General features: G+C 35.2%; 10 protein-coding genes, 3 non-coding genes and 7 pseudogenes across 15 annotated transcripts in view; 8 read left to right on the forward strand and 12 right to left on the reverse strand.

Moving 5' to 3' along the window:
• Positions 1 to 1,065, forward strand: part of LOC120137364 — a 1,503-nt pseudogene extending 438 nt beyond the window's left edge.
• Positions 1,066 to 2,718: 1,653 nt separating this feature from the next.
• Positions 2,719 to 4,004, reverse strand: LOC120137333 (annotated as a pseudogene).
• Positions 4,005 to 11,095: 7,091 nt separating this feature from the next.
• LOC120137275 lies at positions 11,096 to 13,277 on the forward strand. The gene has a single exon (XM_039153071.1). The coding sequence runs from the start codon at positions 11,484 to 11,486 to the stop codon at positions 13,020 to 13,022; it is 1,539 nt and encodes a 512-aa protein (XP_039009002.1). The 5' UTR covers positions 11,096 to 11,483; the 3' UTR covers positions 13,023 to 13,277.
• A 1,185-nt stretch (positions 13,278 to 14,462) lies between these two features.
• On the forward strand, positions 14,463 to 16,530 carry LOC120137323 (annotated as a pseudogene).
• Positions 16,531 to 32,588: 16,058 nt separating this feature from the next.
• On the reverse strand, positions 32,589 to 38,000 carry LOC120137287 (annotated as a pseudogene).
• Positions 38,001 to 38,998: 998 nt separating this feature from the next.
• LOC120137329 (macrophage migration inhibitory factor homolog) lies at positions 38,999 to 39,739 on the forward strand. 2 transcript variants are annotated; one of them, XR_005517422.1, is made up of 3 exons: positions 38,999 to 39,302; positions 39,391 to 39,503; positions 39,603 to 39,739. XR_005517422.1 is itself a non-coding variant. In XM_039153100.1 (2 exons), the coding sequence occupies exons 1-2, from the start codon at positions 39,096 to 39,098 to the stop codon at positions 39,636 to 39,638; spliced, it is 243 nt and encodes an 80-aa protein (XP_039009031.1). In that variant the 5' UTR covers positions 39,023 to 39,095; the 3' UTR covers positions 39,639 to 39,739. The 2 variants fall into 2 exon arrangements, 1 of the variants encoding a protein (XP_039009031.1); XM_039153100.1 differs by lacking the exon at positions 39,391 to 39,503 and having other exon boundaries at positions 39,023 to 39,302.
• A 5,950-nt stretch (positions 39,740 to 45,689) lies between these two features.
• Positions 45,690 to 52,080, forward strand: LOC120137337 (protein BREAST CANCER SUSCEPTIBILITY 2 homolog B-like). Of its 2 annotated transcripts, none has more exons than XM_039153105.1 (19): positions 45,690 to 45,873; positions 45,946 to 46,101; positions 46,347 to 47,381; positions 47,467 to 47,588; positions 47,679 to 47,830; positions 48,116 to 48,238; positions 48,329 to 48,526; positions 48,598 to 48,679; positions 48,772 to 48,822; positions 48,907 to 48,982; positions 49,100 to 49,211; positions 49,305 to 49,376; positions 49,959 to 50,154; positions 50,229 to 50,411; positions 50,552 to 50,694; positions 50,764 to 50,826; positions 50,925 to 51,132; positions 51,537 to 51,701; positions 51,799 to 52,080. In XM_039153105.1, exons 1-19 carry the CDS (start codon positions 45,729 to 45,731, stop codon positions 51,853 to 51,855), a joined length of 3,339 nt encoding a protein of 1,112 aa, XP_039009036.1. In that variant the 5' UTR covers positions 45,690 to 45,728; the 3' UTR covers positions 51,856 to 52,080. The 2 variants fall into 2 exon arrangements, with proteins under 2 accessions (XP_039009036.1, XP_039009037.1); XM_039153106.1 differs by having other exon boundaries at positions 51,678 to 51,701.
• A 3,152-nt stretch (positions 52,081 to 55,232) lies between these two features.
• LOC120137288 lies at positions 55,233 to 56,995 on the reverse strand (annotated as a pseudogene).
• Positions 56,996 to 57,012: 17 nt separating this feature from the next.
• On the reverse strand, positions 57,013 to 57,656 carry LOC120137289 (protein trichome birefringence-like 35). The gene is made up of 2 exons (XM_039153077.1): positions 57,366 to 57,656; positions 57,013 to 57,275 (listed from the first exon to the last, which is right to left on the reverse strand). Exons 1-2 carry the CDS (start codon positions 57,577 to 57,579, stop codon positions 57,013 to 57,015), a joined length of 477 nt encoding a protein of 158 aa, XP_039009008.1. The 5' UTR covers positions 57,580 to 57,656.
• A 2,666-nt stretch (positions 57,657 to 60,322) lies between these two features.
• Positions 60,323 to 62,511, reverse strand: LOC120137321 (40S ribosomal protein S4-like). Its single transcript, XM_039153093.1, has 5 exons — positions 62,415 to 62,511; positions 61,702 to 61,779; positions 61,380 to 61,560; positions 61,001 to 61,098; positions 60,323 to 60,865 (listed from the first exon to the last, which is right to left on the reverse strand). The coding sequence occupies exons 1-5, from the start codon at positions 62,415 to 62,417 to the stop codon at positions 60,434 to 60,436; spliced, it is 792 nt and encodes a 263-aa protein (XP_039009024.1). The 5' UTR covers positions 62,418 to 62,511; the 3' UTR covers positions 60,323 to 60,433.
• A 2,397-nt stretch (positions 62,512 to 64,908) lies between these two features.
• Positions 64,909 to 68,085, reverse strand: LOC120137284 (annotated as a pseudogene).
• A 1,564-nt stretch (positions 68,086 to 69,649) lies between these two features.
• TRNAS-CGA lies at positions 69,650 to 69,731 on the forward strand. The gene has a single exon. It is a non-coding gene; the product is annotated as a tRNA-Ser (tRNA).
• A 3,300-nt stretch (positions 69,732 to 73,031) lies between these two features.
• On the forward strand, positions 73,032 to 73,113 carry TRNAS-UGA. Its single transcript has one exon. It is a non-coding gene; the product is annotated as a tRNA-Ser (tRNA).
• A 5,427-nt stretch (positions 73,114 to 78,540) lies between these two features.
• TRNAS-UGA lies at positions 78,541 to 78,622 on the forward strand. Its single transcript has one exon. It is a non-coding gene; the product is annotated as a tRNA-Ser (tRNA).
• Positions 78,623 to 79,217: 595 nt separating this feature from the next.
• LOC120137286 lies at positions 79,218 to 80,849 on the reverse strand (annotated as a pseudogene).
• A 356-nt stretch (positions 80,850 to 81,205) lies between these two features.
• Positions 81,206 to 85,334, reverse strand: LOC120137363 (importin subunit beta-1-like). The gene is made up of 3 exons (XM_039153125.1): positions 85,044 to 85,334; positions 81,764 to 84,193; positions 81,206 to 81,666 (listed from the first exon to the last, which is right to left on the reverse strand). The coding sequence occupies exons 2-3, from the start codon at positions 84,181 to 84,183 to the stop codon at positions 81,468 to 81,470; spliced, it is 2,619 nt and encodes an 872-aa protein (XP_039009056.1). The 5' UTR covers positions 84,184 to 84,193; positions 85,044 to 85,334; the 3' UTR covers positions 81,206 to 81,467.
• Positions 85,335 to 103,349: 18,015 nt separating this feature from the next.
• Positions 103,350 to 105,312, reverse strand: LOC120137327. Its single transcript, XM_039153098.1, has 6 exons — positions 104,746 to 105,312; positions 104,579 to 104,655; positions 104,443 to 104,479; positions 104,219 to 104,348; positions 103,540 to 104,132; positions 103,350 to 103,449 (listed from the first exon to the last, which is right to left on the reverse strand). The coding sequence occupies exons 1-5, from the start codon at positions 105,023 to 105,025 to the stop codon at positions 103,568 to 103,570; spliced, it is 1,089 nt and encodes a 362-aa protein (XP_039009029.1). The 5' UTR covers positions 105,026 to 105,312; the 3' UTR covers positions 103,350 to 103,449; positions 103,540 to 103,567.
• Positions 105,313 to 113,170: 7,858 nt separating this feature from the next.
• On the reverse strand, positions 113,171 to 114,145 carry LOC120137384 (cytochrome c-type biogenesis protein CcmE homolog, mitochondrial-like). The gene has a single exon (XM_039153143.1). The coding sequence runs from the start codon at positions 114,070 to 114,072 to the stop codon at positions 113,287 to 113,289; it is 786 nt and encodes a 261-aa protein (XP_039009074.1). The 5' UTR covers positions 114,073 to 114,145; the 3' UTR covers positions 113,171 to 113,286.
• Positions 114,146 to 125,181: 11,036 nt separating this feature from the next.
• LOC120137357 (transcription factor bHLH140-like) lies at positions 125,182 to 125,685 on the reverse strand. The gene has a single exon (XM_039153119.1). The coding sequence runs from the start codon at positions 125,683 to 125,685 to the stop codon at positions 125,197 to 125,199; it is 489 nt and encodes a 162-aa protein (XP_039009050.1). The 3' UTR covers positions 125,182 to 125,196.
• A 15,397-nt stretch (positions 125,686 to 141,082) lies between these two features.
• LOC120137290 (receptor-like protein 47) overlaps positions 141,083 to 144,179 on the reverse strand; it is a 5,319-nt gene continuing 2,222 nt past the window's right edge. The window contains exons 1-2 of the mRNA XM_039153078.1: positions 143,081 to 144,179; positions 141,083 to 141,268 (exon numbers count right to left, since the gene is read on the reverse strand). The exon at positions 143,081 to 144,179 is cut by the window's right edge and continues 2,222 nt beyond it. Of these exons, the coding sequence (XP_039009009.1) occupies positions 141,083 to 141,268; positions 143,081 to 144,179 (1,285 nt within the window). The remainder of the gene's footprint in view (positions 141,269 to 143,080) is intronic.

A 144,179-nucleotide genomic window follows, 5' to 3' on the forward strand; every position in this document is an offset into this window, starting at 1 on the left:
GAAAGGGTTCAAGTTCACGGAGTTATTATTACAAGTGCACGTACCCGAATTGTCCCACGAGGAAAAAAAAATGGAGACTTCTTTGGACGGACAGATAACCGAGATTGTTTACAAAGGTAGCCATAACCATCCCAAGCCTCGATCGACTAGAGGTCCTCGGACTTCGTCGTCCGAGATATCAGATCGATCGGTCGGCTCCTTTCTGTTGCAGGATGAGACATCGGTTCCGTTGATGAAGACGAGTTCGACAGAACTTCAACAACAAGTAATGGTATGACATCAACGAAAATGAACCCTATTCCAAAAGATGGTAAGCTTGGCCTAGACGAAAACAATAGACTCGCACCATTGATGTGTCCGCTCTTGGTTATGGTTTTATGTTCTTTTGCAGGAAGGTGAAGACGAGATCGACGGTATCGTCGGTTGCGGTAGCAAAGCTGTGAAAGAGCCAAAAATAGTGGTGCAAACGAAGAGCGATATCGACATTCTTGACGATAGGTATAGGTGTAGGAAGTATGGGCTGAAAGTAGTCAAGGGGAACCCCAATCCAGGGCAATTTCATTTACTATCCACCTAATTGTGTACTGATAGGAAATTGAATGTGTAGCTGATATTGTTGTGTTCATCAATGTCTTGCAGGAGCTACTACAAATGTACCATGATAGTTTGTCCGGTTAGAAAACACGTTGAACGAGCGTCCCATGATTTGAGAGCCGTGATAACAACTTACGAAGGAAGCACAACCATGATGTTCCGGCCGCACGTGGAAGCGGCTACGCGATGAACAGGCCTTCAACCACAACCGTGAACAACGTTAATGCTCCCATTGCCATGCCTATTAGGCCTTCAGCTGTCCCAGTCAACCTAACAGTATAAGTTACACCAACTCTGGAATTACCTTGGACATGCTGCAGCACAATGATGGTGGCTTCGGGTTCTCGAGATCGGGAAAGCCGATTGGCTCCTACATGAGCCAAATACAATTCTCGAAGGGTATTCACCAAGGATGAACCCGGCGATGATTCATTTCTGGACAGATTCCTGTCTGGAAAAGGGAAATACTGAATGTTCAATACACAGAATTAGTGCATTTAGTCATTTGTTTAATAAATAACCTCTTTAACTTCAACACTGTTGTCTTTTTCACATTTTCTTTGTTGTGTTCCCATAACTACAAATACATAGAACATAAAACAAAAATTGGGACAGTTGGCATATCCCATGGCAGAGAAATAAAATTTGACGATCTCACGGGCGATCCAAGTACAAAAAAATCGAAATTGAGAGGAAAAGATGTGAATACTTACAATGGGTTCCTTAAAAAATAACAAAAGCAGCAACGACTAATGGTGATCACAAACGGTTTGAATCGTAAGCCTCCACGAAAAACATCTCGGCCTCTCTTAGTTCACCCGATTAAGAGAAAAAATTTCTTCTCCCAAAATTATTTTGAGAAAAATGGCTGAAGAAAAAAGTGTTGTTAGACCTTACCTCACTTTTAAATATCTCAGTTACCCTAACCTCTTAAGGATTTTAAGTTATTTCGAATTAATAAAAAAATCTTATTTAATTCATTCAAATTAAATATTCATTAAAGACTTATAATCTGAATTATAATCTTAACGTTTATTTAAATTTTTATTTATTTATTCTGAATTAAATATTTATTAAAAGAGTTGTAATTAAAATTATATTTTTTTTAATCTTTACTTGTTATATTCGGGATAATTAAAATCATATGTATATCAAATATACATATATTAACTCTAGATATATTTTAGTAACATACAACAAATTGTACATATTTGCTCATTTCAATCCTAGGGTGTGACTATGTAGGTTCTTGTAACGTTAGTAGTAATTATTAGAACAATTCTAATATTGCATACAATAAGTGACATCTAGTAATATATCATTGTCACATAAGTTGCAAAATATTATGATTCGACATATCATCTTCGTGATTAACTCTTTATGTATTACATCTTTTTGTCATTTATATCTATAATAGGCACAAGTCTTGAAATAGTCACACTTGTATAGCTCATCTATTGTTTCTTGATATCTAGAGTAAACTATAATAAACGAATAATTTGTGATATCTCATATCAACTTATTCGAGCATGGCTATGCATTTCTAATCTCACTCAATCAAGTAGCTTGTGATATATTTCCTATTATGTAGAAAGGACAAATCATATCTTAGTCATACGCACCCACTGCATATATCGAAATATATTCAATAACAGTCTTTATAATACAACCAGTTACGGAGCATGTTTAACTATATCAAAACATACACAATATATGTTTGGATAACATTGATCTCAAGTCTTAGAATCATACATATAGTCATCACCATGAGTAATGTTATGACCCTTACATAATAATCCAAGACATATGCTCATGGGGGTCAATCCAATACATTGTTCTCTAATAATATAATCATGTATCAATTCTGACATCTTTATGTCAATGACAACGCGTTGTCATCAATCAAAAACATGTTAGTCTTAAGTGTATATTATTGCTCATGCCCATAATAATACTTGACTATGAATCTTTTAATAATAATAATAATATTATTATTATTATTATTATTATATGAACTTTATTATATTTCAGTTTATTTTAAACAGATATATAACTGAAATAATAATGACAATGTATTTATTCAATAAATCGATAAATAAATGTATTGGGAACAAGTCTAAACCAATTGATCATATGTATGTTTGAGTAGACAATTTATACCCAGAAATCATGGCTGAGATTGCCAGCAATATAAACGCAAAGAAAGACAAGCTGATAGCCGAAGCCGAGGAATCGGTAAAAATGTCGTCTTGACCTTCTCTCATCAGGTTCGTCATCGGAATCGCGGCAGATACGGACGATATCAACAAGTACGACACTACCTACATACAGTTAGGCAGAGAAACAAACACCGGAAATCGACTTTAGGGCATGCTTAGCATGCTTTTGACTATCCAAAAACACATTCTGATAGCAAAAGTATCACTAAATAAAGGGTTGTTTGCCATTAACCAAGAAACATATACTTACCAAAAAGAAATTTTCAACTGTAAATGCAATCCTAAACTAGTCCCACATGCAATCAACTCCATGGATTACTGTTTTTAATCATCAAATTTCGATCAAGGAAACACTCGAGTTTGTAGTATAACGAGAATGAATGTATATCATAATATTAAATTGCGATTGCGGTGAGGTTCGAGCCGTGATTTGTTTTCTAAAAATAATTACATCTTTAAATTGTAGATGCAATTGCGGTATCGTGATAACCTTAAAAATAATACGATGGATGATCATACTATGTTATCGTATGCTAATTTTTTATTTTAGCAACCAAACAGAAGAGTTCGAAAGCAATATATAAGATGATGAAAGCATTGGAAAAAGCAACCTGATCCCCAACAAAGTCAAGCATGGCAGAGAGACGTTGATCCAATATCAGCTTCGCGCTCACATGCCTGAACGCCTGTACCCCGTGTACAAAGCCGATAGAATTGCAATTGCCAACAAGTACCTGCAAAAAGGACGAAAAAAATATCAAGTATATCAATCCCGAAATCAAGTTAAACTTTTTTTATATTTAATTTGGATCGAATTCACTGTGATCGGGGTTTAGTGCAACCTGTATTCTTCGTAATTGTCAAAATTTTCCCAGTCGCCGTGCTTGTTGCTAGCCGTGATTATGAAAGAGAGCAAAGAGAGGAAGAAAGCGAATCCTCTGGCGATCAAGGACCCTTTCTTCAACAAATCCTCCCTCTTCCAACGCCTGGTAATGGAGGAGACGCTGAATCCAACCCCCGGAGTGGTGCTCTCCTCGTCAGCTGGGGCTTTGGGCGCCTTCGCCGGCGATGCCGCTTCAGTATCGTGGGAATTCGACATATGCGAACGCAGTTTAGTATATGATCTGAGAATGAGATTTTGAATTATTGTTACCTGAATAAACTGGGAAATCAAAAGAAGAAACGGTGGTTGGTTCCTCAAACTGACAACTCAGCCTTCATTTTGCCCGTCTTTTGATATTATTTATGAAGTCGCGCCATGTTGTGACATGTTATATAGGATCCTGTTACACGTAATACATTTTATTAAATGAAAATATATTTATTAAAAAATAAAAAATTAATCTTAGTCTATTTTTGTTCATCTTAAATTTATATAAAATAAAAAAATATTTTGTACTTCTCTATAATCTTTTAAAATTCGATCTAATTTTAATTAAAATATCTATCTAGTTAATTAAATATTAATAAACATGTAAAAATATTAAATAAGATATAATTATATTAAAGTATGTTCATTTAAACTTATATTATATCAAATTAATAAACAATATCAAAACATATTTAAATTTAAAATTTTAAAGAAAATTTATGGATTATAAGAATATTTGATGAATTAGTCAAGCTATTCATCTTTGTTTTAACATTTTTTAGGTCTTAAATTTTAAACCTATTAAAAGTATTTTTTTTAATTTTTTCTAGAATTTTCATTCACGTCTCTTCTGAGTAAAATTAAAATTAGATTAAAAATTTATTCAAGATAATATATATACAAAGACCTAAAAAGATACATAGGGTTGTCCTAATTTTCTTTTTAATGAGATTTTCAAAATTTTTAAAGCATCGTTTTAAGTGATGAATTAGTGTTATTTTCTTTTTCTTTTTTATATTTCTTATTTAGATCTATAAAAATCTTATTTTCATTTTCAAATTTTAGGTCTTAATTTAGAGTGTGACAATCCATATACTTCCTGACGTCTTACTAACCAAATCCAACTGGTATGAACATCCCGGCGTCGTCGTGGAAGGGTTGAAGCATGGAGGTTTCGGGTTTGTTGATAAACATATGAGAAGAATGGGTAAATTGATATTTTATCCCTGAATTATTTTGGGTTTACAAAAAGACCCATAATTAGTCATTTATCTCAAGTTTAAGGGTTAAAATAAAAATTATACCTTTTTACTAACGTGTCACATCATTCAACTCACGGAAGTTAACGTCTCAGTGACTACGTCTTAATTAAAATGAAACAAAAGTGACCATGTATTGACGTTTCTAGATCAGTGACCATAAATTAAAAAAAAATGAAACAAAAGTGACAAAATCTATAGTTTATCCTTTAAATAATAATGGGGGGGAGAGAAACGACTTGTCGAATTGGTGCCACCTGGATCGAAGTTTCACATGATACGGAATGTAAGTTGCAGCAGCGATTCAACTTTGTATTTATCATTTTATAAGAACACCGTAATGGTATTGGTGGAGAAACCGATGGAATGTTGGACGTTGTGATATTTACTCACTCGACATCATCGTCGAGTTTTATTTGTTATCCTTTTCTGTTTTTTTTTATAATTTTTGTTAGTGCATAGTTTTTAGAGTACATTCTATCATAGTGTCATACTTTCATAATCTTCAAACTTAAACTGTCGGAATATCAAAGTTAAAGTTTGACGGGTCGTGCGGCTTTATTGTTTAAAGTATGAAATAACCGATAATAATAGTTAAGGGATTTTTTTTAAACTCTTAAGTTTAAATGTTGTATGTATTAAGAGTATGAATATTTATTATCAAATAATTGAAATTTTTAAATAAATATTATTTTATATACAATCTGGATCTATAAAAAAAATGCATTTATTTGAATAATTTCGAATTTATTCTTTTCCTTTAAGTTGTTGCTTTAAGCAGCAAACACACAATTGTATCGTCTATTATTAAATATAATTTATACGGTTAACTACACGTATAATCACTTATGTTTGTGTTTTGTCCACTTTTAATTATAGATTTTAAAAAAACATAAGATATAGTCACTTATTCATTTTTTTTAATTAAGGTATGGTCATCATGGATTAACTGCTTCTAACCATTAACAGAAAATGTGACATGATAATTGGTATAATAACACATTTAGTCCTTATGATTTACATATTCTCTAAATTCATTCATATTTTAAATAAATTTTAACATAAAATATATTTTTTAAATGAAAATAAAATAAAATATTTTAAAATTAAGTTAATAATAAACATATTTAATAATTTAATAGAAAAAATATTTTTAAGTTAATATATATAAAATATTATGAATTTAAGTATTTATACACTAAGATACAAAATATACACCATGTTGTATACTTTAAAACAAGCAATGATCTTGGCTCAATTGTTAGATATATGTTTAATTTATTAAGTGATCAAGGTTTGAATCTTTTTTTGTCACAATTTGCTTTTCTTTGTTTTCTTTCAACCAGAGGGTGACACATGTCACTCTTTGATTGTTGGAAATAAATATATTAAATTAAAATAAAATTAGTTCTCCAACCGAATGGTGACACATGGAATGACATGTGGCATCATCTGATTGGAGGATTAAAATTTTATGTAAATATATTAAAAATATGACTAAATTGAGAGAATATGTAAATAACAGAGACTAAATGTGTGATTATATCAAAATATTTAACTGATGTTAATAGAATTTAACTCGGGTGACTACATCTTAATTAAATAAAAACGAATATAAGTGGTCATCCATGTAGTTAACCCTAATTTATAAGTAAATTATATATGAATATAGTAATAAATAATATATTAGAAAAAATAATAAATCAAATTTAATTCCTGTAAAATAATTTAATCGTTTGTGGAATGAGACACTATATTTTTTAAGTAATGTCAGGGGTTTGAATCTTATTGTTTGCGAACGAAACAAACTATATTGGAGGATCGTCCTCACTTTTACAGTGTTCAATCTAAATTAATAGATCAATAGACCAGATATCATTCATTAATTAAAATGATAAATATTTTGAAACTAATATTTCTAATTACTTCAAATCCGTACTAAATAATAATTTTAATATATAAATTATTTAAATTCATAAAATAAATCGAAAACCTATAAATATCTAAATTCACCATCCAAATTATGGTGAAAGTGACCGCGTGATCTAAAGAAAGAGGAAAAATGAAGCAGGGCCTTAGCTTTAGCCGCTATTGGCGTTAAGCACAGGTGGATCCTCAACCGTTTTTATGTTATTCTGTGGCTGTCCCTGTCCTTAGTTGGAACTAACACCCTACGCCCACGGATACCCAAGGTCTGTGAATTGTACATCTCTTTCTTCACATTTTTCACGACCCCACCCTAAGGTACCCTGCCCTTCACTGCTTTCCGATGACGACTTTTCAATAGAATGAGATATGATTCTTCAAAGTTAAGAAACGGCATAAAATGGTTGGAATCGAAAATATTAATTTTTTAACATTTTTAATTACATGCAAATCCAAAATGTTAAAATTTTCAATATTTTCAATTGAATAAAAAGTGTTATTTTCTTCATATATTTTCAGTTCAATAAAAAATGTTAGAAAAGAACTAATATTTTATGTTGTGTTTATTCCTTTTCGTTCTTTAATCTTAAGTTAAATTATCGCACAACAGAACTACCCGATTGTTCAAAATTTAATTGTCTAAAGATAACATTTCATAGATAAGAGTTTATTGATTAAAAATATTAAAAAGTTACCTCCAGATTCCCATAGTTTCTTAGTTAGAAAAGTGTATTGGTATCGATACTGGCCCAGGAGTATTATACTCGCTTTAAGTATCGATACCGAAAACTAAAATATCAACTAAGAGAGAAGGGGTAGTATCGATACTCAACCCTTGGTATCGATACTCTCATGAGTATCGGTGTCAAAATTGCATTTTGAAATATCAGTTTCGATACCCCTCCTTTAGGTATCCAAACCGAACCCTTGGTATCGATACTCAAAGCATTAGCATTGATACTTCTACCCAAAATCCCCTATATTTTTGCCCTGCATAAGAACAATATCAGTATTGTTCTTCTGGTACTGATATTGATATCCGAAAATGCCTTGTTTGGGCATATTAAAACCCTTCCAAACTAGTTTAAAAGCTCTAATGAGGTCCGGATCCCCAAATGTTATTAAAGTCTTATTTGAGATTATTAGGGTCATAAAGAATCAACATACAACATAAAAACACATAATGCTAAGATTTATCATAATCACGCTCTTACCTTTTAAAAGCTAAATGTATATTAAGCCAATGTACTAAAAGGCCTACAAATGGTATAGAAATGTTAGAATGTGTTACCTTAAATTCTTGGTAGCTAAAAAGTGTTTCAATTCACCCAATAATTAACTTCTCTTTTTCTCTAACTTTGGAACCTTCTCCAACTTCTCTCATTGACATAACAAGGAAATGGTGTTACTAACTTGTTTATGGAACATTTATGAGTCCAAAAACACTTTCTAAATTTCATCTTACTCCCAAAACGAGCTAGAACCCCCCTAGATTCTTAAACCCTCCACTAAACCTATTTTTGAGACTATAGTTAAAATTTGAGATTTGGGGCTTGAAATGAAGCTCTTGAAAAGGAGATTAATATTCTTACCTTATCTAGTTCCAACTAGGTTTGAAATCCTTAAAGCTTTAATATTTACTTCACTTGGGAGAGGAAGAGGGTTTGGGAGTTTGGGGAGTGGTTACATGAAAATCATAGAAAAACAAGGGGTTTTAAGCTCTAGATTACAAAAATGGGTAAATTACACTTTCAATCCTCTTCCTTTATATTTCTCCAAAACTCATCCCAAAATTTTCACCACTTGGGCCCAACTTAAGCCCACATCCAACTTAACTAAGTCCACTATTTCTATAGGTCTTTTGGGCTCTATTTATAGGTCTCGGGTTAATCCGAACTACTAACCCGGGATTCGGGACATTACAAAATAATTGAAGATTTTTTATAGAATAATACCTTATATTCATTCACATCAAATTAAATAAAAAAAGTGAAAATGTTATTTTCTTCTATTTTTGGCTACTACTTGTATATGATTTGTTTCCTTGGATTTTCATTTAATGTAATTTGATCCTGATTATGTTTTTAATTTGTCTATTGCCTTAATTTAGGCATTAGCTTTAAAATCTTTATTCTAATCATGTATTAAATTTATAGATTAAATCCCAAAGATTTTAGAATTAATCAATTTGATCATCAAGATTAACTTTAATACTTAATTTTACAAAGAACCGTGCCTTAATTATACCAGTTTTGTTAACTGCCGCGTAAACACTTCTATTAAGTGTTAACGACAGGTGGCTATTTGAAACTATTTAAATAGTTCAGTGGTCATATTGACACAAATTTAAAAATAGTGGTCATTTCGAGACCAAGCCCCATAGTTGGGTGGTCATTTATGTAGTTTACCCAAATTTTATATATGATAAGACTTGGATTATAATGAATATAAGTGTAACGCAAACGATACAAGTCAAATTTAAAGCACAGTAGTAATCGTTTACTGATAGAAACTGTGTTAACCTAAATAGAAGTAAATATGTATTCATGCATCTCACTGACTCATTAATTCCTTGCACATGCGGCAATTCATCCGTATGTAGGAAAGCAAAGCATCTTTGTTTAAATTTAACTAAAATATATCTTTTGGTGTCAAATTATTTTTTATAATAGTCAATATTAAGTAATTAAATATTATAAAATAAATTTTTCTATTAATCGACTAATCCATATCGGATACTGCAGAGGTGAGGGCGAATCTCCTAACCCAGTTTGCTCCTTTCGCAAAGGCTAGAATTCGAACCCCTGACATTGCTTAAGGGATCAATGTCTCATCTCACTAGACCAATTGGTTGTTGGTATATTGTTTTATTTTTTAATACTAAATTGATAATTATTTTTAAAAATGTATTATATTACATAAATATTATGGGTGGTTGATTACAGACAAAATAAAGCCAAACAAATACATACTGGCATGTCAATTATTATAATGTCAACCGAATAAATAGAAAAATGAAGAGCTAACGTGTAATATGAACCTAATAATGAAAGCAGAATTTTACCTTAGGATAAACTTTTTAAAAACTATATAAAATTTTATAAAATACGAAATGAAATGAAATTAAAATATATAGTCAATTTTTTTCTTTGATGATATATTATGTTAAAAATTAATGAATATATCATTCGACTATAAATTTTAAATAAAATATTAATTTAATTTTAAATTTTAGATAAAATATCAATCTAAATCAATAATTTCGTCAAAGGCTCCCTTATTAGTCATCATGTATCATCATTTTCGTCCACTATCATCATTTTCGTCCACTATCGTCATTTATCTTATTTGTCCTCTTAAACGTGAATATAGTATTTATTTTATCAAAAAATACTTCGAAATAAATTTATAATATAAAATATTAACAAATTAATTCTTTAAATACTTTTATTAATAAATTTATTTCTAATGATAATTAAAAAAATTATACCGAAATATCTACAAGACAACATATAATAAGATAACACGTGCTTTAAATATAGTCTATTAATTTATAAAAATATTGTAAATTTTTAATTTGATATAACATTTTACTTATAGATTGAAATTTGGATTAATCAATTTTTTTTTTGATTAATTTGAGGTAATTACAAGACATCACCTGTTCAAAGATAAATCCTTAATCTTTTGACATTAAACACTCACACCCTTGACATCTATGGTATTCGAACCCATATCATCAAGAAATAGCAACATTTCCTTTACCACGGAGGTCATTTGGTTCATGCGGATTAATCAATTATTGAAATAATAAAATCGATCGAATTAAATAATTTTTTTTATTAATTTGGGTTAAATACAAGATTGTTTATGCTTAAAGATAACTCTTAATCATTTAATATTGAACGCTCATACTTTTGACATTCCTAATACTCAAATCTAAAATCTTAAAAAATAATAATTTACTTATCACCGAAGTCGATTATTTCGTAAAAATTAAAGTTAGAAATTAATTTTGTACCCTTTTTTGGATTTCAATGGAAAATAGACGAATCAACGGCACCAAATATGGAAGTAAGTAATAGTGGGCCGGGAATTATAACCCGAGTAAATTCACTTTCCCCTTTTCCAACCAGCTGCTGAGTTGGCTTATCCGTGTTGAAACCACCTTCTACATAACGGTGGGTCACCAAAACCAACTCACTTTATCCCACACCTATTCTTCCATCCGAACATTCATTTCAATTTCTCTCTCTCCAACTCTTCCAATTTCCGCTTTATTTCGCAACGCCAGCGTCCACGTTCGCCGCCGCGGCGATAGCTAACAGATAGTTATGGTCTCCCTCACTCCGTAAACAGCGAGAGAAAAAAACATGCATTCCCGTTTTGCCCTTCCTTTCCGTTTCTATTTCCCGATTCCTTCTCCTTTACTTTCCAGATCTCTCGTCGGAGCCAACCATACCTCTGCTCGTTTCTGCTCCCGTTAATATGTTCTCCATTTTCAACGATTTTTTTCCATTTTTTGTTGACTAAAATCCACAGTCCAACGGATATAACTCAAACGACGAAAAACAGCTTTATTTTTGTTTTTTTCTGTATATAGTTACTGTTGTCATGGAACCTGCTACAGGGAAGCATAGCCTTTTCAAGAATATTCTGGCCCGAGCTCTTCTTTTCGGTGTTTTCGTCCTGGTCGTCCGATTCGCTTACGTGGTTACAATCACGGGCGAGTCTTGCAATCGCGGTGACTTTTGCTTCTTCTCCATGCCGCAGAGTCTCAACTTTGTCATACCTGGTGCTGGAGTCTCCGCCATCGTCGGAAACGACGCCGTCTCACGGTCCGATCCCCGCCGTGAACTCTACACCAGCAAGGAGTGGATCAGGGCTGTCCATTTCTACTCCTCGGTTTTCCAAGATCTGATCTCTGACGGTTACCTCTCGCCTCACTCCAAGTCTCTCTGCGTGGAGACTCCCCTGGGACAAGAAGTTTTCGCCTTGAAAGATATAGGCGTGGAAGATTCCATCGGCATTTCAAAGAAAGCGGCCAAGCCTTTGGTGATTAAAGGTGAGGGACATCAGATACCGTTCAATGATGATTCTTTTGACTTCATATTTACAGGTGGTGGCCGCCTTGATGTATCTGCGCGTCTGTCTGATTTTGAGTCGGAAATCACTCGGACACTCAAACCTGAAGGGTTTGCAGTGGTCCACATCAAGGCTAATGATACTTATAGCATGAATTCTTTACTTGATTTGTTCAGTTCTTTCAAATTAGTTAAAATGCTTGATATGAAAGGTTTCGATTCATCAATGCCTTTCGTTAGAGAAATTGTATTGAGAAAAGAAGCTGGAGTTCTTAACCATGGCGGCAAGAAGATTCCAGATGGTAATTCTGGTAATAAGTGCTCCGTTCCGGGGCATAAGCGAGAACTAGTCGAGAAGGCAGAGCCACTTATAGAGGAGGAGCCCTTAAAGCCATGGATCACCTTGAAAAGAAATATAAACAATGTGAAGTATTTGCCATCAATGGTTGATATCAGCTTCAAGAGTAGATATGTATATGTCGATGTTGGTGCTAGGAGTTACGGTTCGAGCATCGGAAGCTGGTTCCGGAAACAATACCCCAAACAGAACAAGACCTTTCATGTATATGCAATCGAAGCCGATAAGCATTTTCATCAACAATATGATTCGAAGAAGAAAATGGTTACATTGTTGCCTTACGCCGCATGGGTAAGGAATGAGACGTTGCGGTTCGAGATCAATCGTGATCCTGGCCAGGAAGAAGTGAGTGAACTAAAGGATAAAGGCAGAGGGATGGGCAGAATACAACCGGTGAGATCGAGCGGAGGCGAGGTGGACGAGATTCAAGGGTTTGATTTTGCGGAGTGGTTGAAGAATACAGTGACCGAAAGTGACTTCGTGGTGATGAAAATGGACGTTGAAGGAACCGAATTCGACTTGATTCCTCGGCTATTTGAAACAGGTGCAATCTGTTTGATCGACGAGATCTTCCTCGAATGCCATTATAATAGGTGGCAAAGGTGTTGTACCGGTCAGAGAAGTACCAAATACGAGAAGAATTACGGCCAATGCTTGCAACTGTTCACTTCGCTCCGAGACAGCGGAGTTCTTGTCCATCAATGGTGGTGACTGGCAAGTGAAAGTAAGCCTTTTCCCTTGTTTCTGTAATGGCTTATATGATATGAAATCTCACATCCGTAGTGGTTTTTTCTTTCATTTCTGGGTTATTGTTGTTGTTGTCCATCAAAATTTACCATTTACTTGGTTGCATCACCGTTCATGCTTGTATTCATAGTTTCACATTTAGGCCTGTAAAGGGCAAACTATATATACAAATATTAATCATGGAATTCATACATCTACTTCACAACATATTCATGGGAATTTGGATTGGGGATTTAGATGTTTATGGGAATTTGAATTGCTGATTTGGATATTTTATGATTTAATTTTTAGATTTCTGACATTTGTGCATCTATCTGCACTCCTAGAGATTGAGTTCAGTCCCTGGGATGCATTTAAAGTTTTAATTGCCCCGTTGGTGTTGGCGTAGGGTGTGGTGGATCTACTCCATATTAACCATTGTTATATTATAAATATTTTAATATTATCTAATTTACTCGGAGATATAATATTACTGAAGTTAAAATTACTTTTGAAAATTTAAGCTTGTGTCAAAATTTTTAAGGATGACGCTTGGTCAGAATTTTTTCTTTAGTTAGATATCTACTTTATCTAATATATATATATATATATGGATCGGATCATGTTACACAAGGTAAAAGTTAATCTTTTTTAGTTTTATATAGATTTATGAACTTTGGATGAGTGAAAATAGATGAATGAAATTAAAAATAGGAAATGTGATATTCACTAGAAAAAAATAAGGAGTCAATCTCGGTCGTCTATTTTTATTCATCCAATAGTTTTAAATCTGTGTAAAACTAACGAGTTTTACATTGTGTAATTGAATCCCGACCCATATATGAGTCCATTATGATTATTCCTTTTGGGTTGAATGATAACTTAGAATGATAGAATACTCGAGTTCAAATGGGTCGAATGATAACTGGAAGGATATAATACTCGAATCAAGTTCAAATAGATAAAATCAATTCTCTAAATCTATCCTTTTGAAAACTTATCAAGATTAACTATTTTAAAATTTTCTAACCGTAAAAATGTGAAAATAGAAGAAAGAAAGACAAGAACGAGTCATTTTCTACTGGTGCCTAATAAAATAAAATTAGCTGTTTCTTTATCCCGACGTTATAACAAACTATAATATATATTTAGTAAATTTAATTTATGTGATTATCCAAAATTAATGTATATTAATTTGTAAACTTCAGTTATTGTATTACCATTGCCAAGGTATTACCCACCAGTCCACCACCACCCTTTCGTCCCCCCACCCCCCAACTTGGGCTCGAATTCCCCGCTTCCATAGCCTCTTTTGTGGGGGCTGCAAATCGGTTTCTCGAATATATTTTTTTTAATTTTTTTTAAAAAAATTGGGGGATTTTTCTTAAGGGAAAAAGGTAGATTTCCCTCGAACCCACCCACGCACCCACCCGCACGAATATGGGTGCGTGCTGCTCTACGGAATGCACATACAAAGGTAGACGGCATGGGAAACACGAGTCGGAGGAGAGGGACGAAAAGGATGGTCATGGTCATGGTCGTCACGATGATGATAATAATATCACCTCCATCGGACATAATGGCGCCATTATCAGGCTGCAGGGCTCCTCTTCCCACACCTCTATGTACTCCCGCAAGGGCAAGAAGGGTATCAATCAGGACGCCATGACCGTTTGGGAGGTCACTTCCCCTTCACCATTACCTTGTTTTATTCTGAGTTTCTCCATTCTATTAGAATATCTACAAGTCATTATCATTCTCTTGAAAAATATTTCTGGATCCTTTGGTGTGTACGGCAACAGTATCTACAAGTCATATTACTCTACAAATAATCATAATGATCCTAATTATGACATCAATACTTATTATCGATATGATGGATATATAAGTCGTTATATAAAGGGAATTTTCCGTCCAAATTAAAAGATGAATCATACATTGTTCTAATATTTTCCTATCAACAAAGGGAATTCAGTTCTTCATCATGTCATGATCTTTTAGATATTTTCAGTATCAGCTTCTTTGGTGGTGGGAGCTGAATTAATATATCAATTTGGAGTTCACCTACACATGATTTTCCTAGACCAGCCTTGGCACACAAATTGATGTTGATCTCCTTAAATGATCCAGAACTTCACGGGCGAGAAAAATGTGTTCTTCTGCGGTGTATTTGACGGCCACGGTCCCTCGGGTCACAAGGTTGCACACCACGTATGCGAGGCCTTGCCCTTGAAGCTTTCCACCGTGCACAGACCTCAGCCTCGACACGGTACTAAAAAGGAAAGCGACAATGAAGACCGTCACAAACAATGGGAGGCGGATTTCATGAGATCTTTCAAAGAACTGGACCAAGATCTTAGCATGGACGATTCCCTTGATAGTTACTGCAGTGGTACCACGGCTGTAACCCTTGTTAAGCAGGTATGTTAATGCATTTACCAACTAATATATATATATATATATATATATATATATATGCAATGTATTCATTGTAGTTGTAGCTTTTGGTACCATGATCTTGACAAATCTTTTCAGGACCATCACTTGATCATTGCCAATTTAGGGGATTCTCGAGCGATTCTCGGCACTAGAGACAACAACAACCAACTCTTTCCGGTCCAACTCACGGTCGACTTGAAACCAAGCATACCGGGTGAAGCCGAAAGAATCCAAAAGAACGGCGGCAGGGTGTTTGCGATGGAAGAAGAACCAAATGTACCTCGAGTATGGATGCAAGACCAAGATTGCCCTGGTCTAGCCATGTCGAGGGCTTTGGGGGATTTCTGCCTCAAGGATCATGGACTTATCTCAACCCCTCAAGTTTTCATAGAAGGCTAGCATCCAAAGATGAATTTGTAGTGATGGCAACAGATGGGGTAAGAATGCAAATCTTGATGGTCAGAATTAGGATCAAACATTGGGAGGGACTAAATTGTTTTTACATCAAAAGAATAAGAATTGAATTCCAAATTCGGGTATAGTAGAGGGATCAATAACAAAATTTAACCAATTCGGCATATATGCAATGTCTTTATGTAATTTTGATGCAGGTGTGGGATGTGCTTTCAAACAATGAAGTGATACAAATTGTTGCCTCTGTAAAGAGACTGTCCATAGCAGCAAAGGTATTGGTTTATTACGCGGTTCAAGCATGGAGAACGAAGTACCCGGGCTCCAAGGTCGACGACTGTGCCGTGGTGTGCTTGTTCTTCAAGAAACAACATCATTCAACCTCGGCGAGCATGTCCGACATCAGCATGCAGACTGCGAGCCAGATAGACATTCCGGATCCCGACCCTAAAGGCAAGAAAACCGAGGAAGGCGAGACTGTGATTAATTCCGAAATAGTCGTGGATCGGAAGATGCTTGAAGAAGTAAATAGAGCCAATGCTTACAAGCGGTCTCGGCTAGGCAGTTCGAGTAGGCACAAAACTTCCGGGGATTCCAGTGGGGGAACCCAAAGCTAAAGTGTGTAATATAGTAAAATCTCAAATAGTATACCTGATTTCGGAAACTTGGATCTCAAAGTTTAATTTAATTTAATTTTGATTATTGAGAAATTTGTTGTATTTTTTAAATAACAAATATTTTATAATTTTTCTATATATCCAATATTTCACATTATTATCTCTATCACCATATAACTTTTGCATAATCTTTATGTAAACACCCGTTTTTGTCCGGGATTTTTTTTTCCGTTATTTTATTATTATTATTATTATTATCATTATATTATTTTATTATTATTTATTATTACAATTTTTGCAGGCCTAATCCCTAAGCCCAATTCAGATTACAATTGGCCCAATCCCGGAGCCCAACAACCCACCAGATTAGGGTTTCAAACCCTAAATCAGTTTAGGGTTTCAAACCCTAAAATCAGTTTAGGGGTTCAAACCCTAAAATCAGTTTAGGGTTTCAAACCCTAAATCAGTTTAGGGTTTCAAACCCTAAATCAGTTTAGGGTTTCAAACCCTAAATCAGTTTAGGGTTTCAAACCCTAAATCAGTTTAGGGTTTCAAACCCTAAATCCCCAACTGCACAGCCGCCGCTCAAGCCAGAGTCCAATCCCTCAGCCGCACGTTGATCTTCACCAGTCATGCCTGAGCCGCGTGAGCAACCGTGAGCCAATCACCGAGCCACCAAGCCGAGGTGTCCCGTCGCCGCCGACTGTTCTCCTGCATGAACAGTAACCGGTTCTTGTAAAAACAGTAGCCTAAATCCTAGAATCCATTTAAAAAACAGATTGAATCCCGAAAAATCGGGAGGTAATCATGCAAAGACAGTAAGACCCATATCCTATTTTTTCTAGATATCATCATCTCACCAGATACTGAATATAAAGAAAGCAAAAAGGAAACAAAAAAATACCAGATGGGACGAAGAGAAAAATCGAAACAGAAAAAAAAAAGAGAGAAAAAAAGAAAGTTTTACCTTCTCTAACCACCACCGTGAATCTCGCTGTGACCTTCCTTGATCCCAGCTAGCCCCATATCTGAAGGTAAAGCCTTTGTTTTTCTGGTTTTGGGGGGGTTGGTTTCGATTGATATAAGTTGTGGGTTTGGGTTCTAGAGGTCGGGTTTCAAAGGAGAGGTCGTTCGTAGGGGGTGGGTTGATCGGTTTAGTGGCCACTGATTAACGGTGGCAGGAGGCTTGGTCGCCTCCCATGGCGGTGGGCCGAGGGAGAGTTCTCTCCCACGGGTTGGGTCTGCGGCTGAGGGAATGAGAGGGGAGAGGGAATGATTTTAGGGTTTCATAATAACCCTTAAGAGGGTTATTTTTCAGACGTCGAACGGCGTCGTTTTGAGGCCGAGTGTTGGGATTAAGGGCTAATAGCCCATTTGGTCCTCTTATCTCTGTAATCTTGCACGCGTGTCCTTAGCATTTATGGGTGAACTACATTTTAAATCCCTTTAGCTTTGTAATGGTTGTAATATGATCCTAAATGAAATTTCATCTTTCTATTTTGAGCTCTTTATTTATTTCTTGTTCCGTTTTAATCCTATATGATAAGTATTATATTTTCTAAGTGTTTAGATTTTTGGTTGCTTGTTTCATATAATATTCGTTTTAGTCCTTATTTGCATGTGTTGTAGGATTTTAGCTGATGTTCGAATTTGGCCCTCAGATTTATGCATCTTCTGTTTTAGTCACTATTTACCATGTAAAGAAATACATGTTTTATTCATGTTTATAATCCATGTATTTTGATTCTGAATGCATTTTGATCACTACTTTTATATATTGGGTTAAATGCTGAATATGGCTTGCTTGTTTTACTTTCATTTTATTTTAGTCCTTAATAATATTGTTGAGTTATTTTGGCTTCTAGTATTTGTATTTTTAATGTTTTATATTTGGATTCTGTTTGTTTTGTAATTGGTGTTTAGTCCTTTAGATTCTGTTTTTGGCGTTTTGGTCCTTTAATTTTCTGTTATTGATTTTGGTATTTTAAATTCCTGTTTTTGCTGTTTAGCCCTTGAAGATTCTGTTTTTACCGTTTTAGTTCCCAAAATTCATTTTTATTTACTTTGGTTTCTAAAGTTTCGAGTATATTTATTTTGGTTCTTTAATTTCCTGTATTTTTGCAGTTTAGTCCCTAATATTTTTTGTCATTTTAGCTCTTTTTAATTTCCATTAATTACATTTTATTGCCTTAAATGATGTATTTTGGTATTTTAGTTTGGTTTGTAATATTTAATCGTTTGCTTTTCAATCCTTAATACATGTATAGTAAGTGTTCTTATTTAATATTGTAAATATTTTATTTGTCATTGGCAATCATATTTGTTTCTATTTTATTTCCTTAGTTGTTAATTTCATTCAAATATTTTTCAAGAACATGAATTTATAGAACGGGCGTGGAAAGTATCGCTTGATCGAAGGGGTACAATCCGATACGACGTTCAAACGGAATAAAAAACGCAAATTCTTCCTTTTACAAGCTTATAGAAATTATTTTTATTGTTATTTTATTTTTTGTTAATTTATTTGATGTTCATATTGTTTAATATTTAAATTTTAATCTTTATTATTATTTCTTCATTGAATCTTAATATGAGTGATATATGCTTTGGAAAAGTATAGTGTGATGCATTATGTCAATTTTCGTCATTTTTTATTTAAAGAGAAATATTCTTTACAAGTAAGAAATAGACGAGGTAGCTTTCCCGGCGGAGGATTGCAAATCTCGGGATTTCTTATCGAGAAAAGGATTTTTTTTATTTATTTATAACTAATATTCAATAAATAAATCATAATTTATTTATTATTCTATTTTCATATTTTTTATTGTATTAATGGTTGTTATGTTAATATTAACGATACATAAATTAAGCATATTGTATCTTCTACTTATGACGATATTATTTAGGGGTAATTAAAAGATAGGACATACTTTATAGATAAGAAATAGATGAGATAGCTTTCCCGTTGGAGGATTGCAAATCTTGAGATTTCTTACCAAGTGAAGTATTTCTATTATTTTAATTTTAACAAATATTCAATAAATAGATCATATTTTTTTTACTTCATATTCAAATTGTAATTTCCACCATTTACGACGATGTGTAAGCGACACAGTACCAATTTTGGGCGTTGTGGGGGTGTTTATCCTTCCCCACACGTAACCGACTCCCGAATCCATTTTAATTGAATCTTTGGTAAACGCAGACTATTTTTGTCTTAAAAATGATCTTTCTTAAAATTGTTTTAAAAGACGTTTTAGGTATTCGGCCTACCTAACCCAAAGGTCGATGGCGACTCTATTCAATTTAATTCAAATTAATTACAAATCACCAATTTTTCCAAAATAAAGTCGTAATCGTTTTTAAAATAATACAGAATTGTTTTACAAAAAAAATGGTTATGACAGCTTGGCGACTCTGCTGGGGACGGCTAGAGAGTCAGGCTGTCGGTCGCTTATATATGGTCGTTATGGTGGAAATTATAAGTTCGAATCTTTAGTAAAGCTATGATCTATTTATTGAATTTTATGTATTATTTTTATTTCTTTATTTTTATATACTAACATTTTAATTGTTTTCATTTTTTTTCAGATATTTCTTAGTTCTCGTTGGGTGTTTTTTATTTATTTTTATTTTCCCTGTTTTTGAGTCAAAGGTTTGTTTGTTTCTCCTCACACACATCACTTTCATTAGCATAACATGAGCTCTAGACATGAGTTTCGATCCAAATTAATTAGGGTGATTGCTTTACTCTCGTAAGAATTTATTCTTCGTATGAGTTTTAGCAAATAACCCATGGGATACATACCTTATACCTTCGTAGGAATTTATTCCTCGTATGGGTATAAGGCAGTGAATCCCCTCGAATTGAACTCGATCCGTTTGAAACCTGTAATGGGTGAGGATTGAGGGTTTGGTAGCCCAAGGGGGCACCGACATCAAGGACAATTCGAGTTCCTTTTTTTCCTGTTAGAGCTGAAACCATGCATATAGTGAACCATAGCACGGTCACACTAGGTAGAGTCATACTGAACCTCTGTCCGTCAATAGGTACCCAAAATAGGCGTACACAATGGAGAAACTCTCTAACCTCTTTATTTTATTTTATTTATTTATTTTTGAGTGTGTAGAATAGATTTATTCTGTTAAAGCATGTGAAGAATTTAGGTGCAGTTAGAATTTAATTAATTTAGGAGGGTAGAGAGCATGTTTGGGTAGGACCCTTTTTGAGGAATATTATTCGGGTAGATAATACATAAATATAATAGATTTATTTCCCGTTTTACTTATCTTTTTATGTTAAATTTATGCAATTGTTTTGACTAACTGTTTTGTTTGTTTTGTTTATTTTTTTTCATACTGCATAGACATATCATTAGAAAAGGCGATTGATCTGTGAGTAGCGATAAAGTGGAAAGACTTTCACGATGGAAAGGAGTTTCCTAAACAGAGAAGTGAATCCAGCAGATGTAAGGAACTGGTCCGAAGCCAAGCAGAAAGAGCAGGGAGATAGTCTATCAGGGGACTACGTGTCGGATCTGTCTGATTATACACCAGCTTCTTTAAAACAGAATGAGCTTCAGGGATTGAAAACCATTTGGGAAAGTTGGAATCTTATTGAGAGGCAAGCTTTTCAGCAGACTTATGGGGATATATTTCATCTGATATACGTGAAGGTAGACCCGGTTCTCATACGAAGCATAATACAGTTTTGGAATCCGGCCTATAGTTGTTTCACATTCAACCGAGAGGACATGACTCCAACCCTCGAGGAATACCAATTTCTGTTGAATTTGACAAGCGTTAAAGTGGACAAAGTTTACTCCCGGTCGATAAAAGGGCCTTCTTTTAAATCAAAGCTTGCAAAGATCTCCGGCACAAGCGACAAATGGGTGAATGATCGTTTGCAACGCAAGGGAGAAAGTGAGGGAGTGCCGTGGTCTCACTTACAAAAGATAGCTGAAGCACATGTAGATGAAAACGTGCGTAGAGATGTATTTGCTTTGGGTATATATGGTTTGGTAATCTTTCCAAAATGTTTGGGATTGATCGAGCTGGCAGTAGTCGATTTGGTTGAGAAGTTAGGAAGAGAGGTGAATCCAGTCCATGCAATTCTTGCTGAAACTTTCCGATCTTTGAATATATGTAGAAGGTTGGGGGGAGGTCGTTTTATGGGTTGTGCTCAATTGCTTACTGTGTGGATCAGAAGCCATTTCTGGAAGGAAGAAAAGGTCAACTATAACCGTTTTTTGAAAGATTATTCTCCTATTGCTGAGTACCTTACGAAGGAGTGGCCTGAAGTATCTCAGAAAGATCAATGGATTGATTTCTTCCGGAATCTACAAAGTCAAAACATAGCATGGCGAACACCGTGGCTGATGCATACACAAATCTTGTTCAAGTGCGGAGATTTGGACTGGATCATATTATTGGGACTGTGGGGAGGAGTGGGATATGCTCCTTTGTTGATATTGAGACAGTACGGTGCCCGACAGTTTGTTCCCGTGACTCAGGGGTTGACTGGTGCTGAATTTGATTATAAAGAAGGCAATTATAGAAAGAAAATCAAAGATGCGGCTGATTCCTGGAGGATGACTTTTAGGACTAAAGTGGTTGGAGCGGATGTGATCTTGACGCCTGATTATGAAGCCTGGAGAATCAGGAGGGTAAATGATAAGATACCTTTAACATCTGGAGAGGGATCAAGGTCGATAGAAGAACAAATCAGAAATATCCCTTCGAATTTGGAAATCCAAAGAATTGAGTTTGAAATGGAAAAGGCTAAAGATTCCAAGAAAATAGAAGAGATGGAGAGAGAAAACTTCATGTCGACTATCGAGGCTGAATTTCATGCCAGACAGTTTATAATGATGAGAGAACGGAAAGAGGAGGTGGAAGCTGATTTAGAAGACTTAAAAAAAGATTATCAAAGGGTGCAGCAAATGAGAAAGAAACTTGGATCCAGAGAATTAGCGGCTGCAAGACGGCGAATCAAAAGTCTGGAAATTGAGAACAAGTGTCAGATCAAGAAGATAGAAGCTGGAAAAGCAAAAGTATGCGAGCTAGAGGCCGATAAAAAGGAATTGATCAAGCAGTATAAAGCTGAGGCTCGTAGAGCTCAAAAACTCCATGAAGAAAAAGAAGTCAGCCTGAAAGAATTAGAAGAAGAAAAGAATCAAGTCCAAGGGTTAAAAACTGAGATGAACAGTATAATTGAGGACTTTGAGGACAAAGATCGAAAAATTTTAGAGCTCGAAGAAGAAAGAAAGCAAAAGAAAGAAGAGATGTGGTCTGAGAGACAGGGATGGAATCGATTCCTCGATAGAAAGTAGGCAGAGATTGGATCCTGGATGCAGAGATTCTCGACAAAAAGTCAGCAAGTAGATGAGCTCACGGGAGAAATGGGAGAATTACAGATAAGATTCGAACATGAGATGAACCAATCTCGAGCTATGAATGATGAGCTCAAAAGTCATGTATCGAGCCTTGAGCAATCCCTTCTGCAAGTGCAAGTTCCTCCCGCTTCAGTGGACCTAAGAGTTGCTCTCGAAGAAAACAAATCCTTCCAGAAGGAAATCAGAGAATTAAAGGGTGAACTCCAGAAATGTCGAATTCATATTACCAATCTAGAAAAAGAGATCAAACGCATCAATAAGGGATGGGAAAATACATACGAGCATTATCGATCCTTAGTAGAAGAACGCGAGCGCATGATGGGGGAAGCTATTGCTCAAATGGGTGAAGTGGCTCGGTACATGAATGAATTAGCCAATAGAGCGGAGATCATCCAACTGCGCACAAATCCGGTTTCTGAATATACAAGGGAGATCATCGCCATTATGAACGAAATTGTAGAGCTGAGTCTGAGGGCTAGGCCTTATATGTAATAGAACTCCTTTGTAATGAGTGAAACTTTTTATCCAATGAAAGTATTTCCGAATGGTTACTGCTTGGGTCAACGCCTTTTATTTGCATTTCATACTTGCATCATTCATTATGCATAAGTAAATTCATCATTTATAATGCATCACCAATAAAATGTATCATTTATAGCACATTACCAATAATATGCATTCGAATTTAAAAGAACAATAAAATTAATTTCCGAAGGGTTATGTGACAGACGATTTTGGCAAGTAAGAACTCCAATCCTTATCACACGCGAAGTAGAGCCATGGAGGCCAAGCTTGATCAATTAAAGAAAGAAATGTAAGAAGATTTACTAAGAATACAACAAGAATGGCAGGCAAAGATGGATCAGTCACAGAAGTCAATTATAGATCAAATACTGCAAAGCCAGGCTAATATGATGAATGAGATGATGACCAAGATGTCTGGGTTACGTACTGAAACAGTTAAAGAACCAAGCGCTGCCCCTGGTGAAGTTTCTAGGCAGGAGTCTACTCCGAGACTAGTTATCTCACCTGAAAAGCTAGTGGAACATCCTGCAGGGTCTTCAGCTGTAAAGGTTCAAATGGCCACGACTAACCCTCAAAACAGTCCTTATGAGTATATTGATGTAGATCCTGAGGAAATGGAGAAACCTAAAACGGAAGTACCGGAGCATTTAAAGGACTGGTGCAAAGGGTTTTTTAAAGAAATGGGAAAGCAGGGTTCTCAAGACGGAATGAATGCAGAGGAATTGAGTCTTGTGCCAGACCTAGTATTACCACCTAAGTTCAAAATGCCGGAATTTGAAAAGTATGATGGAAAAACTTGTCCTGTTGCTCACTTGACCATGTTTTGTCGAAGAATGACAGGATTCGTGAAGGATGATGGGCTATTAATTCACTGTTTCCAGGCCAGCTTGACGGGGTCAGCTGTCAGATGGTATAACCAATTAACCCGAGCTAAAATAGGGTCTTGGAAGGATTTGGCCAATGCGTTTAAAGAACAATACCAACACGTTACCGATATGATGCCTGATCGTGTTACTCTCCAAAATATGGAGATGAAGCATAATGAGACCTTCCGACAGTACGCTCAGCGCTGGAGGGATATTGCTGCTCAAGTGCACCCACCACTTATTGAGAGGGAGTTTATAACCATGTTTATAGATACGTTAAAATCTCCTTATATTGATCATATGTTAGGAGTGGCAACTAAGAGCTTCTCTGATATCGTGATGTGTGGAGAGATGATCGAGAGAGCATTAAAGAAGGGGCAGATTGCCGGTAGCCAAGTTCCTGCAAAGAAACCCTATGTGAAAAGGAAAGAAGGAGAGGTGAATAATGTAAATTTCTCTGTGAGTAAGCCGAAGACGGGAAACTCTTCTTCATCTCAAGGAGAGACTAAGCGTGAGCATAACAATGAAAGGATGACGTTCACTCCCATACCAATGACTTACAGTGAGCTCTTCCATGGATTAGTCCAAGCTCACGTAGTATCACCAAAATTCATTGATCCAATTAAACCACCTTATCCAAAATGGTTCAATGAAAATGAGACATGCGAGTATCATGCAAATCTCAGAGGACATAACATTGAAAAGTGTCTCGCTTTTAAAAGAGTGGTTGAAGATCTGATCAAGAGAAAGGTGGTGTCCTTTAATGATTCTGAAGCACCCTGTGTTGCTGCAAACCCGCTCCCAAATCATCAGAATCAGGGAGTGAACGCTATTGAGGAAAATCAAAGAATTAAGAGGAGAATTGAAGAAATAAGAACACCACTGAAATGGGTATATGCTCAAATAAAGGAGAGAGGGTTGTTAAGCCCTAGAAATGAATGCTCAACGGGAAAGACAGAGAACTTTTGTGAATACCATGGTGAAAATGGTCATCAGATTCAGGATTGTCAAGAATTCAGGCAGATAGTCCAAGAATTAATGAACAAGCAGGAGTTGCAGTTCTATGAAGAAAGAATGAGTGGAAATGAAAGATATATCTGCGCTTCTGAAGAAAATTCAAGGGAAGCTGAAAAGAATTTAAAAAAGCCTGTCCTGGTCATATCAAAGCCAAATTATGAGGCCAGCAGTGGAAGTATAACATCTAGGGTGGTGATCAAAACCCCTGCGCCTTTTGCCTACAAGAGTAACAAGAGTGTTCCCTGGGACTATACATGCCAAATTAATACTCCTAAGAGTAAGGAGGAAGAGGTTGCTGAAGTTGGATTTTTCACCAGGAGTGGAAGATGCTATGCTCCTGGAAAGGCTGATAAAGCAAGAGATGTGGTTATTAAAGATCCTGATGATAAATTGAATGAGCCTGTTAAGATTGAGGAGGCTCAGGAATTTTTAAAGTTTCTGAAACACAGCGAGTATAATATTGTGGAACAGCTTCATAAGACCCCAGCGCGGATTTCAATGTTGTCTCTACTGTTGCATTCGGAAGTACATCGAAATACTCTGATCAAAGTGCTGAATGAAACTTTTGTAGGGAAGGATATACCAGTGGAACGTGTGGACAGGATGGTAAATCATATTAATGCAGATAATTTTATTTATTTTTATGATGACGAAATACCTGAAGAAGGAAAAGGCAGGGGCAAGGCTTTACACATTACGGCTCATTGCAAAGGAGTCATCGTCTCAGGAGTGTTAATTGACAACGGATCGGCCTTGAATGTTATGCCATTCGCCACTCTAAATAGACTTCCTGTGGATGTATCACAAATGAGGGTTTGTGGCAATGCTGTAAGGGCATTTGATGGGACAGAACGCAAGATAATGGGGAAGATGATTATTCCTCTCAGAATTGGCCCTACAACATTTGAAGTAGATTTTGTTGTCATGGATATTCATCCGAGTTATAGTTGCTTGCTAGGGAGACCCTGGATTCACATGGCTGGGGCAGTTCCTTCCTCCCTTCACCAAAAGCTCCGATTCATTGTTGATGGGACTCTAGTGACCATCAAAGCGGAAGAAGACATCATTGCCTCTATCACTACAGATGCACCATATGTAGGGGTAGATGAAAATGCACTAGAGTCCTCCTTCCAGTCCTTGGAATTTGTTAATGCTACTTTTATCTCTGAGGGCAAAAGAATTCCCATTCCTCATCTTTCAAAAAATACAAAGATGCAATTAAAGGAGACCTTAGCTAGAGGAGCAAAGGTAGGGAAAGGCTTGGGAAAGAAATTGCAAGGAATCACTGAAGGATCGGCTCCAGTTCCTAAAAGAAATTATTTTGGTCTCGGATACAAACCAACGTACCATGATAAAGTCAAGGATGCACAAAAGTTTAAAGAAAGAAGGAAGGCAAGAGTAAAGGGAGAAGATCTTGTTTGGGGACCCATGGTCATTCCACCACTCTCCAAATCTTTTGTGTCTGGAGGATTTGTGATTGGCACGCTGAAACAGTCAGGAGATATTGAAGATACAGAATTTGTTGAAAATTTATGGGGAAGCCTGAGCATCAACGTTATCACAGAAGATTCTACTGGAGAGTGTTCATTGGCATCAATTCGTCCGTGTCCTCCTGGCTATGTTTTGAACAATTACACTGTTGAAGAACTCCCTGTGTTCTATAAGCACTTTTCAAAGTAATGCATAATAACAAATCTGTCTCCTTTTGACCCAAATATAATAGGGCTTTTGTAAAAGGACAAATTGTTATTTGTCATTGCTTTAATGAAACAGTGTTCTTCTTTCATTCTAATCTTAGCAAGTATTTTATTCATCTCTTGAGTATTCTTTATTCTTTATTGATAATTATTCTCTTGATAAATATTATATAAAATTTTTGTCCACAGCCAAATATACTCCTTTTGATTCGCAGGTCTTCAGATATCAACTGTTCGAGTAATGATATTTTTGAACCACAAATTGATTTTGAAAATGACATGTGTCTCGAAGAATCTGAGGGTTATAAAGATGAAGAGGAATGTGAGTTAAACTCTGAGCTTGTTAGAATGATGGAGCAGGAAGATAGACAAATATTGCCCCACAAAGAGACAACTGAAACAATAAATTTGGGAACAGAAGAGGATATAAAGGAAGTTAAAATTGGCACTTCACTCTCACCAAAAGTAAGAGATGGTCTTATAAGCCTTCTTCGGGAATATAGGGATGTGTTTGCTTGGTCTTATCAAGATATGCCGGGGTTGGAAACCGACATTGTGATGCACAAGCTACCAATAAAGCCGGAATACAAGCCTGTTCAGCAAAAACTTCGAAGAATGAGACCAGATATGCTATTAAAAATCAAGGAAGAAGTGAAGAAACAATTCGATGCTGGATTTTTACAAGTGGCCAAGTACCCTGAATGGGTAGCAAACATAGTGCCAGTTCCAAAGAAAGATGGCAAGGTTCGGATGTGTGTTGACTACCGGGATCTCAATCGAGCGAGCCCCAAAGATAATTTTCCACTCCCACATATCGATACTTTGGTTGACAATACGGCTGGTCATGCTCTTTTCTCTTTCATGGATGGTTTCTCAGGTTACAATCAAATTAAGATGGACCCAGAAGACATGGAAAAGACAACTTTTGTGACAATGTGGGGTACGTTTTGCTACAAGGTGATGCCCTTTGGACTTAAGAACGCCGGGGCAACATATCAAAGAGCCATGGTTACGTTGTTCCACGATATGATGCACAGGGATATAGAAGTGTACGTGGATGATATGATTGCCAAATCACAAACTGGAGAAGAACATGTAAAGTCTTAAGGAAACTATTTTTAAGATTAAGAAAATACCAGCTCAAGCTTAACCCGGCCAAGTGCACATTTGGAGCTACTTCAGGGAAGTTATTGGGATTTGTAGTCAGTGAGAATGGGATAGAAATAGACCCTGATAAAGTCAAAGCAATTTTGGAATTACCTCCCCCTGGAACGCAAAAGGAAGTACGAGGTTTTCTGGGAAGGTTAAATTATATTGCCAGATTCATCTCTCAGTTGACCGAGAAATGTGATCCAATATTCCGATTATTGAGAAAGCAAAACCCAGGAGAATGGGATGATAGTTGCCAAGAATGCTTCGATAGAATTAAGAGTTACTTAATTAATGCTCCTGTCTTGATGCCACCAATCCCAAACAAACCATTGATTTTATATTTGACTGTCTTTGAGAAGTCGATGGGATGTGTGTTGGCCCAACATGACGAAACTGGAAGAAGAGAACGAGCTATTTACTATCTCAGTAAGAAATTCACTGACTGTGAGACTCGATATTCCTCTATTGAAAAGCTGTGTTGTGCTTTAGTATGGACTACTCAGAGGCTGAGACAATATTTGTTGTATCATACTACCTGGTTGATATCAAGACTGGATCCGTTAAAGTACCTGATGGAATCAACGGCTCTAACTGGAAGGATGGCGAGATGGCAAATGTTGTTGTCCGAATTTGATATAGTCTACATGAACCAGAAATCAGTTAAAGGAAGTGCTATTGCAGATTTCCTGGCAAGCAGAGCATTAGAAGACTATGAGCCAGTAAAATTTGATTTTCCGAATGAAGACTTGATGAGTATATTTGTTACTGAAGAAGATACTCCGAAAAATGAAGCATGGAAAATGAACTTCGATGGCGCTTCTAATGCTGTGGGACATGGAATTGGGGCAATATTAGTTTCACCTGAGGGAGATCATTATCCTTGTACTAGTAGGCTCGCCTTTGAATGCACTAACAATATGGCAGAGTATGAAGCATGTATCTTGGGTATTCAAGCTGCAATTGAGCGCAAAGTTAAAAGCCTGGAAGTATTCGGCGATTCTGCTCTGGTTATTTATCAGCTTCGCGGGGAATGGATGACTCGAGACTCCAAGTTGATAGAATACAAGAACTTAGTGATGGAGTTGATCAAAGAGTTTGAAGAAATTTCTTTTGCTTATCTTCCTCGTGAAGAAAATCAAATGGCAGATGCCTTGGCTACGTTGGCAGCTATGTTCAAGGCCGATGATCAATCTCGAATGATGCCTATTCGGATGAGTATAAGAGAAATGCCAGCTCATTGTTGCAACATAGAGGAAGAAGAGGATGATAATCTCCCATGGTATTATGATATTCTCCAATATGTGAAGTATCGGGCTTACCCGGCGGAGGCAGCTGAGAATGATAAACGGACCTTAAGAAGATTAGCAATGGGGTATGTCCTTGATGGAGATATATTGTATAAAAAGGGCAAGGATCAGGTGCTTTTGAGATGTGTGGATAGAATTGAGGCCAAGAAAATACTTGAGGAAGTCCATGAAGGAGTTTGTGGAACACATGCTAATGGATTCACAATGGTTAGAAAAATCATGAGGTTTGGGTACTATTGGTCCACTATGGAAGGAGATTGTATTAGATTTGCTCGAAGATGTCATAAATGCCAGATTCATGATAACCAAATACATGTTCCTCCTTCACCACTCCATGTAATGAACGCACCTTGGCCATTTTCAATGTGGGGCATCGATGTCATTGGGGCAATTTCACCGAAGGCCTCAAATGGACATCGTTTTATCTTAGTGGCTATAGATTACTTCACCAAATGGGTTGAAGCTGCCTCTTATGCTAATGTCACAAAAGGAGCAGTGTGCAGATTTCTAAAAAGAGAAATCATTTGTAGATATGGAGCACCTGAAAGGATCATCACAGATAATGCATTGAATTTGAACAACGATTTAATGAAGGAAGTTTGCACAAAGTTAAAGATCAAACATCACAATTCGGCTCCTTATCGCCCAAAAATGAATGGGGCAGTAGAGGCAGCGAATAAAAACATCAAGAAGATCATCACAAAAGCAACTGAAACATATAGAGACTGGCATGAGAAATTACCTTTTGCATTGCTTGCTTATCGCACGTCCGTTCGTACATCTACTGGGGCAACACCATTCTCTTTGGTATATGGGATGGAAGCAGTTTTGCCTATTGAGGTGGAAATACCTTCTTTGAGAGTATTGATGGAGTTGAAACTAGACGAGGCTGATTGGGTACAAAGTAGGTTTGATCAATTAAATTTGATTGAGGAGAAAAGGCTGAGAGCTATCTGCCATGGCCAAATGTACCAGAGAAGGATGATACGAGCATATGACAAGAAAGTCAGACCTCGAGAATTTCGTGAAGGCGATTTGGTACTAAAAAAGATCTTACCTATGCAAAAAGACTTTCGAGGGAAGTGGATGCCGAACTGGGAAGGTCCCTATGTTGTAAAAAAGGCATTCTCAGGAGGAGCTTTGGTGTTAACAGAAATGGATGGGGAAGATTTGCCTAATCCCGTGAATTCAGATTCGGTCAAACGATATTACACCTAAAAAAAAAAATGAGAAAATGAAAAAGAAGAAAATAAATAAAGGAGGGTTCAAGGTGAAAACCTAAAATGGGCATCTTGAAACCAAAGGAGGATTCGAGTTGAAAATCCGTAATGGACGGCTCGAATAATCAGAAATTGAAAGGGTAAATTCCCTCGGAAGCCTAACGGTTTAGGGAAAGACTCTCATGCTCACACATCTTTTGTACGATCTGAATCTTCGAAACACATGTCAACTTTCGAGAAAGATTTGGGGTGAAGAAATAGAAGGACTCAGCATTTGATATTCACTATATTTGTCCATTGTTTTTCTTTGTATATACTTGCTTTCTTGTCCCAAAAGATTGTACTTTCTCATTATCTGTCTTCAGTAAAATTTTTGAATTTGATTCAATGTCCTCGCATATATTCACCAAATTACTAATCAATAACAACATCAGTTACTATGCTTTACTCTGAAAAGTGTCAGATTATGGGGATTTTGAAACAGGTGTTCACCAGAGAACACATGCAAAGGCACGCTCCCATCAGTCATTAAACAAATCATTGAGGGAAAAGAGGGTAAATTAAAGAAATCAGTTTCAACATAATCATACTTTTCCCAAGCAAAGAAGTCCCAATTTAAAGGCATGTAACAAGGAGAGTCCATTCTGAATGAATCGTCTCTGAAAAATCAATCAATGACCAAAGAATCAAAGATGCAAGATAAACTCTCTCGGGGTAGATCAGAAGGACCAAGTCAAAGAATATTTAATGAGAGGTCAAGAAAGTAACCAGGCACGGATGAACGCATAAATTTCGCATGTTTCGATCAAAGAGTATGAGGGAGTCTCAATGCCAGGAACGAACTGAGCATAACCCTTTAAACATGCATTTAGATCATTCTTAGAGCATATTGATAACATGAAATCATGGCATATGACCATTTTTACAGGATCTTCAAGACTTATTGAAGCAATGAGTCAGTCAACATCAACTGACCAGACTTCCTCATTACGTAGGAGCCGTGTCAACATTAGGATAACCAGCCGTCCTCATCACGTAGGAACCGAGTTATCACCCTTCCTAAAGGTGGCCAGAGTTTTTCATCATGTATGAACCGTGTCATCCCCAGACCAGATCTCTTCATCACGTATGAGCCGTGTCAACCATAGATAACCAGCCGTCCTCATCACGTAGGAACCGTGTTATCACCTTTAGATGGCCAGATCTCTTCATCATGTAAGAGCCGTGTCAACATTAGGATAACCAGCCGTCCTCATCACGTAGGAACCGAGTTATCACCCTTCCTAAAAATGACCAGATCTCCTCATCACGTAGGAGCCATGTCACCCTTAGACGACCAGACCTCTTCATTGCGTATGAGCAGTGTCGTCCCCACCAACAAAATTATCCATCTTTTCAAACCCAAAAAGAGAAGAACCAGACAAAAAACGTGTTTTCTTGTCGTCTTTGCCCTATTCTTGTTAACACAAGAATGTGCAAAGAGGGGCAGCTGTAAACACCCGTTTTTGTCCGGGATTTTTTTTTTCCGTTATTTTATTATTATTATTATTATTATCATTATATTATTATTTTATTATTATTTATTATTACAATTTTTGCAGGCCTAATCCCTAAGCCCAATTCAGATTACAATTGGCCCAATCCCGGAGCCCAACAACCCACCAGATTAGGGTTTCAAACCCTAAATCAGTTTAGGGTTTCAAACCCTAAAATCAGTTTAGGGTTTCAAACCCTAAAATCAGTTTAGGGTTTCAAACCCTAAATCAGTTTAGGGTTTCAAACCCTAAATCAGTTTAGGGTTTCAAACCCTAAATCAGTTTAGGGTTTCAAACCCTAAATCCCCAACTGCACAGCCGCCGCTCAAGCCAGAGTCCAATCCCTCAGCCGCACGTTGATCTTCACCAGTCATGCCTGAGCCGCGTGAGCAACCGTGAGCCAATCACCGAGCCACCAAGCCGAGGTGTCCCGTCGCCGCCGACTGTTCTCCTGCATGAACAGTAACCGGTTCTTGTAAAAACAGTAGCCTAAATCCTAGAATCCATTTAAAAAACAGATTGAATCCCGAAAAATCGGGAGGTAATCATGCAAAGACAGTAAGACCCATATCCTATTTTTTCTAGATATCATCATCTCACCAGATACTGAATATAAAGAAAGCAAAAGGAAACAAAAAAACCAGATGGGACGAAGAGAAAAATCGAAACAGAAAAAAAAAAGAGAGAAAAAAAGAAAGTTTTACCTTCTCTAACCACCACCGTGAATCTCGCTGTGACCTTCCTTGATCCCAGCTAGCCCCATATCTGAAGGTAAAGCCTTTGTTTTTCTGGTTTTGGGGGGGTTGGTTTCGATTGATATAAGTTGTGGGTTTGGGTTCTAGAGGTCGGGTTTCAAAGGAGAGGTCGTTCGTAGGGGGTGGGTTGATCGGTTTAGTGGCCACTGATTAACGGTGGCAGGAGGCTTGGTCGCCTCCCATGGCGGTGGGCCGAGGGAGAGTTCTCTCCCACGGGTTGGGTCTGCGGCTGAGGGAATGAGAGGGGAGAGGGAATGATTTTAGGGTTTCATAATAACCCTTAAGAGGGTTATTTTTCAGACGTCGAACGGCGTCGTTTTGAGGCCGAGTGTTGGGATTAAGGGCTAATAGCCCATTTGGTCCTCTTATCTCTGTAATCTTGCACGCGTGTCCTTAGCATTTATGGGTGAACTACATTTTAAATCCCTTTAGCTTTGTAATGGTTGTAATATGATCCTAAATGAAATTTCATCTTTCTATTTTGAGCTCTTTATTTATTTCTTGTTCCGTTTTAATCCTATATGATAAGTATTATATTTTCTAAGTGTTTAGATTTTTGGTTGCTTGTTTCATATAATATTCGTTTTAGTCCTTATTTGCATGTGTTGTAGGATTTTAGCTGATGTTCGAATTTGGCCCTCAGATTTATGCATCTTCTGTTTTAGTCACTATTTACCATGTAAAAGAAATACATGTTTTATTCATGTTTATAATCCATGTATTTTGATTCTGAATGCATTTTGATCACTACTTTTATATATTGGGTTAAATGCTGAATATGGCTTGCTTGTTTTACTTTCATTTTATTTTAGTCCTTAATAATATTGTTGAGTTATTTTGGCTTCTAGTATTTGTATTTTTAATGTTTTATATTTGGATTCTGTTTGTTTTGTAATTGGTGTTTAGTCCTTTAGATTCTGTTTTTGGCGTTTTGGTCCTTTAATTTTCTGTTATTGATTTTGGTATTTTAAATTCCTGTTTTTGCTGTTTAGCCCTTGAAGATTCTGTTTTTACCGTTTTAGTTCCCAAAATTCATTTTTATTTACTTTGGTTTCTAAAGTTTCGAGTATATTTATTTTGGTTCTTTAATTTCCTGTATTTTTGCAGTTTAGTCCCTAATATTTTTTGTCATTTTAGCTCTTTTTAATTTCCATTAATTACATTTTATTGCCTTAAATGATGTATTTTGGTATTTTAGTTTGGTTTGTAATATTTAATCGTTTGCTTTTCAATCCTTAATACATGTATAGTAAGTGTTCTTATTTAATATTGTAATATTTTATTTGTCATTGGCAATCATATTTGTTTCTATTTTATTTCCTTAGTTGTTAATTTCATTCAAATATTTTTCAAGAACATGAATTTATAGAACGGGCGTGGAAAGTATCGCTTGATCGAAGGGGTACAATCCGATACGACGTTCAAACGGAATAAAAAACGCAAATTCTTCCTTTTACAAGCTTATAGAAATTATTTTTATTGTTATTTTATTTTTTGTTAATTTATTTGATGTTCATATTGTTTAATATTTAAATTTTAATCTTTATTATTATTTCTTCATTGAATCTTAATATGAGTGATATATGCTTTGGAAAAGTATAGTGTGATGCATTATGTCAATTTTCGTCATTTTTTATTTAAAGAGAAATATTCTTTACAAGTAAGAAATAGACGAGGTAGCTTTCCCGGCGGAGGATTGCAAATCTCGGGATTTCTTATCGAGAAAAGGATTTTTTTATTTATTTATAACTAATATTCAATAAATAAATCATAATTTATTTATTATTCTATTTTCATATTTTTTATTGTATTAATGGTTGTTATGTTAATATTAACGATACATAAATTAAGCATATTGTATCTTCTACTTATGACGATATTATTTAGGGGTAATTAAAAGATAGGACATACTTTATAGATAAGAAATAGATGAGATAGCTTTCCCGTTGGAGGATTGCAAATCTTGAGATTTCTTACCAAGTGAAGTATTTCTATTATTTTAATTTTAACAAATATTCAATAAATAGATCATATTTTTTTTACTTCATATTCAAATTGTAATTTCCACCATTTACGACGATGTGTAAGCGACACAGTACCAATTTTGGGCGTTGTGGGGGTGTTTATCCTTCCCCACACGTAACCGACTCCCGAATCCATTTTAATTGAATCTTTGGTAAACGCAGACTATTTTTGTCTTAAAAATGATCTTTCTTAAAATTGTTTTAAAAGACGTTTTTAGGTATTCGGCCTACCTAACCCAAAGGTCGATGGCGACTCTATTCAATTTAATTCAAATTAATTACAAATCACCAATTTTTCCAAAATAAAGTCGTAATCGTTTTTAAAATAATACAGAATTGTTTTACAAAAAAAATGGTTATGACACTTTATTATACATATAATCTTTTATTAAACAATTATATATATATATATATAAACTGTCGATAGACCCACATGCTTATGACCCTTGCATGGATCATTAGTGCACAGTTTGCATGAACCTAGATGTGATCCAGGCAAGGGTCATATAGACAAGATTCTTTTCATATATACGAATACCCGAAAGCAGAGAAGCTCGTTACCGATTCTACTCTAAATATACGCATAACGCACAGCGCTCTTACGTATAAAAATCTCTCTCTCTGGGCAGAGATATGTCAGTTCACGTTTTGAACCCCCGGAGACTTTGACTCGATCGACACTCTCACTAAAGCATTCTATCCCTAAGCACACAATGTAAACGAAATGGCTTTTGGGGTTTGATAGAAGGGAGCCACAAATGTGAACCCCCTAACCTCATTGCTGCTTCTGTTTCCACTACGGATTAGGTTCGGATCTAAAAATGCAAACTGAGTCGACTCCTCGCTCGTACTCATCCTCAACCACAACCTACTTTCGGTCGAAAGATTCTGCAAAGTGATTGCTAGTGGTACGGAAGCAGGGAGTCCTGGAATAAAAGGAAGAGGGTTTTCAGAATCATTACCTGGAACTTCTTGTTCCGAATGTATGTACCTGCGAGTTCCGAATGTACATTCTTCGAGAATGTATATTTTTCATAAAAGATGTTATAACATTGCTAAAACAATGTCCTCAAAGGGAATATTTTCCCCAAATATAAGTGTGAATCTGCTGCACCGCCCAAGCAGCTTATTTAAAACCCATTCCATAGCTGTTTAAGAACAAAGACACATGGTCTACAGCAACCCCACAAATCAATTCATGATTTTGACTCAAAAACCTTTTAAGGCTTTTTATCAAACAAGTAATTTACAATTTCAACCATTCATGCTCAGCTCTGTATATAGATACGAAAAAAGAAAAAAGCAACCCATGTTTTTCATCCTCCAAGTGCAAACTTACAATCTAATAAAAAAAAGTAATGAGTCGGTGATGGTGAAGAAAGAGGAGAAGGGGTAAGACAGTGGTGGTAAAGAAAGAGGAGAAGGGGCGAGACGGTGGTGATAAAACCAAGGAGAGGAGGAGAAGGGGATTACCTGGTTGGCGCCCGGCGGTGGTAACTGCTGTGACTGCCGACGAAGAAGAGATCGTGCGTGCGTCGTGCGAAGGGATTCTTTAAACAGGTAGGCTTTTTTTAGTTTTCAAATTATAATTATTTATTAATAATAAAGGGTGAAAACATATACCATAAGCGCATAGGCGCTGCACCTGGCGCCCGACTCGGCGGCGCGCGCCTTTCGTCGCCTATCGTATGTGAGCTCGTCCAGACCCAGGCGGCCACAATTTTCTGCGCGAGGCGCCTTTTAAAACCTAGTGCTTCATTAGTGCAGCCTAACGGTACCAATGACCAAAAATTCTTGACCTTTTGAAATATAAGGTTTACATCTTTTCTTAATTCTGAATGCTCCCCAGCTCGTATTCTGCCTGAGCAACTGAATTTCCTAAACCCGACTGTTTTTTATGATGATAGTCAGAGGTCCCTCCACTATTTTTCCAGAAGGGCGTACTGGCAGGACTATCAACTGTGGAACAGAGATTAATTGGGGCATCACCTTCTATTGTCAGCAATGTGTCTTTTATTTGAAGTCAGCAAGAGAAGTTGTTGAGGATCTACTGCACTTGGATAAATAAGTCAAAAGCATCTCTAGGTTCATGATATCGCTTCAAGCATGAGAGATTCTCCCAAGCCATGTAACTGCATAAGAAAATATTCTAGGAGGAATAACACCAACATCCTTTTCATGTGAAAGTGGAGCTGAGATTGCCAGCACAAGAAATGCTGCAGCCCTCTTACCATCAAAGCCCAATTTGCCTCCAAAAGTTGGTTCCAACTGGTGTAAGAAAAACAAGGTAAGGAAATTGAATGATCAATGTCATTTCACAAATAGTCACAACATAAGACAGCAATATAGCGATTGACCACATTGCTTCGATGATTTCTTGACTTCACTATTTTAATCAGGTTGAATATTCTATGTTTCTTAATATGTTATCCTGTAAAAGTTATGTCTGTTAGGTGTCTGAAATTATTTAAAAATTGGAAAATTCTGCACAAGTAGTGGAAAAGTCCATGGAAACATAAAATTCTTTGTCTATGGAACAACTGATGCATCATTTAGAAGATATTTGCAGTCTCGCTGTATAAATTTCTATAAAGGAAAACTTGGTTGTGATTTTGTGATGATACTATTCTTTTCATGGTTGAGCAGATACCATCACCAAACTGGAAGCAATACATAAAATATCGTTAAAACCCAGCTAACCTCTGGAGAAACCTCCTCGATAATGTGAACTGTGAACTTCCCGTGGTTTCTCCCAATATGAAATAGAACAGAGAAGGCATCAACTTCATCCTGTAAGCAGGCAAAAAGCAATAGCCGATGGTTATAGATGCTGGGCTGATATTAACGCACAAAATTGAAAATATAGAAGGCGAAGCCCAAAAGGCCACTTGGAGAAGCAAACGGATAAAAGGGAACAACCTGTGGATATGTCTCCAAATTTCCAAGAAGGCCATCAATACACAATTTAAACAACTCGAACTGCGGCAACTTTGCTAATTTGAGTATTAGACCGATCGATCACTTTGAATATTTAATTATTTTTCTTGGAACTCCTCACTTCCTTTCAAAAAAAAATTTTGTGCTGCAGTATGTTAAAATTAGTCTTCTTCTCGGCTGAAAGGCAATGGTAGATACTTGTTTTGCTGTGTATATATATATATATATATATGGAGTTAGGATCCACTTACACAATGTAAAACTCTTTATTTTTATATAGATTCAGGACCGTTAAATAGGTGAAAATAAATGGGTGAGATTGATTACTTATTTATTTTTTCAGTAAATATCTTCACATTTTCTATTTTTAATCTCAGTCATCTGTTTTTACTCATCCAACGGTCCTAAATCTTTGTAAAACTACAAAAGTTTTACATTGTGTAAGATAAGGAACCATATCTTTGAAGAAAGACCCTTTGTTTACCTTCTAATCCAACTACATTTGTTTCCTATTGGTTTTGTCAATTTGAATTCTAGGAACTAAACTTGGTTTTGTTTCTTGTTTGGACGAGTGTTTTGCTGCATCCTTGCAGAAACGTTTGTAATAGTTACCTGAGAATCGGATCAAATTTAGGCTGGATAGTGCTTAGTGCCTGGAGAGTTTTGCATGTCCTAAATGCCTAATAGCCTAATACTGTAATAGTTACCGGCTCCGTGTCTATTTTACTTGTATCCATTGTAGATCTCCGGGGCATGTAGTAAATGTTTTAACTGGTGTTCTTGTACAATACTTCCGAATGGCTGCCTGACCTTCCCATTGAGAGAAATGGGCTCTTGGTTCAAGTGATTTATGCTATCGTAAACGAAAAACTTGGTCGTTTCAACCAAGGACTTGATGCTTGTTTGGTTTGGTCCTAGACAAAGAGCAGGAAATGTTTAGAACTTGCCGAAGACCTGTTTAATCAGTAAGAAACCAGATTAAAAAATCCTTTTTTAAATTCTATATAATTTTTTTTTCTGAAGTTATACTAAAGACTACCACTAAGACAAATGAATACGTTTCTTAACCTCGTTTTGTCTACTATTAACATGTTAGAAGGAACTGTATACTGTTTATAGTAATGCATGTTTATCCACGGCATGTGATATATTGTTGTTCGTATGCAGTATGTGATGATTGTGTTGAAGGGTTCAGTGCCCATGTCATTTGGTGGTACTGAGCAGCCGGCTGCCTATGGTGAGCTGATATCCATTGGCGGCCTAAATCCGGATGTGAATAAGAAACTGAGTGCTGCAATTTCTGCAATTCTTGAAACCAAGCTACAAGTTCCCCCGTCACGGTTCTTCCTCAAATTCTATGACACCAAGGCAAGCTATCTATACTTGCTTAATTGTCACGATGATGGGATATCGTCGTCTATTTGTCTCTTCTCATTGCATTTCCCTGTTCGTTTAGGCGCAACAAACCCAATAATATGCACAGTGTTTGCATGCTTTACACCAGCACTAGATAATCTAAATAGATCTTTTCTGTTGCGTACTGTGAGCATAGCTCTCGTTAGCTTTCTTGTGAGTGCAACTTATGCCGTTTCTTTGGCCCGTGATGATACTTAGCACCCCTTTGTGGCCCTTGCTGCTTGATAGTGCTGATCTTTGATTGTTTTGCAGGGTTCCAACTTTGGATGGAATGGATCAACCTTCTGAGTTTGGCGATGTCTGAATTTCTCGAAACATCGATATTGTCTTTCAGTATGCTTTATTTCTTTTGTGACTTGCCGTTTGAAAAAATTCAGCAATTTACTTTATGGCATTATGTCGTTTATCTATGTACTGCATGGTAATTTGTTTGAGTTTTGAGATAATGTTTAACCATGTGCTATGTACTGCATGGTTTGTAACGGAATAGCGACACATGCAGCACATAGCACATGGTACATGATTAAACATAACCCCAAAAAGTTATCAATTTGAGTTTTGAGATACTGTTTAACTAAAATGCAGCACATTACACATGCCGTATCTTAAGAGTTTTTTCAGTGGGACCCTTTTCAGTGGGTTGGTAACTTTTTACTTGACTTGCGCCGTATGCAACTGAGCAAAGATGTGGTCAAATTAAGCCCACTGAAAAAGGTCCCACTCCTAATTTTGCAGGTTGAGGTTATTCATTGTTTAAAAACACAAGAAACTTGAAATACAAGAAATGATATATATTGCATTAATTTTGAACCCCGTTTCCATACGTTGGAGTAGGGGCAAGCAACGCTGCTGCAGACGGGCACATGTTGGGGTACGGGCAACGCTGAGCAGCTGGCTGTGCCTGTCTGGTTTTATATTAAGCCTAGTAAAAGGAGTTCAGCAGAGGCACATGGCAAACCTTGAATCCCACTGAATGCCAGAATAAAACAGACAAAACCAAAGCCTTTCCCTGGTTTTCGTATGAGAGGTGTGGTTTGATGATATAGTCGGGATTCGATCTCCAGTTATGGATACGGCAAGTTCCCGTAACGAGGGATAACCGGCATGGGGTAGGAGAGTTCCGTAACGAGGATTAGTCATTCCTCGTCACCATGGAGGTATAATGGTATTACCGTGAAATGAACTGTTAGAAATGAATGGAAATAAAGTAACAAAAATGAAAAAAAAAAAACTTGATCTTGTCGTGTAAGAAATTTTAAACACTCAAAATCTGAAGTAGAAACCGATTATACTACTCTTGCTGGAAGAAATTTTGTGAAAACAAGAGGGTAGGAGAAAACTCGGAACAGAAAACCTACGAATTTCGAGAAGCTTGGAAAGAACAAACCAGATATTGCTAGAGTAGGAGCCCTTCCGTGCAATGCAAGGGTAAAGTCCTGCAACTGCAACAACCCTATTTTACATATTTCTTTCATTTCACAGCTGCCCCCACGTGTGAGCAACATCGATTCTCTTCTTGTTTCCAAAAGAATTTGAAGAGAGGAGTAGCAAAGGCAAAGCCAAGGATTTAACAGGAGGGGAAAAGTTTAGTAATACGTACCTGCCTACATGGGGTTTTCTTCAAGAGCAAGAAGAAGCGATGAAACTCAGGATGGATAGCGCTAACGAGGATCAAAATACACACGGAAAAAGGCTTGAAGATCATCAATGGCGCTATCCCTCCTGAGCTTAACAGATTCTTCTATACTAAGATATCTTCCTACTTTTACAATTCTGGCTGAATAAACCTAGTAGATATAAAAGAAAAAAAAGGAAAGCAGGTCAATGCCCGGCATTTTTACCCAAAAATCATCTAAATATTATAATATTACTTGCCATACACCGTTTCTCCAAATTTTACAAATCTAACACTCTGTTAATTTTACAAATCTAACACTCTAACAGAGTGATAATAAGGCGCGTCTCCTAGAACACGTTTTTTAAGAAAAATATTGACATGTCGCCACGTCTCAAGAAAAATATTGACATGCCACCACATCTCAAGAGGCACACCTTCAAGAGTTTTCTTGGTCTTTCCTAAAAGCATATTAAAAAAATATACTTTAAAAAATTTGAAAAATAAAATTATAGAGACTGATAGCATAGTTTAATACATATTAGTTCATGAGTTGAAGAGTTTAAGGGTGTTAGTTTCTGTAGGCATATTGGAGTGTTTAGCTTATGTTTCTTGACAATGTGAGACAAAAGCTAAAAGGTGTATTCCTTAACTTTTTTATCTATATATCTAATGAATACACTTATACACTATTGTTAAATTACATTAGGTTAATATTTATTATTAAAATTTATATTAATTAAGATTATATATTTTTTTATATGTTAATATATTTAAATACTTATTTTTTAATTATGAGTTCAAAGTAAATATTGAACACAGAGAATAGTAGATAAACAACAACTCAAATAAACAATTGAGAGTAATCCTAGATGTTAGTCAAAATGCAATCACTTTTTACACAATTTAAAGCATCATGCAAGCAATTGAACATAAAAGAATGCAAGTAAAAGCAGATAATAGTTGTTCAAGAACTTTCAAATTACCCTAGTACCCATAAACAATTAATTCACAAGTATCTACCTTTCTGGTAGAAAATCATGTCACATACTACTTGCAGGAAACAAACACTCATTGTAAGATTTATGGATAAATAACAATGGTAAATGACAGGGTCGTAGCTGAGGCGACGCGAACTGCGTGACCGCACAGGGCCCCCAAAAATAGCCCCAAAAAGTATATATATAGTGGCGTTTTTCCAATAAACGCCACTATAGATGGACCTATTGCGACGTTTTTCAAAAAACGCCACTTATTGCGGCTTTATTAATAAAACGCCATTATAGATGGATCTATAGCGGCGTTTGTCAAAAAAAAAAACGCCACTATTATTGTCCTGAAATCGAATATATCTAAAAAATAAGGATCCCTTTATAAGAATTTGTATATAGTCCCCGAAAACCCAGCCACGACCCTGGTAAATGCATACCTATATGGTATGTGTTTATGAGTTTGAAGATCCCTATACTTTTTAGCAAGGTCGTAATCCATGACATACATCTGTTACAAATCAATGTGATGATTAGTAGCAAGTCAAGACATTTAGTTAATGGGCCTTTGCATAACAAATATATACAGTTACAATAACATTTGGAATATACAGTTATCGACTATTGATACAAGTAGAAGAAACTGAAACAAACTTCAATACATAATCAGAATTGACCTAAGGCGTCGACATGCAATAATATTTGAATGAAGCTCAACATAAAAAACACAATTAACCCAATAATTAACCCAATAAGAGGTTATCACGATAAACTTTTACTTGCCCGCGTGTTATTCTAATATCTCAATTTAACGCTTATTTGAAATAAATAATTGAATCATATTGATGCAAAAATACTTGTGATTCCACAAAAGAAAATCACACAGATGCATTCGCGATACAGGATCTTGTAGACGTCCTTTCTTTAAACTTCTTGGTTACCATGTATCAGAAATTGAACCATTGAAAGTCACAATTCACACAAAAAAATATTAGTTTTTACTCAGGAAACATGAATATTTTTTTAAACTCTCTTATGGAAGTCTGAAACTACTAACTGCTACAGTTATGGGTGTGAACCATAATGTCTTATTATTGATGGATAATCTTAAGAACTACTTATCGATATTAGCATATGTCGATGAAATATTTTTAATTTGTGTTACATAATTTTTTTGAATTCATAATTAAAAAACAAGTATTTAAATATATTAACATATAAAAAATATATAATCTTAATTATTAAACCTTAATAATAAATATTAACATAATGGAATTTGACAATAGTGTATGAGTGGATCCAATAGATATAGAGATAATATAAAAAAGTTAAGGAATACTCATTTTAGCTTTTATCCCACATTGTCAAGAAATACTCCAATATGCCTATATAAACTAATACCATTAGACTCTTCAACTCATGGCACTAATATGTATTAAATTACATTGTTGATCCCTATAGTTTTATTTTTTTTAAATATTTTTTTAAATATGCTTTTAAGGAATCTGATGTCACAAGAAAATGCCTGGAAGGTGTGCCCCTTGAAACACACATTCTCACGTGGTGTTATTTCAATATTTTCCTTGGAAAGCGTGTTAGGGGATACGCCTTTGGTCCACCTAAACAAAGATGCGTTTCACATAACATGTCTTATTATTACTATGTCAGAAAGGATGTTAAATCGGTAAAATTTGAAAAAAATGTGTCTTATAAGTAATATTATAATATTAGAGTTATTTTTGAGTAAAAAGGCCTAATGCCCCTGCTCTGATATTGTAGGTGAGGGAATTAATAGAAATGCAGTCTGTATTTATAATAGCAGCAGCCGCAAGCACGTGGGGGGAAATTGCAGTTGCAGTATATTATATAATATAGACATATATAATCAATCATTAGTGTTATTAAATTGAATAAAGGATATTTTTATCAGAATTCTACGTATCGATTTAAAAATCGTCAAGGAAAGTAGCTATTTATAGTACGGGAGAATTAATTCATTTTGGAGCCTGTAGAAAGCATGACAAAAGTTGGGTGTCTGTTTGAGAATTTTGAAGAGTTGAAGGGACGGATTTGATAATGTTGATTTTGTTTGTCTGGTCTGTTAATGGGGCTGCCGACTGCGGAACTGGTGGGGATTATGCATTTATGTAAATCATCCTGGCCTCACATACGGACCATAACTTTACCTTTACTGTATGTGACTTGTTTTTCGGTCAAATGTTTTCCCCAAACAAACATACCCATAATTTAAATATTTTCAAAATGAATGATACAATATGTATTATGAAAAATAAATTCTAAAATTGAATTTAAACAAAAATAAATTTGTTTAAAATATGGATTGCGTTCAAATTTAAACACTTAAGGCTTGAACTCGTGTTTTATCACTTTTTTTTATTTATAAAAATCGCTAATTTTATTAAAAAGATAAAATATCATAAATTATAATGAATGCCTAAGACCGTAGACGTAAAATAAATACATAATTAGAATTTTTATTATTATCACTGACACCGTAAATTAAATACTTGAGATCATATATGGAAAATATTTAAAACTCATCCAAAAAATTAAAACAAAAGATATATACGAATAAATCTAACTACGTCGGCAAACAAATCACGACAAGAGCTCAAACTATCAAAAGATCATCGACAACTACAAATCAAAATAGAGTGTAATGTGAAGGCTATATACGAACGCAAATAGTGTATATAAATTCAATCCGACCGTCAAAAGCAAGGAAAATCAATATGATAATAAATAAACACAACTTTAACAGTCAAGGTGACATCAAATTCGACATTGAGACAAATAAACGAAAATAACAATCAAACAATTAATAAAAAAGATTAAAAAACGACCAAAAGACATTGAAAAACGTGGAATATAGATAAAATTTTATTAGGAACTTAAAAAAATAAATAAATACGACATATGAAAGTAAAGAAAAAAAAATAAAAAATACCGACGGTCGACTATTAAAACTAATGATGTCACCTTCCAAACAAAGATGAAAAAAAGGAAGTAACAATACGATGTGGAAAAGAAAACCTAGTTTAACCTATTTTAAGTTTATATGCATAATATCAAAATTAGTCCTCAACATTTATTAAAATAAGCAGTTTGATATATATTTTTTGAGAGTATTTTATCCCCAATATTTTACTTTTGGGGGGTGGGGCCCTTTATAGATAAAAACATTAATTAAAACACGACTAACGCTCCAAAATAAGGACGTTTTTTATCCTAAAATAAAATATTGAATGTCAAAATACTTTAAAAAGAATACGAGCCAAACTGATTATTTTTCCAATAGTTAGGGTCCTTTTTACCCTAAAATGAAATGTTGTGAACTAAAATGCTAAAAAAAAGAATAAAAGTCAAGACGATAATTTTAATAAACTTTGGGGGGGGATAAAATAAATTTTTTAATAATTATTTATAAATATAGATAAATTTACATAAAATATAAATTTTATATTTTAAATTAAGATAAATTTAAACAAATATAAAAAGTAAATTGTATTAATCTCGTACACTTTTAATTTTGACCCACGAAATAGTCCAATACAAAATGGATTCAATAATTATTTGGCCCAACAAACCCCAAATTCCTACCCTCCAAATCCAATCCTTCGTATCATCTCTTTCCGTAACATTTTACGTTTCCCGCCTTATCAAAATACCAAAATTTTCGATTTATTTGTGATAATGAAGCATGCCATGAGCAATTAGCAAAATCCAGCACAAGCCCTAAGCAAAATCGTCGGAATGTCCACGTGGCAGATTTTCTCTCACGCCGGATCAGATTATCGATGGGAGGCTTCCGGTCCGGTGCTGCCGTCGAAACCCGATGATGACCTGAACGGAGCTCCGGTTGCTCCACTCCCTTCCATGTCCGATCTCCTTCTTCAAGGTAATGACCTTTGAATCATTTCGCCTCTATATTTGTATTTTTGTGCTCTCAAATTTCATAGACCCTATGCAGCATGTTCGAAACTTATTGAAAACGACGGTGGAGTAGTAGATAAATACCCGATGTTTAGAACCGGATTGGGGAAATCTGTGGCGTTGAAAGAATCTTCAATTGCAAAAGCGTTATCTATCCTTGGTGAAGATGACGCTGCCTCTGCTGTTACACCAAGTACACGCTCCTCTCTTTTACTTTTTTTTGTTTAATAACTATAACTTTTTTGCAATTTAGAAAAGAAACATATGTGATTTAGCTTTTTCTTTTAGTATAGAAGTATAGAACCATGGAATGGTTTCTCTGTTTTTAAAAACCAAATAGCATAGGTTACTAAAACCATTTAGTATATTTACCGAGATGATCATGAAATTGTTGAACCGAACTCGTTTTTTGTTTTAAAGGAAAAACTTGTTACACAGGTAAAGTGATTCCAACGGAAAATGGCCTCGGTAACTCTCTTTTCCAAACGGGCTCCGGGAAAAAGGTTAACATATCTTCAGCTGGTCTGGTCAAAGCTAAGACACTGTTTGGACTGGAGCTCGATAACGAACATGATAAGGAGCATCCAAATTTTGATGGTTTTCAAAGTTCAAAGTGGTTACCTCCAACCAATGAACCTTATGCCTGCCAAAGGTTTTCTCATTCAGAGAAGAAAGAAGGTTTGCAAAATTATGGGGTTATGGATTTTACATCAGAATCAAGGAACTTATTAAACTCTAGTAATGGTTTATTAGGAGGTGAACGAGGCTGTGAAAATGACTCAACTCCGATGCATTCCAAAATGTTTGGTTCAGTTCCCAAGCCACCTCCAATCAAGTTTCATACTGCAGGTGGAAGGTCGTTATTTGTTTCAAGTGAAGCATTGAAGCGTGCAAGGAGTCTTCTTGGTGACCCAGAGCTAGGAGATTTATTTGGTAAAATGGATCAAGAGGTTCCTCCATTTACAGTTTACAAGGAGGAAAAATTTAATGATGCTTCATCAAATAAGGAAAACTGTTTTTTTACTTCCTTTCCCCATCAAGGAACAATGAAGAGTAAAGATACATCCAAGGAGTTCACATCTCCACTGAAATCATCTTTAAAGCAAATGAGATCCATATTCAATTCAGAAAATTTAAGTTTTGGGAGTAATCTGATTGAAAAATTTGATGCAGTTGAAAGTTCTAGTGCTTGTGCATCAGCCGGCAATGTGCCTTCTCCACAAAATGCTTCAGACTCAATCAATAGGATTTCTGAGAAAAAAAATTCAACTTACAGTTCTGGCTCACAGACTAAATTGCCTGGAAAGTCATTTGGTGGGCCATTGGCTGATATTTCAAATAGCATTGATACTCCTCAAACAAATAGCAAGCAGAGGAGAATTGGAAGATCAAGTTTTGTTTCTCCATTCAAGAGACCCCGCTGTTCCAAAATTTCATCTCCATTGTATAAAGACGCTTCCTTTATAGGAAATGGTAAATATATCAGACCCTAAACACTTGTTTAGTTTTATTATTTGTCATTTTGATTTGTTCTCTTTATTAATGATTGTCTTTCTAGTTTCTACTTCTTCAGACGATCATACATGTTGCAAAAGAACAGTTTCTTCTAAATATCCTTTTCGAGTGCAAAGAGTATATGTAAAGGAATATTTTGCCGTGCCTCCATCAGTCTGCAGCACGGTACACAGCTTCTCATTACGGTTGATTGCCTTCAAGAAATTGGTTAATTTCTCAACACTGACACCTGTTTATTTTCCTGAATTGATTTAGTTGAAGTCTTTCTCAGTCAAAGGAAAACAGATCAAACCAGAGAATGCTCATGAGTATTCATTTAAGGATGAATCTGGCTTAACTCGAATCGGGGCAGAAGCCTTTTATGACATGTTACATTCTGGAGCTTCTATGCAATATATTTCTAAAGAGTAATCACCCTTTACCCCTATTCATGCCTGCTTCAAATATTTAGCAGTTAAAAGTTAAAACTCATTTGAATTATTTTCATGTTATACAGTAAATTATGAATAAGTGATGCTACTGTTTGCTAGCTCACAGTTGGCTACCTCCAAGTATTGCTTAATGAATAGCAATTACGAGCTCACTTTATATTTGGGCTTTGCTTGTTTATATTGCTATATGTGCAATGTATTTACCATGTGCATTCTGCTATGCATATTCGTTAAACCATTCCTGTTCACTTGCATGTCTAGGTGGGTTGTAAATCATTATAAGTGGATTGTTTGGAAACTTGCGTGCTATGAGAGGTGCTATCCTTCCAAATGTGCTGCAAAATTTTTGACAATTCACAATGTACTTGAGGAGTTAAAGTACAGGTACCCAATTACAGTCAGTACCATTTATGCTCTGAACTTTTTGTTTGGCAAGATATATCTATAAAGACAATTTATAATCCACCTTTTTAGATATGAGAGGGAAGTAAATCATGGTCATCGTTCTGCAATAAAGAAAATACTTGAAGGAGATTCTTCGCCTTCTTCAATGTTGGTGCTATGTGTTTCAAAAATTCAATCAAGTTCTGAACCTAAGATGGAGACCAATCTAGTGATAACAAATGGAGCTCATAATAGTGGTAATGCAAAAGTGGAACTAACAGACGGGTGGTAGGTAAATTCCAATTTTATTGCTTATGTTACATTGGAAATTTTGGCATGTAAAAGATGTCTACTTACAGGTATTCCATGAATGCTGTTTTGGATGTATTGCTCTCAAAGAAGCTTGCTGCTGGAAAATTGTTCGTGGGACAGAAGCTGCGGGTAATATGTTCATTTATGTTTCAATTTCCGTTTTCAATTAGAGAGTTCTGGAAAAATTTCTCCGTTCTTAAGAACTAATTTATCTTTTCAAGATCTGGGGAGCAGGAATGTGTGGTTGGGTTGGGCCAGTTTCACCCCTTGAGGTTCTTTCTGATTTCAAGTTTTCTAAGGAAATTAAATTCTTGAAATGTTTTTTTCCCATTTATTCTGCTTTACTTGAATTTCAGGCATCCAGTGAAATTAATTTAGTTTTGAACATGAATGGGACGTTTAGAGCTCATTGGGCTGATCGGCTTGGATTTTGTAAGAAATATTTATATTTTCTTGCTAATTTAAATTCTGTTTACTAGTTATAAGTAACTAGAAAAATCAAGATATCCCTTGCCTCCTTAAACATGATTTTCTTATTAATGTCTATAGGTAAAGTTTTTGGTTCTCCTCTGGCATTTAGGTGTATCAAGAGTGATGGGGGTCCAGTCCCTTTGACTTTAGTTGGAGTCACTCGAATATACCCTGTTCTCTACAGGGAGAGGTAACTGTTAAGCGATTTGTGTGCAGTTTTAGGTTAAAAATGAAACTGCATGGAATGCTTTAATTTTAATTGTGTTATTCTTTTTCCATCTAGGTTGAAAAATGGGGGATCAATTGTCAGATCTGATAGGATGGAGAGTAGAATGGCGCAACAGCACAATCAAAGGTGACCACTATATTCTGTGCACGTTTTAAAATGTTAGAATCCGCCTTTGTAATTTGTAATTTCATATCATAGTGGTGTGGAGCTTAGATGTAATGCATTGAACTGCTGCACTTTATCAAGGCATGCACATAGTTTTCTGCAGTCAGCCTTTTGCCAGCCTTTCGGTGATCAACTTCGGCATTTTGTGCTTTACCAACTAATAGTTCTCTTTATTAGACTGTCTTGTTTCCTAGAGGAGAACTGTTTTTATAAGAAAGAATTGCTATGCCTTTCAACTTAATAATTATTCTTTCTTCACTAGTCATATGTGTTTATCAGACATTTGGTTATTCTGATTCTATCAATGCTCGTTGCATAAAGGTCTACGATGTGCTCTCAAGAATATCAACTGGTTAATGCTACCAGTAAGATTCTTCTTAACATCCTTAAATATTCAATTGGCTGGCGTTTGGTAATAGAAGAGGAAAACCAAACTTCTACAAATGTGAAATAATAGAACCAGTATTCTATCTGGAAATCTTTGGAGTTATGGTTTAAAAGGTTGTGTACTTGTAGATCATGCTTGATATTTTCCTGCTGCAGGTGCTCAGTTCTTGTAGATCATGTTATATCTGAGTATCAAAGACAGGTCAATAGTTCTCTTCTCCTTAATGACAGTGAGAGTGAAGGAGCGAAAATCTTAAAAATTCTTGAGACATCTGCCGAGCCAGAAGTCCTTATGGCAGAAATGAGTCCCGAGCAACTTACTTCCTTTGCTACATATAAATCAAAACTTGAGGTGCATTTCAGCTCTTTGCTTGAAAGAAAGATCTTATAATGGATTGATATTCAACCATGCAGATGTGAGTGTAGGCTACCAGACAGTTAGAGATGGAGAAATCAATTGAGAAAGCTCTGGAGCAGGCTGGCTTAAATGATCGAGATGTTGTCCCATTCATGAGGATTAGAGTTGTTGGATTAACTAACAGGAATTATCATGGAAAGGGAAGAGCTAAAGAAGGAATAATAACCATTTGGAATCCAACAGAAAAGCAGGTGAATCTGAAATGGAATATTGCTCTACTTTTTTCTTCATATCCTTGTGCATGAGGACTTTCTCAGTTTCTGCTCTTACAAGCATTTGTTATACAATTTATTGAATAGTTTGATTATGAAGATAAGTATGACTGAAACAGGAAAGTGAGCTAGTTGAGGGGCAGGCATATGCCGTTTCTGGGCTTATGCCAATGAACTCAGATTCAGAAATCCTTTACTTACAAGCCCGAGGATCTACCACCAAATGGCAGCCTCTATCTCCCCTGGAAATGGAAAGCTTTGAGTAAGTTTGCATCTGCATTCTGTTTACCACAATTGGTTCCAGGCTTCCAACTCATGTGTGTCCTAACAGGCCATTTTTCTGCCCGCGGAAGCCGATGAAATTGTCAAATTTAGGTGAAATTTCTCTTTCCAGGTGATTCTCTCTCCTCTACTTCTTGCTCGAATGCCTAGCTATTTTCTTATGAAGATCTCGATATCCTCACTGAGGTTTCATTTGGGTTATTTATTCAGTGAGTTTGACATTGCGGCATATGTTGTGTATGTGGGAGAAGTCTACACAGCTTCTCATCAGAAAAAACAGTGGGTGTTTGTGACAGATGATTCCATTTCTGATCCACAGTCAGGACTTTCAAATTCTTTACTTGCTATCAGCTTTTGCTCACCATCCATTGATGATGACTCATTTGCACCAATCAACTCTAACCTAGTACGATCCATGGTGAGTTGTATTTGTTTTAAAATCCAGAATGGGGTTTTCTTTTTAAACCCATCGGATTTAAAAAACTTTCGAAAAAAATTGTTAGCAAGACATGACAGTTCTTGGTTATAGCAATTGAATGATCGATACACAAGGACTATTTGAACTAACTACATGCTAGATAAATATTTTTGATAATGATGCTTTATCTGACTGAGAACTTCAGGTAAATTAAGTTATGAGGTACGTACTTGTGCATATTAATTATTGAGCCAATGCATTATTGGTTTGCCTTGTGACTGCAGCATTATAATCTACAAATACATTTACTCTCCTCGTTTAAAGGCTATACAGAAGTCATCATTCTTTCTTGTTCATTTCGACTTGTTTCGTTTAAACAGTGACTAATTACAAAATCTTTGCAGGTAGGCTTCTGCAACCTTATTAAGAAACCAAAGGATCAAATGAATCATCTCTGGGTGGCAGAAGCAACAGAAAATTCTTCATATCATTTAAATTTTAATCCTTCAATGTCTCACCTTAAAAGTGCTGGTGCTTCTGTTCAGGCATGGGCAAAGACCTCTAACTCGGTACGCCTTATCAAATTTTAGAAGTGATTTGATCATTTGACAGAATTTATCCTTGATGCTGGTATTTTATTTACATTTACTACGTTTGTTCATGCAGATTATCAACGAACTCCGGAAAAAAGTTTCATTTGTTATTGGCAATTGTGAAGGGTAGCTAGCATGGGAAGGAGCTGATTTGGAATTTTAGATCGACCAACACAAACAGTAAGCACCCTTGCATATCAAATGGATGCTTAGTCTTGGATTGTTTGATATCAAAGATGAGGTAGCTGTATGTATTAGTCGTCTCTTTTCAGGATTAACATTAATTGCAGAAGGCTAGTGCTAGTTTCTTTCCTTTATCTGTTGTGCTTTCTAGAAATATTGGAAACTGATATGAAGTCCAGTTTATACCAGACAGGTAGCTTGATTTGGTTAAAATATGGTAAAACACAGCTCAGGTCACTCAATTATTAGTTTGATTACAAATGAGTTACTTTTTTTCTTCTAAAAGTTATAATTTAGTCACTCAATCAAAATATTGTTACAAATAGGTTACTAACAGTAAAACATTAGAAGAACAGTGACGTGGGCTGGTATAATTATAGTTTTGGTCCTCAAAACTTATACATCTGATTAATTTGGTTCTCATTCAAAACAATTAATTAAATTTAACCCTTGATATTTAAAAACTCTATCAATTTAGTCTTTGTGCTTCTTCTAGAAATGCTATATTATTTTTCCTCTTACTTTCTTGGTATAATAACGGTTTAACAGTAACTTATTGCTTTAAAGTAGAACTCAATTATCCAATTGTTGGTTTGATTAGACGGGCTCATCTGGTTTGACATTATAGCAAAAAGGGACTAAATTAATGGAGTTTTTAAATATGAATTGTTAAATTTATTGAATTGTTTTGAATTAGGACTAAATTGATAGAATGTATAAGTTTTGGGATTGAAGAAATGAGTTTGGCCTTTGCCATTCTCGAACCTAATCTAGGGTTGGTTGCCCCTAAATACAAATTTGGATGTAAAAGGAAAAAAATAGAATAATTTATTTTTGTTAAAGTTTGGGTTGTTAATGAACAAGGAATGCATAGTGTTGGCCTTCAATTTTTGTACTCTTATTCCATGCACACTCATTGTAAAGGTAGTGTTTTATTTTATTTTGCAGGAGTATCATATTACTCTAGGTATATATTGTTATTATAATTATATTTAGGGGTAAACTACAAGTTTAGTGCCTAAACTATTATTTTGGTTTCATTTTGGTGCCCAAACTTTATTTTATTTCAAAACTATATTTAACGTTTAGTATAGGTTTCAATTTGGTATCTTGCTGCTAAAATTTAATGGGGATGTTGACGTGTCACTATAAGGAAATGATATGTCATCATTGAAAAAAATGTCAAACTAGTAGTTTTGTTAATTTTTTAATGATGAGAAACTAAACTGAAATTTAAACAAAACATTAATTATGATTTAAAAAAATAAAGATTGGGTACTAAAATGAGACAAAAGTAATAGTTTATATACTAAATGTTTAATTTACCCTTATATTTATTTGTTGTGCAAGTATTCGGACTTGAATTTAACTACCATTTATTCACCCGATTTGATATAGAAATTTAATTATAAATATTCCAACGGACTTATCCAATCCGGTTTAATGTAATTTTTAATTTAGTTTCTAAAATTAAAAAATAATTAAATAAAATATTAATTTATCGAAGTTAGTGACATAAAATCAAGGGTAAATCATAACTATGACCACTTAACTATTACTCTTTTTCATTGACCATTGATCTTTCAATTTCATCAATCAAACATCTAATTGTTCAAGTGTTCTAATCAAGTCACTAAACGTTATGACATGATTGTTAAAAATTTGATATAATTATACATTAAGTCCTTAGTATTTATACATCTTATTAATTTGGTCCTACTTTTAATAATTAATAAATTCAGAACTAGAAATACTTGATAAATTCAACACTACAACTTTAATAATTCCTCATTTTTTTTAAGAGGACCAATTTCTCCATTTTCCAAATTGAGGGAGTTGTGAGATATGTACACTATCTGCATAGTCTTACGTTCTTTTTAGGAATAATTTTCGAAATTCTAGGGTTGTTTAATCATGAGAGGAGTAATCTATGTCTTACTCGTGTATAGTTATTGAACGTTAAATTGATCAATACTCAATAAAACCTTATATTCACCCCCAAATGCCTCATCATAAACTATTTAACTCTCAATTCCATCTTAATGCATCACCGGCAAAAAGATTATTGTTCCTTTTGGCTTATCTTTCTAAAGCAAGATGGTAAGGTTTCCTTTGGTTGTATTCTCAATATCTATGATTCTTTCGAATCGATTTACAATAGGGCTAAAGAAAATAGAAATCCTTCGTCGGTTGAAGTATCCCTGGAAGATGAAAAACAACTGTTCTATGTAACTCTGGAGGACACCCTGGAAATGATGGCGAGTGCCGGATTAATAAATCGAGATGTCGTGAACAAGAAACTCTATCCGGGGGAAGCAAAGACTTTAGCACCCGAATTTGATTTGATGATCACTCGAGCCATTGAAATGGCTAGAAGGGTTGATAAAGATAATGCTGATGCTTTAAAGGCTAAACATGATCACCCATAGAGATGCACATTTAATGTTATTGATTTAAAGGCTATAAAGTATTCTCAAAGTTGAAATAAAATCATTTTCGAGCTAGAATTCAATAAAAATAGAGGAAGTGTTGTTAAAAAAATTGAAAGTTTAGGTACTAAAACCGATAGTTTCGCTTAATTTACCCTAAAACTTAAAATGCTAGTCTTTTCTTAAAAGTTAGAATCTATTGATTTTGAATCCATTAAGCGAATATGACAATTAAAAGGAAGTGTTGTTATTACTAAAGATATTGAATTCGAGCAATTAATCTATAGGCTCATTATCAATTAAAGACATAAAAATAGGTGGAATCAGATTTTGATACGTTCGAATTCGTCCTTGAATCTTTATGCAAATGCCCAAGGATAAATTTTTTTAGGTTTTCTTGACTTCTTTACATATTTTGCCTCTCTCCCTGTATAGTGCTTGTCTTATTCTCCCTATCTTTGTTTCTTTCCTAGGGTATATGTTCTTACTCTTTAAATCTTTTTTCTTGTTTAATTTTCTTCTTATTTTTCATTTTGTTTTAGTAATTTTTCATATTTCTTGTGTAATTTTCCGATCCTTTATAACTGAGTTTTATAATATTGATGAAGACGTTTGATCGAATCGGAGATGTCACAGATTAACTATAAAACGATTTCAAATTTAATTTTGTTCCAAATTAAACATTAAAATTCAATTATCATCATTGGGGTGCTACGTTCATTAAAACTCAATTATCATCTATAACTTTAAAATATGATTTAATCCCTATGTTATTAGAATGCATTTTTAAATATTTTCCAATTAGTTTCTAGTCATTTAAGCAATATGCTTCTAAAGGGTACCGAATTCTTCAAAATTTGTGTCGCACGTCCTGCCCCTGCAACTCCGGTCGGGATCAGTGGTGATCTACAACCTCAAGCCTCCAAACCTCCTTCCATAGGTACAAAAGATGGAACAGTAATTCATTCCACACATCAGGCACACCAGGCAAGCACCAGTGCATGCAGTCAGAGTAGCTTGCAGGGTTTCCCAATTGCTGTGGGCTCAGTGTCTCCCAGAATTTCCTATAGGTGGAAGGGTGCCCATCTTTTCGATATTCCGAGAGCCGTGTGACTTTGATGACCGATACCTTCGAACCCAAACGGGAAATCAATCCATCCACCATGCGCATGGTAGCCAAGTTCGAACCACTTCCCAGTACTCCTTCCAATCGATAGGCCTCGTTTCGCTATAGCAGTTTCCTTCAATTCCAGCTTCCCACTCTCTTTTCCTAATCATGTCAAAATGTTGGCAGAAAGCTCATATCAGATGCCGAGCACCGAATGGGATTCAAAAGCAAATATGATCCACTAGGATCGCATAATTTTCATGCAAGTAATTCCTATATACTCCTATAAGGAAACCCCAGCAGGAGCATACCATAGAAGCTTTATTTCTCACACAACTCTATTCAAGTACAGCCCAACGATAGTAGTGTTAGCGCCTCCATAGTGCACTATTAGTCTTAGAATTCATCCATCTTTGCTTCAAATGCCTCTAAGCTATGATTTATGGCATTTGATAAGTTACCAGGCTTTCACTAGATTACTTATCCGGGCAATAGTCCTTATAGCGCATCCCTAGTGCGCTATTAGTCTTAGAATTCATCCATCTTTGCTTCAAATGCCTCTAAGCTATGATTTACAGCATTCGATAAGTTTGCAGGCCATCACTAGATTACTTATCCGGGCAATAGTCCTTATAGGCTTGTAGCGCCTCCGTGATGCACTATTAGTCTTGGGATTCATCTATCATTGCTTCAAATGCTTCTATGCTATGATTTATGGCATTCAATAAGTTTGCAGGCTTTCGATAGACGATTTATGCAGATGATATAGATAAGTATAGAACAATTCAGTTTAGGGGTAAAGATCCATCCTCACCAGAAATGTGTCGGCGACATCGTAACAAAAAAGACACGTTTCTTGAGGGCAATGACCTTTGATGCTACCCAGTCTGCCCAAGCTCCCATGGCCAGTTCCATTGCTCCTAAACCGTCGAGCTCCTCGCAGGCTTCATTTTCCTCACCGCTCCACCTGCAAAAGTTGCAAGCATATTAGGGAATTCAACACATCTTCAATATATTTTCACCATAATTAAACTAGAACCGAACAACCATTGTAAGTACAACATCTTAACCGGGCCTTGTCTCTACCATAAGTACGAGTTAAAAACTAGTATATCTGCATGCTCCCATTGTGCTGAATGCTTGAGTACCGAATCTGGACGGATGATTCGTTCAGCCAGTCTGTGTTTCACCGGATAATCAGAATTGGACTCGACCAGTAGCGGAGCCCAGAGAAATTCCACCGTCGCATTATATTCCTGCAAACGACACAAGAATAGCACAATCGGCAACAATGTGCTGCGACGCGATATCAGATAACCAAGATCTATCACCTGCATTATATTCGTTGTTTCCCGGCTTACCTCTGCTCTGAAAATTGTGAGCTGGGCATTAGGATTCATCGATCTCTTATTTGCCGGGATCACCGACTGCAACAAACACACCATTGATATCCATTGGTTTCTATTCAGAGAATCTCCCACAAACATCAGTCTCTTCCCCCTCAACTTCTCCCACATTTCGATCGCATTCCATCTACACAAAGGAGCGAAAAATCACATCCAGTTCTTCACATTGCATCAGTCGCCTGTGTTGTTCGGACTCGGAGTCTACATTTTCTTGAAGTACAAACGTGTCCGACACTCCGATACATGGATACAGGGATATGGCCCCCGAGTATCCTCTGAACAAACGAAAAAGCATAGAAAAATCTAACTAATCCTGTGTCGAATACTCCGCCACCGACCCGATTCCGCCTCCAGGTCGGCCTACCGGTTTTCTTCCCACTGAAGTTCCTAGTAGAGTTGCAGCCACTGAATCTATCCAAAACCTCTAAAACCCCACACAAATAGATACCCAAACCCCAGTTATTCTTCGATCAAAAGAAGAGGAAACAAAAGGTTGAAGACAGATAAAACACACCTGAAGCTCGTTGAGGAAGATTTGGTTTGACATAAGTAGATGGAGTCGGTTGACTGCTGGGAACATGATCCGTGCTTTCATGGATCCGTTGAACGCTGAATTCGTTGTAGAGAACCGAACAAGCTATGAAAATAAAAAGTACAGCGAGTAAAGGGAAGTGTGGTTTCTTTCTGCTCCATTTACTCGACATGGACATGGTTGGCGGCATAGCCATGGGATCAAGCAGATAGCAGGAAGGCTCTGCCACTCAAACAAACAAGTAATTACTCCTTTTGGTTACTAAAAACGAAAGGTTTTAAGGTAAATGAATTGGAGTTTGATAATTAATACTTTTAATAAAAAAAGTTAATGAAAATTGGGTAATCAAACAGTCTCTTAATTAGCTGTAATTAAGGTTGGATTATTCATCCTTGTTCCCACGTTTTATTGGAGGTTGTGTAATAATTATTTATTAGGGAATCATATGTACACTGATTTATTTTCATAGTTTAATTTGAAGTCTATGCAAAGTTGTTGGGGGCAATTTGAATATTTGTACCAAGTGATGATTGTGTTAAGAATTATAGTTAGATTTGGATGGAAGAGTGTTGGGATGTGATCGTACCCTTTAAAATTTTAGAGTTAATTATACGATTGATCACTATGTTTGTATTTTGCCCATTTCTCCTCACTGATTTCAGAAAACATAATATATTGGTTAACTTAATTTTAATTTAAGTTAATATTTTTTATTTTAATATATGGTTAACTTTATTTTAATAAATTAAATATATTTAATTAAAATAAAGTTAGCTCTCTAACCGAATGGTGATACGTGACACGTCACGTGGAATCATTCGATTGAATGATTAAATTTATTTTAATTTATTAAAAGTATGTATGAATTGAGAGAATATGTAAATAACATGGACCAAATGTGTGATTATACCAAAATACCACATCACATAATCAGTTAACTTTAAACAACAGTTAAACCGTGGTGACCACATCTTAATTAAATAAAAACAAAATTAACCATATCTTAATTAAATAAAAACAAAGTGATCATATATGATGTTTTTTGAAATATGTGAGGAAAAATGGACAAAACATAAACATAAATAATCAATCATGTAGTTAATCCAAAATTTTATGAAGGCTTAAATATACAAAAAGGTGTCCAACCTATGCTCATTTTTCAGTTTAGTGTTTAACGTTTATTTCTTTTTAGTTTAGTGTCTAACGTTTATTCTGTTACTCAAAATGGGTCAAGTCATGATAGACCGTTAAGTTTGGTTGTTTAGTGACACGTGTCACAACCTAGTAATTTTAAATTTTTTTATTTAAAATTAAAATTAAAAAAGTGTATATATATATATATATATATATATATATTAAGTTTTCTTTTTTGAAATAAACCAAAACTTTGAAAACTTTCATTTCAACACCTAAACCCACGCCAGCCGTCAGTTTTTGTCGTCGACGAAGCTCTACCCGACCTCCCCTCGGTGACCAAAACTCCCATGAAATAGTGACCGATCGATGGTCGATCGGCCGTCGGAATCGCGATTTTCATCATAGGGTTCGTGGGGTATAAAACGTTGATTTGTCATCGATCGACTACGATTTCATGAGGGTTTTGGTCACCGAGAGGAGGGGAGATCGGGTGGAGCTTTGTCGACGGAAAAAGGCAGTGGCCGACGTGGGTTTAAGGGTTGAAATGAAGGTTTTCAAAGTTTTGGATTTATTTCAAAATTTATGTTTTCTTTTAATATATATATATATATATATATATATATATAATTTTAATTTTTTAATTTTAAATATAAATTTTTAAAATTATCAGGTTGTGGCACGTTTAACTTAACGGAGAAATTGACGTCGTTAACAGCCTAGGCACCTAAATGAGTAATGAAATGAAACATTAGATACCGAACTAGAACGAAATAAACGTTAAGTTCTAAAAATTGAAAAAAAAAATGACATATGTTGGACACCTTTTTATATATTTAAGCCTTTTATGAAAACATTACCGCAATATCTTTTCTTGTCATAACCAACGAAAAATTTCGCCGATAAGTAAGCTTTTTCAACATTCTGCTTGGAAAGGGCCGACCTTGAATGGGAGTAGATAAACCCAAAATCATGCTGATAACATCTTAGGCAAACATAACTTAAAAATTTTAAAATTAAATTCGATTCAATTCGAAAGCTTGCGAGCTTAAAATTATTAAATTCTACTTGAACTCGGAACAAAAAATTAAAATTCGACTAAAAAACTCACGAGCTTAAAATTTTTAAGCTTAACTTGAAATCAAAACTTAATACTCAACTCCAGCTCGAAAAATAAACTTAAACTCAAAACATTCTCAAATTTAACTCGATTGAAACTCAAACCTGAACATTAAATACATAAAAACATTATATTATATTTAAAAATTAAAATTTTCATATATCATTTTTTTCAGGTTGCTGCCGAACTTTTCGAATCAAATATCAAGCAACTTACTTCAACTCGTTAAGAACTCAACTTGAATTCTTCAAGCTCAAGTTAAATCCATTCGATTCAAGTGTTAAGCAAACTTGAACCAAACCAATCTCAAATAACTCACAATCTGTCTCGTCTCATTTACATCAATATACAAGTTAGCAATAAGAAGAACGAGTAGGCAAAAAGTTTCTAACGTTCGATGGGCAAGACCCTGCAAGAGGCTCCACAAACAATGTCACTTAGATTTGTTTGAGATAAATTTCACATTCAGTGCAAGTGCAATTGCATTGCTTCCAGTAAAAAGAAGTGCATGCACAAGAAGGTATGAGAAGTAAATACTTCAAAGCCAATTATGATGTCAGTAACAATAACTTGAATGTCAAGAAACAAAAACGGTGGAGGAAGCAACTCTTATTTAACCAACAAAAGCATTAATATCCAAAAAAACATCCAAGTATTTGATAATTACCAAAAAACACCCAACAGAACAAGTAAAAAGTTCTCAAAATTTTGCTCACAGGTCCATGATTAAAACAACTATAGCATCCTTATAATAAACTACTGCAGCAATACATATCTGGATATCTTATGGTGAAGTTTAAGCAGCAGCATTTTGTGCTGCAAGCCTCTTCCTAGCTTCCTCAATAATGGATAACTTGATACCCTTGCCCTTAGGAAGAGACACCAATGGCTTTGTTCCTTTTCCAATAGTGAAGACATTACCGAGACGAGTAGCAAACTCATGCCCGGCAGCATCTTGAACATGGATCGTCTCAAAGCTGCCCTTGTGCTTCTCCCTATTCTTAATTACTCCGACTCGCCCTCTGTTCCTCCCTCCAGTGACCATGACAACATTCCCGACATCAAACTTGATGAAATCAACAATCTTGTTGCTTTCAAGGTCTAGCTTGATGATGTCATTGGCCTTGATCAAAGGATCCGGGTAACGGATAGTGCGCCCATCATATGTATTTAGGTATGGGATACCTTTCTGGCCAAACTGGACAGATCGAACCTTGCAAAGCTTGAACTGCACAGAGCAAAAAAGAACACACATACAATACTGCTACAACTGAAAGGGTGAAGAAAGTTGGAAAACTTAAGTACTATATTACAATTGTGACAAGAACTAGCAGCAGATCAAATCGAATATGAATATTCAAACCTTAGTTTCATCACCAGTGATAGCATGGAGACGGAAACGCCCTTTGGTGTCATAAAGTAGACGGAAATCCTCATTGGTTTTAGGAATGGACACAACATCTGGCAGAAGGTAGTAAAGCATGGTTAGGCAATATCCGGAATATTTTTAGAAAGGCAGATAGAAAGGAAACAAATCCTGAAAATGTAGCTTTTAAAGCTAACCAGGAACAGAACAGTGCTTAACTACAAGATTGTCAATGATTTGATCATAGGATTCCAATGTAATGTGAAAAACAGAGTAACAAACCGAAGCATTTAATTCAACTAAATACATTGCATACTGAGAATCCAAAATATTTAAAATTGACAAAATCAGCCCAGGAAGTGAAGAGTATACATACCCATGAAACCAGCAGGATAGGTCTTATCTGTCCTAACCTTTCCATCAACCATAACATGCCTCTGCATGAGAATAGCAATGACTTCTCTATAGGTGAGAGCATACTTCAATCGATTTCGCAGAATAAGGATCAATGGCAAGCATTCCCTGGACTTGTGGGGACCAGAAGATGGCTTGGGTGCCTACAAAGACAAAAACCGCAAACAAAATTAGAACCTTGACAGATGAATCAAGAAGGTAAACCGCTCCAAAAAGAGAACTGAAAAGGATAAAGAAAAACAGTAAACTTTTATGGAGGTGAAGGAATAAAGATGATAACATACAAAAGCACCACCAAGCTTGTCAAGCATCCAATGCCTAGGGGCATTAAGCCTCTTCAAATGTTTCTTCAACCCTCTAGCCTGTAACACACCACAATCCAAAACATGTTTGTTAACGAAACCGAAAGTACAAGATATAAAAAATATATTGCAAATGAAACTGAAATGTACATGATGCCAAATTGTCAAGCCATTTCAAACAGGGATGAACACAAAATCTAATGTTATGTGGAAAACTAAAAAAATTCTAGGGGAGCGAAAACAGATTATCAATAGAAAATACAAAGAAAACACGGAAATTATAGAAGAATTTAATATTTTCAAGGGAGACCACGCCGCCATTCTCCATGTAGAGCAGGTAAATTTTCAAGGTGCCATTACGCATCAAACACTAATTAAGAAAGGAATTAGCTAGATCCAGGCTATTAAGACTACTATTACCACCCAAAACACAGACATTCAAATGTCCAATACAACAAAGAACGGTAGGAATCACAGGAAACCCATAAATCATAAATATTCCAAATCAATGAAGATGGATCACTTTTCATCTGTTCAGAAAGCTAACTCAAGGCGTTAAACAACAGTAATAAGCCAAACTACTATGGAATATCCTAAACAGAAAAACCATGAAACTCACATAACTTATCAAAGAATGAAAAAGAATTAGGGAAATGATCAGTGAATCAAAGTTGAGAAAAGCAGAGGAAACTGACCATCTTGGAGAAAAGAGGCTGCTGTGCTCAAAGTCCGTGTCTAGCTAGTCTCAAAAACAAGAAACCCTAAAAACTGTATGTATTAATAGGATGAGGGCATTATAGGATCATCGACCCAGATATGGATTGGACGTCTGCCATAAACGAAACAATGTTTATGGGCCTTAAGCCCAGAAAAGGTAATTTGTGTATAACATATATAAACAACTTAATTAAAAAAATAAACGTTTAAATTATATCTCTTATTTATTTATTTTATTTATTCAATTTTTTATGATAAAGTAGTGTTTAACTTTTAAAATTTAGTATTTAAGATATCTAATAATTAACGGCCGTTAAAAAAAATTCCCAATCAGTACTTGAAACTTAATATATATATATATATAAACCCTCCGCAACGGCGGCCTTCTTCCTCTGATCTCAAACCTGGTTCATTTTCACTCGCGGTTGTATCATCAAATGCTTCGGCTTCTCCTTAGGCACTGATGTTTCCACTTCTCGGACTGACCTATGATGTGATCGAAAAGCCCGCCGCTCCTTTCTTCATGTTTTCCCTCTGCACCTGCGCTGATCGTCTCCTTCTCGGCTTGTTCAGTTCAGTTTTCTCCATCACCATTAACGAAGTTGGATAAGAGATGATTAATGAATCCACTGCCGCCATTAGCTCTCTCTTCTCCTTGTTCTTTAGCTGCTTCTGGGGTTTGCTCTTCTTCTCCGGCGACTTCGTCGTCTTCTTCCCTGGGATTTACTGCTTCGGGCACAGCGTCTTCCATCGTTTCACCTTTTGGTTGGTTTCTCGAATTGGGGTATTAATGAGAGGGTTGAGATGCATCGTAACGGGGGAAGAAAAGGGCAGAATCGTCATTAGTGAGAGGGTGGTGGTAAAAGGGTCTTCTTACACGTAATTATTAGCCAAATCGGCCAACCAAATGTAGACACGTGTCGCATTGTCGGATTCAATACACATATACACATATATATACATGATCGGTGGAGTAGATTACTGCCTTTGTCAGAAATACAATACATGGACTGCTTTATCTATCAATAACGTCGTCGTTTCCCTTCAAAAATTAATTGCATTAAAAATATTTAATGGAATCTTTAAACTATGGGTAAACTACATAAATGACCATATGACTATGGACTGGGTCGCGAAATGACCACCGTTTTCAAATTTACGTTAATATGACCACTGAATTGTTTAAATGATTTCAATATAACAACTTATCGTTAACACTTAATGAAAGTGTCTACGCAGCAGTTAACAAAATTGGTATATAAAAACGGACAAGTGAGACCTTACATCGAGACCAATTGAGAATATAACAACACTTAAATCACTAAAATAAATCTAATAGTTTATTTATAATTGATTTAAGATTCTAATATTTTTAAACTAAATTTATTGTTTTCATATTTATTTTTAATGACTATATATAAAATCATTTAAAATAATTTAATATTCAAATTATAATCATAAGAAAAATATTTAAGAATCAAATTATAATCATTAATAAATAACTTTAATTTAAAAATATTAAAATACTAAATTAATTATAAATAATATATTAGATTTTTTTAGCAATTTAAGTGTTATCATATTCTCAATTGGCCTAGATTTATGTCCTCAATTGTCTATTTCTATTGTTACTATAATATATAATATATAAAAATATTTTATATTGTAATATTAGATTTAGCCTGTTGGTTAAGGTTTTGCTTGATTACTAATTAATCTTGAGCTTAAATACAATTAAGTTATTTTAGTTTATTTTTCTGCCTAAACTTGAACAAGATATATGTATTATCTTGATAACATGTGTGAGAATTTGCTCAACAATTAATTCTAAAATCTAACAGATTTAATCTATAAATTTAGTACATGACTAGTATAAAATATTTTAAAGCTAATGCTCAAATTAAGGCAAGTCATATACAAGGACTGCCAATGCCGCGAATACCTAACTTTACAAGTAATGACCAAAATGAAAGAAAACAAAGCAGACTGCCAACGCCGCGAATACCTAACTTTACAAGGACCCGCACTCAAATTATACCAATTTTTAATTGCCACTTTGACACTTCCGTTAAGGTTAACAACGGGTGACTATATTGAAACCATTTAAATAGTTCAATTGTCATATTGACACAAATTTGAAAATAGTTGTCATTTCGCGACCAAACCAATAGTTATGTGGTCATTTATGTAATTTACCCTAAACTTTTAAACATGTTCCACGTCAAATCCGAACAAGCATTTAATGTTTAAGCATATGACTAGAGTGATGGAAGGATATAATTGAATGATATTGATAATTGGATTACTCAATTAGAATATACTTAAATTCGGAGACCAATTTGGAATCTAAGCATAGCTCAAATATGTCTGGTACAATTAACTCTTTTAAGAATCAAAGAAAGAAATATCATATCTAAGCATAGATCTTCTTCATTAATCAGCATTGGTATCAATACAGGAAACTGTATTACATAAAGAGTTGAACAAGACTCACCCTTCTTCATCATTTAAAATAAAAACTCTGCCTAAGTTTTCACAAGAACCAGAAGCCATCTCCATTGCAAGATATATGATCAAATTCAACGGGGTTGGTTGCTTATCCAATCAGAACTTACCAATCAGAGTTGACTTCTTTGTGGTAGCTATGCTATGGATAATTCTCTCTTCGACCATATATAGCCTCAAATTCAGCTTTCTTTTGTGCTTCCCTTTTCGCCTTCCGTCGAGCATCCCTTGCGTCAGAATCGGCTTCTATTTTCTCCATTATAGCGTCGAAACCAGGAACCGTCCTGTGCAGTTTGTCATAGACTTGGGTGCTAAGGTCGTAAAAAATTCGGAACAATCTCTGCAGGTGCAAAAGAACAAAGGTTACAACATTAGGGTTTGTGGAATAATGACTCGTTGTCATCATAATAGAAAAGATCGTCGGAACAGTATGAAAGCTACTGCTCTAAGATAGTAAGATAATGAAAACCATAACATGATTGAAAGCAAAAAGAACTAATATACGTTGAGAGCAAGGTAGATACTTTAGTTATCGAACTTGCGACCTGACCAACATCATACTCGGAAAAGATTACAACCTACCTTGACATCCTTATTACAGTGTCTAATGTATGGAGGACCAGTGTGGTAGGTGCCAAGAGGTTCTCGATACCACTCTCCACCGTAAGTAATATCATCCATTGCTTGCTCAAGACTTAAAACTTCCCATGGCCTTAACCCAGGGAAAACTTTGGCCAGTTTTCGCCTGCCTCACAAAAGCAACTAAAACATTAACATTTTTTTATATATAATTTTTTTTAAATAGACCCTTCTAATAAGATGATAACCATCAAGGAAGCATGCAATTTCAGATATATGTTGTACAGTCATCTTCAAACACCAAACCAGATAACGTAGGCTAGAAGAAGAGAAGTAACACCGAAGATCTTTTGAAATGTATTTGTTTGGCATATGATCAGCTTCCAAAACAGTTGTCAGTTCAGAGCCACTAGCCCAAATAAATAGGGCATGGCTGGGAATTCTAACTCCAGGCCATATGCCATCATTAGCTTCTAGGACTGCCAAATCACGTCATTTGCTCTCTATAGCTTCTTCTTGAAGCTGCTTATAAGTTTTATCCTCACGTCCTTTAAGGGGAACCCACGGAGGTATACCTTTCTGAAGTTTATGAAGGAAAGCTGTTTATGCCGCACCAAGCCTAACTGATCATCAATATAAGACAATAGTAAATCAACAAGAAATCCGAATCGGACCATCACAGACAATACTCGTCTAATTATAATGCATTTGATAATATCTTCAAGATAAAATAAATCGTGACTACAACAATATAAGGAGGATTTGGCTCTAGATTCCAAATGATTGAAATGGCTAATCTGAAAGTTCTGAATCTTCTGTTCAATAGATCACAATATTTAAGTTCGTGGAAAAAAGAAAACGATAAAAAAATTGCCAGCAAAAGTATTATATTATGTACAAAAGGCAGGCCTCAACTAAATAAGCATCATAGCATTTTATATGGATTTAATTGTGTTAAAATTGCATCCCATGCTCATTTCAATATTTTCTGAATTACCATGAATATCACCCAGTCATGTGTCACGATAATTCACATGAAACCTAATTCATCAAAGTTGTATATAACTTAGATAACTAATACCATTCTGGTACTGCATTTTGCAGATACACTCAAAGAACACTAACAAAACATTAACTATCTGATATGTCTCGGTCAATGCTGAAACTATGAAAGACAATTCCCAGTGTACACAACTTGGCTAACCTGTTTCCACATATAATATACAGATTTAAGTGAAAAGCATAAGAAAAAAAAGGAAAATAGACAAACCTTCCCAAGTGGCTATTGCACGTTCCATGCCATAAATCATATGAATAGGTGCCCATTCGTCCATGTTTTCTCCCCAAATAAAAGTGTTTTTATCAATAATCCCACCACCCCAAGCTGTTTTGAGGGTTATTAATTCACAAGGACCTCGGGTTCGACCCAGGCGTTCTTTATAATACCATCCTCCACTCCTCGTGATAACTGTATCCACAAATAACCAAGAAATGATTGATTTTTAAAAAAATGTAGAACATCAGATGAAATCCAACTGTATAAATTAAGAAACTCCAACAATTGCAAAACAGTTTGTTGTAGAACCAGGATTAACAACAATGTATATTTTTTTTGTTTAACCACAGGTATTCAATCTATTAATTAACCATCCCAACCCAGTTTGCTCCATTTGCAAATACCTTGCTTCAAACTCTTGCTTAAGGACATAGTGCCTCGTATTATTAGACCAACTGGTCAACAATGTACATCTTAACAGAGAAACAAAACCACTAAACCAAACTTACAGTCATAGTAACGCGTCTCGAGCCGCTTATACCCGATGGCTTGAGCAACATCAATGGGTCGACCAGGTGGATAAGGTCTCTGGCGAAAACCCCAGAGGCCAAGGAAGAACTGTCGAGTGAAATCCCAAAACTTATCATCAGTCTCTTCCCTTGTTTTGATAGCCTCTCTAGGCATAGGCCTCCCATCCAACCCAATAACGTGCGGAACAGCTTGCCACAGCTTCTTATCTTCCTTCCTATACGGCTCTTCATTCTCTTTAAGCTCCATCCTGTTGATCTCATCAGCAATTTCCTCGGCTCTAGCCAAGAACTGAACCACGGGACTTTTCCGGAAATCATCCCGTTATTTCTCATTCTCCTTAATCTCCTCCTCCGTCGGATTCTCTTTCTTCTCGAAAAAGGGGTCTTCGTTCAGAATCTTATCGACCTCTGGAGTGTGCCTGTAATCAGGGAGGTTCTCGCATTCCCAAAAGAACTGGTCCAGCATCTGCTTGTATGGCCCGGGGTTGTCGGAATCCGGGTCGGGTTTCTTGGGTTTTCACTTGAAGAGGCTGAAGCCGTATATGGAAGCGAAATTTGGAGAGATTGAGGATGTTTTGGAGAGGAATGAATCGGCGACTGAGTGAAGGTTGATGAGTTGAATCGGATTTTGAGGTTTCCTGAACCAGCTTTCGAAGGGATTGAAGTTGATTGAAGTCATTGGGGAGGCTTGTTTCTTAGGGTTCTGGGTTTTGGTGAGGTTTTAGGGAAACCAGTTCGGCTAAGTGGCGACGGAGCTACCAGCGATAATGAGTTTTTTCGAGTGATAAGAGGTGGACGCGGAAGCGGAGATTAGTATTGGTTATGGGCCTTACAAAAAGTTAAGGCCTAAACATTGTTGGCCCATTTGCTCCGAATATATTAGCCTCTTGGACTATGAATACTTTGGATTTAACTATAAATACCATACATCTTAGGGAGGGATGGGCATGGGATCCGAATTATACGGATTTCGACCCGGTCCGACTAGATAAGGTTGGATTTTAAAAAAAATTGGTTCGGTCAGATCGGATCAATTTTTTTAAGGTGATGTTCTGGTTTGAGTTTAGGGTAAAAAATACCCGACATGACCCCGAAAAAAATATAATTTTACCTTATATATTTAGGAATAATTACAATAATACCCCTATATTTATTACTATTTTTCAATTAAGTCACTATTTTTATTGAATAAAAATAATATTTTTTATTATTTCGGGTCGGGTCAGATTTGGGTCGAGTGGAGAGTATATATTTTTTGGGTCGGGTGAAGGATATAAAATTTTTGGGTCGGGTCAGGTTGGCTGAAACCCAACCCAAACCCGACCCATGCCCATCCCTAATCTTAGATAGCAATGGTGATTTATTCAAATCCAATCAATTTTTTTAAAAAAATTAATCTTATAGAATTAACTTTTTTAAAAAAAATATGAGTTTAAATCAAAGTTTTTTAAAAGGATTAATTGTGTTTGAATTCAACTTTAATGTGATATTCTCTGCCAGTTATATGATCAACAAGATTAATCGATTAGAAAATTGAGTTATTTTTCTTTCGAGAAGATAAAATCATCTTATCTATTGATCAAACTCTCAGTTCAAAAGTATTTTACGAGGCTCTAGTCTTCGACATGTTACTATTTCCTACTGTGATTGAGTAAGAACAGATAAGAGGTTTATAAGATTGACGTAAGTGGTAGGAATGGCTATGTTTCTAGGAACGAACTCTAGATGAATATGAAGAGTTTGTCATACCCAAAGTTATTTCTTTAACTGCAACGAGAGAGATGCCCGATGAAAAAACTCCTACATAGAATAGTATTATAATTTTCTTCTATATATTTAAAGATGATTGTTATAATACTTATATCAAACTCTCATCACATTTTATATTTAACCCATCATTGAACTTTAGAAACGTCGTTATGTCCTAGAGGTTGAGGAGTCGGTCTTGAAAAATTTTGGCATGTGCCCGCGCAGCTTCGAATCATGTGGTTGACTTTTGTACTTGCTTTTTTTTCATTTGCATACACGATAATGCTAGTAGTTTCCGGTTTAATTGTGCAACCAGTCCTTCTACTTTTAACAGTTTTTATATTAAATTATTGTATACATTTCGACGTTGTCGATATGTCCGAGTGATTAAGGAGTCAAGCTTGAAATCTGATGGGCCGTGCCTGCGCATGTTCGAATCCTGCTGTCTACGTTTCTTTGTTTATTTATTTATTTGCTTATAGGGTAATGCTAGCAGTTCTTCGGTTAAATTGTGGAACAAATCCTTCTATTCTCAATAGATTTTATATTTTTTTCTTGTATAGCTCTTAAAGTTGTCGATATGTCCGAGTGGTTAAGGAGTCAGACTCGAAATCTGATGGGCAATGCCTGCGCAGGTTCGAATCCTGCTGTCGACGTTTCTAATTTTTTTATCTATCCGCTTTAGGGTTATGCTAATAGTTCTTCTGTTCAAGTTTAATTGTGCAACCAGTCTCTCTACTCTTAACAATTCTAACATGTAGTCCTCGATCAACTTGGCAGCGTGATATGTCCGAGTGGTTAAGGAGACAGACTCGAAATCTGTTTGGCTTGTACTGCGCAGGTTCGAACCTAGCTGTCGACGTCTTTGTTCTTTTTTTGCATGATTGTGGACCTACAAGAGTTGAATCAAGACCTTTCTGAAGGAGAATCGAACTCTTTACTACTCGATCGAATGAATTACTTTCTTTTACTTATGTCAACCAGTTGTGATTGCAGCTATGAACTAACGGCACTGACAGAGACAATCATTCTCCTGAAAAATTAAATTTTTCATATAATTTAAGTAATTTATGTTTTTCTATTGATAATATATTTTTATCTCCTAGAATTTTTAAATTTATCCTCTTAAAATTTTATAAGTTCGTTCGTCCCCGACTATGAGCCCGATTGATTGCATTCCTTTGGAGAAGTCACATATCACACGTGAAGAATATTTTTGAGAAAAGGAATCTGCATTGACAGCATGGATGGTAGGTAGGCTTCAAAAAGTCTGTCTGAAAGAATGGAAGCTGATGATGCAGTTGTGTTTGTGTATTGAATTTTGATTTTAGATTCAATATAAGTATTGGACCCATATTAAATTTAATTTTTTTTATATCGACTTTGTCATTAAACTTTGAAACGTTTCATTTTCAGGCATTAAACTATACTTTTCTATATTTTTATCATTCAATTACCACTAGTCGTCATTTGTGAAAATATAGATATTAAAATATTTGCAGTTCACTTCTCATATTGGTTTTCTAAGAAGCACACCCAAAAATTGAAAACAAAATCATCTAACGGTTCTATGTTTTAGTACTACAATCTCCTTTGACTGCCATCCTATGATGCTAGTTTTGAGGTATGTTGTTCACCTTCTTAAAAAAATACTTATCATCATTGGGTTTTTTTGGCGGATAATATCATGAGTTTAAAAGAGGTTTTGAAAAAATATAAATTGGGTAATAGATGATTAGACAAGTTTATCGATGTATAGGAGGATCGCAAAAGACCCTTCAGAATGACAGCTTCTAATGTCAATTAAAAGAGGATGGGGAAACTCTAACTTCGATAAAGAAACTGATGAGATGAAATAAAAGATTAATATTTTTGACTTCCACGTCAACATTAAATTATCATGTTATCCGACAGTTGTTAACGAGTTAGTGCTATGATGATGTTGACATTTTCCCTCCTGCCAAACAAGATGGTAATGGTACCCTGTCACTGTACTATGAAACTTTATGCCCAGGTTGTGCCAGGTTTATCACAAATGACCTTGTGAAGGTCTTCCATACTGATCTGTATACCATTGTCAATCTAAGGTTGGTCCCTTGGGGTAATGCCGACATCGTCGGCGATTTAATCCGTTGCCAGGTTCGAACTCGATTCTTCGGTTGCTTGCTTGTGTTCTCGTGGTTACTGAAGTTAATCCTAGTACTGTTAACTCTTTGCAACTATGTGCAGCATGGAGAAGATGAATGCGACTTGAATGCCATACATAGCTGTGTCATCCACTTGTGGCCTGATGAGGTAAGTTCTATTAGCCGAAAGTGTTTGGATTTGGATTCGGGTTCGGATTAGTTATCAACTATTTTAATGCGGTGCAGAAAACGCGCTTCGGTTTCGTTCGCTGCACGGAAGAACAGAGGTTAAAGGAGGTGCCAGTTAGCAGCGAAGAAGCAATGTGGAGAAATTGCAGTGACCAACTGGGATTGAGAGGGGACATGACAAACAAATGCTATGCTACTGAATTGGAATGAAGGTTGCCTGCATATCTTAGTATCATTCCTTTGGTTTTTTCTCCGAAATCTTCGATTTTACGGTCCACTCTTGACATTGAATGTTTGCATCTTCTGCTTCAACATGGTAATGAGACTGAAAGTCTCAATCCACCTTATGAATATGCCCCATGGGTGGTGGTGAATAAGCAGCCACTCAAAACTGTGAGTTCCTCGCTCTCTTTTTTTCTCTCGCGACTTCGAAGTAACTTCTGCGACAAGTAACTCCGATATTTATTTCATGGTGCAGGACTATGAAATATTTGTGAAATATGTCTGTGATGCTTATCAAGGAGACCCTAAACCAGAGGCCTGCAATGCACAATCATGCAGTGTTGGTTCAACAAATAGGAAGATGGCAACTAAAATCCATTCGGGCTGCTATGCCGAACAAAGTTGAAATAGGGCCTTAAAAGAGGCCATAGCTTGTGCTTTGTCCATAGCAGCTGCTTCACCATTACAAACTCTATAATAAAACCAGATGCTAGTTATCATTATATGTAACATGTTTACAGCCGATGTAAACTGAATGTAAATGCAGCTCTTACTGCGGTATGCCACTGAAACCGATGATCTAAATCCGAAACATTTATACGTCCGTGGGTGACAGTGAACAATCAGCCTCACTATCATGTTAGTCTCAGATCCTTTGAAAAGTTTGGGGGTGCAGCAGTATGGAAATTTCATAGCCTACATCTGCAATGCCTACAAGACAGTTTTGGTGAAGGCCTGCCTGCCACATTCTCTAAATGTAACTGGAGAGAAATCTTCAGTTTCTCCGATCTGCGGTACGAATATCCCGGATCGGAGGAACATGGAAGCAACAGCATATATATGTTTGTTGTACTATGATCATGGTCATTGGCCTACCTTATATAATGTACTTATGGTTGTTATGATTTATTTATATGATGAAATCTCCATTCTGCACTAGGAAGTAAAAGCAATTAGCAGTCATCTTTGCTGGGTCAAATTCAAATTTACTCCTCCTGTAATAATCCATTTTTAGATGTTATAGTTTGAATTGTTTTATTTTCTTGCTTATACGGTAATGGTAATAGTTCTTCTTTGGTTTAATTTTGCAAACAGTCCTTCTAGGCTTACCAGATTTTAAAGTTAGTCATTAATCAGTTGCCAGCTTTGTCGACATGTCCTTCTAGGCTGTGCCTGCTGCCGACGTTTATATTTATTTTTTGTTTAACTGTGCAACCAGTTCTTATACTCTTAACGCATTTGATATTTAGTCCTTGATCAGCTCTTGACTACGTCGATATGCTCAAATCCTGCTGTAGCCGTATTTTTATTTAATTTCATATATGGTAAGGGTAATTAGTTATTCTTTGGTATATTTTGCACACAATCCTTCTACTCTTAGCAAATCTGTAATTTAGTCCTTGATCAAATCTTGACTGCATCGATATGTCCGAGTGGTTAAGGAGACAGACTTGATATCTGTTGGGCTGTGCCTGCGCAGGTTAAAATCCTGCTGTCGACGTTATCATTCCTTTTATTTAATTGCTTATAAGGTAATGGAAATTAGTTCTTTGGTTTATTTTGCACACGGTCCTTCTAATCTTAGGAAATGCCATATTTAGTCCTTGATCAGTTTTGTCGATAGTTAAGGAGACAGGCTCGAAATCTGTTGGGCTGTGCCTGCGCAGGTACGAATCCTCCTGTCGACGTTTATATGCCTTTTTATTTAGTTGCACATACGGTAATGGTAATAGTTCTTCTTTGGTTTAATTGTGCACCCAGTCCTTATACTTTCAGCTTATTTAACATTTAGTCCATCATCAGATTCAACAGGGTTGATATGTCCGAGTGGTTAAGGGTAGGGGTGCACAAAAAATCCGAAAAAAATATCCGAAATCGGTTTTGGGAAAAACCGGTTTTTTTTAACCGGATCGGATTTTTTTAAACCGGTTATTTTAACCGGTTTGGAGAAAAAAACCTAGACCGGTTTTTTTACCGGATAAAAAACCGGTTTGAAAAAAACCGGTTAAAAACCGGTTTTTATCCGAAAAAAAAACCGGTCTTGGTTTAAAAAACTAGCCGTTAATATAGCCGTTTGTGACCGTTTTTGACCGTTTTTTTCTTTAAAAAATTACCATTTTACCACCCTAAACATGTATAAATAGGTTGGGGATGTATTTGGTTGATTACAACTTTCTCAAATCTTATTACACAACACTTAAACATCTCTCAAATCTTAGTTTTGTAATTTTTTATTCATCATGAGTAACACTGCTGAATTTTCCGTCGGGGGAAACCTTGAAGTTGTGAGAGTGATCGAACACACTCGAAACAAAGATATTTGGGATCACTACGATTTATGTGAGATGTCAAATGGCTCGAGGAGGGCGCGTTGTAAACTTTGTCTAAAGTTTCTTGCATCGGAAGGAAACACAACGTTGAAGAACTATTTGACAAAATCATGCAAGGCACTTCGCTCAAGATCGGATCCTAGTCAATCGAATCTTACACCGCAAGGTGGTGTTTTTGTTTACGACAACGAAAAATTACGAGAAGCGTTTACAAAGTTCGTGATTACAAAAGCATTGCCGTTCGACCACTTTGATGATGAAGATTTCACGACAACAATTCAACAACTAATGCAACCACGTTATACTCAAGTAAGTCGTACTACCCTTAGAAGAGATGCTATAAAAATGTGGCGTACGGCGAGGGAAAAAATGATTTTAGGATTCCAAGAACACCGTTATGGTGTGTCGCTTACATGTGACGTTTGGAGTTCCCCTCATAATACCGGAAATTCTTTTTTAGCCGTTACGTCACATTGGTTAGATCAAGATAATTGGCAAATGATGAAAAGAACAATCGCGTTTGAATTATTCGATGAGCCGCATACCGGTGCTAATTTATTTACACTTTTAAAACGGGTAATTTGTCTTTATAAATTAGAAAATAAAGTTTTTTCTATATCTTTTGATAATGCATCGAATAATACAAACGCGATTCCAAGATTGAAAATATTACTTTCACCGATTTTAGACGGTGCGTTTTTTCATACCCGTTGCGTTGCACACATAATTAATTTATCCGTGCAAGCCGGTTTGGAGGTTATTGAGCCAATTAGATTAGAATTTAAAACAATGACAAAATCGATTCTTTGTAACAACAACAAAAGACTAAATGATTATAAACGATTTTGTAAGTCTGTTAATAAAAAAGCTTTGGGTCCTAATTTGGATTGTCCAACTCGTTGGAACTCAACTTGGATGATGATGCATACTGCCTTAAGGCAAAGGGAAACATTGCAAACATTTCACGATCGGCTTTTCGAGAGGGGTCATGTCCCAGACATTTATCCGGATTCGAGTTGGGAAACTATAGCCAAAATAACCGATTTGCTTGAGGTTTTTAAAAATGCAACAACTTTTTTATCCGGTGTTTATTACCCTACTAGCCCGTTGGTTCTTAATCAAATATTTTTGTTGGCTACCCGACTAAATGACTTTGAATTTGAAACCGAAGTTTTTCAAGAAATTGGCTTTGCAATGAAGGAAAAACTTTTAAAATATTTTAAGGAGATTCCCCCCATTTTTACTTGTGCCGCCGCTTTAAACCCAACGTTAAATGTTGGTGGGGTTGAAACACTAATTGAACAAATTGCGTTTGCTTTTAATCTAACCGATGATGAACCCAACTTTGTCCAAAACCAAATAAATTATTTTAACAAATGTTTTCGAGACATGTTTGCAATTTATTTAAATAAATACGGATCAAGTAGTGTAATACACGATCAAATGAGAATGAATGTGGAATCATCTAGTAGACGTCCAAGTAACATAAATTTGAATCTTTTTAACACTCTTGTAAATTCCCAATCCAAACGATCACGTACTACCACCCCAAGTAGCGAGTTGGGAAATTATATGTCATGCGATTTTCTATCAAAAATGACATTTGAAGAGTTTGAAAGTTTGGATATTTTGGCTTGGTGGAAAGAAAAGGAAGCACAATTTCCGATTCTAGCCGCCATGGCCCGTGATTTACTAACCGTCCAAGCTTCTACGGTAGCTTCGGAATCCGCTTTTTCTGTTAGTGGCAGGGTTATATCGCAACGGAGATCAAGACTAAGTCCCGAGTCGGTGGAAGTATGCATTTGTTTAAAGGATTATTTGGATGGAGCGGCTCGTAAGCAACATATCACCACCCTAGAAGATGCAATTGATGCCGATTTGGAAGCAAACTTACACATTGAAGAAGTCGAACTTGGAATATCCCCTCCAAACGAAGAAGGCGAAGATGATAAAGAAGAGATGGCAATGTAGTTTATTTTATAACTTTATTTCAATTATCGTAAACTTTGTTTCAATTATCGAACTTAAAGTTTTTAAGTATTTGAATTTATCGAACTTGGAAGTTTTTAAGTATTTGAATTTATCAAACTTGGAAGTATTTAAGTATTTCAATTATGTTGAGTTAATTAAGTATTTCAATTAAGTATTTGAATTTATCGAACTTGAGGTTTGATGCTTTCTCTTTGATTCTCTCTTGATTCTAGTTGCTTGATGTTTCTTGTCTTTGATCAATGACTTCTAAGCTTGCTTAAATACACCTTGAATCACTTCTGAACGTTAGTGATAATTAATGAAGATAATATAGCCGTTTAAGTGTGAAAACATTTAATAAAAATGCTTAGAGCGTGGGGGAATCGGTACCCTCTCATAGGGAATCGGTTCCCTAAGTGTAAAATTCAAATATTTCGACCGTTGAATAGGGGGGAATCGGTACCCCTATGGGGGAATCGGTTCCCTCCGAGCATTCTGGAAATCTCGGAGCCAAACCATTCAGTGAGGAATCGGTACCCCCTTGGGGGGAATCGGTTCCCTATGAGCAATCTGGAATATTAAAATCGGTTTTTTTATAACCGGTTTTTTAAAAAAATCGATTTTTTTAAAACCGAAACCGGTTACACCGGTTAGGATATCCGGCCCTCCAAACCGGTTAGAAACCGAACCGGTTATTTTATAAACCGGTTTTTTTTCTATGGAAAAAAACCAGATCGGATAAAAACCGATCCGGATCGTATACCATTGTCAATCTAAGGTTGGTCCCTTGGGGTAATGCCGACATCGTCGGCGATTTAATCCGTTGCCAGGTTCGAACTCGATTCTTCGGTTGCTTGCTTGTGTTCTCGTGGTTACTGAAGTTAATCCTAGTACTGTTAACTCTTTGCAACTATGTGCAGCATGGAGAAGATGAATGCGACTTGAATGCCATACATAGCTGTGTCATCCACTTGTGGCCTGATGAGGTAAGTTCTATTAGCCGAAAGTGTTTGGATTTGGATTCGGGTTCGGATTAGTTATCAACTATTTTAATGCGGTGCAGAAAACGCGCTTCGGTTTCGTTCGCTGCACGGAAGAACAGAGGTTAAAGGAGGTGCCAGTTAGCAGCGAAGAAGCAATGTGGAGAAATTGCAGTGACCAACTGGGATTGAGAGGGGACATGACAAACAAATGCTATGCTACTGAATTGGAATGAAGGTTGCCTGCATATCTTAGTATCATTCCTTTGGTTTTTTCTCCGAAATCTTCGATTTTACGGTCCACTCTTGACATTGAATGTTTGCATCTTCTGCTTCAACATGGTAATGAGACTGAAAGTCTCAATCCACCTTATGAATATGCCCCATGGGTGGTGGTGAATAAGCAGCCACTCAAAACTGTGAGTTCCTCGCTCTCTTTTTTTCTCTCGCGACTTCGAAGTAACTTCTGCGACAAGTAACTCCGATATTTATTTCGTGGTGCAGGACTATGAAAAATTTGTGAAATATGTCTGTGATGCTTATCAAGGTGACCCTAAACCAGAGGCCTGCAATGCACAATCATGCAGTGTTGGTTCAACAAATAGGAAGATGGCAACTAAAATCCATTCGGGCTGCTATGCCGAACAAAGTTGAAATAGGGCCTTAAAAGAGGCCATAGCTTGTGCTTTGTCCATAGCAGCTGCTTCACCATTCACAAACTCTATAATAAAACCAGATGCTAGTTATCATTATATGTGACATGTTTACAGCCGATGTAAACTGAATGTAAATGCAGCTCTTACTGCGGTATGCCACTGAAACCGATGATCTAAATCCGAAACATTTATACGTTCCGTGGGTGACAGTGAACAATCAGCCTCACTATCATGTTAGTCTCAGATCCTTTGAAAAGTTTGGGGGTGCAGCAATACGGAAATTTCATAGCCTACATCTGCAATGCCTACAAGACAGTTTTGGTGAAAATGTAACTGGAGAGAAATCTTCAGTTTCTCCGATCTGCGGTACGAATATCCCGGATCGGAGGAACATGGAAGCAACAGCATATATATGTTTGTTGTACTATGATCATTGTCATTGGCCTACCTTATATAATGTACTTATGGTTGTTATGATTTATTTATATGATGAAATCTCCATTCTGCACTAGGAAGTAAAAGCAATTAGCAGTCATCTTTGCTGGGTCAAATTCAAATTTACTCCTCCTGTAATCATCCATTTTTAGATGTTATAGTTTGAATTGTTTTATTTTCTTGCTTATACGGTAATGGTAATAGTTCTTCTTTGGTTTAATTTTGCAAACAGTCCTTCTAGGCTTACCAGATTTTAAAGTTAGTCATTAATCAGTTCCCAACTTTGTCGATATGTCCTTCTAGGCTGTGCCTGCTGCCGACGTTTATATTTATTTTTTGTTTAATTGTGCAACCAGTTCTTATACTCTTAACGCATTTGATATTTAGTCCTTGATCAGCTCTTGACTACGTCGATATGCTCAAATCCTGCTGTAGCCGTATTTTTATTTAATTTCATATATGGTAAGGGTAATTAGTTATTCTTTGGTATATTTTGCACACAATCCTTCTACTCTTAGCAAATCTGTAATTTAGTCCTTGATCAAATCTTGACTGCATCGATATGTCCGAGTGGTTAAGGAGACAGACTTGATATCTGTTGGGCTGTGCCTGCGCAGGTTAAAATCCTGCTGTCGACGTTATCATTCCTTTTATTTAATTGCTTATATGGTAATGGAAATTAGTTCTTTGGTTTATTTTGCACACGGTCCTTCTAATCTTAGGAAATGCCATATTTAGTCCTTGATCAGTTTTTTACAGCGTCGATAGTTAAGGAGACAGGCTCGAAATCTGTTGGGCTGTGCCTGCGCAGGTACGAATCCTCCTGTCGACGTTTATATGCCTTTTTATTTAGTTGCACATACGGTAATGGTAATAGTTCTTCTTTGGTTTAATTGTGCACCCAGTCCTTATACTTTCAGCTTATTTAACATTTAGTCCATCATCAGATTCAACAGGGTTGATATGTCCGAGTGGTTAAGGGTACAAACTCGAAAATTCTGTTGGTCTGTGTAGGGTTGAGTCCTGCTGTCGACGCAATAATTTCATTTTTTTCCATAATAGTTTTTCTTTATTCGGATTATTCTCAGAGTTCTATTATTTCTCTATATTGACAAATTTACATTTTACAAGGGACATTCATGTCAAATACCCCAATAAACAACCAACAAATTACAAGAGTACATTAAATTATTTACTCATAGTTTTCCCTATTTATACAATTTATACATAAATAAACCCTCAATAATTCGTATTTTACATCCAAGTACGTATAAAAAGTTAGCTTTGATTTCTCCAGCAAGACACTTTGACCAATAAATTTCCTCTCCACTCCAAGGCCAGTTCATGCCCAGAATTCCCTCCAATTCTTACCTCATATGAATTCTCCTTCTCCCTCACCGTTTCTTTAGCTTCCATTAGTCTTTATCTGCTCACCTTCAAACCTTCCAATGTCGTCCCCACCTCGAAATATCGATGAACCGGCAAGTTTCATTCATATGTTCCCACTTTTGGAACCAAGCTTGGGCATTTATATTAGGCCATATAAACAGACACTCCATTGCTATTCTTGCTTGGACCAAGTGCTTCGCAATGTCGGATTCCATCGACTCGATAATAGCTCGGTAGTGCGTCAATTGTCCATTGAAGAATGCCCCAAAACCGGAACTATCTTTCAGTTTTTCACAAGCATCTCCATCACCAAGTGTTATGATTCCCCTGTTTGTTGCTAATACTTGTTTAGCTATGTCTAGGAACTTGTTGACAAGCTTCCTGTTCTTGCGTTTGCCCATGTGTGGGAGTCCCACCATGCAATTGAAGGCCAACCATTCTTGACTTCCGCCTCGTTTCTTTGTTTCCTAGAGCTCGTTCGCTAAATCTTCGATTTAGAACTTTAGGCCAAAAGTCCTAGCAAGGTTGCAAAGATGGACTTTTGTGTCCTGAAACCTCCACGGAGAGTGTCCAAAGTGTTCCCATCTTATTGATGTCAGTCTCAATGTCTTGTGTTGCATTGCCATGGCCTCGATCAACGGAGGCCATTGAATCCCCACTCTAATGTCAAAATCCACTATGTGTAGCACGTCTATATCGTTCGGCATGGCTTCGAGGATTGCCGAGTTAGAAGCAAAATAAGCAAACCTCCCTGGGAATATAGGATAGAAAGTCTTGAAGGCTACCTCAAAGTTCTTGTTAGACTCTTGCATTAATAATCTCTTTGATTTTGAACATCCTTAGACGATAAATTGAACGCGATCTGTTCCAAGGTTTCGCCAACCGGACTACCTTTCTCGCTCACACGCCTTAAGACCACCTCTGCAAGCTCTGTCTGGTTCTTCTCTTTAGCTTCTCCGTATGCGCTGAGAAGATGAAATAGGGTCAACTGGTTATCAATTCCCATCATAGCTTCTCCTAGGCCCGGCATAGATCGTGCTGTTGTCATACAAACCGATGCCTCACTCAACCGACAAGGACTCCATACATCTTGCCTCTGAGGGAACATGGCTGTGACTGCGTGACAAGGGAAAACTTTCTTCACCAACCCCATCAACAGTCAACAGAGAATCAAGCTCCACCAAGGGAACTGAAAATTCTTCCCATGGTACTGTGACCTGAAGCCGATCATCATAACCATAGGCCGGGTATGGGAAAATCGCATCGGATAACATCGTAGAGAAACAGGACTCCTCTCTAGTAGCAAATGAAGAACCATCAAAATGAACATCCATGTTAAGACCAAAGCCTTCCAAATCCATCAGACTGTTGAATGGCCAAGAAGGGGTAAAGTTCTCCGATTGCATCATCTTTCCGATGAATTTTCGGAGGGTTAAAAGTACTTTGATTTGCTTTGAGTTTCAATTTCCAGTTTAGCTTGAGTATATATAAAATAAAAGATAGAGATGCAGTAAGGTCATTTAGGCATAGGATAATTAATCTAATATAGAAAGAAACATGATTAAGGAAATGAAATTCCAAATCTGCAATCAAACCTGAATAAAGGTTCCCTGTGGGTCGTCTTCCTTACCTGGCAGCTTCTTAGAGTTACCATTTCATGGAAATTCTTATTTAATCAATATTTTTATGATTTTTTTTTAATGAAGAGATTTAGTTGGACAAACTACTCATTCAATGGGAAAGACATATATATAAGGCTTCCGGCTGAATAAATAAATTCCTTGTCACCATCAACATATAATATAAGAATATATGGAAGAAGCAGCAAAAGATTAACTCATCAAACCACCGATTGATAGGATGCATTAGATAAACTGTTTTTGACATATGCCCCAAACCAATCACATTAGGATTAAGAAAACCCTTCGACAAATTCAAAACCCAAATTCGTAATAATAAATGCAATAAATGCAGTAGTAACCCCCTTTCGGATCCTCACCCTTTTCAAAACCTTTACCAGAACTAGAACAAAAGACACTTTGTAACAAACGACGGACTCAGATGACGACTTTACCTCGAGGACTAAAAATCAGCTCATAAAACCATGACTCGTTGAATCATACCCTGGGTCCATCCTGCTGTCTCCTTGAGCTGCTCATCATCGGATTGGAGGCATTCGCCGAGAAATTCATCATAAAATGCAGATTCTTTCAGCATGAGCTTTATGTTGGAGCCAAGAGCATCTGCTAGATCACCCATAACAGCTACCGCAGCTTTTGTCACACTTTCATCCCTGCAATACATGGAAAAAACCATGTATTTAGATGGATAATACAAAAGGCTAAGAACCAATGTACTAAAGATGATATAATACAGAAAATAAAAACTACCTTTCACTGTCTCTAGAGACCAATTCTATGAACTTTAAAAGATGTTGAGCATACGGCACCATCACCTCAGGTTTCACAGTCTTAAAACCTTGAAGGATACCAGAATAAGCTTCAAAAATACTACGCCTGAGCTGGTTGCCATAATCGACCATCTCCTCGTCAGAAGTTTCCATCTTAGCACAGATTTCGGCTGCACCCTGCATCATGGGTAAAGCATAGGGGACATACTTCTCAAAGTGCTCTCCTATTGCAAGAGCAATGTCCCCAAAGCAAGAGAATATGGGAGGCTTTACAGACCGATGAAGTTCTGAACTAGCAAGATCCTTTAGAAGAAGACCCATTATGCCATCACAATAAGGTAAGATCTTGTCATCTAAGGAACGGCAGATGTCACCAACAACCCCAACTGTGATTCCACATACCTGGTATTCCTCAAAATTCTGCAATCCCATCTCAAGATACTTGTAGAACTCAGGCATATACTTCTCAAACTGAGATCCAGTTGCATAAGCAAGAGCACCTATTGCAAGCATTGCTTCCTCGTGAACAGTAGAGCTACGGCAACCAAACACCTTTAGGAACAGAAGCATGATCTGATTCGCAGCCTGAAGTATGATGGGCTTGGTTTCATCTGTGCTGCTAAATTTCTGGATGATAACCTGTAGAACACCACAAAGAGAAGCTTGCAAGTCCCCTTGCTTTTCCCTATCATCCGATGACACAATCTGAATATCCATAGTCTGGCCCAACTTACTCATAATTACCGGTAATAGCTGTGCTATGATGGAAGATGTTTCTGCAATGTTGGAACATCTGACAACTTCATTCAAGGTTTCATAAGCAGAAGACCTGAGCTTGGAGTCACCCCCATCTGTCCGATCAGCAGTTGTAATTAGACAGCTAATTATTTCAGTGAGATATGGTGAAAGAAGAGAGGAGCTTGGTCCTGCTTCCTCATAGCCTTGGGCAAGGTAATAGATTGCCCCACAAACTTTCTCAGCTACATTGGGAGCATCCTTAATGCTCTCCAACAACACAGCCAAAACTCTTTCGAGATTCTCAGGAGAAATGACAGAAAAACCGTTAGCTGGACTGTGCAGTAACTCAAAAATACGACTAAGAGTCCAAGCTGTAGTGTCCTTCACTTGGTTGTTCCCATCCTTCATAGCATTAAGCAAAAACTCCAGACCCGCCTGTACGAGAGGGGACAGCTTCTCAACAGATGGGCCTTCAAGAATAGATCCAAATGCATAAGTGGCAGCCTCTCTACAATGCCAATCTGGCTTCACAATGTTAGATTCCACAAATGGCATCACAAGAGGCACTATAGCATCACCAACTGTTCTGGCAACAAGACCTAGACAAGTCCCACCTGCCATTGATATGTTCCAGATTGTATCATCCTGGTCCTGATCCTCTTCCTGCTTCAGCAAAGTTTCCAACAACAAAGGAACAAGAGACGATAAAGCCTTCTCTATGAAACAAGAATGGGGAGGTCCAGAATCACCACTTTCAGGACTCTCAAACTCCTGAAGCTCAATCTCTTCATCACAGATAGAGCTCCAAAATTCAATTGCTTGGAGTGCTACTGTCTCTTCATCGCTTTTTACAACATTTGATGTAAGCTGAAATAGGGTTTGCATGTAAGGCTCCAGCACCTCATAATATGCTGATGCTATTGCAACAAGACACTCAAAAGCAGCCTGCCTGATTTCCACCTCTTTGGACATGGCAGTGTCACATACAACCTTCATGATATAATTCCGTTCCATCTCGTTCTCAAAGTTGGTCTGTGCAAATTCTAAAGCATTATACAGAGCTTTGGTTGCTGCAAGCCGAACTTCAGGGCCATGGTCAGCTAGATTCATCCCTTGGACAACAGCAGTGAGAACAGCATTGACTTCATCCTGAACAAGGTCCTGATGAGATATCTCTTCACAAACATATCCCAGTGTTTCCAAGGTAGCTTGTTTCAGGGCAGCAGGTTTGTCTTGCTGGGTCATATTATTAAGCAATGACCCAATCAGTTCAGGCCATTGCTTCCGAGGAACCTCAATTGAAGCAATTTTTGCAATAACTTGAGCAGAAGTGTGCCTCGCTTCGGGAACAGATGAGCCAAGAGTTTTCAAGAGAAAGTCTTTGATTTGAGACTTAATAGAAACATTGATTGCCATCCATTGTTGAACAAGTTGTTCCTTCCTAATAGCATCTTTGGCATCTAACGAATTCTTAAGCACAATACCAGCCAATCTACGGGACTCAACAGGCTTCTCATCATTTGAAAGCTCAACTGACAATGAAAGAAGGAAAAGAGGCATGTTCTGTTCTTGGAACTGCCTCAGATTAGTCTCTGCCTCAGTCCGGACTTTTGCATCTGCTGATTGGGCAGCCAGCAGAAATTGAGTGATCTCCATAGCCATTTTAACTACACTGCAATTGGAAAAAAAAAAGAACTAATCAGCATTGGTGGCTAAGACACAAATCCATCAATAGAGATTGCAGCATATTATAATTGAGCAATATCAAACAGTCATAGACAGTAATAATCATGGTTGGAGCCTTGGAGCAGATGTTGAAGGAAAGAACTTATCAAAACCACACAAATTATCCAACAAACAAAAATCAACATTTACCAAGCTTAATATAGAGTAGAATACCATTTCCAATGATAGGTAAACAATGACAAATATGCTGAAACGGTAAATCCATACTTTCCACTAAAACGAAATTAAATCCCTATGCTTAAATAAGAATATTATAATTCCAAGTACATGCAGTAACTTCTGTGTTCAAAGCTAATTTTCTCAATCACTAACCCTCTCAATGGTATTTTCATATTATTTGATTTTGAAGTTCAACCTAAACTAAGAAATAAAAGCATTACAATTTAATGTTTCAAGGGTCTATCTTACATTTACATAAACCCAAAAGTTCTTCAATCCCCCTTCGCACAATCACAAGAATCAAACAATTATTGCTAAGCAAAGGGAGAAGACCTTAGAACATAACATAAAAGCTTTAATCTCATTCCTTTACAAATCGGAGAATCAACCAAACAGAACAAAAGAACACACGTGAGTGACGATAATCAAACAAAAAGAACAAACAAACCAAGATCTACAGATTTGGAAAAGAAGAAATAAAGCGAAACTAATTTTTTTCAAAGCTGAAAACCAAAACACAACAAAAACCCACTGAAGTACAAGCAAAAAACCATAGATCTGAAACTAAAACAGATATGAACAAGGCACAGACGAACTTGAAGTAGAGATTGATATACCTCAATCAAGTCTCCGATGGAGCAGGGGAGTTTCGAAATAAACACACACAGAGGGCAAAGAGAACCTAGGGTTTTTCCTCTCACACACACACACACGAAAACACTCTTCCCAGTGTGTTCTTATGCCGTTTTCCAGCCGATACCAAAGCCAAACAAAGAATTGTCAAAGGGAAACAAAATGAAAAGAGGGAGAGAGAAGGAATCTACGAAGAAATGGCGGAAGCTATGGATTTTTGAAGATACAGGATTTGATGATTTCAGGTATTTATATATAAATCAATTTCGAATGATGGAGGAAGCGGGATGTGAAAATACACACACTGAGTGGGAACGGGCAGCTAGGCTTTTCTCCTGCTCTTCGGCCCCCAAAACCCTAGATTTTTTAAATCTCACACGTGCCACTCTCTTCTCACGTGCCGTTTATATTATTTCCGGGAATCTCTTTCGGCCCATGGGTCAGCCGGGTGTAACCAGTTTATATTTTGCTTCACTAACTAACTCTTTTAGAATAACTTACACTATTTTCACTAAATTTTACTTCTCTCCTATTTTATTCATTTTATTTTCATATTTTCTACTTTACTCATTAAACTTTTGAATTATGTCTATTTTGATCACTCTGAATTATTTTATTATTATTTTTACAACATGATACTTTTATTATTATTTAATATAAAAATAATTTAAAATAAATAATAAAATAATATTTTACTATTATTAAATTTAAAAAGACTTAAAATAATCATCGTCCACCATTGATCTTTGAAATAATAATAAAATTATTATTATATTAAATAATAATAAAAATATCATGTCATACAAAAATAATAATAAAATAATTTAAATCGATCAAAACAAGAATAATTTGAAGTTCAGTTAGTAAATTAGAAAAATTAAAAATACAATGAGTAAAATAGGAGAGAGAGTAAATTTTAGTGAGAAATAGTGTATTTTACCCTTTTTATTAGCAATAGTTTGTGTATTTCTAGTAGTACAAACAAATTTAAAAATTAAAGTTGCGATTAATTGAATATATAAATATAAATATTTTAAAATTAGAAAAAATCATAATTTTTAATCATAAAAATATATTAAAAAAATCATATTTATTTTTATAAAAAATTAAATTATTGTATCAGTAACTAAAAATACATTAAAATAAAAATAAAATTAATACTAATAAAATAGAGATGTCATAATGTGAAACTTTCACATTGGATCGTGTATAGGTTTTAATATTTTATTCAAAATACATTCATAAGCTTAATGTTGGAGTATATTTTAAAATATTATATAAAATAAATCCAATAAACGTAATGTTTATATTATCTCATTATCGATTTAAATGATATTGTATTCCTCTCCATTGTTATTGAGATTAAAACCACAGGTGTTCAAAAATACTAGACTAGGATGACCCGATTTGTCCGATAAAAAAATTCCGGGTATTTTTTTTAAAAAAATGTTCAAGTTTTGGGACGGGTACTCGATCTGACATTTTCCAGGTCAGGGTCGGGTAATAAAATTAAAACTTTTCTGGTACCTGTTACATTTATTTTTTATATATAATACTATTACATATTTAATTATCAATAATTTTATATATTAAATTAAACTAATAAAATTAAAAAAAAACCACTTTTAAATTCTATGTTTGGATGTTTGAGTATGTAACTCGAACATTTAAATTTGTGTAAGTTTTTAATTAATAATTTGAAAATGATAAAAAAAATTGGTACCCAATTATGTGAATTACGGATAACCGCAAAATTAGGGTATCCAATTACTAGGGTAACTGGGTACCTGCAACATCGGAATCAGGACACAAGCTGACCAATTAAGTATCTTAGGATCTGGGTACCCGAATTTGAACACGCCTAATTATTATTTTTTTAATACAAAAGGAGTGAAAAACAGTAAACTAGCTAAGCAATGGCTATGTCCAAATCATCCTGCAAAATTGATTCAACTTCAACAGGAGGAGTACTGAACCGATTCCGACCAAAGGGAAGCGTCCATGAAAACTTCGCCATAGCGTCCGCAGCTTTATTCCCCTCACGTGGTGTGTAAGATAACCAGACATGCCAACATCTCGAGAGGATCTTGAACAAATGTGGGGTTAGGTGCGAGCCTCCATCTGCTCTTTCACCTCGCTGAAGGATATTGAGAGCGTCATTGTAATCCGACTCCACCATGATATTCCTCAATCCTAACTCTCAAGCCATCTCCAAACTTTCATAAAGACCCCAAAGTTCAGCATTTAGAATAATACGATAACTGTAACACCCATATCCCATATATATATATATCGATATACAAGCCACAAATGTCACATTAACATGACGAACATTTACTAAGCATAAAGATTTAAAACCTCGTTTTAAGTTTAAACCTTCTCTGCTTTAATTTAAAAACCTTAACCTTATTCGTATAAAACCGTAAAAATAAATTTAATAACTGAAAACAAGTCCAATTTCAATCAGTAAGTAGGCAGTTCAGAGCTGATCATAACTATATATATATATATATATATATATATATATATATATATATATCATTGCCTAAATACTGCTTAATTTTAAAAACCATTTAAAAACAATCATAATAATATTCATTTATAAATACGATTATAACTAAAATTAACCAAAAATCAAAATAGTTCTAAATTAATATTACAGATTCTTTTTTAAATTAATATTACAGATTCTTTTTTTAAATTAAATCTGATAAAGCAACCCAACAAATATAATGTACATGCCACTAATAAGTCAAAGTTAGGATGTCTTACTAATACTTTCGGTAAGTTGGATTTTGTTGAAACATTTTAATATTTCGATATAACAAATTAAGTTAAATGGATTTTAAGATTTTCCAAATGATTTTCTAAGTATATTCGATATAACTATTCGAATATCAAAACATTACTCCAAATATTTCAAAAATCATTTTTAATCCTTACTTAAGTGTAAAATTAAGTTTTAATCATAAAACAATTTCAAAATAATTTTACAAAGTATTTCGAACCAATTCAAAGCCAAAAATTACAGATTGCTCAGAGGGAACCGATTCCCCCCATAGGAGGAACCGATTCCCCCCTGAATGGTTTGGCTCCGAGATTTCCAGAATGCTCGGAGGGAACCGATTCCCCCATAGGAGGAACCGATTCCCCCCTAAACATTTTTGTTCCGAGAATTCCAGTATGCTCGGAGGGAACCGATCCCCCCCAAGGGGGTACCGATTCCCCCCTGTTCAACGGTCGAAATATTTGAATTTTACACTTAGGGAACCGATTCCCTATGATGGGGAACCGGTTCCCCCCACGCTCCAAGCTGTTTTATTAAATGTTTTCACACTAAAACGGCTATAATATCTTCTCTAATTATCCCCAACGTTCAGAAGTGATCCAAGGTGTATTTAAGCAAGCTTAGAAGCCATTGATCAACAACAAGAAACATCAAGCAACTAGAATCAAGAGAGAATCAAAGAGAAAGCATCAAACCTCAAGTTTGAGCATTTCAAGCCTATTTTCATTCAATATTCATTTTGCTTTCAAGAACACTTTTTGTGCTCAATTGTATTCATCTTTGAGTGTTCTTTTCTTTGTTCTAGAATTGTGCAAACATCTTACCTTGTGAGGTTTTCTTGTAAGTTTGCAAATTTGTAATCTTCTCTTTGAGAAAAGAGTGTTCTCAAGAGTTGGGGTATACTCTTGAGGGAATTGTAAGGTTATCTCTTTGGCCTCAAAAGAAAGAACAAATTAGTGAATTTGTTGGAAAATCCTTAGTGTGGATAGCTAAGGTAGTGGACGTAGACTTTGTTTGAGAAAGTCGAACCACTGTAAATCGCTGTGCAATTACTTTCAATTTTCTGCAAAAGCTTCCACAAATTTTTATTGCCAATTCACCCCCCCTTGGCCAATTTCGTCATTCGATTAACTCAACAATTGGCATCAGAGCCTAACTCATTTGAAGGTTTTATCGCCTCTTGAGTCGATTCGGGAAGAGTTATATCGATTATTAAAGTCATCAATGGCCTCCGCTTCAAACTTCGACTCCGGTCTCGATTCGATGCCCGTCAACAAGCCTCATTTCTTCAATGGAGCTAACTACGCCTATTGGAAGAATAGAATGATGTACTTCATTCAAGCAAGTGACATGGGAGCATGGAATGCCGTAGAAGAAGGATACATTAAGCCTATCACTCATCCAAGGTTGTGGAGTGAAGGAGATACAAAAATGTTCCAGCTCAACTCCAAAGCCATCCATATTATCTTTTGTGCTCTTGGACCAGATGAATACGGAAGAGTTTCATCGTGTACAACCACCAAAGAAATATGGGACAAGCTTCAAGTCACACATGAAGGTACCGATGAGGTAAAGAAATCAAAAATTAGTATTCTAACGCATAGCTATGAAAATTTCAGGATGAAACCAAATGAAGACATCAAAGCTATGACGGATAGATTTTCAACGATTGTCAATGGTCTCAAATCATATGGACAAATCATCTCAAATGAAAAGCTTGTGAGGAAGTTAGTCTACTCCCTCCCAAAATCATGGCAATCAAAGAAGACGGCAATCATCGAGTCTAAGGACCTATCGTCCTTAACTCTTGAAGAACTTATCGGTTCACTCCTCACTCATGAGATGATGCTTGAAGATGAGGTGGACCTTGATAAAGTTGAAGAGACACCAAAGGAGAAGGAGAAGAAGAAAAACATTGGAGTTGCTCTCAAATCCACAAAAGATGAGAGTGATTCTAATGATGATGATGATGACGAGGAAATGGCATTGTTTGCCAAACGGTTCAGAAAAATGATGAGACCTTACCGAGGAAGAAAATTCAAACGAAATGAAGGCCTCAAAGATGAACCAAAAGAGAAGGACCCGATCATTTGCTATGAATGCAAAAAGCCAGGGCATGTCAAATATGATTGCCCACAATTGAAGAAGAAGGGTCAATCAAAGAATAAGCACAAGGCTCATATGGCTGTATGGAGCGATGAAGAAGGTTCCGATGAAGAGGAACAGGAAGTAGCAAACTTGTGCTTGATGGCATTCGGGGAAGATTCTAAGGTAACCTCTAACTCATCCGATTTTGATGATTTATCTTATGATGAGTTATTTGAGGAATACAATGGGTTGGCTTCAGATTATGAGAAATTGTTTTTAAAATATAAAAATGATGTTTCAAAATTGAAAAATGAAAACAAACTCATATCCAAAACCAACAACGATCTTGAAAGTAAAATCAAAGATTTGCAAATCAAACTAGAAGAGTTTGAAAAGAAAAATTTAGATTTGCAAAATTTACTTTCAAAGATCAATGATGATCATCAAAAGAAAATTGATGATCTTAAAACCTCTTTTGATAAAGTTGGAACAAAACATTTTGAAAAAGGTGGAAATTCAAAATCCAACTTTGTTAGAAAAAGTTTTAGAAACTACAATCATAGAGGTCCCCAAAGAACCTCTAATGGAAAAATCATTAGAAGTATGTGGGTTCCTAAAGAACTCATTACTACTAAAGATAAAAATATCCTACACAAATGGATACCTAAGGGGACTAGGATTTTGGAAACTATATGGACCCAAAAGAATTTGGGTACCAAAAATAAAAAATTAATCTATGTTTGTAGGGAAAGGAGCATTGCTACAAGGCACGGGAAACAAATTCAAATTCATGGTACCTTGATAGTGGATGCTCAAGACATATGACCGGAGACAAAAGCCGGTTCATTGAGCTTAACGCCAAAAATGGAGGAGAAGTGACTTTTGGAGACAATTCAAAAGGTCACATTGAAGGTATTGGTACAATAGGTAATACCTCTTCCATCCAAATTAAGAATGTTTTATATGTGAATGGATTAAAGCATAATCTATTGAGTATTAGTCAATTATGCGATAAAGGATTCAATGTCTTATTTGAAATTAATGGTTGTAAAGTCATTGGCATTGCATCTAATCGGATTATGCTTGTTGGTCATAGAATAGGAAACATTTACATGGTGCATTTAGATTCTATTGATATGACTAATTTATGCTAGTTGCTAAGGATGAGCATGATAGTTGGTTATGGCATAGGAGACTAGGTCATGCTAGTATGAGTGTTTTGCAACGATTAATTCAAGGAGACTTAGTAAGAGGATTGCCTAAGCTTAAATTTGATAATGATAAAATCTGTGATGCTTGTGCTAAAGGAAAACAAAAACGAGTTTCTTTTAAATCTATTAATGATGTATCAACTAGTAGAGTATTACAATTGATCCATTTAGATCTTTTTGGGCCAACTAGAACTACTAGCTTGGGTGGAAAACAATATGCATTTGTCTTGGTAGATGACTATTCTAGATACACTTGGGTTCTATTCTTAAGTACTAAAGATGAAGCATTAGAAAATTTCATCACATTTTCAAAAAATCCAAAATGAAAAAGGTTACTCTATCACTAGTGTTAGAAGTGATCATGGAACTGAATTTGAAAATCTTGGATTTATGAGTTTTGTAATTCTAATGGTATTAGCCACAATTTTTCAGCACCTAGAACCCCTCAACAAAATGGAGTTGTTGAGAGGAAAAATCGAACTTTAGAAGAAATGGCTAGAACCATGCTTTGTGAAAATAATTTGCCAAAATATTTTTGGGCGGAAGCCACAAATACCGCTTGTTATGTTGTGAATCGAGTAATGATTAGGCCAATTTTAAAGAAAACTCCATATGAAATTCTCAAAAATAAAAAGCCTAACATTAGCTATTTTCATCCTTTTGGATGTAAATGTTTTGTTTTAAACAACGGTAAAGAAAATCTTGGTAAATTTGATGCTAAAAGTGATGAAGGAATTTTTCTGGGTTATTCCTTAAATTCTAAAGCTTATCGTGTATTTAATAAAAGAACTTTAGTTGTAGAAGAGTCTATACATGTTGTTTTCGATGATAATCCCCTTCCGAGGAAGGATTCTTCTGTTAATGATGATGTAGGTATTGTACAAGCAAATGACGTTAGAAATGATGTTGGAGAATCATCATCAAAGGAAGAAACAAAAGATGAGGAAACTCATGATCCCCTCGAGAATCCAACCATTTAAGAAAGGGAAGTATCTTTTCCAAGAGAGTACAACTATGTCAAGGATGGTGAAATTATAGGTGATCCATCAAAAGGGGTAACTACTCGATCTTCTCTTAGAAATATCTGTAATTATGTTGCATTTATTTCATGCATAGCGCTAAGAACATCAAAGAAGCATTAAAAGATGAACATTGGATTATGGCTATGCAAGAAGAATTAAATCAATTTGAGAGAAGTAAAGTATGTACATTAGTTGAAAGGCCTAGTAATAAATCTACTGTATGTACTAGATGGGTTTTTAGAAATAAACTTGATGAAAGTGGTAATATAGTGAGAAACAAGGCTAGACTTGTTGCTCAAGGGTATACTCAAGAAGAGGGCATAGACTACGATGAAACATACGCTCCCGTAGCTAGGATGGAAGCAATTAGAATGTTATTGGCATTTACATGTTTCAATGAATTTAAATTATATCAAATGGATGTTAAAAGTGCATTTTTAAATGGTTTTATAAAAGAAGAAGTGTACGTGGAACAACCTCCAGGTTTTGAAGATTCAAATTTTCCGGATCATGTTTTAAAATGACAAAAGCTCTTTATGGTTTAAAACAAGCTCCTAGAGCTTGGTATGAAAGATTGTCAAATTTTTTAATTGAAAAAGATTTTTTAAAAGGAAAGGTTGACACTACATTGTTTTTAAAGAGAAAAGGTAAAGATTTATTAGTAGTTCAAATTTATGTTGATGATATAATATTTGGTTCTACTAATGATGTTCTTTGCCAAGAATTTTCTAAGCTAATGCAAAGTGAGTTTGAGATGAGCATGATGGGGGAGCTCTCATTTTTCTTGGGACTCCAAATCAAGAAAAGAAAAGATGGCATCTTCATTAATCAAGCTAAGTACGTCAAAGATATGCTCAAGAAATTTGGACTGGAAAATGGGAAACCTCATAACACTCCAATGAGCTCTTCAACAAAGCTTGACTTAGATGAAGGAGGTAAATGTGTAGATGTTAAATTATATAGGTCAATGATTGGCTCTTTGCTTTATCTTACTGCAAGTAGACCGGACATTATGTTTAGTGTTTGCTTATGTGCTAGATTTCAATCATGTCCTAAGGAATCACATTTACTAGTTGTTAAGAGAATCTTTAGATACCTTAAGGACACTCCTAGTTTAGGACTTTGGTATCCTAGAGACTCTAGCTTTAGCTTGCATGCCTTTTCTGATGCGGATTATGGAGGATGCAAATTAGATAGGAAAAGCACCTCCGGTACTTGTCAATTCCTTGGAAATATGTTGATTTCTTGGTTTTCAAAGAAACAAAATTGTGTTGCATTATCCACCACTGAAGCGGAATACATTTCAGCCGGTAGTTGCTGTGCACAAGTTTTATGGATGAAACAACAACTTTTTGATTATGGAATTGAAGTAGGTACCATTCCTATCAAGTGTGACAATACTAGTGCTATTTGTCTCACTAAAAATCCCATCCAACACTCTAGAACTAAGCACATTGAAATAAGACATCACTTCATTAGAGACCATGTCACTAAGGAAGATGTAGTTCTAGAATTTGTTGATACTTTGCACCAATTAGCGGATATCTTTACAAAACCCTTAGACAAGGAAAGATTTTGGACACTTAGGAGAGAATTAGGTTTGACCAACCTATCTTCACTTAGTGTTTAAAATAATTTTAGCACTTTTAATAAATCTTGAAAAATGCTTATAATAATAATTTTTGATTGCATTCTTGCTATTAGTTAGGGGGAGTTTGTGATTCTTAATGAAAATTAATTTTATGTTCAAAAATCAATTAAAGATTAATTTAATTGTTTGAACATAATTAATGTTTGATATATGAGTTGCCAATACCACTAGAAAAGATTAATTTAGCATTTTGTGCTTAAAAAATCGGATTTTAGCATTTTGGTGCAGAGGGAATCGATCCCCCCCTGAGGGAATCGATTTCCCCTTTGAAGGGGAACCGATTCCCCCCACAGGGGAATCGATACCCCCCTGGGGTTCTGTTAAAATCGGGCAGAACACCCCCAAAATCCCAAAACCCTCTTATCTCCCTCTCTTCCGCCGTTTTCCTCCTACCGATCCGGATGCTTGATTTTATGTTTAGCTTTAAAACTTTGAACAAAATGAATATTGTTTCAACATTTTGAATTGTTTGATTTTGTGGATTGTTGGATTTGGATTATGAATGGTTGTGAACTTATATGTTTGGTGTTTTATTCATTTTTGCATCATTTACATCATCATTAGCAACATGACCAATTTTGCCATATCACATTATTTATGAATATTGATTTATGAAACTAATGGCTAACCTCTCTTCTAATTATGATCTTAGCAGCTTAAGCTTATAATTAATAAATCAATTGGCTAAATGATTTCAAAACCTTGTTTTACAATGTCTTTTTGATTTAACAAAAAGGGGGAGAAGAATAGGTGTTAAATGTTTTACATGATAAATTGAAGAAGTGTTAAAGTAAGGGGGAGTAATTTCAAAACTTGATTTCAAAAAAATCTTAAAATTACTAAAATGTTTGTTATATAAAAAGGGGGAGATTGTTGAAACATTTTAATATTTCGATATAACAAATTAAGTTAAATGGATTTTAAGATTTTCCAAATGATTTTCTAAGTATATTCGATATAACTATTCGAATATCAAAACATTACTCCAAATATTTCAAAAATCATTTTTAATCCTTATTAAGTGTAAAATTAAGTTTTAATCATAAAAAAAATTTCAAAATAATTTTACAAAGTATTTCGAACCAATTCAAAGCCAAAAATTACATATTGCTCAGAGGGAACTTCCCCATAGGAGGAACCGATTCCCCCCTGAATGGTTTGGCTCCGAGATTTCCAGAATGCTCGGAGGGAACCGATTCCCCCATAGGAGGAACCGATTCCCCCTAAACATTTTTGTTCCGAGAATTCCAGTATGCTCGGAGGGAACCGATCCCCCCCAAGGGGGTACCGATTCCCCCCTGTTCAACGGTCGAAATATTTGAATTTACACTTAGGGAACCGATTCCCTATGATGGGGAACCGGTTCCCCCCACGCTCCAAGCTGTTTATTAAATGTTTTCACACTAAAACGGCTATAATATCTTCTCTAATCATCCCCAACGTTCAGAAGTGATCCAAGGTGTATTTAAGCAAGCTTAGAAGCCATTGATCAACAACAAGAAACATCAAGCAACTAGAATCAAGAGAGAATCAAAGAGAAAGCATCAAACCTCAAGTTTGAGCATTTCAAGCCTATTTTCATTCAATATTCATTTTGCTTTCAAAAACACTTTTTGTGCTCAATTGTATTCATCTTTGAGTGTTATTTTCTTTGTTCTAGAATTGTGCAAACATCTTACCTTGTGAGGTTTTCTTGTAAGTTTGCAAATTTGTAATCTTCTCTTTGAGAAAAGAGTGTTCTCAAGAGTTGGGGTATACTCTTGAGGGAATTGTAAGGTTATCTCTTTGGCCTCAAAAGAAAGAACAAATTAGTGAATTTGTTGGAAAATCCTTAGTGTGGATAGCTAAGGTAGTGGACGTAGACTTTGTTTGAGAAAGTCGAACCACTGTAAATCGCTGTGCAATTACTTTCAATTTTCTGCAAAAGCTTCCACAAATTTTTATTGCCAATTCACCCCCCTCTTGGCCAATTTCGTCATTCGATTAACTCAACAGATTTCCCTATGACGCTAGCAAACTCCTCACTTCACGTTCTCTACTTTATTTGAACCTACGCATGAAAATTATAATGCGCTAAGTAAAACTTAGAGAAGCAGAAATATAATTAAAACATAAAATCCATAAAATATAAGCAATAAAGTGTAATTTAAATAAAAACAATATAACTTCAAATTGAGCTTTCCAAGCCGTATTTTTCCTCATCAGAAACCTAAAAATCATGCTCTCATAATTTCATCAAAATCACAATTATCAACATCATCAATTGTATACTTAGCGTATACTTTCCATTCCGACACATTTCAAAACTTTCATATTTTTCATTTTTATATTCCTTTCAATCACTTTCAGAACTTTCTTTATTTCATTTTCATAGCACAATGTATATTTACGAGAATGCAAGATAAATGAGTCAAACAAGTAAACGCAATAATCACTTCAGTGCTATCATCATAATCAGAATATATAAGCACACACAGTGTTATCATATTAAAATCGTAATGTACACACAAAGTGCAATTAGATCAGAATATATATATACTAATGCACCTATCGGTACACCATAGTATATCAGAATCGCAACATATAAGCACACATAGTGCTATCATATCATAATCATAATGTGCACATAAAGTGCAATCACATCAGAATATATATACTAGTGTACCTTCGTGTAACACCACAATATATCAGAATCAGGCTCGGTCCTAACATTTTAAGGGTCCTAGGACAGGAGGTGATGACAAGAAGACAAGTGGGGGCTCACACTTAGTTTCCCTTTCAATCATTAAAATGGGGACCATTGGATCATCATGTTTTTGAGTTTTTTAATAAAAAAATATGTTTACAAATATTTTTTAATTATTAAACTTAAAAATATTTTTAAAAATGGGCCCCTCCAAGCTTGGGGCCCTAGGCGATCGCACCCCTGGCCTATGCTCAGGGCCGGCCCTGATCAGAATCACTCCACCTCATATACTCATGACTCTCAATGCAACATACAATGGGCATTACTTTGATTCATAAACATTTAATAAATATCATGTCAAACCAGAATTATTTTCAAATCGTAACCGCATAATATAACATGAGCAGTTCATACCCGAAATCATTCATGAAAATTGATAAAATATTATAGAAATAATTACAAAATTAAAACATAAACTATACTTTTAAAATAAAATAATACGAGGTAGACTTATCGCAAGTCATCCTCAATCAGAATAATTAAATAATTAAACTGCACTCACATTAATACTTTATATACAAATCAAAACATAAACCTCACCAAACTTTAAGCTTAATTTCTTGCTTCCAAATCACTTCTTCATGAATTTATCACAATTTCATATTTCGATAGTTTACGCTACCTTCAAAGAAATATTATTTTGTATTAATCAAAAAATTATTTTTTATACCACTGAAAACTATACTCGAATACGAATCTAAACATATAAGACACTTTTCCTAGTACAATTTATAGCGAATTTTCAAAGTTGACTAACAAAAGCTGTCTTAGACAGAATTTGATGTCTTATTTTTCTAACCTATCATTGATTAAAAATTCTTATCTTTTTGTATACTTCTTGAAATCATTTTTCGTTTGTTCCAAACCAAACTAGACTGATATAAGAATCTAATGGTATAAGATTCATCCCCCAATCATTTTTGTAGAATTTCTGATGATTTTTTAAACTTACTATTTAGAACATAATTTCTAGGCAGATTTCACCAACTAGTGTCTTTATTTACTAATTTTATTATCTTACTAAATGAATGTATAAGCTTAAATTATACTTCATATAACACTAGGAGTCACTTCTTAACATAACTCCAACGCTGGCTCAATACAAGCCAATGTTTATTTGAAACATAAATACGAATTAAATGCACTCACCTAGTGTCCTTAGTTTGTAAACCTTCCTTAGAAATTCACATTCCATCCGTAAGCTTCTCCTTAGCTTTAATATTGTTTGATCTTGATTCCAACACACAATCTAAATGAACATCATTACCAAATATATGCAAATGCAAACTACATGTTAGAATCTTACTTACATAGGCATACATAGAAAATAGACTCCTAAATTTTTTTTAAATGCTCATTCGATAATAATTACATGTCACAACATAAATGTTGACCTTAACACTTTCAATTGACCATTCAAATTCTATTTAATCCAAATTTCATAAACATTTTCACTTAAGCTTCTAACTTTTCCATTTCTGTGATTTTATCCTCAACTTTTACAAACTTTCCAAAATAATCAAATTTCACATTCTAACATCAATTTCAACACTCAAACATTAATTTCTAGAATAATACATCAACTATTACATAATTACACATCAACCCACAACTTTTGCATAATTATTGAATAGGCCCCCTAACTTTTCAAAAATCACCAAATGGTTCCCAAAATTTTCTAAGGCTTGTGGAATACTTCTTACATAATTTCCAGCCCCTACATAATTTTTTTTAAAAAATTTCTCCCTTGTTCAAGCTTAGGCTGAATACTTTAAAAATTTAAGACTAGGGTTTTCATGATTTTACTCGATTTGATTCGCACATCAACCCACAACTTTTGCATAATTATTGAATAGGCCCCCTAACTTTTCAAAAATCACCAAATGGTTCCCAAAATTTTCTAAGGCTTGTGGAATACTTCTTACATAATTTCCAGCCCCTACATAATTTTTTTTAAAAAATTTCTCCCTTGTTCAAGCTTAGGCTGAATACTTTAAAAATTTAAGACTAGGGTTTTCATGATTTTACTCGATTTTGATTCGATTCAAGCATGAAATCAACATCGATTCAATCTTATACAATCTCTACAATCAAAGCCCTATCATAATTTTATCAAAACACATCTTTCCTCTAAAACTAGGGTTTGGCCGAAACTTTATATGTTCATATAACTATGTACAAGTGATTTTAATCATCAATCATCCTTCATCAATTCCATAAACCCTAATATGAACATAAACCATAGAGTTTGATATCTTTGAACATAAACCAAATTATTAAGCAAGTACCAAATGATAGCGTTTTTCGAATAAAATAATTTTTTATTTCACGACATGATCCAAAATCCAAAGGAAATTGATCAAAAATTAAAAATAAAAATTTCTCTTACCTAGGTTTGAAGGAGCATGAAATGTTGGCTGAAAATAGCTTGGTTTCATGAAATTTTTATTAATTTCATGTTAATTTAGCATTTATTTAAGCTTAAATGAATAAAATATTCATTTAATAAGAAATGTCCATTTTTCCCTTAATAAAACTTGATATTTACCTTAATATCAAGACAAATAAACCTTATCATAAATAAAAATTCAAAAATAAACCAATTATCTTACCCTTTACAACTTTGCCCATGCTATTTTCCAAAAATTTCAATCTTGTCATTTTCATCCAACGATCCAAATTGAACATGTAAATTAATTCTCAAATCCAATAGTTCATATTTTTTCCATCATGTGTAAATAATATTTCTAAGCTTAATTTAATCCCTTCAAATTTTCCTAAAATTTCTATTCGATCTGATTTATCGAACTTTTATGAAACTTTAACATTTTATAGTTTTTAACACAAAATTTGGATCAAGAATCTAAGTTTAATAAAACCCCACTATCAAGATTAAAATATCCATTTATGGAATAAAAAATCTTTTTAAGAAAATTACCATTTAAGTCCCTAAATTTTTCTCAACTTTACATTTTGGGTACTAAACTTTTAAAATTTATATTTTAGCCACAAACCAAAATTTTGAGATATTATAATAGCCTAGAGCCTTTTTGAAACCTCAGATCCACCACCCATTAGAGTCCCAAATCAGACAACCAGTCCACCGCAAGCCGCTAGCCCCGTTGCGTCCACTTAACAACACCCCGATGAGGTCAATAGCCTCGAGCTTTATAAAATTTGTTCCACTCCCTGGCTTGATTGACTTCAAAACAAAACCAAAGACTCCTATTAATTATGCTTTCTCTTTCAACGCTGTCTTGGTAAAAAAAATTTTGTTTCGATTCGTCCATAAGCACCATAGCAGAGAGAGAACCAAACATGAGATCCCAGTTTTCATCATTAACAGGAAAATCTTTGGTTTCGTCAGATTAGTTGAAACCCACTCTAGTAAATTCATTTGAAGGAACCCATCCCTCCTCTCTGGTTTTATAAGTTGATACCAAGTTGAGATCGATGCAAAACACCCACGAAATATGTGGGAGACACTTTCAACCGCAGCCCCACATAGTACGTCTCACTATCCGATAAATGACGTTGGACCCGCTCTTCATTTGTTAGCAACCTGTTTTTGCATATCAACCAAAGGAGCATTTTAAAATGTGTATGCCCTCTACATTTGGATAAAATAATCCACAAATCATCCTCGTGAGCACTTTCAACGTCCACTCGTCGACTATAAGCGCTAGATACAGTAACACGTCAGTTTTTATCCCATTTCCACCCCGACTGGTCATCACCCCCAGATTACAAAGGAGGTTTGAACGCTGCAATAGAAAGAAGTAAGGTATCCAGTAATAGGTGCCGAAACTCACCCCATTTCCATTCCCCATTGTCATCAACAATTAAGCTTTTCGGAATCTTACGCTCAATACTAGAAACTGTATCAACGCAATGCTCCTTAAGTGGACCTCGATCTCCTACCCATTCATCTCTCCAGATATCCACTTGAGAGTCATTGCCAAAGTTCCAAACAAAACCAGTACAAAAATCCTCCCACACCGCGGCTATCCCCATCCATTTGTGTGAACAACCCTTGCGATGAAGACTATCAGGAAGCCTTTCAGTCAGTTTATATTTCGATCGCAATACTTTCACCCAAAAGTGATCGTTATGAGACACTAATCGGTAAGCCAGTTTCATTAAAAAGACCTCATTATGAGCCATCATTCTCCTGATTCCCAGCCTTCCATTCGTGATTGGTTGACACACTTGCTCCCAGCTCACAAGGTTGATTTGTTTTTTCTCATCCGTGTGCCCCCAAATGAAATTCTGGGTTAATTTCTTAATCTCTATACAAACGCTTTTAGGCAGATACGTAGTTTGCATTGCGTAAGCCAAAATTGAGTTTAAGACTACTTTCGCCAGTGTCACTCTTCCAGCAAAGGTTAAATTCTTTGTTGTCCAACCAACTAGGCGATCTCGCTCTCTCTACACAAGATAATCATAAGTTCCGCGCGTTACTCGTTTATGAACGAGTGGAACACTTAGATATTTACCCAAATTATTTACTTGGGAGAAATGAAACCCGCTGCTGATCTCATGGCACTTATCTGAGTCCACATTTTACGAGAAGAAATATTGGTCTTAGCATTACTTACCAGATTCCTGGAACTATAACAGAAATTTTGGATAACTTGTTTGCTAACATCCATTTGCGCCACAGAAGCTTCAGGAAATAAAATTAAGTCGTCTGTAAAAAAAATAAATGAGCTAGCTTCGGGCCACCCCGAGAGAAAGTGTGATTGGGATCCAGTTCCCATCCTCAACCTCTGTTATGATCGTCTGCTAAGTCTTTCCATAGACAAGACAAAAAGATATGGTGATAATGGTCACCCTGCCAGACACCCTGAGTTGGCTTGAAGGCCTCTAACAATGACCCATTCCATTGTATCTGTGTAGTACTCGTCGTAACGCAATTCATAATTAGGTATTTCAGTTGATTTGGGCATCCAAAATCATGTAGTGTGTCATTGGTAAAGGACCATTCCAGCGGTCATAAGTCTTCTCCAAGTCCACTTTTATAGTCTTTGTTACAATTTTGTAATGAGCATTGCACCAATTTTGTAATGAGCATTGCACAGGCTAATAGGTCGAAACATGCGATGGATTTCAGAACTTTAATTTTGGGGATAAGCACAAGAATTGTTCTATTCATTTCAGTTGTTACAGCCTTCTTTTCGAAACACTCTCGTACCAGGCGGCACACATCAGCTCCCACCACATCCCAATTCTTTTGAAAGAAGAAAGCTTGAAACCCATTGATTTCAAGAGCCTTCAACGGCTCCATACTAAAAACCACCTAGTTAATTTCTTCATCCAGAACATAACCTCTAACATTGATAGAGACACTAAGATAATCATATATCGAACATTGAAATAACATATTATTTAAACACACCTTAACAACTCAGTTGCTAACTCAAACACGTGAATTGAACCAAAACCTAAAATTCATCAATTCACATGGTAATACTTACACATCAAAATCGAACAATATAATCACATACATATGCAAGGATGGACCGAGGGGAGGGTGGGGGTAGTAGCCCTGAAAATTTAAAATTATTATATATTTTAGATTTATTTATTTATTTTCTATTGAAAATAAATTTTCGTCTCCTAAAGTTTTAGTTCGCCCCCTTAAGTTTAAGTTCGCCCTCCTAACATAAAATATTACGTTCTTCCTTATACATATAGGCTTGATTTTGATTTCACTAATTTAATCCGAACTTACCTTATTTCTTGGATTGTCGAAGTACATAATAAATTTAATTTTTCCTTTCACTTCCATCCATTTATTTCCCAAGCCTTGAATGAAAGAATGGATGGCACCAATTTATAGATTAGGGTTTGAGTTTTTAAGATTCTAAGCTTTAAATTTGATTTTTGTTCACTAATTTTAGATGATTTGGAGATTTCGTTCTCTAAATCAATTAAGGATCCCTCGGTCATGACGAAGAAGGGTTGGAGATAATAGAATTCTCTCTCTTCCCCTTTCCAATTCGATGGGTATAAAAATGGAAGAGTATTGGTGTTTTAGTTTTTTTACACCAATTTGCCTATAATTTCCTTATTTTTCACTATTCTAAAATGCTTAATAATCAACATTTCTAATACCAATATCATATACAAACAAAGTTAGTTCAAGTGGAGAGCAACTTCATATCGTTTAAGCAAGGTATCGAGTTCAAGTCATTTTGTATGTAAAAAATCCTTATTAGAAGACTCACTCATCAAAATTACGTGTGTAATCCGAGTCAGTGTCATGTTTTTTGACAACTAAACTCAAATTTTATTTCGTTTAAAAAGATTTAAGTTGAATTAAAATGATAAAAGGAGACAGTCAATTTATCTAACTAATAAATTCTTCACTCGATTAAATCGATCTAATGGCCATCCGTAATCTCTATACTCTCAAAATTTACTGCTAGGCAAAGCTATTTCACTTCCTCTGTCGATTGCACCCATTTGATAACTCAAGCATCGGAGCCGCAAAGCATTAAATTGTGGCGGAGTCGTAGTATAATGGTCGGATCATAATGTTTTAAAGATCTTCGCGACATCACAAACCACATCGACTACATGATAACATGGTTATTTTAAAAAAATCACATCGTAACATCCGTAATTGTAACTATAACGACAATCGACCGCAATTGCAATTTAATACTATGATTGGAGTACATAGGAGAGAACAAGTTTCGATGCTCCGATTACCCAATGAGTTGTGTTTCACCTGATCAATCCTGCCAACAAGACCCGTTGGACTTCAGTTTTTGTCAGCAAGATTAATATGAACCTGGGGTTTTGTAGCCGACATATTTAGTTCGTAAATTCAACTTTGAATGGGGCTCTGATAATGTGAAGGAAACGACAGAGAATCGCTATACATAAAAACAAAAAGGCTATTATCGATTGTGTAATATTGCTACAGTTAGACAATAAGAGAAAAAAGGGCCTTTTCGGATAAGTACCTCAAGATCTCACTTAGAATTGTCCCATTCATATAGTGAGATCTAGGGTACTTACCCTTCTTCCACTCTCCCTACTATCATCTTCTCCTTTCAATCTCGTAACCTTCGAAGACGATGGTGACGGTGACCACAATGACAACGATAAATCGCGCCGAATATCTTCTTCCTCCGAGCTTCGTCGTCTTTCTCCATTTACCTGCTTGAGTTGTAAAGATAGATCCAAGTCTAAGTTGCTATCCCTATCCGATATCGGTCTTTTCATTGCCCTACGCTCTTGTTCAGGGATGAAATTTGTTTCGTCTTCTACTTTAGCTTGAGTACTTTGGCTCATGGGAGCTAATCTTAGCTGAGTCAAGAACAAGTCATGGCTACGAGATGATGAAAACTCATTCTTCCATTCAAGTCCTTTGAATTTAGTTAGTGCGTTGAAAGGGGAAATATCCATCCTGAAACCATAATTGATCCAATTACTACCAAAGATCCTCTCCGTCACTGTTCCATGCAATCCCGGTCGTTGTTCATCGAGGAAACTCCTGCTTGTATGAGGATTGCGAATCGAGAACTGTCTGCCATTCCAAGAAGCATCACCGTATCTTGAAAAAGAAGCAAACGAACTGCGTTTAAACAACAATAGTATACGAGCATTTAAGACTGAAGATCGATTGTTGAACTTTACTACCTGAAAGAATTAGAGCTATCGCCTTGGTGGTGATGATGATGATGATGATAGCCTTGCAGCATGGGAAGTTGGCTGAGGTTATAAATATTTCCATCTCCACTTTCCACAAGATGCCTATGATCATTCATGGCTGCCATATACGTAAAGGTGGTGCATTATAAAACGATCATTGATCGAAACCCTAATGGAAATCAAGGTAGAAAATTTTGGAACTACATGTTTACCTTGTCCTGGATCATCAACCTTCTTGCTTCTATACATCTGATGAAAAGGATTGTTAGAACCAAAACAAATCAAAGGGTTTCTCTAAATCTCAAGTATTATTCATATTAGTCAACCTACAAGTTTTAATCTAATAACCTGGAGGTGGCTCTTGACATGAGCGATGCTAAGTCCTTTTATGTTCATCAATTGAAGAACTAACTTCGGGGTAGCTCCTGCATCGAAGTGAGAAAATAAGTTTAAAATGAAAAATGAAAGAATTGCAGAGAAATAAAGACAAGACTAGAGATTGATGAAGTTCTGACTGTCTAGTCCGCCGAGTCTCTCGACGGCGTGAACGAAGCGGAGGTGAAGGTCGGGTGTCCATCGGAGCCTCGGCGTCTTGGATCTGACATAAGGCCTTACTGATGGCTTCTTATCGTTCTCTTCCACCGTGCTGTTGCTCGAGCTTCCTCCATTTCTAGGCTTACTTTCGCCGGCGCCGTCGTTCTCTTCGCTTTCGCTCTCGTCCTCCGTCGGAAGCTGGTTTTGTTTCGATGGGGTCGTTGTTGTCTTTGAACATTCGGTGCTGCTGTTTTTCTCCATCTCGATCACCAAGCTCAGTTTCGACTAATATCCCAGAATCATAGCATGAAATTAAACAAGAGACAAAGTATATATACGCAGGTGGATATGATCATATGAACATGGAGGACTGATCAAAATCCTAATCTGTAACAGCTAGAAAGTAGCGGTCTTGGTTTTTCAACATGAACTTGGATTTTTTCATCTTCTTCTAAGAGAAAGACAGAGCTATACAGATCTTTGAACAGATTGGAAAACCCTAGATCTTGACAGGAAGACAGACAAACCTGTTTCTCTCTCTCTCTCTCTCTGGATTGGGACTAGTAAACAATAATGTTTACTTAGTCTTATATCCTTATGGTAGATATATTTATATCATGGATGCCCATGTAACACATACATGCATGCATGGATGGATGTTAAGTCATGCATTGAAGATAAAAAAGAATAGGATTTATATGTATGAATCATGAAACCAGGGACACGTTAGTAATTTGGCGTGGAATTAAAGATTCGCGTCCTACTATTTTAAGAAAATTTATTAGACTTATATTATTTTTATCAATTTCGACGTGGGAATTAAAAGATTTTTTTACCGAATTTCAAAAAGGTTAATCTAGTAAAATAGACACGAAATTATTGATAGGGCTTATAATGATTTATCTTTTTTAATTTAGATGGAAAATCGTAAATGATTGTTCACATTAAGGAAAATAAATAAATAAGGTGAAAAGATGACAAACGATGATTGAAATATCTAAAGAAAAGAGACATCATTCCAGTCGTATATGATGATTTATATAATAGACTATTAATGTTGGTATCAGATTAAAGTTACGGTGATTATTTGTAGGTTAGCGGGATAAATAAATCTTACTGTCAGATTAAGTGTACCTGTCCAGAAAAGGAGTCATGATTGAACTGTGAGGGACAAGCTGTTTAACTTTGAAACAAATATGGCCTTTTTAAATTGAATAAAGAGAAAATAACCTCAGTGACCAAAAATCCCAGATAATATACGATTTTGATTAATTTTTTTTGGATTTACGAAAATGACCAACAAAATCGCAATGCGATCTCTAATTCGCATTGCGATCTCCACTATCGCAAATTCGCGTTGCATTTCGCGTTGCGATAGTTGAAAATCGCGTTGCGATTTTTCATTTCTCGTTGCGATAGTTGAAAACCGCGTTGCGATTTTCCATTTCACGTTGCGATAGTCTACAGTTGTTGTTGCGATAGTCTACAGTTGTCGTTGCGATTTTCCAAATTCGTTGTGATAGTTAAAATAAAGATTTTGTTTCTTAAGAATTTTCTCTAAAAAGATAGTATCCGCGCGGACGTGTCGAAGACACGTACTACCACGACCACGACCACGACCACGAGACGAGACGAGACGAGACGGACGGCGGCGGTGGCGGCGCGCGAGAGTCCCCCTTGTTCTCTATCACTCAACAAGGAAGTGGGAAAGCCAAGCCTTAAATACCATTCCCAATAGTGTTTCAATTACTATGTGGGATTTGAGCATTACCAACACTTGTTCCCAATACTATGTGGGATTGAGCCTTAAATAGTGATATTATTTTTGAATGTTTTGCTTAAAATTGCAATAATCGCGATTGATTGTAGATTGACTTTTAATTATGACATATTTAATCGTATAATACTAATGCAATTGGTTGCTGATTCAGTTGTTTTAAGGTGCATGATTGTTAATTGTTTCCTGAATAATCACATTGTATTGGAAACAAGTGTTGGTAATGCTCAATCCCACATTGTATTGGAAACACTATTGGGAATGGTATTTAAGGCTTGGCTTTCCCACTTCCTTATTGAGTGATAGAGAACAAGGAGGACTCTCGCGCGCCGCCGCCGCCGCCGTTCGTCTCGTCTCGTCTCGGGTCGTGGTCGTGGTCGTGGTCATACGTGTCTTTGACATGTCCGCGCGGATACTATCTTTTTAGAGAAAATTCTTAAGAAACAAAATCTTTTTTTAACTATCACACGATTTTCAACTATCGCATTGCGATTTTGTTGGTCATTTTCGCAAATCCAAAAAAAAGTTGGTCAAAATCGTATATTATCTAGGATTTTTGGTCACTGAGGTTATTTTCTCTTGAATAAATCATAAAATTTAAAGGAGATATGATTTAATTTCATTAATATTAAAAATTAAAGGGTCTTAAAAAGTAATTAAATTGAAAAAATTGTAGGCCAAGACATAATTTCATTTTAGAATTGAAAGGGTCTTTAAAAGATAATTAAACCAATAAATTTTGAGAAAGGGTGCAATTTTCCCTCCCACCTACAACATAAATTCGTCTCTAAGACTGGCAGTGGTCATATTAAGAGATTGTAATTAATCAAAAGATACAAAACATAAAAAAATTTCAACTTCTATAAACAAAAATATGATATATGACTTATGAAAAAGATTTCTCTAGTACAATATAAATATATATTTCAATAGTTTTTTAATAGTTTGAGGTGATTATAATATAATATCTATTCAGAATTTTTTTTGACAACAAATACATGGATGGACCTAAGTAGGGGCGGGTGGGGGCGGTTGGCCTCCTGAAAATCTAAAATTACCATAAATTTTATATTTTTTCTATTGAAAATTTGTTTTCACCCCCTAAAATTTTATAAATTTAAATTCGCCCCTCAACTTAAAATCATATGTCCATCCCTAAATCAATACACATTCTATAAGCACAATTACTCAACCCTAATACTTCAATAAATAACATTTCTTTTAAGTTTTAACCACTAATGCCAATAAGTTCATATATTTAAAAAGTTAATTGAAGTAAGACACGTCATGTGTCACACATGCATGCATTGTGAATTAAAGATTCGACCTGATATTAAAACTTGTGGGTTGGGAGTATAATTAAATGAAGCATAGTGCACGAACATATAATGGGCAGTTGAAGGAATGAGTCACGTTGAGGGTAGAGATGCTAATGACACAAAAGAGCGAACGTATAATTTTATGTTAGGTGACGAATTTAAATTTTAGAATTGAACTTAAATTTATAAATTTATAAGAGGATAAAAATAAAATTTTAATTAAAAAAATTATAAAAAATTTAAAATATATAATAATTTTAAACTTTTAAGGGACGACAATCCGTATATATATATATATATATATAGTTATCGGTCCATCATGATATGTGAGAGTGAATGTGATGCTCAGCTGTTGCCGATGCAGACCCAAACTTTGAAAAAAAAAGATTAAGAAATTGGCTTTCCAACGGGAATCACGGGCTTTGCTCTCCTCCTCGGGCAACTCGATATCGGACCACTACATGCATATATACCTAATAATGAATCTTCACATTTTATTGGTTCTCATATTTATGTACCCAATTACATAAGAGAAACATTAAAAAATATATACGCACAAATCAATTTATTTTAGTGATTAAAGGAATCGTTGTTGTTCTTAGATATCACGAGTTCGAGCACTAACGACTACAATAGGATAATTGAGCATTTATTATCAAATGATTGAACGTATTTAGAGCAAATATTATTTTATAATTAGCTTAGCTTAATAAACATAATAATAATTTAAATAGCAAAGAATAAATGTATTGAGTAAATTGTTTATATATGTTCAGTTATATTTAGTGACAGATCAAAAATATTTTTTAAGACGAATACATGTATATATTAATCACATAAATTTTGTATATAGGATAGACACAACTATTAAAAATATATAATCATCCGAATAAAATTCAAATTTTTATGTGAGCACATGTCCACCCTGGATCTTTAATGGATCTACCCCAATTATATTCTCTTTTATCGTTGGTTCTAAATATATTAGGAGCACTCATCTTCATTCTTTTAGAGTTATTATTTCTTTCTTCTTTGTGTAGTATTAGAATTAGAATTATGATTTGTCAAGAGAAAATTAAATAACTTAAGGTTTAAAAGTAAAAAATTCAATGGTAAATTTAAAATTTAAAATTTAAAAATTATAAATAATTATTTTTATAATTTTCCCAATAACTAATTTTTTTTAATAGCTAATCAAATTTGACAACCTAACACATCTCATAATTTATTTATACTAATATATTTTAATGTCATAATATTTAAGATTAAGTTCATTTCATCGGTTATTCGGATATCAACTCAGTTTAGAAATAATAATAATAAAATTTAAAAAAAATAACAATTAATATCATTATAATAATATTTTTGTGCTTTTATAAATCATATATATTTTTAGATAAAACAACTAAATATTAAACAAATAAAATTAGACTTGTGTTTCATTAGCACTTGACCAAACGATAATTAATGAATAAATTTTATAAAATATAATTTTATGTAAAATATTTTTTCACTCGTATAATAAAACCTAATTCTAATAACTATTGAACATATTAACATAACTAAAATTATTATTCACAAATTTTTAAATTAATCGAATATTTTCATTATATTGATCATAAAATTATATAACTAAACTAATCGAATATTTATTATTCACGTGAAATTATAATCGAATATTTTCACTATATCGGTTTAGGAGTTGGGACTTAGTTCATTCTTCACACGTGTTATTGACATGGACGGGTTGTTTTGCCGTTCCAATCATAGTTCACGGGGATCTCGCCATGCCTTTGCCAACATATATGAATTTATGGTTCAACTTTTCACAACCAATTTCACCTAGTTCTTTTATGTCCTAATTTTAATATTTACTATATATTCACACATGTACCTGTCATAGGGTCTTGAAATTTAGGGATCCCATACATAAATGTCATTTAGGTCCGTCCATGTATAATATTTGTTTTTAGCGATATTTACGTTCGGAAGAAAAATAAACTTTTCTTTTGATTCTCGAGAAAATGGTAGAGAAAGTTGTAAACGAAGATTTTAACAATATCTTTAATCGTTTTTTCATGATGAATCTTTATAAAATAAACACGGTAGATCTTTCACAATTTTAAATTTTACAAATTTGTCTTTGTTATAAAATATTTTAAAATTCTGATTTTTAAAAGTAATACATGACCTTCATATCATTTGGACCAGGACCTGCATGTAATATCGGTTGAAATTACAATACACACATGATCTCAATTAAAAGAGAGAGCGAAACTAGGTCCCTTAAACAAGATCAGGGGTTTGAATCCCGGCGTTTTGTGAATGGAGCAAACTGGGTTGGGAGGGTCGCCTTCGCCTCAGTAGTATCCGATTTAGATTATTCGGTCAATAAATCGGATTCCAATGATTAATTAGAGAGAGAGAGAGAGAAAAATCCAAACAAGACAGTCCCGAACAGCTAAACCTAGCTAAGACAACCTATGCCCCCACATCATGGGTGGTAATATTTCAACTTGCTACAAGAAGCACGTGAAGTTCTTAGTTCTTACATCAACCATGCAAATTAAATAAAAATAATAAAATTTGATAAATTATTTTATATACGAATTGTGTGGAATTTGGTTTAAACAACTTAATTTATTTAAGATTTAAGAGTTAAAGCTTAGAATTTAACATTTAAATAAACAAATTTGTGTAAATTATATTTTACAAGTCTTATGTATTAAATAATTTTTCATAAAATTTCAATAGCCTTTTACATAAATATATTGAAGGCGAGTAACAACAAATTTTTTTATATCTTTTATATTCATTTTAGGCATAATAATAATTAAAAATCATGATGTTTGATTAAATAGTTACTTTGATCCTTTGTTTTTTTCTTTTTATTTTTTTGAAATATATTGATCTAAAATATTTCACTTCAGGGGAAAAATTCCCAATACATGGAAACACTAGCCAACAAACGGTCAACGCTCCAAAATATGTATCTTTTTTCCTGTAATGAAACATTTTCAGGTCAAAATGTTCCAAAAAAGAATACGAGACAATTAAAAATCTTTTTGCTCTAAAATAAAATGCTATGGTCCAAAATACTCCAAAAAAAGAGGTCAAAAGACTATTTAATAAAATTTGAGTCGCATTTTTTTTTTGATATTATGCCTTTATTTGTTATTCATATTTAGAGTCTACAAGGTATAATCATTGATGAAGATAATATCAATATTTAAAAAGATGAGTGAGATAGTGTCTATAAAAATATTAAATATTTTAGTATATTTAGTCTTATAATTTTTTATACATTATATCAATAATAATAATATAATCAATTTAATTTATTTGAAACATATTATTTAAATTTATTTTGAGAAAAAATTACTTTATTTGTTCTTACCGTTTAGTATCTGCTTATTATCATATTATTATTGGTATATTGTATCAAAGGGTCCAATTTTTACCAACAATCAGTTGGTCTAATGGGATAAGATATTAGGTTCCTTAAGAAGGTCAGTGATTTGAATATTGACGTTTGTAAATGGAGCAAACTGGGTTGGAAGGGTCGCCCTCGCCTCTGTAGTACCCGATGTGGATTAGTTAGTCAATAGATCGGATATCAGTTATTAATTCAAAAAAAAAATCAAGTTTTGCATGAGAATTCGTGAGCCTATTAATGCGGATCTGTCATTACATGAGATTTGAGAATGAGTATGTCTGTCTTCTTATGCAACTCTCTCCCATGTATATCTGTATCTTTATATATATATATATATATACAGATGGTAGAATCGATGATGATATATTTTTAGATTTAACATACAAAAATCCATATTATTGTATGGCACGATAACCATTAACATGCCATGATATGCTATATGATGATGATGATGATGACCACCATCAGCTATATTCTTGCCCACCATATCATTTTTAAATAATTCAAACCAAGAAAATTCTGTCAAGTTAATTTCAAAGAAGCTTCACGACTAGTTCTCGAGTAATAATTTGCATATATATTGATATTTATATTCTCAGACTAAGCTCTTAAATAAATAATTTTATTTGGTAGGTGGAACTATATATACTCTCCCATTTTCTCATCTAAAAAAAATTAATAAATTAATGCATGGTATGGTATGGTATTGGCAATATGCCATGCAAGTTTATTAAACTCAAATGAAGATAGCTTAGAATATGGAGTAGATAGACTGATGTTTTCAACAAAGTCATGCTTAGTTGTATTTGCTTCAAACCCATTACTCTCATCATTGCAGTGGGACCAAAATATAAAAATATATATTCTTTGGGAGTCCCACATTAATTTTCCTTTTCCCACTGATTTTTATTTATTTATTTAAATAGTTTGTAATGATTATAAAGTAATATATGTTTATAATTTTTCTTAGTTTATTAATAACACATACACAGTACAGAGGCAATTATTCGAATTTGGATTCTCTGACATTCATGGTGCTCAAACTAAAAACCTTAAGGAATAACAACAATTTTTTTACTACTGAGGTCGTTCGATTCGTGTTGCTCACAAAACTTTAATTCATCTTGCTCTTCATAAAATCCTTTTCCTCTCAATTTAGCACCCAACAATAAAGTGGAAACAACAATTGCATCATTTAAAATTATTGAATCATACAAAACATACTTTTACCACCCACGAGAGAGTCCCTATTAATCCTCATCACTCCACCTTCGTCAATATACTTGTGTCCTTTTACATCTAAAATACTTAACAAAATCCAATACTTGTCAATCTATATACACCCAAAAGAAATAGGAAGAACTGTCACCAGATACAAAAGAGATTACAAGGAAATGATCACAGAGAAGAAATCGACTTTGAACAAAACAGAAAGCAAGAATATGAAAGAATCTGTTTCAAATTATGAATGATAATCATAACCTCCATATAGAAACGTGAATCCTCAAAATAATAGAACATACCAACTACAAGGTGATAACTAGAACATTATCCGGCTATGAGTTTTTTGTTAGCAGAAATAAAAAGAGCTTGACAATTCTTGTTAGCATGAACAAACAATATGTTCCCATAGCTGAATTTGCAGTAATTGCCTAACACTATCATCCAAAGGCCAATCAAAATAAACTGCCAGAAACCCATTTTGCTTTGCCTGCAATAACATTAGAATGACAAGAGACTAGAGAAAATGTATCCATCAAACAATAGAAAATGTAAGTTCTTGAGGATGCACTATTATTCAAGGTAAGTAAAGACCACAATCGTGGCAGTACAATAACAGAATCAAAAGGAAACAAATGCCTCAAGTGTTTTGATTTCATCCTATTCCTCGCCCTCTCATTATAATACCACTAGAAAAATTGATTCTCCAATCTATGGTTCAATCTTAGCCGATATGTTTTACAAAATTTCCAATGAAAATGAATTAAGTTTACAAAATATTACCATATGAAAAATGTCGGTCATTAGCTCCTTCCAGGCCTTCCTCAATCTTCTTCTTGTTCTTCTCAATGGCAGCTGCAACCTCTTGAGGCATATACTTCTCGTCGTGCTTAGCAAGAACCTCGGTGGCCGAAAAGTAACAGTCGCCGCTCCTTGCCTTCGTAGATACGCTCCTCGACGAAACGTCCCTTTTAATTTCTTCCGTAAAAGGCTTAACAAACCCTTCAACAACAACGGAATGTCCTTCTCTAAACAAATCCGGTAGCGAACCTTCGTACCGAACCAAAATATCGGTTATCAAATCGGTAATGACGAACTCCATTTCTTTACAAGAACCCGGCTGAACCACGCTTCCTTCCAGAACCAGACCGCCGAGTCTGAACTTCGTTTTCGAAGGGTTTTTCGTGTACTTTTCGAGGGCATCAGTTGGGGTGACGTAAAAAACTAATTGATCTTGAAAATTGTTGAGAACTAAAACTACAAATCCCCCAAGGCAACCGAAGGTTAAGGCGTAGGTCCAGAGGCGGCGAGTCTGGAGCTGGCGTGCTCGGGTTCCGATGTCGACCTTTTTGGGTCGGGTGGGAACTCGGCTCGTGGACGTGGAGAGGAAGCGGATTGTGGGGTATGTGAAGAATTGACTGTTGGCGGCGATTGGAGGTGGCGAGAGATGAGAGATCGACAGCGGAGATATAAAGGTAGGTGGAGCTGGGGGATTTTGACGGTGAAGATTGCGGAGGAGATGGGATCTGAGACGGAGAGCGAGTCTGGTGGCCATTTGATTGAAAATCCCCTTTAAACTTTCTCGGGAAAGAGATGGAAAATTCTAGCGTGTTAATTTGAGGGTTTAGGGGTTGGAGATCCAAAAGCGGGAGGAAGGCGGCATGGCAGTGCAGTTTTGCTAGCTTTAATTGCGTGGCAAGCACTGGAAACTATTTCTCCTCTATTTAAATGTTGATAAACTACACCATTGATCATGTAACTTTAATCACATTTCTATTTTAATCACTAAAATGCTACTTTTTTTTTTTAATTTATATCAACTTTATGAAGAGATTTTTTTTCTTGTCAAATGGTATGAAAAAACCAAAAAACCAAAATTAGAATGGTAGATAAGATGAGATAAATTACAAATCAATCAAAATTGATTCGATCAAAAAATAATTAATTTTCAAATCAAATAGACTTAATTCGAATTCAAACTTGAATTCTTAACAATTTGAAATAATTTTTTTTAGATTTATAGATTTTTTAAAATAAAATACATACTTTTAAAAATACATAATATAAATTTTTCATATACTTAAGGTTTAAACATTCAAATTAAAATTAAAATTCAAGTTCAAATTTTAATTAAAGTAAATCTAAAAATATTTTGAATTCAATTTTTCAAACTTTAATTTTTTTTTATTTTGAATCAAACTGAATTGAGTTTATTTTGAGTTAGAGTCGAAATTTTAATGATTATAAGTTAATTTTTTTTAATCGAGTTGAACTTTTGAATTTTTTTATTCTGAGTTTGAATTGAGCTTTAATAATTTTAAGTTCGTAAACTTTTTAATCAAATTGAAATGAAATTTTTCACTTTGAAATTTTACAATTTTTGATAGGTGTATTCGAGAAAATCATAATCATTACATTTAATAAATTAATTAACCATGTCGATAATATTAAACGATTTCAATTAATCAAACCACAAAAATGATGATTAATAATTAAATATACAAACTTTCAGTTAACCAACTATTAAAGTTACTAAATTAAATTTATAATTATATTTTAATTTATTATATTTAAATAAATAACTTAATATATATATATATATAATGTATAATATTTTTAATAAAATTTATATCCAATTTTTTATTATTTTTTAATTTACTTCTTTAAAAATATAAAAAAATACTTACACTAATATAATTACTTTTAATTATTATATATCTTATAATAACTGTACCACGTAATGTTTACTCATGTATTGGACCTTAATTGAATCCAATACTGTTCATGAGTCATGACAACCTCTATTCAGTAGTTAATTGGACCTTAATTGCACTGCCTACTAGGATTAACAATCTATATTTGCTAGTTAATTGTTTAGTTTAAAACTTAATATTAATATAAAGTCGGTCTAGTAAGATAAGACGTTGAACCATTCGAATAAGATTTAAAATTCGAATCTTATCAAATTGAATTGAGTATATCAGAGTGTAGTAGCTACACCGTAAATCCATATTTAATTTAAATTAATAGATACCAAATCAAATACCAATAATAATATAAAGAAAACTTAGTATTATTGTCTATAAAGCATTAACTCTATTAACACAATTTCTACTTAAATATTAAATAGGTATTAAGTTTGACTGCATATTCATTTTTAGATTATAATTTTAAATACTTTTATTTTCTATTTATAGTAACATTATTCATATTCTACATATTAATCAGTCAATTTAGATCGAAAATTTATTATAAAATAACAATTTCAACTCATTTTTTATTTATTTATAATATTAAGATTTGAACTCAGTATGTCCTACTGATTATACTAAAGGACCTAACTTATAGTTCCTTTAAAATGGTCGATAATAATTAATAATTATACATTTTATGGAAGTGAAATGTAGGCGATTTTCCTCAAAAATCACCGGTGATCAGTATATATACCGATCTAATACCGGTCAGATTATATTTCCCGATCTAACATTCGTAGCAGTAAAGCGCTCCCCCTGAACCGCGCTATATGTTGATTTGGCACCACGTGGAGTATAGCGCCCCCCCTGTACCGTGCTATACGTTGACTGGGTTACACGTGGGGTATAGCGCACCCCCCTGCTCCGCGCTATACGCCACGTAGGGGTATAGCGTGGATCAGGGGCCGCGCTATACGTCGTACCAAAATTATATTTAACGCGGTCCTTGATCCGCGCTATATAATAATTACATATATCGCGGTGCAGGTACCGCTCCTTATATGTTTATAAATACCTCCGGTTCTCGCATCTCTCCTCGCATCTCTCCTCTCTTATAAATTAATACAACAATTCCGTCAACGAGTAATAATTCTGGCAATCTTCTTATATTTGATTTAGAAGTTCGTACGATTTTTCATTATAAGGTAATTTTGTTATAATTTTTTAATTATACTTATTGTTTATTATCATTATTTGAAAAAATATTATACTAATTATTTTTAATTAATTTTTATGTTTGTAAAATTGAAAAGCGGGAGCATACGTCGAAATAGTTTTACGGTGCATGTAATAATATAAAATTATATTATTGCCGCACTTTTAAACTCAAAGAATGGTGTGACTTTCAACTATTGTTTATTATGATGCTGAAATTCGAGAAGATGAAACTGGCGTTGTTTTCGTATCAAATGAGCATGTTAAAATATCATTCAAGAGAAACATAACTCTTGAGGAGCTAATAACGAAGATTTCGAGGAAGATTCATGTTGGAAGTAACAAAAGAAAGTCGTCGTTGCAGTACAGATTTCCAACATCATTGTTGCCATTAACTTATACAACGTTCGAACTTTCGAACAATGATGATGTTCAAATGATGGTTGAAGCTCAAAGTAATTATTCAGACGCCGCTATTGAGATGTATGCACATTTTGTTTAAGTGCGTGCTGTTCGGGGTTAATCTTTAAGCTCACACTATGGGCTGGCTGAACAAGTTGATCAAGTTGACAGCCTGACTACAGTAATGTGTAATGAATTTAATGCCATAATGGGGAGACATTCATCCGCAACTCCTTACGATATGTATCAAGGTGGGTCCACGAACAATCCGTATGGTAACACTGCGTCCAGTTCAAGGAGAAGGCATTCATCTGCAAATTTCTTTGACCATATGTAGATGCCATCGACGCAACCATCTGTGCAGTTTCCATTTGACACGATGGCTTCAAGCTCCAGGGGAGGCATTCGACTGCGAGCTTTTTCGATCTCAATGTCGATATGCCTTCCAGTTCAAGGGGAAGGCGTGCAAGTAGTAGTAGGTTCTTCGACCTAAATGTGGAGAGCATGGAGGAACCATCATCTCCACCAGAAGAACCGCTTCGTGAGCCTGATGCAGATGGTGCTGAGACTGGACTATTCATTCACCCAGAGTCACCGCAATTCAACTCCGATGATGATGAAGTTCCAGGAAATGTGGCACAAACTGACCCTCCTGCACACATGTATGAAGCTGATTATGGTGCAATGTACGGGCCAGAATTTGCAGATATGCCTCATCTCAGTGACTATGGATATTACTCATCAATAAATAATGGTAAGTTATCTTTAGGCATGGAGTTTTCAAGCAAAGAAGAAGCGATGATGGCTATCAAAAATTACAATATCCGTAATTTTGTTCAGTCCAGAGTCAACCGATCGACGACCGAAAAATATGTATGTTACTGTGCCCGACACGAAAACGGATACAATTGGATGGTTCGCGTATCGAAAATAAAGAGGAAAAATAATATATGGGAACTAACAGTATACAACGGTCCTCACACATATTGTGTTGGAGGGGTCAACCAAGATCATCCCAACTTGGACTCTGAAGTGATATGCCAAGCCATCATGCCCATGGTAAAAGCAAGCTCTCATATAGTTGTTGCAGTGTTGATTTCAGCTATACAATCGCAGTATGGGTACACCGTCTCCTATAAAAAAACTTGGTTGGCAAAACAAAATGCCATTGTCAAACCTCATGGCAAATGAGATGCATCTTACAACGAACTTCCAGGTTGGTTTAGGCTGGTGCGAATGTTGAATCCTGGGACAATTGTGGACTTCGAAACCTCCTATGCATGATCGAGTTCTTCGCGATCGATGCCAATTCTACTGGGTTTTTTGGAGTTACCCTCAGTGCGTTAATGCTGCCAAATACTGCAAGTCTGTGGTCCATATCGACGAGACTTTCTTATATGGAAAACACAAGCAAGTTTTATTATTGCCAGTTGTCCAAGATGACAATCGCAACATTCTTCAAGTTGCTTTTGCTCTTGTCGAATGAGAAGATACAGATTCTTGGACTTTTTTCCTCCGAAATTTACATGCACATGTTATCACGAGGGAAAAAATATGTGTCATTTCAGATCGCAGAGCTGAGATCAAAGCAGCAATGGAGTCTTTGGGTCCAATGTGGCAACCACCCTTTGTCCAACATAGGTATTGTCTCCGACACATTATTGCGAACTATCATGGAAGGTACAAGAAGAATGATGAGCGTCAATTAATTGTGTGCATGGGTAAGTGAAAGCAAGTTAGTAAGTTATACATTTTTTGATCATTTTAATTTTGCAAAGAAAGCAAGTTAGTAAGTTATACATTTTTTGATCAGGTTACGAACTACTTCCTCGAACGTTTGAATCAATGCTTTAAGATTTGTGGGCGAAGAACGAGGAAGGATACGATTACATCAGCCTCATCGATAAAGAAATGTGGACGAACGCATATGATGGTGGATATCGATATGGACACACGACGACCAACTTGGCTGAGGCAATCAATTCAACCTTAAAGGGTGCACGTCACTTACCTGTAGCGGGTTTGGTAAAAACTATATATTTTTGTTTGGGGGCACTTTTTACGAAGCTCGGGGGGACAAGCTCAAATATGGATGCAAGGCGGTCATGTCTATCACCCTAGATTAGTTACAGATCTACAGAAAAAAATTGCTGCATCAAATGGAATGTCTGTAACAAGCTTCTCAAGAAGGCATGAAATGTTTCGTGTCACAGAGTTACCGCGACCTCTTCAAGGGATTGAAGTTATGTCGTTAAGAGTAAATCTAAGGGACAGAACGTGCGACTGCGGGTTTTTTTAAGATCTGAAGTATCCATGCCCTCATGTGATTGCAACTTGCTCGCATACACGTCAAGACTATAACCATTTTGTGGATCTCGTATACCTACTATCTGAAGTTTTTAAGGTATACGAATTTGAGTTTCCCCCCATAGGTAATGACAAAGACCCTGATGAGGTTCAAGATTGGCTTCCGATTGTACCAAATCCGAGTTTATTGAGGGAGCGTGGTCGACCAAAATCCAATCGAATTCATTGCGATATGGATATTCGAGAAAGATCTAGACAAGACAGAAGATGTGGCCATTGTAGAAACCCAGGACACACTAAAAAAAACATGTTCACTTCTGTTGTCATCAAGTAACAATTGATGAGGAAATGATGTATTTGTTTATCAAATAATAATTCTTGTATTTTAATTTACATTTACTTCAAGTTAATGTCATTCGATAATCGCTGATGAATATTAAAAAATGAACATAATCATTAAATTTTATCAAATTAATAACAATTTGGTATTTAAATACAACAAACTTACAATAAGAATTAAATGGTAAATGATAACCAAATTACAATAATTGATGTTAAATGGTAATAAACAAAATTAACTGAAATATATTAAAAAAAGTCCAACAAATTTAACAAAATAAAGTAAGTATTAAATGAGAAATAATAAAAAATTACAATTAAACAAAATAAAGTAAATACAAATATAATAAAAAAATCTATCGATGCATGCATCGCGAATGTGTTCCGCAGGGCGGTGGCTGTCGGTCTCAAGGAGGATTTCTTCGTATCACTGGTTCTGACTCCTCGCTGTCATCGTCGTCGTCGTCACCATCATCGTCGTCGTCCTGAGCAGGTACATTAGGTTGATGAGGAGCTGATGACAATTAAGCACCTCCATAGAATAAGGACCCTGGAGGTGTATGACTGGCTATCCCACCGGCCTGCGAAAACTAGGAAAACCCAGACATCGCTGAGTGTGAAAACTGTACAAGAGGTGTCTGTGTTGCGGCCATGGGTGATGAGGCTGAACCCGCCAAATATCCAACATATGAACCCCAAGTTGGATCTACAAACATAGACCCATAATAGCCTCCAGGAGGGGTCATTTGTGACGGTGGCGGGGTCATAAAACCAAGTGAAGCGGCGGCGGCGACATCTGGTAATAGAAAGGTGATGGCGGCATCATATATGGTTGCGGCATCATATATGGTTGTGGTGGTTGGCTGGGAAGATCCTGCTGGTGCAGCTGAGGATGAACCGGAAACACCTGCTCTCCGTCCACGAGTCGGGGGACGATGGTGCTGTGTCGGTGAACGTCTCTGTCGACATCGTGGAAATGTCTGCCTTTGTGCATCCTCGGGATGTAGAAACGATTTCCCGTTACTGTTGAACCACTCATAATAATCCCCAGCATGCATCAAGAAGTCAATAAAAATGGGCTCTCTAGGTGGAAGGCGTCGATGTCGATCCTCCCACAACACGACCCACTCATGATGCCTCACCAGCCAATCTGTATCTATCTTGCCGCGTCTATCTAAGCTATGCAACTTGTCCATATTGCGAGGTGCTTCCAGAATTGGTTGAAAACAACCAAACTGCCGGAGCATGCGATCAGTGGAGTGCCACACAAAGGTCGCATAACAGATCAAAGGAACCATCACCATCCAAACATTTGATGGACCCCTCAACTCAGGTGGGATCACCGCCCTCACATCATCAGTAGAATATGGCACCCATTCAAACTAAAACAAATAATATATAATTTTTATTAAAATAATAATCTAATTATATAACTATAATCTAAAATCGATTTTAAACATTAAAATTCATACCTGTGTGCCAACCTTTTGATCGATTAGCACCCTAATTTTTTCTAAATCATCAGGTAGCTCTTGATGATTTTTCCTATCAGTAGATCACCTATTCAAGGAAAAAAATTTGTTATACGCTGTATAAAATTATTAATATACAAAATCAATTTTATAATTACCTCAGAAGTAGTGGAAATACGAATGAGTTCTTCACAACAGGACATAAAAAGGACAATCGATACAATGCCCAAGACTGCAGCAGCAGGAGACATCCGCCGATAGCATTACGTCTGTAGTCAGTGGCTCCACACATCTCCCTGTACAGCAAAGCCAAAACTGTCGAGCCCCAACTGAATGATCCGACGAGACAAAAGTCGCTAAGATGTCGCAACCACATGCAGTGAACTAGGTTGCGCGATTTGTCCGGTATCAGCAACCCTCTTATCAACTGCAGTATGCATGCCCGTGCATACATCTTAACCTCATCCTCAGAGGCGTTTGTGCTCAACTCCCGAAAATTGGCATCTAACCAATTTAACGGTATCCTACCTCCGATAAAATTTTCCGGGACACGTCCTAGACTATCCCGACACAAAGTAGTCCAAGAACCGGAAGCTATCCCCGGTATCACATCTCCATCCACCGGAAGCCCCAGGTGCATAGAAACATCCTCAAGCGTGATTGTGCACTCTCCGCACGGAAGATGGAATGTGTGGGTCTCCGGCCTCCACCGCTCTATTAAGGCAGAAATCAGGTCTGACTCTATCTTACAGTGACTCTGATATCTACCTATGTAACCGAATCCAGCCTCTACTAAATACGGCAAGACACGGTTGGGTATCACTAACTTAAGATTCCTAATAAAAGGATCTAGTACACGATCCTTCTCCTAAAAATAAATAATTACAAAAATTAATTCTTACTCTAATAATTATGCATTAAATAAATCAACTAATTATTACTAATAATTTAAATTAAATTAAAACGTTAAAATGTTACCGTATCAGCAAAGTGTCGAGATATTTAATTCTTAATCTAATAATCATGCATTAAATAAATCAACTAATTATTATTAATAATTTAAATTAAATTAAAACGTTAAAATGTTACCGTATCAGCAAAGTGTCGAGATACTTAATTCTTAATCTAATAATCATACATTAAATAAATCAACTAAATATTACTAATAATTTAAATTAAATTAAAACGTTAAAATGTAACCGTATCAACAAAGTGTAGAGATATATAATTTTCATCCGAGCGAAGTAGATTGCCTTCTATTATATATCTGTAAAAAAGTTATATTAGTAAAATATTAAATAAAGTAAAAATATAATAGTAAAAATATTATAAAATATACCTTAAAAAGATAGAGTATTTGAGAAAAATTTAGAGAATTTGAGAGAATTTAGTGTGATAAAAGTGATTGAGGATGAGAGTATTTATAGGGAGGATGGGACGTAAAGGGTTGGGTATTTAAGGGTATAACGCGCCCCTTGCATCGCGCTATACCTCACGTGTCAGATACACAGGTATAGCGCAGATCAGGGGGCGTGATATACCCACGTGGCGCCAGATTAACGTATAGCGCGGTTCATGGGGCGCGCTTTACTGCTACGAGTGTTAGATCATAAAATATAATCTGACCAATATTAGATCGGTAAATATATCGATCACCGATGATTTATTGAGAAAATTACCTGAATTGTACATGGACGTCATGAAGAGAGAGAGAGAGAGAGAGCTGGAACTTAGCTAGAGCATTCCAGCAAGTCTTTCTGTAGAACTTGAAGCAGCTCCATTGGCAATGAGTAGACGGTAGTTTCGATCGGTGCTCCACGACTCATGACAGCAAGTCGATCAGCAACAGCGTTCTGCTCCCTGGAAATATGACAAAGCTGAACACTCCAATCCCGATAACGAAGCTCCCGAGCAGCATCAACCAGCGCCGTTCCAACCAGAGCCAAAGAATCATGATTCCAAATCTTGAACACCTCCATATTATCGGTCTCCATGATCACCTCCCTAAAACCAAGATCCCAAGTGTGTACAAAGTATCATGTAATGCCCAAAGCTCGGCCATTAGTATCGAGTATCTCCCTTCTGAATCCAAGATTGTCGAGCACGCTGATGCCATAAGTTTTTTTCCTGGGAAAGAACTAAATCCAGCTACTTTTTAAGTTCAGTCTCTAGCTCGGCGAGTTGATCATTATAATGAAACTCAAGGGCTGCTTCAATCCCTTTGATTCTAGCCATAAGAAGAGCCTTTCTTCTCCCAATGTGCCCAAAGACTTCAAAATTCCACTTCTTACTAACCTGTTGAAAGTTTCCTATGTTTGCTAGGATGTGTCTGTCATGATGCCAAGCTTTGTCCAGCATTCGTTTGAAATTCGGGTGGTCGCTCCAAGCCTTGAAAAAATTGAAGGAATATTGTCGCTGACAAGACTGAAACTTTTCCAACATAAACATGATTGGGCGGTGATCTGATCCCAGCTTCTGGAGATGTACAACCTCAGTTTGATCATAGACTCCAGCCATTTTCTATTTGCATAAACACCCGTCCAACCGCTGAGAGAGAGTGCCTCGTTTCCAAGTGAAGCGAGGTCCTCGAAAGCCTACATCAGACAAACCAGACTCAAAGAGAAAGTCTTTAAATTTACCGTAAACACCCACTCTCATTTGGAAACCTCCCTGACGCTCCTCTCAAACTTGCGATAACGTTGAAATCCCCGCCTAATATCCAAGGCCAATTGCTTTGACTTCTCACGTTACCATCAGGAGAGGCATAGACGATTGTAATGAGGAATGTGAACATTATCACTCGAAGAGCAAACAACGTGAATAAACTGTTTCGAGAAAGCAAGGATATTAAGACGAATCGAGCTATTCCAAAGCACCCATATCCCACCTGAGAAACCCCTCGCCTCGACCCTATAAGAGTAATCAAAACCAGAATACTTGATGAATTTATCAGCCAGACTACCACTGATTCTCCGTCCAAATACAGCGATAATGTCAGGCTTCTGAGATTTCATAAACAGCTTGAAATACCGTTTTAAAGAAGGCGCGCCCTACACATTCCAAAACGAACACTTAACCATTAAAAAGAAAAGCTTTGGAGGTATTGAAACAAACCAACTACTGCCCGGTAGCTTCAGGTCCTTCAAAGGCTGAATTTTCACGCCATTGAACTGCAGTTTCACCTCCCTTTTGATCATTAAGGGACCCACCATCCCTCGTAACACTTGCACGTACTATTAAGCTCGGATTTTTTTTTTGGATTGATTGAAATGATCGTAGAGTTTGACGTGATTATGTAACATCATGTTAGAAGCATTCAGGATCGTGAAATTTATTATCATTATCGTGGATATAAAAATCAAAATGAGTTCATTTCTCTTATCTCAAAGTGTGAAAAATTTTATCATTAAGATCATTAAAGAGGTTAAATATTTTTTTATAATTTTTAATTGTACGCTTGATGTGAGCCATCAAGAACAAATGACTCTCATAGTTCGATGTGTTAATATATTAAATAACAAAGTTAAAATTAAAGAATTCTTTTTGGAGTTTATAAAAGTGGATGATACATTTGAATTAGGACTCTTTAATAAACTATAAAATGTTTGAGACCCTCTAACAGCGTTCACACTAATTTCAGCCAAGTCCTACATGTTGACATCCTGGGCCACCTTCTCCAGTCGAGTGGGATCCCCACGACCCCCTTCTCTTAAAGCTGCTCCCTCCTCCGGCGGTCTATTCCCATGAACACCGTTGACCTCCAAGACAGTGGGAGACGCGAAGAAAGCAGTAGGGCTTTCCATCAGCAAAAAATAGGCTTATCTAAAATCTTTAAGCGAACCAAAATATCATTGCTCTTGGTGCAAAACCTATTTATATTTCATGTCCTTTTTGAAATTTTAATTCAATAAGTAGTAGTAAAAACTGAGATGTTTCAAATTCAAATTCCTTCCTATAAATTTTTTTACTTTTCAACCTCACACCTAAGTCGTGTCCTTAATGTTAATATTTTCTATAAAAATGTTGTAAAAACCGTACTAAAATCATGCATACATTATAGGTGCATATATAATATTTATACACCCAATATTATAATACGAATATTAATAGAAATGAGACAAGTATATTAATAAATAAAACTGAGAATATATGTACGTGCATGACACTTTTCCTTCATTAGTACAAACCTACGATATTAAAACGAGAGAACCATTGCCTTAACGATGCAAAAATCACAAGGAGATGATCAGATTATTGATGTTTCATGAATACATCATAAGGCGTGATTTGTTGTTGGTGACCTTGGAAGCAAGAATCCGGCAACGGCAGCAGCTGCGGTGGTTGCAGCGCCGCTGCAGGAGGAGGACTTATGCTAGGGTTCAAGGACGGGTAAATATTTCCATCGACCGGAAGAGATCCGGGAGCGAAGAAGGAGCACTCGTTGACCATGGCTTGGTGAAGCCATATCTGAGTCTTGAGGAACTTTACATAATGGATAGCTTCATCGAGCATCGAGACGGTGTCCATCTTAGTCCCACCGGGAACCATGCTCTGCAGGATCTTGAACCGGTCGCTTATACGGTGCCTCCGCTCTCTAGCGGCCACGCTTTGCGGATCCGTCGATAGCTTCACCGTGCCTTTGCCCTTTTTGCCGGCCTTGGTCTTCTTCTCTCGGCCGCCGGTTGTCACGGAATAAGAAGATGATTCGTCGATAAAGTTAGCAGAGGGAAAGTAATCCATTGGCAAAACTATACCACAAGTGCTCGAAAGCTTTGGTAGGGTTCTTGGTTCGTCAAACAAGTGTGTATATAAATAGAGTGAGTAAATTAAATGAGGGTAAACCAACTATTTAGTCACTGATATATTACTTTATTTTTATTTTCATCACTTAATTATTTTTTGAATTATATATATGAGAAAATAACCTTAGTGACCGAAAATGCCTTATAATATACGATTTTAACTAACTTTTTTTGGATTTGCCAAAATGACCAACAAAATCGCAACGCGAACTCTAATATTTCAACTCAGTTTCCAGATTCGCAACTCGATTTTGAAAAATGTGTTCCGATAATTAAAATATGATGCGATAGTTAAAATGTGTTGCGAGAGTTTGAAAAACGTGTTGTTGCGATAGTGAAAAATCCAAAATAAGTTTACATTTTAACTATTCTAAATTCACGTGGAGTTTGAAACAATAAAGAATGTGTTGCGATAGTGTAAAAGATTCCCAAGCCATTTGTAAGATCTTAGTTTGAAACAATAAAAAATGTGTTGCGATAGTGTAAAAGATTCCGAAGTGTTTGCAATGTTTAATCCCACATAGTATTGGAAACACTATTGAGAATGGGTATTTAAGGCTTGGATTTCCCACTTTCTTGTTGAGTGGAAGAGAACAAGGGGGACTCTCGCGCACCGCAGCCGCCGCCGTCCCGTCCCGTCCCGTCTCGTGGTCGTTGTCGTGGTCGTGGTAATACTTGTCTTCGACACGTCCGCGCGGATATTATCTTTTTAGAGAAAATTCTTAAAAAACAAATGAAATACCACCAATCGTTCATTTCTCTATATATATCAATATTTTGAATAGTGAGTCTCCTAATAAAAAAATCTTCAAGGACTCAAATCGGAATTGAACCAACTTCCGTTGGTCAGGTGGTTTGGTTTAGAGTGAAAATCAAGAAAAATGTAAAAAATGTCGTCATGTGGGACAGGCGATCTTTGGCGCAGGATACGGGTGTTTGTTTTGCCCATGGGGGCCTAGCCTAGACCTGTATGAAAAGCCACCTACGCATAAAGTATCTGCTTGGCATTAGCTTGTTCTGCCTTAACCTTTGTTCGCTCACTAAACTTTACTAGATACATGTAGGGATTGGCATTGGACCCTAATCCGACGGGTCTGACTCGATCTGATTAGATCAGGTCGATTTTTTTTTTAAATATCAGGTTTAGATAGGGTCGGGTTTAGTTTTTTTTAAAGCGTGATGTTCGGATCGGGTTTAAGGTGAAAATATTCGACCTGAAAAAATATATAATTTTATCTTATATATTTAAGAATAATTACAATAATATTCCTCTATATATAATTTTTTTTAATGAAGTCATTATTTTTATCGAATAAAAATAATATTTTTTATTATTTCGGGTCGGGTCGAGTTGGGCCGGGTTTCTAAGTTATATATCGGGTCGGGTGAAATTTTGTTTTGGTCGGGTTTAGGGTGGAGGAGCCTTTGTTCTCGGGTCGAATCGGGTGAACCAAAAACCTGACCCGACCAATGCCCATCCCTAGATACATGCCCCAACTAGCTAGGACCCTCCCTTATTACTAGGGATGGGCATGGGTCGGGTTTCAGCTAACCGGATCCGATCCGAAAATTTTATATCCTTCATTCGATTCTACCCGATTCGAACCTAATCCGATTTTTTCAGATAAAATCCGAACTCGACCCAACCCGAAATAATAAAAAATATTATTTTTATTCAATAAAAATAATGATTTAATTAAAAATAATAATGTATAAAGGGATATTGTTGTAATTATTTCTAAACATACAAAGTAAATTATATTTTTTTGGGTTAATCGAGTCGGGTATTTTTCACCCTAAACTCGAATCCGACTCAACCTGAACATCATCTTTAAAAAATTCCAAACAGACCAGACTCTAACTCGAATTTTTTTTCCAGGTCGGTACCCATCGGATTCGGGTCCCATGCTCATCTCTACTTGTTACACACAAAAAATTATTATTTTTAAGATTTAAATATAGTTTTTATATTTTATTACTTTTATATTAGTTTTTGTTTAAAATTTTTTAAATTCAATCCATTATAAAAAAAATAAAACATTCTTTCAATCTTTTAGTTTATATAACATAATAATAGTAGATGATTTAACTTTGTTATCATTTAATAATAATTAACTTTCATTTATTTTTAAATCTTAAAGGTCAATTTGATAAAATTGTAAAGGTTGGGATAAAATAGTTATTTTGATTTAAACAAGACAAACTCTTCGTACTATTTTAAAATTTAAAATTTAATTCTCATACTTTAATCTTGTGATATTGAATATTTACAAATCTTTTATTTGAAAATTTCAGCTGCTTCACTCAATATGAATGTAAGATTTTGTATAAGAGGATAAGAATCTTAAAGAATATAAATTAAAATTTTGAGAAATTCAGAGAGTACGAAATTATAAAATTTTAAAAAATGAAATTAGGTTATCTGTATAAAATACGAATGATTTACTTAAATTAGATTATCAAACTATTGAAATATCACTGATGAAATATTATCCTTTAGCATATATTACGTACTCAAAACCTAATGACAGTTGAATGAAGGCTTTGCATTGGAATCGAAGTGGAAATATGATGGTCACAGATAAGGGCGGATGTATTAAGCCCGAATCAAATGCATCCTCATTATTTTAGAAAATTTATTAAATTTAATTTAATGTATTAAGGGAAAATTAAAAAAAAAATTAAAAAAATTGCATACTCATTGTTTTTGGAAAACAACATATAGGTAGCGGACACAAGAATGTGCACGGGGAGGGTCGGGCCGAAGTTTGAGCTGCTCTAACCCTGACAAGAAAATATATATGTAAAATCCGATCTCATCTCATCCTGAGAAAATTTTATGTATTTTCTTGTTTTGAACTTGTCCTGATTTTCAGACTAAAAATCCAACCCAATTCCGATCGAACTCAACCCGAATATATTAATATTTTAAAATAATTAAAATAATACATAAAATATTATAAAATATTTAACAGTTTAAATATAATATATATTATTATAAAATATATTATTTTTTACCTTAGACCCAGCCCCGCCCGCCCCGATTTTTTACTACATAACCTGCCTCATCCCAAGCGCAAAAAATAAAAAAAAAAATGCCTTGATCGAGTCTAGACCTTTCGGATTCGAGTATTTTGACCATCCCTAGCTACCACTCATCTCAGATTACACCTCTTCTTTTAAAGCCAATTTTTTTTAAAGCAAATTTGGTTGTTTTCTTTGAAGGTATGGTTTGGGAGATCCAATTCAAATATACATATTTTTTAGGATGAGATTAAAATAAAATCGATTAATATAAGATTAAAAAAAGACAAAAATCGATTATAATTAAAAATTTTAATAAAAGCGTAACTTTTAAAAACCAATCATTTTATGTTGACATCTAAAATATTATTTTTTTCATAATAAATCATATAAATTACATAACTATTTGAGTTGTAAGTTAAAATTCATCACAATATAATATTTTCGATTGTAATTAAAATCATTATTGATTGTACAATTTTTAATTCAAATAAAATAATATTTTAATTTATTATAATTTAATTTTAGATTAAACCACTACACAAAGAACTACGAGTTTAATGATACACCATGAACAATTCTTGGTGAAAGAGGTCGGTAAAGAAAGGAGATCTTATCGCTTGTTTGACATCACACCAGGACGTCATGATAAACTGTGACGTTTAACATAAAAATTAATGCTACAACGTTGCGAATATGGAAACTGATTTGTGATATCGGAGATCGCGTTGTGAATTATCGATCGCATTGCGATTTAGTTGGTCATTTTGGTAAATCAAAAAAAAATTGGTTAAAATCGTATATTATAAGGCATTTTTGATCGCTGAGGTTATTTTCTGTTAAACAAAATCAAAAACATTAAGTGCGAAATATGAATAGTATTAATAAAATAGGACATATGATCATTTTTTTATTAAAAAAATAGCTCAAGTCGAATTTAAGTAGAGTAAAAAGATATTGATCTATCTCGTGTGGGCTTCCTCGTCCATATAGGGTTGTGGGAAAAATGATTTTCCTATAGAAGGCATCTATCATATTATTTTCTGAAGGTTTCTTATTGGTTTGAAGACGTCGTGTATTTTTGGGTCTTTTTCATTTGTATGAAGACGACATGCATTCGTGGAGTTTTCATATTTAGTTTGAAGACGAGTGGAGCACCTGACGTCTTTAGATTGAGACTGTGTAATTCATCCTAGATGGGAAAATAATCCACGGGGTGGATTATATTGGGAATTTTTTCTCACATCATTTAGTCAGCCATTTTGTCATCTCGTGTGTGTATATATATTTCTGATAAGATTTGAATTTTTATCTTAAAAGTAATATAAAATTTCAGGTTGAATTAAATTTTCTTAAATTTGAGTATGATGATAAGCAATGATAATTTAACTTGAAATTAACAAGTTTTGATCCGATCCGATCCAATATTTTTTTTAAAAATTAGGTTTGGATCAGGTCAAAAATTGTTGAGGTTGTGAGGTCGAGTGAGTTCGGGTGAAGGGTGAGAAAATAAACCCGACTCGACCCGAAGATAATAATGTTATTTTTTTAAAAATAAAACATTATTTTTTAATTAATTCTTTATTTTATATCGGTGGAATCGAGTCGGGCCGGGTTTATACTCTAAGAATATGGATTGGGTCAAAAATAGGTGAAAAATATATATTTTCGGATCGGATCGGATCGGATGAAGAATATATAATTTCTGGATCGATTCAGGTCAAATGGAGGATACATATTTTTACAGCTTAAATTAGGTTGAACAAAAATTCGATCCAATTTGATTCGTTGCCATCCCTAACTGATATGATAATAATTGGTTCAAATTTGGATAGACTAAAATCCTAATCCGACCTCCTAACATCCCTAGTATCTACCCTACCCCATTTTTTTATTTTTTGAATTTAATTTATATAATAAATGAAAATTATTATAGATTATTATCCTTTCACTTTCTGAGTATTTATATTTTAATTACTCAAGTTGATATTTTGATTCCATCCATATATGATATTAATACCCGAGAACTATCTTCAATAACATGTAAAATATTATACCTGAGAACTATCTTCGATAACATGTAAAATATATACGTAAACTACGTATTTAATATTTAAATTATCAGTTTTGGTTTGTTTTAGTAAATAAATTTTTATTTTTTTAAATCATATCTAATGTTTAGTTTTTGTTTCATTTTAATATTATGTTGTTAAAAACATAATAGACATACTTCCACTTTATAGTCATTGGCCATCGCACCCCTCTATCGATGAAACCCAAATTTTTTAGCCCGTACATTTTTGACCCATTGAATGCGATTCTAGCCTCTGTTTCATCGGAAAATGTATCAATCTCCTCATATCGACGTTGGACTATTCAATTTTTTCATCTTCCGATTTCCATGGTCCATCGTACTATGGGCCTGACATTATACTATATTGGTTGACTCGTCATTCTCTTGTGATATACTGTTCGGATTGGTCGTCCGTTCATCGGAGCTATTGTTGGAAAAAGAGTTAATGTAATTGATGGATTTAATATTTATATTAAATTTATAGTCCTTCTGAGTATTGCAAATTAAAAGATAATTTTTTATTTGAATATTAGTAGGATAATTACTCTTTTAATAAATCAATTTAAAAATATATTTGTTATCTTTTTAATTTTGAATATTAAAAAATAATTATATACATTCGTATATTTTAAATTAAAATAATATATGTTTAAGTTTGAATAGTAAAAATAGTTTACCTTTTGACCATTGCAAATTTAATATATTATTTAATTTGAATATTAGTAAGATAATTACTCTTTGAATATGTCAACATAAAAATATATTTGTTACCTTTTTAACTTTGAATATTAAAGATATATAATTATATACTTTTGTATATTTTAAATTAAAATAATACATATTTAAGTTTGAATGGTAAAATGAGTTTTACATTTTGAATATTTCAAATTAAAATATATTATTATATGTTTAATATTAAATATTAAAATATATTTAGTTGGATTAAATCTCTATTGAAAATCCCCTATAAATAGTGAACAAACCTATTAGGTTTTTTATATCTCACAACTCAGTTTTTCAAAAACTTCTCTTATCTTGAATTTTTTTTATCTTACTTAGTTTTTCCGGTGATAGTCGAAGGCAAGGATTGTTCGTGATATGTGCAAATGTGATATTATAGGTGATCATTAGTTGTTGTATCCTGGGAGACAGACGACCAATGAACTCAAGCACCAAAGGAGTGGTCGAGAATTTGTCTTAAGAAAACTGTGTAGCGACACACCTTACCTGATTTCGATCGATTGATAAAAATAAAAGGCGTGTTTTATTTCCATTTATTTTTATCTTATCTTCTAATAAGTTTAACATTTTTGGTTTATTTTCTCATGATTGATTTCACCAGAAATTGTTATCTCAGATAATAACAATATCAATATAAGAGTAAACTCGTTCATTCTCTTTATCACTTTGTATTTTTGATATTTTATAATGATATTTATTTTATTATCATTATTATTTTTCTATAACATTCTCGGATTAATGTGCAGTTTTCTAACATCTATGTCATCACGTCAGCTCGTCCCCCTCCCTCCTTTCCCTTTCCCTCTCTCTCTCTTTTTGGTGAAATGTATAATTACCGACGGTCATACAGGAATATTAGTACAAGTCTTGTTAAAAATTTCTTTAATCTTAAATGAAAGAAAAGAGCATTCATATTAGTATATTATAATGAATCAATCCAAAAAATTCTTCGTTAAGAAAGGAAGTAACTAAACAAGAGGATCAATATGAAAGATAATCTCACGAGAAACATTTGATGTGCGCATCGGGGATGCTTACAAATACTCAGCAGTCGTAAAATGAAGAAATGGAAATTCCATTGACAAAGCTGGAAAAAGAAGATGGACAAAGACAAGCAAAAGCACATGTGATGTGAGTTCCCGGTGTTCGCGTTGGGAGTTGTTAGAACCCTAATTATTCTTACTTGTTGGACTCAAAATACCCAGCTTTTGCATGTCTTCTCATCCCTAGTCAAAACACACACACACACACACATCAGTCACAAACGAAATTATTTCATATTTATCTGACTGTTCGTGATGAATTTTAGACGAGTTTATTAAAACAGTAATTAATGATGTCGTGTAGGAAAGCTTTTGACTAGACCAGTTAACCAAAACCTTATCAAAAGAAGATAAACCATAACGAGTGTTTTTTTTACACTGTGCTGGGACAGCAGCTGGTAACCTTTGGATTTGCCGTTTGATTGAAAGAAAAAGGTTACTAAGTTGAGTAGAAATTAATGATGTCTGTGTCGGATTTACTGTTTTCTTATATTACCGAGAGAGATACGATTTTAACTTGTCATAGTGGCCACTGCCCTAACTGTTGTTTCAGGTTTTTTTTAGTAAAGAGGGAAACGTTCACGAAACATGGGGTATGATTTGAGGAGGGACCCCTAAATGTGCATTGGATTAAGTATAATTTTGATCCCTCTATTACATTAAGATTTATATTTCAGTCACATTATATATATATATATATATATATTATGCCCATTTCATATCAGAAAGATTTCAATCTTTTAATTTTGTTAATTATATAGTTTAACTATTTAAATGATGTTGATCAAGTTACTTCTCGTTAACATGTGACGGAAGAGCTGATGTGATAATTAACAAAATTAACATAAACACATTTGATTCTCATTATTTACCCATTCGATTAATCTGACCCTAATTTTAGTTTAAATCAATAAACTTGATCCTGATTAGAGGATTAAATTTCCTAAATTAAAATAAAGACTAAATGTATAAAAATTGTAAGTAATGGTGATCAAATGTATAATTATATCAATTTTATCAATAATCATGTCATTAGCATCACATAGCTTGGTTGACATTATTTAAATAGTCAATGATAGATCCATAAATATTTTTGAGAGTGAACATATATATTAATTGTAGAAAACTTTTGTATGGGATTGACATAAATAAATTTTAGAGTGAACACCACCGATAAAATGAAAAAAAAAATTAATATAAAAAATTCGAATTTCAATATAGACACTAGTCTACCCCGAACCCTATTCATATCCGCTAATATAAAAGTTAAGCGATCCGATTAATAAAATTAAAAGGTCGATCGTTAAATACACAAATATGAGTTTTCCTATAATTAAGTGATCATGAGTTACCCATAATATTATCTCCAATATCCAAACCATAAGTTCTCACCTTGAGAGTATAATATAATGACTGAATTTTACACTTGTTAGCAATTAGGATTGCATGAAAGGGATAGTCTTCCTTTTACACAATAGTTAGGGCAATGCATAAGACAAACCCTGAACCGAGATCGTCGTTGCTAAAAGACCATGATTTTTGTTCACCATAAAGCAAGACGTTGTGGGTTTTCGATAATCAAACTCAAAATCTAGATACCAGTTGTTTCTTCGCGAAGTTCAAGGAACCCTTTGGCCGGTTTCAGATGATTGAGTGGATGCGAGTGCACTGAGTTCCAAGCCACCCATACGGCTAAAAGACTAATTGATTTGAGAGTTCCCGGCAGGGAGAACTGGACATTAACTCTTGGTTCATTTGTGTTTCGTGTCTTCTTCTTCCTCTTGTTTTGCCTCATCTTAGAAATTTGTTTAATTAAACAACGATTTGGACAACTTGGTGTCTGCAGCCTCTTGGCCTAAAGTGAAAATAGAAATTAGAGCTCTTAATAACAAGTATACAAAAATTGAATTGTAAAAACAAATAAAAATAAATAAAATTGATTGTAAATTGTTTTTATATTAAGTTTAATAAACTATATAATAAAAATATTAAATTTTAAATGGAAAACATCAAAAAAATTTATTAAACACCCAACTATTCACACACAACAAGCATGATCCTCATGGACGAAGCCAAAATTTTAGTTCAAAGGGGCAAAATCAAAATAAATCAAAATTTAAAAGCCTAAATAGATAATTATTCTTATATTTTTAATGTAAAAAATGGTTGGGGGCAGTGCCCTAAGGGCCTACATGACTTCATTCATGATGATCTTCTTTTAAAAGGGTACATAATAGATTTTAACCTTTTTCATCTCGTCAAAAATATAATAAAAGAATAATTAAATGAAAAATAAAAAAATAATTTTAAAATGTCACATTATGTGGAATGATCGTCTTCTCCTATACTCTAATCATTACATTCTATTTGAGAAAATAATTTCCCCAAGAACTTATACCTGTTGGAAATGTGTACTGCAAAATTCATACGTTAGCACTAACAGGACAAATAAATAATATAAAAACAAACGAACAATCGAACCTTATCGTGGTGTAAATCATTGCCTTAGAAATAAATTTGCCCCGATGCGTGTAATTGCTGCTTCAGGCAGATTATCCCCCGAGGTTAACATTGTCGCTCTGAAATTCCGTACACCCAAAATCGGAGTGGACTGCGATGGTATTGCTCCTCTGATCAATGAAAAAATTTAGAAGCTTATAAAGCTTTGGGAGAGTCGAGAAATGTTTGAGTGAATTGGTGAGTTGAGAAGCTAGCAATACTCTCTATTTATAGGTTGCATGTAGGGGTAAATACGTCCAAAAAAAATCATATTAAAGTCTGATCTTATTTTCCAAAATTAACTCTGTGTAACTTCTGCCTTTAATCACATGAAACTGTTGAATTAAACATGTGAATCTGGCCCTTAATGCATCCAGATACATTGTATAATTCTCAAACTTCAGAAAATTGATTGTTTAAATTTTAAATTTTAGAAATCAATATAACTAATTAATCAGTTTTTACTCTTTGTTAAGAAAAATCCTTTCCTTACAAATTTTCTCTAAAAATATAGAATTCGCACGGACGTGTCGAAGACACGTATTGTCACGAGCCACGTCCACGAGCACGAGCACGAGCCAAGATAAGATGGACAAACGACGATGATGGCGGCGTGCGAGATTGCCCCTTGTTCTCTATACTCAACAAGTGAGGGGAAAACACACAATATAAATACCTAAGCCAATGGCATTTCCCATTCAATGTGGGATAGTGTATTTCGTGTCACCAACATTTCCCCATTAATGCGAAAGAATTCTTTTGAAACTAAAAATACCATCTTATCAGAAGAGCAATAGCGGAGCTAGTTGCTTAAGCACTTGTGAACTAGCACATAGTGATGATAAGTGATCATTCTCTTAGATAAGTGAAACTAGTCTTGAAATTTCTAAGATAGGGGTAAACTCATAACACACATCTAACCCTTTCATCTACCGAAATCCTCGATGTGTAAGATATATATATACACGATTTTATATTTGTTCATCTTACCTCCGGATTTTAGTAAGTGTACTAGAAAAACGGCCTAACATTTTTCATAAAAGGTGGCTAATCCTTCTCACTCACATAAGTTATTTCATAAGGTTTATCTCAATATAAACCACCCTTAAACTGGGCTATGAAATAATTAAGAGCCTTTACAAAAGCTCAACCTCACAATAGATTATGGTGATTTTCTTCAAGTTTATTATAAAACGAACCGCCCAAACTTTGGGATAAAAATCATTAAGAATAAATATTCAATCTTATTAATTGGTGAATTTGATATGTCATTCTCAATAGGTTCATCCAAACTTTTGGATTTGAATTTATTAAGAGTTTTCATAAAACTCAACCTTTTCTAGCGGTATGTTCATTTTGTCCTTCTCAATTAGGACTACGAACTCAACTCTGGGTTATGAACTTATTAAGAATAGATATTCAGCCAAAGTCGATAAATTCATCAAGTTTTTCTCACTAAGCCCACCCAAAGCCTAGAGTATGAATTTATTAAGAGCAATTAAGCTTAACATGGGCGTGTACATTGTTCGTCATAGGGATAGGTATGTACACCATAAGTATTTCCATGGTTTCGTTTGACCACATTGAACTTAGATAAATAAGTTGGGTATCCACCATGAATTCCTCAACCAATGAGCTTTAAACCTAGGCCTGTAAAGGAACCGAACGAACACGAACGAGGGTATGTTCATGTTCGTTCGTTAAGGAATATAACTTGTTCGTGTTCGTTTATGTTCGTTCATTTAAATGATAAATGGACACAAGTGAACAAAATAAATGAACGGATGTAAATGAACATAAACAAACACAATAAACGAATGTAAACGAACACAAATGAAAGAACGTAAACGAACACAATAAATGAACATAAATGAATGTAAACGAACATAAATGAAAATAGTTTTTTTTATTTCCTAACAATTTTAGGATTATATTTTATTTAATTGTTTTAAGTTTTTTTATTTATATTTAAAGTTAATTGAATTTTAAAATATATATGGGTATCGGATTAAAATTTATTGGGCTTTAATATTTTAAATGGGCCTAAAGAGATTGAGCTAAACAGAAATGAACACACATAAATGAACATAAACGAATGAATGTATTATCGAACTTTCATGAACGTAAATGAACAAACGAGCCCTCTGTCCATGTTCGTTCATTTAATTAAACGAACACAAAATATTATTCATGTTCGTTCGTTTAATAAATAAACGAACATAAACGAACTTCCTGTCGAACAGTTCAATAGTGGTCCGTTGAACGTTCGGTTCGATTACAGGCCTATTTAAACCCATCCCCCTCGACGAATTTAGGACCATTTTTTGGCTTAACCCTTTGGTAAGCGGATCTGCTAGGTTTTTTTTCTGACTTTACATACTCTAAATAGAGTACTCAATTCCTTATCAAGTGTCTAATAGATTCTTGCTTTATACGAATGTGCCTTTTCTTACCATTGTAAGGTTGGTTTTTAGCCACACTAATCACAGTTTATGAATCACACAGTAAGAAAACTGGAGGAGTTGGTCTTCCCCACAATGAAATTTCAGCTAGTAAATTTTTTAGCCACTCAGCTTCTTGCCCAACTAATTCAAGAGCTACAAACTCTAACTCTATAGTGGAACGAGCAATACATGTTTACTTCGATGATTTTCACGAGATCGTTGCTCCACCTAAAGTAAAAACATACCCACTCGTCGAGCTTACCTCATCATTATCAAAAACTCAATTGGCTTTACGCGTGACAATATCCTTCTAACATCGCAGGATAGCCAACTAACTCAAGTCTCCAATCCATCGCACCCTTTAGGTACTTAAGTAAGTGACGAAGAGCGACCCAATGTTCGCTACCTAGGTTATGAGCATATCTACTAAGTCTGCTCACAACATAGGTAATATCATATTGAGTGTAGTTCATTAAAAACATCAGGCTCCCAATTATCTTAGCATATTCTGTTTGGGAAACGCTACTTCCTTTACTTTTAAATAAATATATGCTAGGGTCATAAGGAGTTTGAACAAGGATGCCATCAAAATTGTCCAATTTCTTTAACACTTTCTCAATATGGTATGTTTGATTTAAAGAAAATCCATTTTCTGTTTTGGTAACTTTGACTCCTAAGATTACATCGACTTCTCCCAAATCATGCATCTCAAATTTAGTATACAAGAAATCTTTTGTTTTGTTAATAGACTCAATGTTAGTATTGAAAATCAACATGTTATCAACATGTAAGCTTATGATGACACAATCAACACCAAACATCCTCGAATACACGCATACATCTGAACTATTCACAACAAAACTAAAACTAAGGATAATTTTATAAAATTTCTCGTGCCATTATTTAGGAGCTTGTTTGCGGACGTAAAATGACTTTTAAGTATACATAATTTGCATTCCATACATGGCACCTCAAAACCAAGGGGTTACTCCGTATAGATCTCCTTATCTAGATATCCATTCATAAATGCAGTCTTTACATCCATTTGATGTACTTGCAACTTGTAAATGGAGGCTAGTGCAAACAATGTATAGATCGTTGAGATTTTCGTTACAGGAGAGTAGGTATCAAAGAAGTCTAGGCCAAATGTTTTAGCGATCCCTTTGACGACTAGCCTTACCTTATACCTCTTGATAAAACCATATGGTCTGAGTTTCTTTCGGAACAACCATTTGTTACTGATAGTTCTAAACCCTCTAGGTAAGTCCATAAATTCCCAAGTATGATTAGACATTATTGATTCTAGTTCATCATTGATAGCGCTTTTCTAAAGACTAGCATCAATAGATCATATAACTTTTTTATATGTCTTAGGATCCCCATCTAAAAGAAAAATTTGAGCTATAGGATCGGAAAGAGTGTCTAAATTATTTATCTCATAAATAAAGAAAGTAATAAAGTCTGGTCCAAACGATGTTTCAGTTATGTTTTTTTACTTATTCTAGGTTCAAATTCAATTTCTGGAGAAGACCTAGCAGGTTCACTAGAATAAGTGAATTGTAACTTTTCTATTTGTGTTTCCTCATTTAATCTAGGTTTCTTTAACGAAAAAGAATCTTCAAAGAAAATGGCATCCCTAGATTCACAAATAGAGTAGTCTTATAAGTACATGACATGTATGCGACAGTGTTTGTAGCATACCCTATAAACACTACATCAATGGTTTTAGTTCCAATGGTGGAGTTCTTAAAGTATGGCAAGCCCACTTTAGCCAGATACCCCTACACTTTCAGGTATTATAGATTTGGAGGGTATCATTTCCACACTTCATATGGGCTAGAATATAATTTATAATGAGATACTCGATTCAAAATATGATTTACTGATAGTATGGCTTCATCTCACATGTTGTCAGATAACCCAAAATTATCAACAATGAGTTCATCATCTCTTTTAAAGTTATATTTTTCCTGTCGGCTATACCGTTATGTTGAGAAAAATAGGGAGCGAAAGTTTCGTGAATTGTTCTTCTCACACACTTTTTTAAGAAATTTAATTCATATTCACCACCTCTATTGGATCTAACCCGTTTAATTCTCTAATCTAACTGATTCTCAACTTTCCCATATAAATAAAAAAGAAGTTTTCAGCTTCATCTTTAGTTCTAGGGAGATATACTTTTGTGTATCTCGAGTAATCATCCACAAAAGTGATGTAATAGTGTTTTTCTCATCTACTTTTGGTGTTTCTAAAGTCTGCTAGATCAGTATGTATAAGTTCTAATAGTTCAGTCTTTCTTTTAGAAACAGTCTTAAAGTGAGGCTTAACATGCTTGGCTTCTACACAAATTTCACATTTGTTAAAGCTAGTTAAGTCTAGTTTAGACAAAACATTCATTTTTATCAGTTTCTTTAAAGATTGAATATTCACATGTTCTAATATAGCATGCCACATATCAACAGATTCAACAATGTAAGCATAAGTAGTGGCTTTATTTTCATTAAGTTGAGTTTCTATAACAAATAAACCCATATTTAAAAAACCTTTCCCGACATAATCACCATTTTGGGAAAATACAAGTTTATCTGTCTCAAAAACTAACTTAATGAATGCCTTATTTAAAAGTCCGCCACTTATTAAATTTATACGCATGGCAGGTACATACAAGACATTATTCAGGGCTAAAGTTTTACCAGAAGTCAGCTTAAGTAAAACCTTGCCTTTGCCCAACACTTCATAACTGTTGGAGTTCCCCATATACACACATTCATCTTTTTCCCCATCCTCAATCTCAAAAACTCCCTTGTTGTGCATATATATTTGGAAGAACTAGTGTCAACGACCCACTAAATATTATTCTCCACCAGATTCACATATGAAACTATTGCTACGATGACATCAGTGTTTTTATCCGTAATGTGTAGTTGTGGTTTGTTCTCATTATGGTGGTTGAAACGGTGTTGGCACTGGTAAGCTTTGTGGCCGCTTAACCGCACACATAACACTTGATGGACTTGTCTTCAGCTTTAGGCTTTCCTGGCTTTTTGAAGTTGGTGCCCTTTTATGGTTTGATCTTCTTGTTATGATTCCTCTTTTCCTCAATGAAAAGGATAAATTATCGATAGAGTTAGTAACCTTATCCTTTAACTGGTTAGCCTCCTCTATTTTCATGTGGCCCACCAGCTCGTCAATGAAAATGTCCCAATTTTTATGTTTGAGAGAATTACGGTAATCGGGCTAGGACTTGGGCAGCTTATCGATCAGGATATTGGCTTGCAACACCTCCCATATTTGCATTCCTTCAGCAAGAATGTCGGAGGACAGATTCTCGTAATCGTGGACCTGGTCTATATTTAACTTATCATCAATCATCTGGAACCTCAGCCACTCGCCAACGATGTACTTTTTTATGCCGCATCTTCAACATCATAATTTTTCTTGAGCTTATCCCATATGACCTTGGCACTTTTTCTTTGAAGAACATGTCGAAGAGCTTATTCGACATGTGGCTTAGGAGTGGCCTTGCACCGTCTTGTTATCTTTATCGTACTTCTTGACAATAGTGACGACATCAGTAGTAGCGACAAAAGCGACAATGACATTAGGCCAGGTGTCATCACCCATAGCAGCAGTAGCAGTTGGAGTAGCCCATGGAGTAGGTGGTGGTAGTTTCAGCAACACGTAATCAAGATCAAGCTGCCAGAAGAAAATCAAAATCAGAATTCACTGGGACCACCTTTGATAATTGGAGCCGTAGAGAGCATTGAGTTTGGACAAATCAGTGATCAGCTTGCTCAGTGGAGTCGACATTTTGCAGTAATTAAATTTGTTTCTAAATTGTTGGAAATGTGTACTGCAAAATTCACACATTAGCAAATGAATAACCGAAACTGTGTTGTGGTGTAAACCACTATCTTAGAAACAAATTCGCCCCGATGTGTGTAATCACTAATTCAGGCAGATTATCCCCGAGGTTAACATGGTCGCTCTGAAATTTTGTACACCCGAAACCGGAGTGGACTGCGATGGTTTTGCTCCTCTGATCACCGAAAATATTTAGAAGTTTAGAAAGCTTTGAGAGAGTTGAGAAATGTTTGAGTAAATTGGTGAGTTGAAAAGCTAGCAATACTTCTCTATTTATAGGTTGCATGAAAGGGTAAACACGTCCAACAAAAATCATATTAAAGTATGATTTTATTTCCCGAAATTAACTTTGTGTAACTGCTGCCTTTAATCACATGAATTTGCTGAATTAAACAAGTGAATATGGCCCTCAATACGTCCAAATACATTATATAATTCTCAAACATTTGTAACTCCTGTAGTTACTTCCGTAACTCTCGTAACTGTTTAAATTTTAAATTTCAGAAATCAATACAACTAATAAATCAGCCTATAAATACCAGAACAACAATTATTTCACAATATTTTATGCTTGAGAAAAATCCTTACAAATTTTATCTAAAAAGATAGAATCCGAACCACGAGCCACGAGCTCGACCATGACCAAGACCACGAGCACGAGCCGAGCCAAGATGGACAGTGACAGCGGCGATACACGAGATTGCCCTTTGTTCTCTATCACTCAACAAGGGAGGGAAGAACGCACAATGTAAATACCCAAGCCAGTGGTATTTCCCACTCAATGTGGGATAGTGTATTTCGCGTTACCAACAATACAATTTATGCTTTTAATGACGATATGCCATTTTATATTTGTTCAATAATGACGTAACATTAACTTGTAGTGACACGTTAATATTACAACTAATTTTTTAACGGTCAATGATCAAAATGAAATCAAATTAAACGTTAACTATGATTTTGAAGAAATAAATAACAAAGTGATCAAAACAGAATCAAAGTGATAGTTGGAATACTAAACTTATAGTTTATCCTAAAAAAATATGTTTCACTGAACACATGTTTTAGCCCACGTGCCAAACAGATGGGCTTTAACGAAAATGGGTCAATTACTAAACATTATATTTAATGGGCTTCGAAGCAAAAGGCCGAAAGCATTGCCTCCATCACCAATTATCAACTCAAGCAAGTATGAAACCCAACGCCGGCAGATCATTATCCAGAAAACAGATGAAACGTTTTTCAGGCGGGAATGGCCTAAGGTAAGTATTCAGAAACAGAGTGATTCAAGTTTTAAATAAGTTCTGAAAATTATGATCTCTGTTGCGCATAAAATTCATAATTAGTTCCATCGTGTACGAAAATTCCTGAACGAAAACGACTGTTTTTAATCCTATTTTGTATTTGCTCGAGAAGAAAGTTAAATTAGCGTGCATAATTGAGCCTGTGTTGCCTGAGATTGGTATATATTGAGAAGGAAAAGTTTGATTCAATCACTTACTGAGGATCCGAAGTGACATTTTTCATTCCTTGGATGATTGGTTCTGTGTATTTATATACAAAAAAGAAATGAAGGTTCTACTTCGGAGAAAAGGTAGAAGATGTGGAATAAGAAGGAGATAAAGATGGTGAACCATGGCAGACACAACTTAGTTCATGAACTGCCTTCTTCCTGGTGTTGTCAAGCTTGGAGCAAAATACACAATATCTCCCTCGAAATTCTTCAGCTTCTTCATCGTTGTCTTCGTCATCATGTTCTTTCTCGTCATCTTCAAGATTTTCGTCTGCCTCAACCTTGGCATAATGCGGCGGCATGTAAATTAGCCCCATCTTCGGAAGCATTTCGGCCAGGAAGTTATCGACATTGTCATCGATCCATTTGCTTGCTGTCTTCCAAAACATTAAGGGTGCAACAAATACAGCTGCTCCTACTCCAACTCCTACTCCAATGAATATGAACTGCCAATTGAATTCATCGTTCCGAGTTTTTTCTGCTGCATCAGGTCTTGAAACTTGGCCGTGGTTAGCTTCGTTGCACTTTTTCGTCAATGGGTTCCCGCATAGTCCCTTATTACCTACATAAGAATCATTACTGAAAGTTGAAAATTGCTTTTCAGCTGGGATACTTCCCTGCAGTTGATTGTATGAGAGGTTAAGCACTGCAAGGAAATTCAGGTTCACCAGCTGTTGAGGAATACTGCCATCCAGGTTATTACTTGAGAGGTCCAAGGATTCCAGCTGTTTCAGATTACCGAGAGCTGGTGGGATTTTCCCGGTGAGAGCATTGTGTGACAAGTTGAGAACATACAGTGCTTTGAATTCTCCAATCACGTTCGGTATTGGCCCTTCGAATTTGTTGCACGAAAGATCAATGGAGGTGAAGACAGTTAGGATCTTTACGTACTCCATAGGTAGACCTTTGTTGATAACTGTAATACCATTCTGATAATAAAGTCCACTGAGTTTTAGAACCCTAAACTGAAGATGTCCACCATTTAATCGAGCTTCATCGTCATCAGCTGTCATTGCCTCCCATGTTTTGAAGCATTTACTTGGTAGTGTTCCATTAAAACTATTGCTTGCAATGTCCACAATCTGAAGCTTTGGCCAGGGGTACTTGTTGGCCGGACAACCAATTTCCCCATGGAATTCATTCGATCGTAAAACAAGAATCCTCAAACTGGCTACGCTTTTCAAATGGCAAGGGAAGATGTCATTGATGTGATTGTTACCTAGGTTCAAC

Source organism: Hibiscus syriacus, unplaced genomic scaffold (genome assembly GCF_006381635.1).
Source record: "Hibiscus syriacus cultivar Baekdansim isolate YM2019G1 unplaced genomic scaffold, ASM638163v2 tig00110656_pilon, whole genome shotgun sequence".
NCBI classification, from domain to species: domain Eukaryota; kingdom Viridiplantae; phylum Streptophyta; class Magnoliopsida; order Malvales; family Malvaceae; genus Hibiscus; species Hibiscus syriacus.

Excerpts from the sequence above, each read along its gene's own strand:
- LOC120137275 (XM_039153071.1), top strand. The coding sequence starts at position 11,484 with ATGGAACCTGCTACAGGGAAGCATAGCCTTTTCAAGAATATTCTGGCC.
- LOC120137329 (XM_039153100.1), top strand. The coding sequence starts at position 39,096 with ATGCAGTATGTGATGATTGTGTTGAAGGGTTCAGTGCCCATGTCATTT. Across the intron at positions 39,303-39,602 it reads TCAAATTCTATGACACCAAG|GGTTCCAACTTTGGATGGAA; the intron begins GCAAGCTATCTA and ends ATTGTTTTGCAG.
- LOC120137337 (XM_039153105.1), top strand. The coding sequence starts at position 45,729 with ATGTCCACGTGGCAGATTTTCTCTCACGCCGGATCAGATTATCGATGG. Across the intron at positions 48,527-48,597 it reads GTGGAACTAACAGACGGGTG|GTATTCCATGAATGCTGTTT; the intron begins GTAGGTAAATTC and ends GTCTACTTACAG. Across the intron at positions 48,680-48,771 it reads TCGTGGGACAGAAGCTGCGG|ATCTGGGGAGCAGGAATGTG; the intron begins GTAATATGTTCA and ends TATCTTTTCAAG.
- LOC120137289 (XM_039153077.1), bottom strand. The coding sequence starts at position 57,579 with ATGGCTATGCCGCCAACCATGTCCATGTCGAGTAAATGGAGCAGAAAG. Across the intron at positions 57,276-57,365 it reads TCTTCCTCAACGAGCTTCAG|AGGTTTTGGATAGATTCAGT; the intron begins GTGTGTTTTATC and ends GTGGGGTTTTAG.
- LOC120137321 (XM_039153093.1), bottom strand. Across the intron at positions 61,561-61,701 it reads ACAAGCTTGGTGGTGCTTTT|GCACCCAAGCCATCTTCTGG; the intron begins GTATGTTATCAT and ends TTGTCTTTGTAG. Across the intron at positions 61,099-61,379 it reads CTATCCTGCTGGTTTCATGG|ATGTTGTGTCCATTCCTAAA; the intron begins GTATGTATACTC and ends ACCTTCTGCCAG.
- LOC120137363 (XM_039153125.1), bottom strand. The coding sequence starts at position 84,183 with ATGGCTATGGAGATCACTCAATTTCTGCTGGCTGCCCAATCAGCAGAT. Across the intron at positions 81,667-81,763 it reads GTCTCTAGAGACAGTGAAAG|GGATGAAAGTGTGACAAAAG; the intron begins GTAGTTTTTATT and ends CATGTATTGCAG.
- LOC120137327 (XM_039153098.1), bottom strand. The coding sequence starts at position 105,025 with ATGGAGAAAAACAGCAGCACCGAATGTTCAAAGACAACAACGACCCCA. Across the intron at positions 104,656-104,745 it reads GAGACTCGGCGGACTAGACA|GAGCTACCCCGAAGTTAGTT; the intron begins GTCAGAACTTCA and ends ACTTCGATGCAG. Across the intron at positions 104,133-104,218 it reads GATAGCTCTAATTCTTTCAG|ATACGGTGATGCTTCTTGGA; the intron begins GTAGTAAAGTTC and ends TTCTTTTTCAAG.
- LOC120137384 (XM_039153143.1), bottom strand. The coding sequence starts at position 114,072 with ATGGCCACCAGACTCGCTCTCCGTCTCAGATCCCATCTCCTCCGCAAT.
- LOC120137357 (XM_039153119.1), bottom strand. The coding sequence starts at position 125,685 with ATGGATTACTTTCCCTCTGCTAACTTTATCGACGAATCATCTTCTTAT.